Below are 126493 nucleotides of genomic sequence, written 5' to 3' on the forward strand. Positions count from 1 at the left end.
TCAGAAAATCTATGATGAAATGAAAGCTATCTACGGTGACGATTGCCCATCATATGGCACTGTTGCTTTTTGAAGAAAAGTGGGCGTCCATCACTTACGGATGATGCGCCACAGTGAAGAAACTAAAAAGTGGAGGATCTTATCATGAAAAGGTTATGCGCCTACTGCCCATCTAGCGCCACCTGTAAAGAAAGTAAACATACTTATGAGACCATTTTTGGACCATAATGTACATAAGGACCAGTGAATACACTGACAAAATTTCATCGATATAGCTCTTTTCCTTCTTGGTGATGTCAAAAACTTTTGGATACCCCCTCGTATGTATAAATTCAACCATATTGTACTGTACATAGTGCCATCATGTTCACACAAGTTGTGTTTGTAAATGTAATTCCAACTGGAAATCATTTGTTAAAATATCATCAATAAAAGTATAATCAATCTGATAAACATTGTTCTTTTAAAATGTTATTAAATTTGATATCTTCAATTTAATTCATATTTGGCTCTTAATTTTTTTTTGCTTCATCTCTTAATCCTTACAAAGGCGCCATGTCACTGAGGAAAACAGGAAATTGAACTTATTTTGCAGGATTTTCACTAATTGTGCAAAAGAAATTGGTATTTTTAGGTGATTTTGCAAAATTCACTGCAATTTGTCAAAATTTACTGCCATTTACAAAATTCTAATGTGATATTGCAGAATTCAGTGTGATTTGTTGTTATTTAGTACCCATTTTCCCAAATTGCCTGTGATCTCTCAATTTTCCCCCCTAAGTTGGGGGCATTACAGCTCATAATCTGACTATATTCTGGAAGGTAGGTATGCTGCCCATGGGGTGGTCGACGATTAGTGCAGGATGCGTTAGCAAGCTCACAAATAGCAAGAGCGTACACAAAAAGAAGCTTGCATATATAAACACTGACAAGTTGAGCACTCTGTGGATGCTCCACCAGGCCCAAACCCGGGGCCTGACTACCGGCAGCAGCCAAGGCCTGATTTCAAGCATGTTCTGAAGGCTCAGGCATGGGACTTTCATATCTGGAGTTTGTTAATCTAAGGGCCTAACAAACCTATGACTGGAAACGCACAATGTGTAACTCTCCCCATGTGGGTGTCGACTGCAGACAATTTTTTTTATTTAAAAATTTCAGAACTGTAAATTGTCATGACCATATTTGGAATTGGCATGAAAAATGCATTTAAATGAGTACAAACAAGTCTAGTATTGGTTCAGTAGTTTTTTTAGATAAAAAGAACCACTGAATCAATTATGTGTACTCATGCTTGTGTGTACTCATGTTTCAAAAAGCATTTTTCATGTCAATTCCAAATATGGTCATGCAAATTTGTAATTCTGAAATTCTGTCATATTTGCACTTTTTCTCAAACTTACAAAAAATGAGTTAAAAAAATGAGGCAATTATCGTAGCAGGGTGATGATATATTAAATATTCTTGATTATTAATCTGCTAGTGCTAAGATATTCCCTCTGAAAGTTCCCTAGGGGTGACTTCATCTGGGTCCCCATATTGTTAAACAAAAAGTCCCAAGTATTGTGGTTGTTGATTCTTTATGTATGCTATTCTATTAGGCCAAAAAAAAACACATGTTTGTTTCCTGTAGCAGGTCAAAAAGTGCGAAATTCATTGTTTTGTTTTTATTTATTTTTTTATAATCCATGTATTAAAAAAAAAAAAAAAAACCTTTTTTGCTGCAAATTGGAATGGGAATTTACAGTGGGTCTCTCCAACACACACAAAAATCATATTTCTTCATATTCAAGAATATTTATGATCCCCTTTCTACCTGCAGATTAAAAATGTATTTAAAAAAATGTGTGATGTTTTATTTTCTCCAGTAGTTTTTCACTACGCTCGTTTGTTGTACGATGTGTAAATGTTTACTCCAGTAGTGTTTTATATAATTTTTTCCAGTTTTTTTTTTTTTTCTTCTTTGTAAGTGAAAAAAAAATCTTAATGCGCTAAATAAGCCGTCAAAAACATAATGTGCGCGCTACAGGAAACAAACTTGTTTTGTCTGTGAAACATCTAACAGGCATAATTGGTTTCCATGTTCTTATTTCCGCTTAGGTTTAATTTTGCAGTGACTTTTAACACTTTGTAAAGTGATAGACTTTTTATGAAGTTCAATAGCTTAAAAGGGCATTTCGTGATCCACAGCCTCATCCCCCACTTTTCTCAAAAAAAGTTGAGATTTTTATATCACTGGAATACTCTGGCTACATAATGTTTATGTACAAAATATTTCTTGCAGATTAATTCGTTTAGCAAAGATATCGCGAAATTTGAATTTCGTTCTGGTGCACCAGAACGAAATTACAACGTACTGTCTATGGAGCAGTGTAATACACATAATCATGCATAACTCGCAAACGCAAAATCAGAATCAACTGAAATTTTGGGAATATGCTTTTTTCGTGGATATGTACTGAAAAATGTCATAAAAAGAGGATGCTAGGATCACGAAATACTCCTTTAATTTGTAAATAACATTATACAAAAACATGTTTCTTGTGGTCTTTTCTGTTGACATAATGGGAGCAAACCAGTCAGTTTCACTTGATACAAAACCTCTCACACTTCAAATGAGGAAGTAGGCTGCTAATAGTATCATATAGTATCTGGCTACACTCCACTATCACCATTTATAGGATTATGGTTGATGATAGAAGCAAGATGTTTCTATATACATTAACTGTGATCATCATCTTCTGCTACATTGTCATTATTCCAGCACAAACTCATTTGAGCACTCGGACATTTATTGACAATGAATATGGACCAATCATTGATGTAGATTGTGTATGCCCTTCCTTCGGCCATACAATTCACACCGTTGAATGGATACATTCTGGCATAAAATTGACTGACACTGAAGTTAGATATTCAATCAATCTTTATTTAATAACTTCAGCATGGTATAGTGTGCTTCGTATACAAAATGCTATTCTTGAAGATGCTGGTGTGTATCGCTGTGAAATTACATGTGTTGATAGTAATACTGGTAAAGTGGTAAATGAAACGGACGAAATTACAGTGAGGGTAGATTTCTACCTACCACCTGTCATATATCCTGAGTGCACCATTGCTCCATCATTATCTCTTACTGAAGGAAACACAATAACATTCAGATGTATAGCTGGTGAATCATATCCAGAAGTCAGCTTACGGCTATCTCTTGTAAGGGAAGATGGATCATCTGTAGAACTTGGGGACACATCTGCATCCAGACAAATTACTACTGAGGACAATAATGCCATGTTTATTTGTCACATGACAAGTGAGATATTTCCAACTGCTTATCGCAACTGTTCTGTTGGTCCTATCCAAGTTCTGCAAATAACAACAGTAGCTCAAACACCAGCCCCTGGGACAAGACCTGGACATGATTCAACTACTACACTTACTACAAATATGGAGACAAATTCAAAGGTAAAACCCTTTGTGTGGGGTATTGTAGGTGGAACAATAGCAACTTTTGTTACCGCTATCATCATCATCTGTATCCACAGACATTACACAAAAAATACAGATGAGAACATCACTACGCCATCTTCCCATCAGCAAGCAACATCATTGCCTAGCTCCCAATCACCACCATCATCATCGGCTGATCATACCTATATGGCATATAGAAGAGACACTGAACAAGAACCGTATGCTGAACTAAACCAAACCAATATGTCACCATTAACTGATCAGCCACTGTCCGATATTGTCCATACATACATGGTACATCAGCGAGATCCTCATCAAGAATCTAATTTGCGTTTTCCACAAATGAGTGAAACACTGGCAGGTAGTCACCAATCGCAATTATCTGGCCACACCTACATCAACCAAAAACTGCATGAACTTCATCTTGCTAAGAAGTCGGCTAATGCAACGGCCATGTCATCAAGTCCTGAGTACCAAGATATTAAAGACAATGAAGATTCCGAATATGAAGATGTGCATGATTATGTAAATCAATAATATACAAATGCATGTAAATGCATGTAAATACATGTAAATAAGCAAATTACTATTTGTAATATCAACATAATAGCCACATCCGCAGATTTCCTTCATAGGAACTTACACTCATGCCCATGTCAAATCAAAGATATGTTATCCAAAACTCTGGTTCACCCTGGGAGTTTGCTATATTCTGGATAATTGTTCTCCAGTGTGGTGTGGGATTCTTTACAAATACAGGCATAAACCAGTTAGAAGCAATTCAAAATAGGGCAGCCAGATTCGTCAGTGTGACTACGAAAAGAAGAGCAGCATTACAGCAACCAAAAGCAAGAAGATTAGTAAATATTGCGCTGTGTACAATGTGTCCACTCCAGAAAGGTAGTTCTCGGGCTGTAGTGGTTCTTTAAAAAATATAAACAATAAAAAAATTAACATAATACCTGCCACAACAAAATGAGTATAAAGTCCCAAGTTGGTAGTTTCGAGATATCCAGGCTGACCGAGTTGATGGGTTTGTTTGCTGCGCACCTGTTCAAGGCAGAAATATACAGGTCTGTATCTCCTTTGTGAATGGGGGCACAATGGGCCATCAAGGAAACAGACCAAAACTACCAACTTGCGACTTTATTCTCATTGCGACTTTATTCACATATTTGCAAAAAGACATCTGTTGATTGTGTCTAGCCCTACCACAGGGCCTTATGCTATAATACCCTGAGAACTGCTAAAAACCCAGTGACTGCTCCCCCCCCATGTCTCAGAGTATAGTGTGTAAAAAGGCCCCATGGCAGTGTCTTAGCTAGCCACCTGGCTGTCTGTCATTTTAGACAGGGAGTTTGTCCTGAGACGAGCAAAATTAAAGCATTTGACAGATGCTACATTATAAATGTAGGTGTTGAGAAAGCCTATGGACCTTTCTAGTAGACCAGATTTGCAAAACAAGGCCATATTATCAACACATACAAGTATTTGAACTCTTTGAACCCATAGTGGGCTGTAGAAGTCTGGTAAATGTTTTAAAGGTCAAATTGGGATTAACATTTTTATTCAATAACAGGCAAACTTCAATTTCTAGCTAAGACCATGCCCTGTGGTATCCATCAAAGCATGTGAGAGATATCAACAAAACATTTGGCTAAACATTTTGGTACACAGTGTCATTGGCGCTAATATTATAGTTCCTTTCCAAACTGCATTTGGCATGCAATTTATGTAAATGGCATAGTAACTGGCAATTTTGTAAAACTTTTCATACGCCTAGTTCGTAAGAGTATAAAGTGATGATTTTGTGAGAGAATGATAGATATCATTTATTAGTTGTTGTATATTACCTGTACTGACTTACAAAATCATGTGATTTTTGTTTCAAGTTTGATATCTATGTCAAGAAGAACAATCAAGAAAGATAATCAGTGAGCAGACAAGGAAACCTTAGTAAAATCATGTGATTTTGTTTCACTTTTGTTTCATTTTTCATTTTACCCATATGTAACCAAAGTTGGGATTTAACACAAATTTCCTTATTATACAGGAAGCTTGCTGTTATGACAATAATGAGAAATGTTATTCTTTCGAATTATTTGAAAGATTACTTTTCAAGTATTTAAAGATTTTGTTTTTAACTGTGACGACAGATGTTTTGTAGATAAACAGTGTGTATTGATTCAATGTTAATTCAAAAGTTTATTTTAGCAAGTAATCAATGAAGAGGAAACACATGGTTAACCACCCAAACGTGGGCAAAGTTGTCCCTATTTGGACACCAGGGTCTTAGCTAGCCACCCGTCTGGCCGTCATTTCAGACGGGGAGTTTGCTCCTGGGACGGGCAAAATTAATGCCTTTGACAGGTGTTATATTATAAATTGTATATTTTGAGAAGCTAATTGACCTTTTTAGTAGACCCAATTTGTAGAACAAGGCCATACCAGCACATATTTGAACTCTTTGAACCCCCAATGGGCTATAGATGTCTGGTAAATGTTTTTAAAGGTCAAATTAGGACAGGCAATTTTATTCAAATGACAGGCAACCCTCAATTTCTAGCTAAGACCCTGTTGGACACCCATATATTTTTTTATCAAATGTATGTGCACTAAATGGCTTCAATTGGGCCTTCTTCATCCTAACTTTCCAGCTTCTCAGTGGGCACATCCCCCTCCCTGAGGCAACTCTGCGTATGGATACAATAAATAGTTTTGGTCATGCAATCTCAGAATCTTAATCATTTTGTTTAAAGCAAAATGGGTTAAAAATGGTGACCCAATTGGTTTTAAATGGGCCAGCATTTTCTTTAATTGTCCAACTTATCAGGGGAGCACCCCCTCCCACCAACCCCTGTGTTTGGATTTTTTAAAAATAGTGGCCGTCTTGGCTTGTTTTGGACATGCTACCGTCAACCTTTCGTTTAAAGCTAAATACCGTATTTCGTCGAATAAACGCCCCCGGGGGCGTTACATTTTCCCAAGGGGGGGCGTTTATTAGAGGTCATTTTTAGCACGAAAATTCCCGTTAAAATCATTAGGTAAGCTTAAAAGTCACGCTAAAATGACGAACTATGACCTTTTGACACTGACTTTTGGTTCACTTCCGGGTTCGGATGCAGATTTTCGCCATTTATTGCTGCTACTCGCGACCATGTGAGCAACTTGTGAGCAGCTTACTACACAAGACAGCATGGAAATATCGGAATTTTTGAAACATCTTGGTTGAAAAAAGTGGTGGGGGCGTTTATTTGAGGGGGGGGCGACTATTTGACGAAATACGGTAGTGTAAAAATGGTGCATGCAATGGCTTCAATTGGGCCTATATCTTCCTAACTGAGGGGGGCACATCCCCATTACGACACCTGCATCGAGCAAGCGCAATATGATGATCACTCCGCAGCCATATATTTGCACATTTCATGGCCCTTTCTTGGCTCACCAAGAAAATATGAACCCCACAGTTGCTGGAGTTCTGTATACGCACCTGCAAACCTACTGGAGTGGATGCACTATGTCATGCGCAGAGCCCGATGTACAAATGGCCATATTCACCTGTTGCATGGTTCCGCCGAGGAGAGCCTCGATCTGGCAGCATGCATGAATGGGAATTGAACCTGTCATATAACATTGCGTAAAGTTATGTAATTCTTCCTATCATGTCATGCCAGTTTGAAACTCTCCTTGCATCATGATGGAACCGTGCAATAGGCGAATGGGGATGATTTTCAGCATTTTAGTATACCAATGGCCCCTTTTCTAGGTCAATTTTGGTTTACGGATGGGTCTTTTTTTAAAATTTTCAAAAAAATTTGTTCCGAAAAAGAGCCCATGTTTGCCTCCCTCTAGCCAACATTTTTGAAATTTCCCCAAAATTTGGTGGAAAATTAAGACAATTTGTGTTAAATTTGGCCGAAAATTTTGGTATAGTGATGGGACCAAATTTCTTTATTGATGGGTCCCCTTTCAAATTCTCACTGGCACACCCCTACCCAAGCCAAACTTGAGTACCCCCCCCCCTCCGGGTGCAGAGAGCAGTTGTCATGCAGCCCAATTATGTGACAACTGCTCTATGCGCATATGTCCAGCAAGGTCCTATGTTAGGCATGTTCACAAAATTTTCAAGTAGGATATTTCACATTGAAATTATTTTGTTTAAAAAGGTGATTATTTAACTTAAAAAATGAGGGGTCAACCATGTCTGTAGGTCAAAAATTAGCGAAGTTATGGGCAAATGTCTGTTTTTAAAAAACTGCGCTTTTCTGCGCCCATCATTAACAATGCCTTACACTGACTTACTGTACAAAAAAGCATGTAATGCATCATTTTTTACCACGATGATCCATTTTACACAAAGGCGATTTTATTTTATGAAATCTAACTTTCACTGCATGCTGACTGCTGTACCAAGGATAAAGTACCAGCACTTTTTAGACTACGTCGTCAAGTTTCTGGTGTCCAAATTTCAAATTTTTGTATTTCCCTATGGAGATTACACAGTTAAGCCATTGACTGTGAGCTACTGTGGACACAACTTTTTGGATTGAATGTCGCCCTCTATAATAAGCAATGTGGACATGTCTACCTATGTACACGCTTGATGTCGGGTGTGTATACACGATGGTTAACACATAAAAGGAACCTTGCAACATATAATAGTGCATGCACTCTGCATCAACTGAAACTACAATCCAAGAAAAAAATGTTGGCATACTTGACAGTCCTTTGGTACATCTCCCCCAGCGTTGAAATAGGGCGGTCAGCCGCCATTTGCCTGTAACTTTTGGCTTGGCGGTAACTTTTCTGACTAGCAGTGTAGTTGCAGCTTTTTGAGGCATATTTCTAACACTGCCCCCCCCCAACTCAAATTCAATATTGGACAAAGCCATGCTGTCAACAGGTTCATGAGACCTTCCAACATTGAGTAGGGAAGGGTGCTTCACATAATATGTGACCATCCACCACAAAGTGGTAGTAAAGTCGGCTCTAGACCATTTTCTGTTTATTGCAGATTTTTTAACAATGTACTTTCAGCTTTAGAATGACACCTCAACCAGCTTCATCTGACATCTGGAAGTGAAGTTATGGTTCATCAAAGGTAAAATTTCTTATATATTTTACATAGAAATCCATATATTGTTTTTGATTGTATCTCAAAATGGTAAATGCCGACTTTACGACCAGTTTGTGGTGGATGGGCACATATTGTATGCATGTTTCACTCGCCTTTCCAATTTTGATTGGGCACTCATTTATATTGTTCAGTTCATGAGAGAAGTTGAGGGCTCTTCCGTCTGGAACTAGGAGTCTACCTACCAAGTAACCAAGTAAAGGTCCATTCATACTACCACCTCATTTGCAATGCGTTGCTTTGCGATGCGGTGCGGGACTGCAAACTACTGCATTGCGATATCGCAATAAAGTTAAATACATTTTAACTTGGAAATGCGATGAGTTGCGGTAAAAAGTAATCGATATATCGGCATCGCAAAGCAACGCATTGCAAAGCAACGCATCGCAAATGCGGTGGTAGTATGAACGGACCTTAGGTAACCAAGTGCAAGTGTGCCAACTATAATTGTACAAGGATTGTAGTTGCATTGTTCACATTGCTGAATATGGCTGGGTTGTGCACCCATTTTTCACAATAATACCTTCACACCATCAAATAGACAAAATACAACCTGCAGTACCACTTGCATACAAACTTTTATTTTTCACTTGAGCAAAATTATTGTGGAAATAGAAATACTGATGGATCAAAATATGACATTTTGTTCCTTTTAGCCTTTTTTTCTTTTTACCTATTTGTCCGGATGCAATTGTTGCGAGCGATATAAACCTTTCCACCAGTCATAGCTAAAAATATTTTAATTCAACAAAAATCCTATGTAAGAAGAGGATAAGTTTGGTCCTATTCAGGCAGAGAGTGATTTGCACACCTGTACTGACTGACTACCGCCTGTCTGATCTGGTAATTTTGTTGCCCTTAACAAATGCATCTTTTTGCTATGTCTGTATAACCATCTTATAAAATAGGGTCCACAACTGTAAAAAGAAAGTTTCTTTTTACAGTCTATGCTTCCCCTAAAATAAGTCAAAAAATATCTTACGAAATGTAAAAATGTAAAAGATATATATTGCCCTATTTGTTTTACCCCTGTGGACCAATTTATAGCATCACACATCATTGCATTCACTCACCATGGTTAATTGTGTAAGAAAGGAGACCGTTTTACCTTAATCCATAGTAGTCAGGGTTTCTTTAACAAACGCATGAATAGGCCTGCCCTACTGTATTGTTTGAAAGTTGACTCCTATGGACTCAGATGCAACTTTTAACACTGTTTAAAATGGTCTCTTTTTTACATAATAAACCATTGCGACTGAACGCAATGAAGTGTAACGCTATAATTTGGTCCATATGTGTGAAACACATAAGGCTACACAAATATTTGTACACGTTTGCATTTCGTCAAATATTTTTGGATTTATTTTTAAAAGTATTTACGGGGGAACATGGTCAGCATGGTCATACTGACAAACACTGTTGTTATGAGCCTGCCGTATCCCAACAATTAAATAATGGTTACTACAATCATATCAATTGCAGTTTTAGTATGTGTCATGTTGCTGAAAAAGATGTTTTCAGTGTGTGACAGTTTCAGTCATCATTCTTGGCAAGGTCCTTTTGTAGTGACAATGACTGGCCGACACACTCATCCTGATTATCGCGTAAAAAGTATTAATTCCCGCCTTGGTCACACGTTGCTACTTAGCTTGTTCAGCAAATGAGGTGTAGATAATTCCTGACGCGATTGAATTAGCCAATCAAACCCCCACTTCTGTGTTTATGCAGGCTGTTCACACAGTTCTAAAATCAGCAACAAGTGCTAAGGAAAACTGGTAAACAGTACAGTAATGCAAACAATTAAATGCGATCTTCTCTACCAAATATCATGAACAGGTATGTCTATACTCGTATCACATGTATGTTGATATAGCATCAACAGGGTGTTCAGGGGTAAATCTTGATTCAAGAAATGGAGTCTTATTTTAGGAATTATTTGACAATAATAGTATTTCCTGAAACTTTATCGTTTTCAAGATTTCAGATAGCTAGCTTCCCACTGTGGCACTTGCATCTCTGTTACAAGTAGAGATTTGTCCTATTATTTTTTTTCCCAACTAAACATGATTTTGCCAAGAGAATTCTACTTTGGAATGTTAGACAATTATAAATCATATAATAAAAGTATTGGTATATATTAAATCAATATACAACTATAATGTGATATGATCAAGCAAACTGAGTCATTTGTAGTACAAAATTAATTAAAATTTTTTCATAAATGTTGAAAATAAACTTCTCAGGATAAGAATGTTTTTGTTGGCAAACTGACTCATTTTGCTTGAATATATCACATACCATATTTACTCTATTAAACAACCGGGGCCTTTCCAATTTGAAAAGGGCGTGTTTATTAGAAGTGAATTTTCTAGGAAAAAACTCGCAAACCACAACTTTCGGAATTCACAAAATACTATTTCCAGGTTGAAATTCAACATGGCGGCGACCATACAGGAACTGCAAATTATTGGAAAATATTACCATATTAGATCTGTAAGTGCATTTTTATGCAAGAATGTGATTTATTTAGTTACATATATGAACATTCTACTATAATGTGGTGATGGAAGTAGATGGAAATTTAAGTTAGAATATGATTTCCATCATGACATGCCAGTTTTAAGCTTATGATGCTTACATGCTATGACATGGAAATGTTTTGCATTTAGGTCATTTTTCTTTGAAAAAAGATGGGGGAGGGCGTTTAATAGAAGGGGAGAGTTTTAAAAGAGTAAATACGGTATTCTGAATATATAACATATAAACTAATAAACTTTCTATTCAGCAGCTGAGCAATGAGAGCCTGATTTGTGACCAATCCATTTCCAAAGCAGCAAAAGGTGTTTCACCTTGTTGATCAAAGATCAATAAATCATCGCTCGATAACCGAATGTAAATTTAACTAATTGACAAAATTGTAGAATCAGTCTTGTCAGAGCCATCCATCAAGGCAGGGGGTATGTATGCGAGGGAGGAGTGTATGTGTGTGAGTGGGGGAGGGGAGTTACAACTTACAGTGACTTATAGCTTAATAATATAAAAATTCATTAACTACTTGGTTACAAGAAATAATAACAATACATAACATCATTGGAAGCTCTGGATGATTCCGTAACTTAACATAATCTAAAATCTTAGGCTCAAACTCATGATTTAAAAGGAGTACAATATTGTTTTATAATGAAGGTTAAATGCAAGGATGGAATGATAGGTTACTATGCACTTATGACCCTTGCATTCAACCAACATACAGAAATATATAGTATTATATAATATAAAGCTTTTAACTATACCACAAATTTTAATACTGCACAGTAATACTGTGAAAAATATTCTGATACTGAGCTCACATTTTGCATTGGCCCGCACAACTCATAGTGCGCTACGGGGAGAGACCAAAGCATGCAAAATTGATTGAGTTATGCACTTTGGTGTTATGTACCACCGGCCAAAATGATGCAAATAACAATACTAAACGACTGGTTTCAAATGGCACCAATATGTTTATTTTGGTACTTTGGCATCTCAAAATTATCGAAAAAGCTTCATATTAAATAATAATAATAATATTGGATGGCTTGGTCGGTATATTAATGACTCATGTGGTAATTGCCATATCACACTTAAAGCCATCCAATATTATATAAATGTTCCCACAAAACACAGAAAAAAAAACCCAAATATTTATATCGTCATGATCTTAAAGGGCATTTCGTGATCCACAGCCTCATCCCCCCACTTTTCCCAAAAGTTGAGATTTTTACACCACTGGATACCTCTGGATACATAATGTTTATGTACCAAATATTTCTTGCAGATTAATTCGTTTAGCAAAAATATCGCCAAATTTGAATTTCGTTCTGGTGCACCAGAACGAAATTACAACACATTGTCTATGGAGCAGTGAATACACATAATCATGCATAACTCGCAAACGCAAAATCAGAATCCACTGAAATTTTGGGAATAAGCTTTTTTCGTGGATATCTACCGAAAAATGTCATAAAAAGAGGATACTAGGATCACGAAATACTCCTTTAAAAGAGCAAATAATTCAGGAATGCATTTTTGTAATAAAAAAAAGCTAAGGTTCCCTTGAAGTTTTGTATTTTAAAATTCTGCCAAGGATAAATTATAACACATTCTTTATACACTATTCTCAATCACAGACATTAAAGACAAATGAACCAAAAAATAACAAGCTTAATTCATTATTGTTCATAATAATATGATAAAATTATATATAAAAACAAAGAAATAAGACTTCTCTAACAGATAAACTTTATGTCATGTACATGTACAAAGAATATAGCTCAATGTAGATGTATGCAAACAATAGGCAATTCCAGTTGAATTCCATACACCCCCTATGGAAGACATGACCTTAATCTTCCACACAGGGAGTGTGAATTTCAAAAGGAGTTACCTGAATGGGTGCCTCCATTTGAAATTCACACCCCCTGTGTTTGAGATTAAGGCCATGTCTTCCACAGGGGGTATGTGAATGTCAACTGAAATAGCCCAGTACATTAGTAATAGAATCTATACAAAGTCAGTAAGGTGACCAGATCATCAGTTTTGTCAAGGTTTACTATTCTCTTAAATAAGTTTACTTCACATCTGTACTCCCTAAATAGAGTTGTAGCACAATTTCTAGGCTTCAAATAATTACTGTACAGTTCTTTTGGTTCTAGAGAAAACAATGATACTCTTCAAAGTTACTATCAACAAATCGCCACCCCTCTCCACCAATTCAATGTTGATGAAAGCCCTTTTACAATTGGGTTCTCCAGTCTCCCCAACATTGATTGAGGTGGAATGGGGGAAGGAAGGGGAAAGGGGAAGGTTTGTACTTCATCAAACTGAGTTATACTAATATCACTGATCTAGCAGAGAGTGGAAATGAAGAGTTCCAACATGTTGTCAAAGTGTGCCTACTATTTTTCTCCTTGATTGAAGCATGTTCTTCTCATTACATCGTACACAGTTATACTAATTTCACTGAACTAGCCGAGTGGCAATGAAGAGTTCCAACAAGTGTGCCAACTATTTTTCTCCATGATTGTAACTTTCTTTTTGTTTTTAATAAACAATTCTCAAAATACAGATCTAGAATGCACCCATTATTGATAGACGTTTTACTTTACATTTTTGGTAATTTCCTTCGAACAATCTACATTTTTGTTGTTGTTGAAATCTTAATTATAGACAATAGCACACTTTTCAAATCTGATTCACTGGTCTATTAATATTCCTATCAAATACAGAAAAAAAAAATTCTCCAAATAAAATATTTCTATATTTTACTAATACTATATAAGTGTTTTTGTTTTATATAATCTGTAGACAATTTATCCAATTCTCATTTTGATTGCACTCTTTATATAACACGGAGTTGAATTATATTACAAAAATAATTTTTAGCAAAAAAATACCAAAAAGTTCATCACATTTGATAAAGAACAGCTTGCGTAACAACAAGTCATATCATAACATTTTTAGCACTGTTTGAAAAAATAAACACAGCTTTGAAATGACACATTCACATGAAACTTGAAGTTAGCTGATATATATCCGGACATCGTAACTTCAGCTTTGCCAGCTTGCAGTACTTTTTGATACGGTACATCACATAACAAGCATATATACTTGAACAATTATTATGCTTATTGACCATATGCATGGATCTGCCATTTTGATATTAAAACAAGATTCTTCATGCAAATACATACACAAGAGTGCATTCTTGTTTTAATTTTTTTTTTTTTTTGCAAATTGTCCATCGGACTGTTTTCAAATTAATTTACATGGTGGGCTAATTGGGCTTATCCATTTAAAATCCACACTTCCCATGTGAAAGTCTTCCACAGAGGGAGCATGAGTTTCGAATAGAATAGACAAATGGGTAACTTCCATTTGAAATACTCACTGCTGCTGTGGAAGATATAGGTAAAACCATAATACAGGGAGAGTAGTGGTTTTGAAATTATTAACCCTGACCAATTACATTTGAAAAACATACTCCCCCTGTGGAAGATATTTCCATAATCTTCCACAGGGGTAGCGGATTTCAACTGGAATAGCCCATTAAGTCTATTACAAGTCCCTTTGTTCACAACTACCTACAACTTTCCCTCCCACTGAAATTATATTTCAGCTGTTTAGTGATGACAACATGATATCTGGTCATTATAATCCAACCAATGAGCTGTCTCATTACTTATCATTTGGGAAAGAATAGTACACCTCACCTCATTGGCTAAAATTAATTGCTCCTAACAAGGGAATGGAGTATAATTTCAGCTTTACAGTGACAGATACAATGCAGCAAGCAAGCTAAGCCTGGAAAAAATTAGTATTTCCTGGGAAGTAAACACAATTTCCCACTATTTCTTATGTATTTCTTTTTTTGGAGAAGTAGGATATTTCCTATCAAATAAAATTTTTCCTGGGAATGAAGTTTCCTGAATTCCCTATTTTTTCCAGACATGTTACTTCAAAATCCAAGTTCCAATAGTTGACCAATATATATATTTGTAATAATTTGCTAGAGACCTTATGAACGATGGAGCAATTTACACATTAGGCACAACATCTCTACAAATATTAAGCACAGCATCTCCACAAATATAAACGGAATGACTTTGATCAATATTCAAACAGTAGACTCATGGCTTCTGATGCTTTGATCCGTACTTCCGGCGATGGGTCCTTCAGCAACATTGTGATAGCTGAAATATGAAATCAAACAAAAAATATCGATTAATAATACACCCTTTATGGACATGGTCTTAATCTCCTACACCGGGGTCCGGGGGTGTAAATTTCAAATGGAGTCACCCATTCAAATAACCCCATTTGTAATTCACACACCCTATGTGGGAGATTAAGGTCATGTCTTATATGGATTTCAACTGGAATAGCACAATTAATTTATTTGGACACTCCAGAAAGGTCTCTCAAATCCTTTATTTGGTCTACAATTTATATAAAATTTTAACATGCGAGGGCAGGACAATGTTACACACCGGTGAAAACAAGCTGTATCAAAATGATTGGTACCCATCAGTTTGATGGTCATTGAAAAGCATGCTTCTTCCAAATACAATATTTGATCCTCTTGAAATGACCATCATTTATTGTTATATGACTGTTTATAACATTAATCAACAAATTATTTGGATCCTATGTTGCATTTTGATGATGCAGTCATGTCCATGATCACTGGAAACTGATGGGTACCAATCTTTTTGATACAGCCTGTATTCTATAATCTAACAGAAGTACACTCACCTCCACAGACATGTTCCTTTGTAATTAAGCCATGTTTATCTTTGGGAAGGTTGCCTAGCAAGAATCCTGTAAACATAGCGGCGTTACCACGGATATCAGGCCAAGCACTACGGTAGAATGACACATTGCCCATCACATAGAAATTCACCTTCTGTAAGAAGTCGGCAATCTGTTGGAGTAAATAACAAAATAAGATATGAATTTGGAAAGAAATCCCATGAAAATGAGACACAAGAAAGCCAAGTTATACATTTATCATACCACTAAGGGAAACATCAAAGAACACAGCTGACCTGATATATTTCCGTATCTAGTCAGTGAGTGCATATTTACGCTTTATATCTTGTCAATGAGGCGTATAGCGTGAACACAAATGTAAAGGAGATTCACATATACCGGGCGCATAAAATACGCATATATATCGTCAGCCTGCTACGCTAATTGCCTAAGTCATTTTTACATGTTTCTCATTTGCAATTTTGATTTTCTGAGTAATAAACCAAATAATCAAAAGAGATGTATTCCACAAGTTAATGAAAAATGCGGCTGGAAATTTGATTAATTATGGGTTTATTACTCAGAAAATCAAAATTGCAAATGAGAAACATGTAAAAATGACTTAGGCAATTAGCGTAGCAGGCTGACGATATGTTATACATACAAGGAACAGTCATCAAATTTTTTAATATTTTTCTTTTTTTGCAACAATTAAAAGCTCAACAGAGGCGGGGCGGGATCTTCCGAGAATTTACGACTGTCTTCTAGAAACACCAAAATCATCCAAGTGTGAAGAAGACAGTCAGCCAGTCATTACTGCCTGAGGATGGTAACAGTTAGTTACCGAAAATATTAGCTGGTAAATATTTATTTATTTGCCTTCAGTTTCCGTTGAAAGTAATAATTTTACTTCATCTGTATAATTAGTTAACTTACAATAACTTTGGAGAGGTCAAACATGAACTCCCCATAGCTGAGATGACCATCTTCTATCAAGTGTTTCTGGAACATTTCATTCAGACTGGTAGACCCTAGCAGTGGGCCAAACTGACATAATGCAGACTTGCAGGACTATAAAGGATACAATGTAAACACAGGCCTATCAGTGTGAATCTTTTGAGATACCTCCACATACACACAAAAAAACAAATGAACTGAACTGAACTGAACTAAACTAAAACATGCCATACCACAACAATAAGCACACTCATGCACATTCTCTTTCACATACCCATCCACCCCACACCCCTACACTTAAGCACTACTGAACGAAAACATGAAATTTAAACCTGAAGTGAATTTAATTGTGGACACACACACATGAAATCGTAGGAGCAACATTTAGTCACGGTGCAGAGCATATGCACTATTTGTATGATATACCCAGAGAACAGTTGTCATGCTCCTCACATGACATACGCATGGTAGTACATCCACTCCACAGTTCCTATACCCCAAAATGAAGTTGGCTCAAAATATCATTTTTAGGATACTTGTTACCTACCAGGAAACGGTGGACATCCTAGGTTTGGTGTTATGGTTGTGAATGGAATATCATATAAATGTCATTTTGAGAGGGGGCACTAATATGCACATACAAATTATCTCTCCCTCTCTTTTCTCATACACTCACATACCAATAAGCCGTTTTGAAATATGGCGGGCACAAAAGGAGAGGGAGTACATTGAAGATACTGAACATAAGTAACAGACATATCCATGACCTCTACTTAGAAACCCCTCCTTATTTACCTTCTTGACATCTTCATCTTCATCATTGAGATGGAGCAGGAAGCTGACAAGGTTGGTATGAATCTGTTCTAGGAATGGTGCTTTGGATGGACCATCACTGAAACGACTTAATGTACCAAATAGGCCAAATGATGCTGCTCTTACTGTGGCTCTGTCCTGCAAGAGTAAATATTGTAAATAACTTGAGAATAGCAGATACAAAATTGATATACAGGAGTAGGGTCATTATATTTTAGGTGAGGACTAAATCTCCAATAGTTCTCTCATTTTGAGTAACATTATTATTAGAAAGATAACACTTGTGTTTTTATGGTTAGAGACCACCAGGAGATACAGTTTGTGGTATGTCCAATAGCATACCGTATTTAGTCAAATAGTCGCCCCCCCTCAAATAAACGCCCCCACCACTTTTTTTCAACCAAGATGTTTCAAAAATGCTGATATTTCCATGCTATCTTGTGTAGTAAGATATACATGTATAGCTAACCAAGTTGCACACATGGTCGATAATAGCGTCACTTTTTTTTTTTTTTTTGGATTGGAAACCCGGAAGTGAACCAGAAGTCGGTGTTTCTAGTTCAGAGTTCGTCATTTTAGCGTGAGTTTTAAGTTTACCTAATGATTTTAACGGGAATTATCGTTCTAAAATTGACCTTGAATAAACGCCCCCCGTTTGGAAAATGTAACGCCCCCAGGGGCCTTTATTTGACGAAATACGGTATTTCTACTACCGTATTTGTTCTTTTAACCGCCCCACCTCCTTAAAGCGCCCAAACAGTGACTTTACAATAAGCAAGTTTATTAACTGCCCATGCAAATCTGAGTCATGGTCTGAAGCATATGACACACGGATGATGATAGATGAATATTTTGGGCCTTTTTTACATCTTGTTGGCCTAAACAATGTAAAAAGTAAGTACCAACCCAAAATGATTTTGTTAAGTGCCTTGGGCGGTTAATGGAATGAATATGGTAGGTGCTTTCTGGAAAACATGGACCTCAACGTTGCTGGCGTGTCCCACATTAATAGTTTACTGGCTAAAAGTATATCTGCACAACAATAATGAATGCCATGATTTATTGGCCATTTTAAAGAAAAATCAGCACATTCCAATAATTATTAGGGACCGCACATGATTTTTTAGACTTTATTTAAATTGCCTGGGACACAAATAAATTGAATCAGCAGAAGATTCTGATTCCAGCAGTTTTTGAATGGGGTCCATAGGTGGTCCGGTTCTCGAGTTACGACATTTCAAAGATTTGTAAAAAGTGGTAATTTTGGACTTATTTGTCAATGCAATTAGCAGTTTTCTGATGACCCAATTTCCATTGTTTATGACCTAGATTTGTTGTAAACAAAGTAGTAAACAAATTAAAATTGCTATAAATCATTAAGTTCAAGTTCAAAACCACCAAAGATTTGCATACATGATGCCAAGGGACTGTACTTCCCATTGACCAGTATTGTTTACTTGGCCGAAATTATGGTTGCCGTGTATGACGATAAATATGTTGTTTATTTACATTGTAATTCCATGTATATCCAAGTAAACAAGTGGGATCTTTAACATTGGGATTGTTTCTACACATACTTATTACCTCATCACAAAAAGAAAAACCATGACACATGTTTCTGTTTTCCGTATATAATTACTTTTATTTGTTTACCTGTTGTTTATCCAATATTTGCAGTCTAAGATGTTGTAAACAAAGTAGTAAACAAATTAAAATTGCTATAAATCATTAAGTACAAGTTCAAAACCACTCAGGATTTGCATACATGATGTCAAGGGATTGTACTTTCCATTTATAATTTCTATTGTACTTCAGCTGGTATGGCTGTTGCCATGGCCACGATGAGAGACATGTTGTTTATTTGTGTTTCTCTATAACAGAATTACATGTATTTCCGAATTTTTAAGGGGGAGTTTGAATATTATGAGTGTTTCTATGAATAGTTTTCCATTCATCATCAAAGATAAACATCAGTATATGCTTTTCATATCTGTATATAGCCACTTTTATTTGTTTACATATTGTTTACACTATAATTTACAGTCTAAAGTGTTGTAAACAAAGTAGTAAACAAATGAAAATGACTGTAAATCATTAAGTTCAAGTTCAAAACCACTCAGAATTTGAGTACATGATACCAAGGGATTGTATTTCTCATTTATACTTTCTATTTTACTTCAGCTGATATGGGGGTTGCCATGGAAACATTGATAAACAGGTTGTTTATCTATAACAGAATTACACATATTTCCGAATATCAATGCGGAAGTTTTAATATTTTGAGTGTTTCTATGAATAGTTTTCCATTGATCATCAAAGATAAACATCAATATATATACTTTTCATATCTGTATAGCCACTTTTATTTGTTTACATGTTGTTTACACTATATACACTATAATTTATAGTCTAGAGTGTTGTAAACAAAGTAGTAAACAAACGATAATGGCTGTAAAACAGTAAGTACAGGTTCCAAACCACTCAGGACTTGCATAAATGGTACCATTAACCAAGGGATTGTACTTCCCATTTATACTTTTTAAGTGTACATGTAACTATTGTAACTTATATAAATGTATGAAATGAATAAAATTGTAAACAAAATAAGTGAAATATTTCACCCAGTGCTCACTAGTATTCTTATTGTCTTCAATATTAAGCAAGTGCTTCCATTTGCATCATGAGTAACTTTTTGGCCACAACAAATAATGTATACACTTTACACTAAAATGTACAAGGACTTGTCTTTGTAGTCATCTACCAAGCGCAGAGAGTGTACTTTTGGATCATCATCATATTTAATGTTAAACCATGATGGAAAACCAGGCACCTGGCTTATAACTGTGCCTGTAAACCATTCTTGCCCATTTTCCGTATTCCACATATGACTCACTCTTTTACCAACTAAAAGGGGAATGGTCAAAAATTCGTTGTCCGGTGTTTTCTGCACAGACACAGATTCAGGTACACTTTTAGCAGCATTTATAAGTTTGGAGAGATGGGATTTCAACTCCTCAGAAGATTTGTTTGTTCTATTTTTTGAACCTGGAACAGCATCAGTAAAGGTAAACTTTTTATCACGTTCCATGTACTGTTGAAGTACTTCTCGGCGGAATCTTATTTGCTTCTTAAGTGTATCAATTTTTTTATTTTCACTAGCTTCTGAACTTATGTACTCTTCAACCTGCTCATCTGATTGGAACAGCCCAGTATCCATGATTTCATTGGTTAAATTTTCCTTTTTTGTTGAGAGCGCGTTGCCTTTTTTTCTGCCATTGCTTTAGCAGAAGCATCTTGTTTATTTTTCCAATATTCCTGAATCTTCTTTTGTCTTTCACTAGCTAGTAATTTGGATTTACTCCTTTGAGATGTAACAACTTTAACTAGTTCTGCCAATTCTTCCTCTGACTTGCTATTCACAAAGACACTTGTTTTATTAAAAGTATATAAAACCTGGGCCTCATTATAGCAGCGCTAGAATTGGGCGTTTTTTACAAGGAAATCAAAATACCCAAATACACGTTCTGGTAATTTGTTGCTTAAAGGTGCAGATAGAGTAGCCTCTCTTAAATCTTCATTATCTTTGAGTTCGTAAAATTTACCACCTGGTAAATAATCAGAATTGACTCGCTTGAATAATTGGAGTAAGGTGAGCAAGGTGTGTTTAACATTGACAAGCGATCACATCAATTTCATTAGGACCAGGGAAAAGATGACTTCGTAGCGTCATCTCTCTCAATGTACTGCTCTTCAAAGAAACTATCCCTACCATAAGCAAAGTCTGCTAGTCGATCTTCATCTTGGGTCACCTTCTCCAAAAATTCTACTAGTCCAGTATAGGTTTTACATAGATCTAAAATATGTCCAGGTGTTTCAATTACGCGCCACAAGGGAGCACTTATACCTTTGTTAACAATTCCTAACACTTTACAACCTGCAACAAACAGATTTTCTTTTACATCAGCAAGTAAGGCTCTCAGTAAACCATTTCCAGTTCCATGGACATTACTCAGAAATTCTCTTATGTGGTTCATTACATAATAAACTCGCCCCCCAAACATGAAAACGACATTAAATCTGTTGCCCCGAAAGGGAAGAAAATATGTTTTTGTAATATTCTTTCCTGTTTTATACACTTTCCAGGCTCGGTAGCAACCACTTTTTTCGTCCCCTCCCCTTGACAATGCTTTACAAGCGCTTTGTACAAGTCTTATTGACCCACTTGAAGTATTAAAACTGTTAACCCAGGCTCTGCACATGCACCAACTTTCTCCTTGTAAATAGTCATTTTCAAATAATTTGAATGAGGCAGCGACTGCGTCAGCCATGGACGTTAAAAGATGTAAACCGCAAAAAAAGTTATACATTTCGGCAAGTTTTCCTTGCGCTTCTTCACTGAAACTTAGCCAGTTTTCATGGTATAGTGGAAGACATTCTTCACGGTAAGTTTGAAGCATCTTGTTAAATAAAGTTTCAGTTGCCGCTCTGTCGCTCATAGTGTTTCTGATTTGGCAAAGCAGCTTATGACCGATATCATTTCCTGCATTCGCTTTCTCACAAATGTCAGTTATATCGGCAAGGGTTTCTTTGAGTGTATCTAAAGTGTCTTGGGCTGACTTGGAAGCCATCTGCCGCAAACCAAGTAAATATGACTCACCATCTTGATCGGTTAAGGCGTAAGTCATATATTTATCCCCTTGGTGTGGCGTTTCATCAGACTGAACAGTTGTGTTCTTTTTATCTGCAATTGAGGCAAGTTGTATTTGCGATACCAATGTGCGATCTTTGTTCATGTTTCTAACAGTTGACTAACTTGGAAGGCGGTCATAGTTTATGTTGCATGTGTTTAGCACAATCGCTATCACATCGCTGGCGTTGGAAAAAAAGCGTGTTTTGACAATAAATTCCAGACACACTTGTGTAAAAGTGGCACAAAACAGTGCTTTTCTGGATCGTAAAAATTTATGGTTTTGTCTTCTGCTTCATGCAGTTTTCCTGTTAATTCATCTACTTCTTCCATTAATATATCCATCTTTTCATTCAAATTAATGACTTTATCACGCAACTCTGTGTTTTCACTTTTAAGTCGGACGTGTATTCTTTGTACCATGCAATATCACTTTCATGATCTTGTTTAACTTTCTTTGTTTCTGATTCAAACTCAAGCGTTAAGTCCCGCTTACCAGTTTTAGCAGTGTCTAATTGCTTAACTAACCGATTGTTTTCTTTCGTTAAAGTGGTTGCCCGCTCTCGTGCATTATATATTTTGAACCAGTGATCCTTTTCTCTACGTGCCGCAGTTTGTTGACTGTGTGGAGATGGGCGCATTTTCAAATCTTCTACCTGCTTGATAAGGTTGCCGTTTTCTTCCTTCAGATTCTGGTTGGCTTTAGTGAGTTTGTCAATCTCTGCTTTTGCAGCATTGATTTCAAACAAAGTTGGGGGGCTAACTGGTGGGACAGGCTTCTCTTTAGGTGGTCGCGGCTCTGGAAAATTGTAATTTGTCTCTTTCCAGCTATTCATGTCCTCTTCAAAACCTTTGTGCCCAGTATTTTTGTTCTTGTTGGTATATGTTGTCTTAAGTTTGTTCCAACTGTCACGCAGCAGTCTTTGCCATTTCTTTGCATCATCAAAGTCTCTGGATGGATACAGGATTTTATGTATCCAATTACTTCTGCCCAGGTTGATTTCAAATGAAGAAGCTGCATTATATGTTTATGTTTCAATTCATGTCCAAGATCAGCAACTGAGGTTGTACAGGTTCCATTTTTGAGGGATGCAAGGAGGCTTTCAGGCAGATCAGGAGTTACAGGTCCCGAGTTCTTTTCAACATCGCCGTACACAGTGATATCTTCAAAGTGCATCATCAAAGCAGCACCAGCACATACGGAAATCAGTATGAAAAAGAAAGTGCCACTGCCAATTCCAAACAGTGGAGGAGATGGTGAAAAATTCACTTCTGTTGTGGTCTTGCATGAGGAAGGTGGTCGCTGTCGGAAACACCCAATGCGCATCGCCAAATGTCTAAAGACACTCCCATAATGATCTGAAAAACAAGCAAACAAACAAAATGATAAGTTAAAGGCGGTTAAAATTGAAAAATATTGTTGACAAACTAGACACAATTTAATGCATGGCAATAGATTTGTTATCACAATGTACAATACCAACCCAAAAAGAAACAAATAAAAAAACCAAATTTTGCAATTTAGATGCACCGCCATGATCAATGAAGTAAATAAAAAATTGGGCATAGGTTCCCGCTCGGCGCTGGCCAGCAAGCGTGTAATGCATGGAATGTCCATCTCATAAGAACGAAGAACGAAAATTATTTCAAAATGAAAAAATTGGGCATAGGTTCCCGCTCGGCGCTGGCCAGCAAGCGGCTAATGCATGGAATATCCATCTCATGAGAGCAAAGGCTTCATAAAGATGCACTGCCATGATTAACAAAAACATAAAAATAACAAAAAAATAATAAACAATGTTCAAAATTAAAATTAAATGGGGTTTACAATAATAAAATAATTTCCACAAGGCGTAAGTGTATTTGATGGAATCAGCCAAACCGAAGTAAACAAGCGGAATCACTACACTGCTTAATCGCCAGCATAGCTACACTAGCTCTTCCCATACACAGTTTTCCCTCCCCAGGTAGCAAAAAAATCAAAGCGACTTGTAAACTTTTCAAACTTCAACTTTAATTTTATTTCATTAAGTTTTATACGTAAATACATCTAAATTTACCAAAACTATCAAATATCTATGAATATTTTACATGAATAATCCACTATTTGAATCATATCTGGCGTCTCATTTCAGAACCACTTCGTTGAAAACATCATCTTTGAACGATCGGCGCATTTTACTTAAGCTTACACTACATAGCACGTATCGTTTTAACCTATTTGAATTCGATCTTTCCATTTCTGCCATCGTCTCGACACCTCCACCCTCCCATATACCTAAAAAATAAATTTTAAAGTACTTACCACTTCAGATCGTTATAAATCGGCGAAATCTCGGCCAATTTTAATGGTTGTTTTTTTCGATGACAGCTACAATATTTGTCTAAAAATGGCCGCTCGTATCGAGGTGAAGCTATCCCATCATGCCCCACACAATACATAAAGCGATCCAGTCTGCCACAGCGGTGCTTCCTGTGTGCACACGACTGGGGAAATCAACAGTCTAGCGCATGCGCGGTGTGTGCTAATTGCGATCCCTATAATTATTTTCCAAGATTTAATTTCAAATGCTATTGCATCAAATTGAAAGTTTAATTTTGTCAGCATTTCCAGAACATTCACCGTTTTGAGCCCCATGTCTCGAAAAGCTGACTATGTCACTGGCGCATTACCTTTTCAAAGCAAGGTCTTATCCTCAGAGCAATATTGACTAAGATTGGTCTGATGTTAGCTTCATCGATCTTGACCAAGACCCTACTAAGTCCAGACATTGCTTCCAGTGTGATGTCATCTTCTGGGTCGTCCTTGTCATCCATACCAGCCATCATAGCCGATAGCACTGTTGTACAGTACTTCTGCACCTGTAGAGGGATTACAAAGAGGGCAAAATTTGAAGAAAAATTTGATTTTCCTCTCAATTATTTCCATTTGCTTTAACCATGTGACACATGAGTATTGATACAATTTAGTAAGATCCATATTAGCTGATTGAACATACCGTAGAATTCCGTCTAGAAGCATATATGCCTCTAAACGAGGGTTTTTTTTAACGAAAGATATGAAAGGCCAATACCCTTCTCAAAAACATTGCAATAGATTGGTCTTACAAATATACATGTTTGTACAGCCGCCTTTATCAGTAATATAGTTGTTCAAACTCCAAATAACGTTTTTGTTGAGAGTGTCTGCCTCTTGTCTCTTGTGTCAAAAAAACCTCGTTTAGAGGCATATATATGCTTGTAGACAGAATTTTACGGTATTGCTTTTGATTTAGCTTGCAAATGAAAAATTCAAGAAATTATGGCAAAATCTAAAAAAAAAGAAGAAGAAATTTACATTACATTTTGACATAATTGAATGAATTTTTACCATTTTGTGTATCAATTCTTGCAAATTAATACAACCTATGAGTTTGATTTTTTTCATATAAAGAATTGAATATTTGTGCATGTACTGAGCATGTTCTTTTAGTGATTGCACAATAGAAAATGTGACACTTTAAATTAAGAAATTGATTGAGGTATTTGTATAATGATGCCACGTAAGACATAGTTCACAGTGGACAATGGTAAAAGTGCATACTTTATTCAACTTCTAACAGGCAGAAATTATTAATTTGATGTGTGCATCAACAAAAGCATGTACCAGGCACATTCAGACCAAAAGTCTACAATTTTGAGAATAGAGCTTTCTATACTACTAGCTTAGTGATTATACTTAAGTTGAAATCCCCACACTTGGTTGCAAAGTTATGAAATTTATATAAACTGAGCTCAAAAAGAAACTTATAATTTTTTACAACTTGTGAATCACAAGGTCATATCTTAAAATACTGTCAATCAAAATGAACCAAAATTACACACAGGATTATCTTAATACTCTACTCAAAACCCATGTCAGTAACCAAGCAGTTGTCCAACTGACACAACAGCAAAATGCACTGTCATGGGACAGCTTCCTGGACTTCCTTCACTTTCACAGCCCAACATTTGGCACCCAGGACAAAAAATCTGTGAGAATGCACACAAGATCCTTGCACAGATGATAAAACAGTGCTGCTTTTTGCTTTTCATACACTTTTTTCATGAAACAGGGCTGGGCTGTGAACGTTGTCCAGGAAGCTGTCCCATGTCAGTGCATTTGGCTGTTGTGTCAGTTGGATAACTGCTTGGTTACTGACATGTTAAGAATAGAGTATTGAAGTAAATCTGTGTGTAATTTTGGTTCTATTTGATGGACATGATTTCAAGATATGACCTTTTGAAAAATTATAAGTTTCTTTTTGAGCTCAGTTTACACTGTGTAATGTTCATTTTCTTATCTTTTAATAGTTTTTTTGCCTACAACTCAATTTTGTTATCATAGATTTGGTCCGATTGAATTAGATCATGTCACATATGCAAAGTGCACTTTGTGTAGGTGCTGCACCCAACAGTGTTTACATCATTCTACATTAATCCACCATGTTATGAGTCTTGCTTATTACAAACTACATAAAGTTAAGCAGCATGTATGTAGCGTGTCATAGGCTTAACTTACCTGGTCATGTCCCAGACTGGCTATGTTTCCTAGCCCTCTAATACACAGCATGCGTACTGTATGACAGCTGTCCACCAGACGCCCCAAGAGGTTATTGACGATGCCTTCAACACTGTCTCATCACCAACACACTGCTGGTTTACAAGCTACATGATAGGAAAAGAATTGCATCAACTATAAACAGTGGTGGTACCACAGGGGTGGGGGATGCCAGTCAATCGCAGTCAGAACTCCAATTTCCAGTTCCCCCAGTAAACCCAAAATTACGAAAATGTCCACTTTTGCTGCAATTTTGCACAAAAACTTTACCCTGCCCAGTAACACCCTTTTCCCAGGTTGAACAAAAAATTACCTCTGGTAAGTAAAAAAATAAGATATCTTACACTTCCCATAATGCATTTCTCCCATTTAAATTTTCTATACTGATTTGCTCTAGTGCAACATGGGTCGATAGTGAAAAAAAGTTCCTCAATGAACAGAGCACATCAAATTCATGCAAAAGATGTATATTTCTTGACTATAATTACCCAGTCTATTCTCATAATGAATACAAACTGAACCTGTACAAATTAATGGGAGTGTCATTTGATGAAATGAGGTGATGTATTATGTTGCAAAGGATTCTGGGAAGGCTCAGATATCTTCTCTGAGTAAAATCAATCACAAATTGTCAGTACATGTTTTTGTTTAGGAACTTTACACATTTTGTATTTTTATGAAAATAAGTAGATAGGCTTTTTCGACCGGAATTGTTCATAGGTTATAGCATTTCTATGAGAATTCCGTCGGTTATCACCGTACCGGTGCAGCCAGTTCCAATGTGAATGGTTGAGCTTCCGTCAGATGCCTCTCTGACTTCATCAGGATGATAACATCTTATGTATACACCATTACTTACTTCTGAAAAGAAAGCCACCACTACAATCCTCTGAGGGTCATGTAAATTGGACAATGTTGGTGACAGACAGTTAACGATACTGGGTATGTAGCCTGGTAGAGTCTGACATATTTCTCTGCAGAGTAATAGATAAAGATATACACAAATGATTATTATGACAGCAAGACAGTTGATCCATTGTTAATCAAGCGTGTAGCAGGGGCAGAGACTTCACCTCATGTACTCCTAACTCTGGAGAATCGGGAAATTTACTTTAGCAAGTCACCTGTGCACCTCTTTGCTCTTGCGATGAATGAAATCAACGCCTTTGCTTATATGCAAAAAGTGGACTTTGTACTCCCTAAAAATGGACTTGTCAGGCTATTATATATAACATGAAAAAGTGACCCCTTTGTTAACTTTGCTTTCTAATTTGGACCTTCTTGGGTACATTTTAACATTACCTGAAAACTTGACTTTTTGTTTGTTGATATGCAACCTCCCCAGGCCTGCATGGTTCACTAATATAAAAGTTCATAAAATCATGTTTATAAAATAGACATATATTATTGTTTACCTTCTGATACAAATGATGACTTCATGAAACTTGTCTTCATCTTTCTTCAGTTCCAACACTCTCCACTCTCTAAGGACCTCAATAGTTCTACCTACCCTACCTTATGCCCCCAGCATACTTTCCTGCCGCTTGCCGCTGCGGCAAGCGGCAGGGCGTTTTAACCAATGACAAGCCTTAATTGCGTCCACTTGTCTGCAATGCGCGTGCGCCACGCCGCTCAGCGGCAGGGTAGTATGAAACCAGCTTTACACCTACCCCACCCATGATACCTCCCTATTTATTTGATATACAGATGACACCTTTGTGAAACTTGTCCTCATCTTCCATCAGTTCCCACACACCATCATTTTCAAATGAAGTCAAAAGCTTTACCCTTTCCTTTCGCCTAACCTCTCCCTATTTCTTACTTCGATATACAGATGACACCTTCATGAAACTTGTCTTCATCTTGCATCAGCTCCCACACACCGTCATTCTCTAGAGAAGTCAACATTTCTCCTCCCTGGCCACGCGCTAACAAAGCTTTAAGGGCTTCCATTGCAATGCTACAGACACATAAAATAACTTGGTGTAAGTGAAAATGTTGAAGACTTTTTTGAAATATACAAAATAAAATAAGATGTTCTGACATATATATAAAAGGCAAATAGATTTAGACTCAGGTAAAGACTTAATTGAGTGATTATACGGAATAAAACTTATAATCCCTCAATTTAGTTTTGGCGAATTCTTAAATGAATATGTCACCAAGTCTTCATTGTTAGTTTTAAATACAACAAACATATTCATTGCAAGTACTCTAATGTTCACAGGAATGTTTTTCAGTCTAGAATGCTTAATAGCTGGTCAGAATGAGAATCTGGTTGATTTCATCCAATAGCACTGGTTGGTTGGTTGACTAATTACTGCAAGATTGAACTTGCTTTGTATCCTTCATTCTTGTTCATTAATTGCTTAAAAGTGTATCACTATTTTGCAAAGAAACTGCATTTTTAAGTTCCTTGAATGGAAATGAAATATTGACAAGAATGAATATTTTGCAAATCTTTGCCCGTCATGAAATTTGTGAAATTTTCATGAGCCCAAACACTTGTGTATTCATCCTTTACAACGATCATTTATTGATGATTTAGTACATGACTGAATTGTTTCTTCAGATACCTGGTTTGTGTGACTGACAAATTTGATTAAATGACTGATCGAAGCGATTGACCAATTGATCGAAACTTGATTGATCGATTGATTATACCTGCAAGGTTTAACCTGATGGATGGCTTTGGCTGCTGCTTTCTTCTCTTTACTACTCATCCCATCCTGTTTCTCCAGAGACTGTTGTTCCTTAGGCGGCTTAGTTCCTACACTTGATCCCGCATACACAATGAGGGCAGCAAACAAGCGTGCAAAATGATCCTGTAGGTGACCTTGACATCCTCCACTTTGAGTATTTCTGTTAAAGGCGCATACAATCTGCAAGAACGAATGAAAACAAAATAAGCAAAACTTGAAAAAATTATGTATGGTTATCTTTTAAATGAAACTTATGTCCCTCTCTAACTCACCTCACAATGAACTTTGACAATCTCAGACAGTATTATCACCCTACTATGATAATTGCCTAAAGTCATTTTTTGTAATTTTGAAAACAAATTACAAAATGGTTCAAGCATGCATCAGTTACATAATCACCCTAATTATTTTGATTATTCCTTCCTTTCATTTGTCTTATTCATTTGTTCTTATGCAAAGATTGGTAAATAATATGTTTAAGTGCATGCTTGAACCATATTTTGTACTTTGTCCTCAAAATTACAAAAACTGACTTTGGCAATTATCGTAGTAGGGTGAGGATATACTTTATATCAATCAGGGTTGCTATTTTTTTTAAATTAAAAAACATAAACAAAAAAGATGTGTGTTTTTTTATTTAAATCAGATTTTTTTTCTTCCCAACCACATAACATCCTCTAAAATCAAACAAAGTGGGTCAACACAATGCCTAAGAGTTGGCAAATCCAATTATAAAATACAAATCAAACAAATTGCCATTCAAATGCAAAGGCAATCAAGCAAATCAAGGCGATTTCCACTGAAAAATCTGAACTGGTATAGACAAAGAGCTCTGAAGTCATTTAAAATAATAAAGAACATCCAAAACAGGCTAATGTAGGTTATTATTTAATCAAAACAACATTGAATTGTTCATAATTAATTAAATTAATAAAAAAAAAAAAAAAGATTTAAGATGGGTTGTCAGCGAAAGTGAGACAGTATGGAAAAGTGGGAAGATGGGGGTAAGCAAATTTAAGTCATATTTTGGTTATTGCACATGTTTGGGCAAGTATTCATGAAAATCACAAAAGAAAATTTCTGACAGGCCCCTAGTCCCCTACCTGTTTATTTGATGACCCCCTGAAATGCTCCTCTGTAACCAGTGGTGCAGCGAGCGTGGGTCATCACATTGGGGGAGGGGCACCAACCATGATTGGGGGCATCAGGTCTGATGGGGGGGCACAAACCGCTTTTTGGCACTTTTCCTATTTTCCTATGGGATTTTTAAGAATTTCAGATCGATGGGGGGGGGGGGGACATGCCTTATTATGTCTTATTTTTCATTTGTTTGTTTATTTGTCTATTCATCATATTGGGCCATAGGCCTAGTTTATGGCCTAGTAATAATGCTATATATGATTTCATCAAGTTGAGTCCAGTCATTTTAAGTGGCATGGATGAGAACTTTTTACTCTTCAAGAACTTGGGTTATTTAAAAATAATAGCATTTCATTCCTATCTAATATATTAGCCTAGGCAGACATTAGAAAACTGAGTAATAATTGTTTATTTATTATCATCATCATTGTTATTATTATTAGTAGTAGTATTAGTGTTATTATTATTGTATATAATTAAAATTGTTATTACTATTGTTATTATTACTATTATTACTATTGTTATTATTACTATTGTTATTGGTGGTGGTGGTGGTAGTAGTATCGTTATTATTATATTATAATTATTATATCATTATTATTATAATGATTAAATACTAAAATTATTACTGTTATTATTATTAGTGTGCCTGGTACATCTTTGCAGCCATCGTGTGGCGCTGACCATGGCCAGGGACCACATGAGCATCGTCTGCAGTGGTCGGGCGGGGGTTTGATGTGAGCGCTGTTTCAGCCCCTCCCCTTCCCCCATACATAAATTAAAATCAGTATAAGTCACATTTCAACTGAATTGTAGGTTTACTACTTATTTCTCATTTATAGTAGCCTACACCTAGGGTCTATACCAAAGATCCACAAAAAAATTTGAAATGAAGGAAAATATATGGATTTTTTACACTTCCTTTTCAAAAAACCAATAATTATATTGCGCTTGATAGTTAAAGGGGCATTTCGTGATCCACAGCCTCATCCCCCCACTTTTCCCAAAAAAAGTTGAGATTTTTACACCACTGGATACCTCTGGCTACCTAATGTTTATGTACCAAATATTTCTTGCAGATTAATTCGTTTAGCAAAAATATCGCCAAATTGAATTTCGTTCTGGTGCACCAGAACGAAATTACAACACATTGTCTATGGAGCAGTGTAATACACATAATCATGCATAACTCGCAAACGCAAAATCGGAATCAACTGAAATTTTGGAAATAAGCTTTTTTCGTGGATATCTACTGAAAAATGTCATAAAAGGAGGATGCTAGGATCACGAAATCCTCCTTTAAATGGATTTAGTAAAAACAATGAATATTTTTGGAATAAACATAACCTACATGCATTGGTTGAGTTCCACCTCAGAGAATTTCTTTTTTTGATTTCAAATTGCGCTGCAAAATACAGCTGAATCATGTGTGCGAGAAACTAAGTTTCTCACGGAAGAACAGCCATGACAAATAGATGGCGTCATAGTGTTTCTATTCCCCAGGCAAACAAGTACCAAGACAACCGACTTTGCTTGGCGTCGTGAAGTCAACACTGCATAGCAACAATTTTGACAAGGACGCAACCCGGACGCAACCCGGACGCAACAAGCAGACATGTTCATGTTTACGGAACATGTTGCATTTGATGTGCGCGATAACGGTGCAGCAATCACGCAAACGATCACATCTTGAATGCTTATTTCTCCGCGTCAGACCACCCGAACAAAATCACCTTGGATTTGTGGCTTCACCTACTGCCATGGTTAGGGATGGCACTCATAGGTCTAGGTGGTACATGTATGTCTATGTTCCATTCTATAATGGTCCTGAGTGACTTGACCTGATTTATGTGGTTATTATTTTGTGATGCTGTTGTGATATAAAAGTAGCAGGAGTAAAAATAATAATATGCAAATAAATTTGGATATAGGTTTCATAATTTTACAAAAAATTGTAAAATTAAATAGGAATCAACAACATACCAGGACACATAGTTAATGATTTGGTTATAAAACATGAATAATGAATTACTGTTGAAATTAATATCTACCTTTGTTGCAGAATGATCTTCAAGTACCTTAACAAACAAATTATATTACCCCTTAAATAATGGAATGGTCCATGAAAAACTGCATGTTTGATTTATTTCTGGTTTCAAAATACTTGAATTGTTTATTTAATAACTCTTTTAATTTTGTTTCGCATAATATTCAAAACTGACTCAAAAATTTATTAAATGTATTCTCGAAATGACAAGCGACATTTTTTAAATAATTTTCTGAAATATGCCATAAAATATGATGCTGTTACTTCGAAATTTAACAGGTCTCCATCATTTTCCTCAGGAAAAGAGGAGTGGCACCAATGGCCTGGAAGTTTTGTACTCAGTTTACTAAGTTGACTCTGTTTTGTAACTTACAGCAGTTTTGCTCAATGTCAGAAAGAGCTACTGCACCCCTCCCTGAAAATGGAACAATCATAACCATTTGAAATATATTTTCACAAGTTTCATAAAGACAAAAGCATTGCTAATCATATTTGATACATAAACAATGACCATCTGTCGTTCTATTATGTGGTTTATATCTGAAGGTAAATTTTAAATGTTAACTGTTGAAAGACGGCTATAATGGGGTCATTTTGAGGGGGTCCTGTATTTTCTCTGTGGGGGGTCCTCAGAATTTTTTATCATTTCCCATCAACAAGTTCAAGGACATGTATGAGATTCGCAAAATATGAACAAATTTCACTGACCCCCATCTTCCTACCTCTGTTCGAATTTCTCTGACAACCCGTCTTAAATCAGTGATTTTGTTGAAAAAAATCATGTGATTTAAATTGCGATTTTAATCAAGCAACCCTGCTTAATATCTTGAAGTAGTTGTTCTTCCACACATTTGTCACCTCTACCTTCTCACTCGGAGCTAACAACAAACTATAAGAAATCTTTATTCGCAGCAAGTGGCAGTCATTCAGTAATTTTGGAGATTATTTCATTTGTATCTAAGCCAATGTTTGCTTTATTTCCTTTCCTTCTTTGCTCCTTCCTGTTTCTCAATCTCTCTCTTTTCTACTTCCCCCAGTCTTACCATCAGATTATTATTATCATAATCAGTAGATTATAGTCCCCATTGTTTTTTTAGTTGGACAAAATCTTAAACAGGTAGTGGTAGTGAGGAGTGGATCGGATGTCATCCAAATCATCAAAGTGGATAAGCAGAATCACATCCATAAATACACATAAGTACACATTTTTTAAGCTCATGACTTTTTTTGAGTTGGTTTGTATGACCCTCCACCTACCTATGTAAACATAAGTATACTTGTAGTTTGTGTACAAATAATATGTTAAAACAACTACCTGATTTTCTGGCATTACATTCCACAAAATCCAACATTTCATAACCAATCGAAAATGGCAAGTTGAAGCAGTGAAGTTTACAAACCTTATGGGATTTATAATCAGATATTTCTGAATTTCTGACTCTTTTCCCTCTTTAGCCCAAGAAGTGGGATTATTATCGGCCAAGGGACTATATTCTAAACTTACGGCAAGTGGCATCAGTGTAGCATTCTTGGAGAGCACTTTCTTTGATTTATGGTCAATCTTCTCATCGTAGTGGACATTACGTATTAATGTTTCCAGGAAGTTGTTGAAGATATGGACAACGATGGTGGGATCAGTGGCTAGAGACTTCCAACACTCTACAATATTGCTGTAATTCAATTTAAAACAAACAAGAAATAAATACGCTTTTATATAAAGCAAAGCAAAAAATTAAAACGGTCTATGAAATTTGGTAGCAATGTTATATGAGATGCCACCCAATCAATCCTAATCATAATGCTAATGCTGATCTAAACATCAAAATCTCTTTATTCTAATTCTTCTGATAATACTAACCCTAATTCTAACCCTAATCTTAACCCTAATCCTAGCCCTACCACCAAACCTGAATCCTAGACTCTTGGGTCCACATGCACAAAAGAGTTAGACCGGGTCTAAAGTTAGACCTGGTCTAACTGGAATTTAGTCTCAGGAGAAAGGAAATTTTCCTTTACATTTGCTTAAGTTATTTGGAATTATATTTGAACTTTGCATTAAAATCTTTAGAATTTGCTAGCCACTATTGGAAGGAAATAATAGTAAAGGACCATTCCTGATGGAACTAAATTCACTTAGACCAGGTCTAACTTTAGACCCGGTCTAACTCTTGTGTGCATACGGACCTTGGAGTAGCACCCCTGATCATTAATTACACTAGCTTCCAGATAAGTATGGCAATCGTTTGCTCCAATTGATGCGAGTGCCCTGTTAATGAGTAACATAATGCAGAGCTTTGTGTTCCCTTCAAGAGTGCCACTCTGCGCCGACCAACGCTTTGACGTGTAATCGGCCAATCAGATTATCTTTTTATTGATATGATTGTCAGACGATTGAATCAGCCAATCAGAACCCCACTTCCATGTTTATGCTATGCACACTCTCAAAATGTAAACAAGTACCTCTGCTAGAGACTGTAAGTTTTGCTCAATTTTCATCTAGGCCTACAAGTATTATTTGTTTGCTGTATCACACTAAAAAGTAGAGTCCACCTTTTTTATGAAAATAATAAATAGTGACATTCTAAATCATAAAAAAATATATACAAAAATACCTAAACTTGAATATTTGAGAACTAAATTTTCAAATATTAAAAAAAAAGAAAAAATCCAGCCGCTTATTACAAACAAGCTTAACACATAAACAAAGAAGCATACAAATAGCCTGTGTATGTCTTACCTATCATATGGAAGCGGGTATTTGAGTAGTGTGCTTACAACAGCTTCCAGATGGTTTGTTGCAAAGGTCCTCACAGCTCTCAATGTACCTGTCTTGGTTTGGGGATTCTCTATGCTATTCATCTTGAAATGCAAAGCTGCTATCATATCCTCCACCTGCATGGGAATATAGAATTCTTATTGCATCACACATGATAGACAGTGACCAGATTCCTTCAACACTTGATGGATCTTTATTTACTGCTAGAATCAATACGAGCTGAGAAGTAGTCTAAAGCCTCCAGCATACTTTCCTGCCGCTTGCCGCTGCGGCAAGCGGCAGGGCGTTCAACCAATGACAAGCCTTTATTGTGTCCGATTGTCTGCAATGCGCGTGCGCCACGCCGCTCAGCGGCAAGCGGCAGGGTAGTATGAAACCAGCATAATACTGGTTTTATACTTTGCTGCCCCTTGCCAATGAGCAGCATGACGCTTCATCATGCCACTTGTATTTTTCTGCAAGCGGCAATCACCAAGGGGTGGCATATTGCTGAACGGCAGCGGCATGACTCTGAAAGCCAATGTTGCCACTGTGCTCAAAGACCAGAAATCGTATCCAGTTCTCATACGTCAGAGGGGCACCAATCCCAAGTTTCAAGTCATAGCAATTTGCCGCTTTGGGCAATGCGGTGGAGTGATCAATATATAGGCTTGCTGGTCACCGCTAGCGTTCTGCCGCTTCATTACTCGGTATGCGTGTCCTGCATCAACTATACCATTTTCCTCCTCTATGGTGCTCATGAAGCGGACCTGAAATGGCTACATCTCCAAAATAAGGCAGCCAGAGTGGTCTTTGTACTCTTCCAACCTAACAAACTCTCTACAATGGCTTCTGAATGTCATACTTACATCCGTGAGTAATTCTGATCCTCTAGTCTTCAATAAACTATTGAGTACCACACATGCACCACTAGAACAATGCGATTGAATATCAAGGAGGCCCTCTATCAGCAGAAAGATGAAAGGTTTCAGTTGGTCTGCTGGTATCTTCTTACTTAATGCCTGAAATGAATGATAGATGTTTCAAAAACAAAAATGATTATCAGTCAACCAGAAACATTTCAATAATTATTAACCAGTTCAAAGAAAAATGGATCTCTCTCTAAATATGCTGAATTTCTTTTTCCCAGGTACTTGTCTTGTCTTTTGGTTATTGGAATTTATTTTTGGTATCTTCGTATCGTTATTAGGAAATGCTACTTTCTTGCCTTTTTTGGTCTTCTAAATGTTACACTAGTGAATTTATATGGTCAAAAAACCATAGAACCACTTTCATAAGATTAAGTGATTGCTTAAGGCCAGAGTAATGGAAGACACATTGGTCCACGACCGAATTTGAGATTTTTTGATATTTATCAACACTAAGATGTATTCTTTCACTTGAAACTGATAAAATACAACTTGCTAATATTTATTCAGTATTTTTGCTTGATTTATTTCACTCTTTTCAACTCTAAAAAGTCACATGGCTCAAGACAGCTTAGTAAATTGGCGGAAATAATGAGTCAGAAATGCGCTGAATGCGAAATATTGTGATTATGGCCACATGTTCGCGTCGTGACGGGACTTAACTCATGCGCGTATGTCCAACGCAGTCAAGGCGATTCGGTATGTTGTTAACGCCAGCAAATGTGGTGTAAACAAAACAAAAATTTGCAATCAAAATGCCACTTAGATTTTTTATAATTATTTTGAATTTTGGCGCACTGAAAGCAGAGATTATAGATTCATTGGTGCAAAAAGATGCATATTTAGACCATGCACCAGATACAGCTTTTACAAGTGTGAAAGTCTTACCGTTTTAAAATTTAAGGACGTTTTGTGCATAATTTTGAAATTTTTTTACTAAAACGTCGATTTCTCAGAGTTCACTTTTGACAATATTTGCGATTTTTGTGACAAGATAACTCAAAAATATGCAAGCAAAGGGTAAACTTTTTTGCACTATCCTTTAGAGTACATCAAAGTCTAGGGAAGGTTTTTTCATTTTTTAAAAATATTTGTTTTAAACAAAAATATACACCATTATGTGCAATTTTTAGCTTAATAGAGTGACAAAATGGCTTTTTTCACATGTTTTTTTTAATATTTTGAAAAAAGAGACAAATTTAAAAAATAAAAAACCTTCCCTAAGTTCATGTCTCTTCTTCATGAAAAGTTAACTGATTTTTTTTTTTTTCCGAACGGATTTTTTTCTAAGTTGTCACACAAAAAATTGGGGTAAAAAAGTGAATTTTTTGTGATTTTTTCAAAAACTTGAGATTTTTGAACAAATCTGACGTCACCATGGGATTCCTTGACTCATTTCCTTTCCAAAATGTATAGTTTTATATACTTTGGACATACAATTCAGAAATAATGAAGCTCGAAAAGGTCCATGTTCTCTCCCATTACTCTGCCCTTAACACTTATATTTTAGGTTCAAATTTCAACCTGCCTAATCATAAAGCTCCTGTGGCCGAGTGGTTAAGGTACAGGTCTCCTTGTACCAGGGTTCCCGCACCTTGAAGCCTTTTAAAATTCAAGGACTTTGAAGGTCCAAAAGCATGATTTTCAAGGACTTACCACAATTTAACACAAAAATCATGATGTGGCTCTCCATACAGCACATATTAACCCTAACCCGCCTGTATACTACAAAATACTACTTGATATATGCGCTGTTCGTGCGTGCATCTCACGTGGTGTGATGACGCAATCGCCCTAAGTGATATATAGGCACGGTTTCGCTGGCCAGAGAAGCCCAAGACCCGTGGCAAAGTGTCGCCCACCGAGCGCTTGGCATGCGAGGGGTCTCGGGTTCAAATCCCACCCAGAGCAAACAACTTCTTTCTTTCTTTTCTCTCTTTATTCTGTCCTTCTTTCCCTAAAAAAAAAAAAAAAGCCCTGAGGGGGTTAGGGTTAGGTTACCACTATCGAAACTCAGTATAGGCTTCCTTAACCCTAACCCGCCTGTATACTACAAAATACTACTTGATATATATGCTGTTCGTATGCGTGCATCCCACGTGGTGTGATGACTAATCGCCCTAAGTGATATATAGGCATGGTTTCGCTTTGAAGCCCAAGACCCGTGGCAAAAGTGTCGCCGACCGAGTGCTTGGCATGCGAGGGGTCTCGGGTTTGAATCCCACCCAGAGCAAACAACTTCTTCCTTTCTTTTCTCTCTTTATTCTTTCCTTCTTTCCCTTTCCGTCGCCAAAAAGCCCTTAGGGGGTTAGGGTTAATGAAAGTGACAGCTCCTCTCCACTCCCCAAATTTTGTCAAAATTATACTTTAGGTAAAATTCCAATTTTCAAGGACTTTCAAGGACCATCGTACACCTGAGGTGGGATAACTTTTTCTACTTGCCTCCTTTATTATTTGCACCAGCATTTACTGATTGCCGTTATCATTGGATGGAGCTGGTAGGCAATATAAACTGCTCAAATAAAGAAAGTCCGCAGTCATACAACCCGTCCTACACCAAAACCTGATCTTGTTATGACAATTTGATTGATACGGTCGTGTGCAGAATCTTGTTAGCTCCAATTTGATACCCAGTTTGCTACCAAACACTCAAAAGTGACGAAGGTTGATACCAGTTTATGGCATTTGGTGCATTTTGAAAGTTGCAAATCAAAAGCGAAGCAGCGGTCGAAATGGCTTAAGCGTGGCAATTATGGTCAAGCTTGCTTGCCCATGATGGGCCTCTGTCGACTATCCCAAGTGCGCGCTTTATTCAATTGTCAATTTAAAACGCATGGATTGCTACAGTGCTTTACTGATGAATACCAGGGCACGATGCGATCGATATGACCTAGCGGTTGTTTCGGGCTATGTCATTGGTCGTGCTGCCATTCACCTCTACAGGTCCGCGTGGTCCGTTTTTAATTTGCAACTTTTGAAAATGCACCAAATTTCATATACTGGTATCAATCTCTGTGCATTTAGAGTTTTCGGTAGCAAATTTGGTATCAAATTGCAGCTAACAAGATTCTGCACTCGACCTTATCAATCAAATTGTCATAACAAGATTAGGTTTTGGTGTAGGACGGGTTACATGACTGCGGACTTTCTTTATTTGAGGTGTTTATATTGTACACACAATCTCCTGATTTAAGACACTTTTTGAAAGCTTGCAGGCCACAGTGTGAAACTACATACCTTGCTAAGATCATTGATGAGACTAAACAATATCTGTGGGTCTCCTTTTGTGGCTCTCTCTATCAAGATATCAAAGGCAGATACGATCTTGTCCACATGATCAGATGGTTTGCCTGTCAGAGGTTAAAGGTCATAAGGTTAACTTTCAAATATATGACAAGGTTAAAAGGTTTACTTTTCAAGTGAATGGTAAGATTTATATTTATTATTCCAGTTATTACCTAGCACCATATCACTACAAGTGTTTGCAGTCAAGTTAGTTCAATTGGTAAGGCGTTACACTCCAGAGCACTGATGTGTATACAATTTCTCACCCTGATGTGGCAGTGACATCAATGTGCATTTCATTAGGCGCAGTTTCAAGTAGCTAGCGGACACTCAAAGCGCTGGTGTATGCACGCACTTACTTAAAGACACCGCATACATGTGTGCACGAAACAGCTGCCTCTACGCGTTGACGTCACTGCCACATTCGGGTGAATATAGCTATAGCTGTGTGAATTTGAGCCCCAATGCAGTCGCTGTTTATTCTCCTGGAATAACTGAGCTAAATTGAAATTTCTTTGGGCTTGAAGAACTAAATGCTTAATTGCTTAACCGAAACTCTTTACACCAGGCTCATAGCACCCAAAAATAATCCTTAGGGACTTGGTAAAATGAGCAGCTGTGAAGTAAGTAGTCAATTCACACTTACCCTCGTATCTCAGTTGTATCTTGAGCACAAGTTGAACACTTTGAAGAGCGTCTATTCTCACTGTAATGTCTGGATCGGAGCATCGCGGGACTAGTCTTCCAAGCAATGTCCCCATGATTCCAAATGCATTAAGACCCTGTTATGACAATTATGATGATTAGTTTATAACACTGACTACTCAAAAAACAAATTAATACATGAAAATAAAACTAAATAAAAACAAGCAAATGAACGTCAAAACACAAAACAAGTGAATGTATTGCAATTGGACTATATATAAGAATGAAAGGACCACAAAAAAGAAAAACAGGGTATAAGTTTATCTAAACATTGCAGGGTGTCTTTTCTCTTCTTAAGAATTCTGGTAAAAACAACAAATGCGATGAAGAGATCTATCGTGAGTGATGTCATGCTGTGACACCGAAAAGTGCGGACTCTCCTTCCTTGTCAAATCCCTGTATAAAAACCTATTGGGCTATTCCAGCTGAAATCCATACATGTACACCCCCTATGGAAGCCATGACCATAATTTCCCACACAATGAGTGAAGATTTCATATGGAATCACCATTCAGGTAACTCCATTTGCAATTCACACTCCCTGTGTGGGAGATTACAGTCATGCATTCTATAGGGGGTATATCGGTTTGAACTGGAATAACCTATTTACAGTTGATAGAATGCTGCACTTACCCCAGACACATCTATAAGATTCTGAAGATAGAATTCTAGTAGCACCTTCAAAGCAGTCACTGATCTCTGTCTCTCTGAGTCACTCATAGACACCAGGTATGGCTCAATATGCTATAATAAATGAAAATAAAATGATGGTATAAATACTATTCTAATTGTTCTTTAAATAATCTCCTGTAACTTGTTTATTTTTTATCTGCATTCATCAAGCAGTGTGGTTGAGCCTGGCTATATTCTCCCTTGATATTTCTTGCCAAGTGTTGGTCGGGGATCAATCTATCCATTTCCTAAAAACTCAAATCTGAAAAGACAGGTCAATATACTACACTTATTTTGGTGCACTGTTTACAGGTGGTATTGTTTCAAACAAGAGAAAATTAAAAGTAGAAAAAAATGCAATGATGGAAGTTTTCAATAAAATGGCAAAATAATGCATTATTTCTGCAAAATTGCTTTCTAACGTGGCATTAAAAGTTAATGCGCGCAGGCGACAAGACACTTAAAAACAACTTTCACTACTCTAATTATTGGAATTGATTGAAGAGGTTTATCAGGTATGTAAATTAATCAGCTAATTTAGAATTCATTTGTCAAGACTAAATGAAAAACTTAGGTTTTCATGCTGAGAGTTTCGCCTGAAACCTTTTTGCCTTATCGAAGCATTGATGATGTTATCGATCCAGTACAGAGACGAGCGGACAAAGTGTGTTGACATCGGATAAGTCACATCTTTGATCCCCTACTCAAGACCAACGTTGGATGCAGGAGTAACAATTCCAGAAAACCGAAACATCAGTCAAGGTTCCTGCTTGTAGCAGATGGATCAATAACATCATCAATGCTTTGAGAATGCCACAAGATTTTTAGCAATACTGTCAGCAGAAAAATGTAAGTTTTCCATTTGGTGTTGACAAATTAACTCATATTAGAATTATGGAATTCACATAAACACATACTTTAAACACGGTTTGTAGATTGTCAGAAGACACATCCCTTCTCAATATTTCCTGCAGTAGCTCATGATGACTGGTATATGTAGTACTGATGATAGCATCAATCTCCTGCATTCTAGCAGCCGTAGCATCCTCTTTACCTTTACCAGGATACAGACATTCTGGCAATTTAAAGATGCAATCAGTACTGGTCTTAATCAGATCAAATGTGTCTGCTTCTGTGAGGGGTGGCTCTAGTTTACTGATCAAGGTTAACAGTCAAGGAAAGCTTGTAACAAAAAGGAGGTTTTGAACCACAAGTCTTGCCTGCTTTTGTGCTTACTTTGGATAACAGAAGTAAAACTAGTGCGTTCTTGAACCACAAAGCAAATTTAGTAGACATGTTCTCTGTCTTAAATTTAATCAGTAAGAGAAGACGTACACTCCTTTCTCATACCAGGTTTCGTCAACATATACATCTTACAGATATCATGTCCACAAATTACATATCGTCAGCCTGCTATGCTAATTGCCTATGTCATTTTTTGTAAATTTGAGAACAAAGAACAAAATGTGGTTCCAGCATGCATCAGTTGCATAATCGCCCTAATTATTTCAGATTATTCCCTTTCATTTGTATCATTATCATTTGTTCTTATGCAAATATTGTTGAATAAATATGTTTAAATGCATACTTGAACCATATTTTGTACTTTGTTTTCAAAATTACAAAAAATGACTCAGGCAATTAGGCAAACATATAAAAAATGTCTGTGATTTTTAGCGCACACTTACCGAATGGTTAGTCTCAATACAATTTTCACATGAATTTGTTGCAGCCTCTCTAAGCTTATTTAGAACACTAAATTTAAAATAGCTATCCATCACACACCACAGATTTTAGCCATATAACCTCCAGCACGTGTCCACATGTATATCATTTCATATAGCCCATCTTACACCTTTAATCTTTTGCATAAGTCTACTTTACTTCAGCCCATTTGCAAACACCTTTCGCAGTGTCCGATTTGGCGCAGTTTATGGCGGAAATATGAAGTCAGGTTCTGAATGGCTAATTGAATCACATCAGCACCTCATTCGCCAATCAATCTTTGTAGCGAGCGTGATCTAGTTCTTTTTACGCGACCGACCGGCAGCAATTGCAAAACATCTTTACAAAAGCATGTACATAATAAAGGATACACAAGTGTAGCGCACGCCTGCATCGCCAGTGACCTGGTCTCGGTGGATAACTCTCTGATGCTCTCAGCTTTCATGAATAGTAGCAGGTGGTTAATCAAGTCTGTCTTCTTGGCAAATGTGTATGGACGTTTGAGATGGTCAGGATGCATGGATTTGCCGATGAGATCTACAGCCCTGATCAAGTTCTGCTTCACAGCTGGATCCTTGAAAATTGAAAAATAACAACAATTACGTCAATACATGCATTTAATTTAAACTTCATTCATGTTTTGAAGTGTGGACTGTTATAAAAGCTTCAAAATCTTTAAAATTAATTTTTAAAAAAGCTCGTCTGGGATTTCAAAAATTATATTAGGTATTCGATTTTTGTACAGTAAAGATATAAAAAAAAACCTCTGTAGGGAAGACAATCAAACCAATGCCTACCTTGACATTAGCCAGATATGGGCTGATATTTTTCAAGATGTTTGCTTCTAATCTTGACACCACCAAGTCTGCTGGTGCATAGAGAGTCAGATATCCATAACACAGCATCACTGTGCTCTTGATTTTCTCTACATCACCTTCAGTTTTGTCCTGAGAGGAAAAGGGATAAAAATCAATTAGGTGAAGTATGTATGTGTGGGGTGTAGGGTGCCTGGGGTGGTGTGCTCTTGTGTCTGCAATCATGCATGCCTCATGTAGGTGAGTTTGGAATGCTCATTGTGGAGATGTGGAGATATGTTTGTTGTCTTCACAGGCTCCACAGGTAAGAAACAGGGTTACTGTCAGCCCTCTCTACAGTCCAAAAAACGATTTTATGTGTAAGTTATACTATCTGAAAAATTATATTGCTGTCGCTGTATTCCTGTTCATGTTTGCCACTGTTTGTATGTTTGGGGTGGTATTGGTGGGGGGTGTGTGTGGAGGGGCTAATAGCTAATAGACTAAATAGTAACAACATAAAATAAATCACAACATTGCAAGCAATAACACTGCCACTGATTAGGTAAACTTTCAAATAGGGTTAGCTTCTCAAAACTTGGTATGCCATTACACATTATGATCCTGCAAGCAATTTATTCTGCATACAAAAACAAATGCTATTTAATTAAAACTTGTGAAATAAATCCAATTAAAACAATACTTTCAACACTTTGCATGGGAATGGATTTCATATAAGCATGCTTTATTATAATACAACAAAGAGTAATTCTGCATGCAAAATCAAACTTGTTCTTGAACAGCTTCCGCTTATAATATATAAAGTACACACAATCACAAAGTAAACTTAAAACACATGTTAGCTTTTACAAATCTCAGACCCTTTGTGGTAGCTCTGGGTTATGATAACAATGGTGGCACTTTGCAAAAATTACCTGCATTGATCAAAGTTTTGCAAGAATAGCTGCTGTATAAAATATAATGTTACCTAAATAAGATTTTATTTAGCTTGTTTAAATAGGAACAAATTTACCTCAGCAGAGAATGGTTTGGTCATGCATTGCTAGGGTGTTGTTTACAATGCCAATTGGTTTTCCGTTCAACCAATGGCCTTTCTCTGTTTGATTGGGTAATTGTGACGTTTGGTTTGCAGCGTTTAAATCATCACTAATTTGTCTGCAGTTACTCAGAGAGGATCAAGGAAAATTTGTTTTTTGGTGTGTATCATTTCAACAGTTATAAATCAGCAATTCATCAGTTTTATTACAATTTGATAGAATCATTACACAATGAAAAGGGCCAAAAACATATATGTGATGTGATCAAGCAAAATGAGTTGGATGTCGGGAATATTGATACTGAGATATAGCCGATAATAATATTCAACTACCTTTGATATCAAATTTGATGGTTTGAACCTGATGCAAATTTATTGGTTCGCTATGAGTTTTAAAATATTGGACGAGAAATAGTCGAGTCCAATATTTTAAAACTCATAGCGAGACCAATAAATTTTGCATTGGGTGAAATAAACCATCAATTTTATCATTATTATGTTTTTAGAATCTTTATTAAAAAGACAAAAAAATTTCTTTTTTAATTTAATTTAATTTAATTAGAGCAATTTTCAAGCCTAGAATCATGAAATTAAACATCTCTTTCGCGTCCGTAGAAAATCAAATTCTCCCGGTTTGACAGCAAAATAAACAAAATCGAGTTCATGAAAGCATAGTCTCATACAGTGCGTTTGTGTTCGCTCTTGATCGCATACAATTGGTCGATTTACAATACGTTAAAATTGGCGACAAAATCGGCGATTTTAAAATCACGGGGGATTGGGTCCCATGTGGCGCTAAAATTGGATGCAAAATGCATCCAATATGCTATTTTTTTGTCGTTTTAAACTGTGTGGAGAGGTATAGGAAGCAAGATTCTGAAAACATAATAATGTATTTTATTGTTCTGAGCAACACTAAATTGACCATATCTCTGGGACCGTAAGTCTAATTATGATGGGGTTGTGGGCAAAATAAAGCTCTGAGAATGGCTCATCTAATGCAATTTCAATCTTGATTTTGATCAACATCGGACTCATTTTGCTTGGTCGCATCACATATGTTTTGGGGTGTTTTTTGTATAATTAAATGATTGATTGATGTAATATAAACCAACACCCATCCCATCCCGCCCTCCAACACACAAGCAAACAATCAATTCAAGACTACATTGCAACTTCTGCAAAACAGATGCACAAATGTACAAACAATCTGATGCAAACGGGATGCTTTAAACAAACTTACATTAGGTGAAGACAGGTTCTGATAAGCCAGGAGAAAAGGAGATAAGATGAATGCATGGAATCACATCATATCACATATGGGAGAAAAGCGACAAAATCATGTAAGGGATGGCTTCATTACCATACCACCTGTCGACCACCGGCACCATCTGGCCACGGTTGTTTGATGTGATCATTTATTAGTTTTTCAAACAAAACATCATGTACAACCAAATTTTAGGCTTAAACAGCTATGTGATATCATGTTATTATGTATACAGATGCTTTTGAGTCATTCTCAACTAACAGTTCCCCTCTTTTACAAAATTATTCACTTTTATAGCTTTTTCGGATATAAAATGTATCTATTAATGACAAAATTGGTGGCGCTATTTAGTTACTGGAAATTACTCTTTCAAGCTTTAATTCCTTTTATTGTTTGATAAAATATGTATGTAAAATTTCCTTGTTGCTTGTTTCAATTATTTCAGCTGTTTTAATGGCAGTATTAATCACCTATCCCTTGCAAATAGAGAAATTTGATTTAGGATAAATAGTGCCATCTATAGTTTGCATTTAGTTAATAATGAAGCAAATTCTATATATATCAAACAACCGTGTGGCAGAAATGGCGGTTGGGCCTAATTTCTATTGTTTGGAATAATAGAATATGATTAAACTACCAATTCTGTCAGGGTGTCGGTGGTTGACCGGCCGTTAGTTTTGAAGACATCCTGAAATATTTTCCTATAGCTAGACAGACTTTTCTATTGATGGTGACTACGAGGAAGGCGAGACTTAAGCATGAGTTTTTTTACTTTGATTTGACCATGAGGATTCTATACCTATAACATTACAGACTTAGGGATTCAATCATGTACACAGTAGTGTAGATATGAACAACGATGCACCTACGCATCCGCACATTTTTATATTGTAAGGGTAGCTTTAGCTGCCCAAGTGGTATAAAAATAAGTGCAAGTGTCAAGTGCAGTATTATGAACCACTGTGTAGCATGAATGAATTCCTGTTAACAACAAAACAAGCTAAAGATCTCTAATTCACATGATTATTTCATGAGGAATGTCAGTTAGTCATTGCCACTAAACATTATAAGAAGATCAATCAGGTTAACTTGATTTCTCTATTGATATCAGCAATAAAACTACAGAATAAAACAGTAATGTTTAGCTGCCTCCTTAAAAATAATAAATTCAACATGTAAGCCAGTATATGCACACATGTTCCAGGAATGACAAATTTTTGCATGCTCACGCTTATGTGAGATTCTGTTAGTTTTGCGTTCTTGTATACACTATTGTAAAAGTGTTGACTCAACGTTGTTTAACAATGGCTGGCTTCTCTCCAAAGGTAGAGTTGTTGAATGGACAATGCAGACAGATGAGTCACATGTAATACTTATATCAGTCCCATACACTTCTGGGAAGCACTTGTTTTCAAATGTATGATCTGTCCAAGATTTATTTATAGAAATGATATACTGTTGAACTTGTCAATAAACCATTTGGATCATTGAAATCTTCATGGATTATTAGCCTACCGGTAGTACCTACCTTGACAAGACCAAACAAGCCACTGGACTTCCTGGCCATGTCTACTTTAGCCACTTTCTCTAGTTTGCTTACTGCCGCATCTAAATGAGATGCAGCACAGAATCCAAGGCCTATGGCACAACCCTGTAATAGAATAGAATATAACAGGTGTTTACACAAAGTCTCTCTGTTAAGGTTAGCAACTATTTTAAACTGTTGCGATTTGGTAGTTCACAGCATCTTGCAAATGGTAGTGAGCTTTGGCAAAAATTGCATTGATCATTTCAAAGCGAGTGTGTAGAAGAATTCAAATATCTCAGATATATTTTTGTATATATGCATGCCCCACAAATGCATGCCCCACATGTATGCATTGAAGTAGTTTTAAGCTAATTAAACACAACTATATAAGAAGCCCAATTACCTCTCTTTCCACTTGGCTACTATGCTTGATACTTGAAAACATCACATCCAGTTGTTTCAAGTTATAAACTGCTTGTTGCCAACTTTCTTCATTACAACTCCACAGCATTTGGATAAGAAATTCTGAAAGAAACCAAACCGACAATTAATGGTGAGTGAGAAATTGGGCTATGCCATTTGAAATCCATACACCCCTATGGCAGACATGGCCATAATCTCCTACACAGGGGGTGTGGATTTCAAATAAAGTGACATTCACACTCCCTGTGTGGGAGATTAAAGTCGCATCTTCCATAAGGGGTGTATGGATTTCAAATGGAATAGCCTATTAAAAGTGATGTGGACAATGTGTAGTATAAGCAGGCCTCACGATACTCTGTACAAAATGCCTACACCATCTTGAAGTACATCCAGTCACAAAATGGCTGCTCGTGACACCAGTCGGGTCTACATATGGGATGGCACAATGAGAAGAGACCATGGAGCCCTAATTACAGCTATTCAAAATTCAAAATGGTGAGTATTTTTTTACCGAGTTACATTTTTTTCACATCGTTGTGCATAATCCAATGCCCTGCACCTGTCAATTTAGCAGCAGTGCTGAATCCGAGTTTACTGATTGGCACGTCATAGAATAATCCCAGAGGGAGACTGTCGCAGGCTGATGCAAGGCTATACAAAATGAACATTTTCCAATTGAAACGCTTTCTTCTGCTGTAATTTATAACCTGGTTATCCAAACTGACCTGAGGGAAGCAGCACCACACCTGTCAACAGACACTTCAGCCTGAATGGGCTATTCCAGTTGAAGTCCATACACCCCTACGGAAGACATGACCTTAATTTTCCACACAGCAGATGAAGGTAAACCCATTTGAAATCTACACCCCCTGTGTGGGAGATTAAGGCCATGCCTTCCATAAGGGGGTGTGGAATTCAACTGGAATGTCTTGAATATTTAGTTAATTTGTGACAAGATCTTGTCCATAGGGTCCAAAGGCGGCAAATTTGAAATTGAAATACAGGCAAAAATATGGAGTAGAAAACAATAAAATACATAAGAAAATAGACAACACAAAACATCATAACTTTAGAACCAAAATACTAGACCTTTGGTGTTTTTAGTTTATGATAGCCTGATGTTTGTGTAAGGTAATAAAATAGTAACTCATTTTTCAAAAATGCCTCCTTTGGCCCCCATGGAGCAGATTGTGTCACATTTTCAAATTGTGAACTTTGAAAAGTTCAAACAAACTTTCCAGGGCACCCTATTCATCTCTATTACCCACCTTTCTTCAGGCATATCTGGATACAACGTCAGTTGTTGCCCCATAGCTGTACCTAATGCACACAGCCAATCCTCATCATCTACCTCATCCAAGGTCTTGGAAAGCAACTATAATAAACAAATAAAAAGATGGAAATATATTCAGTTAGCTTTTGTGAACCAAACCAATACTAAGAACAGGTATCCGTTTGTTTGACGTTATGCTTCGACACAGGAAATCCTAACGGTAAAAAAAGTAAGAACGCCGACATTACAGTCTAATTGTGGTTGATGGTCAAATATAGAGTTAGGAATATGATTAGGCTTTAGGATTTGAGTTAGTTGAAGTGTTAGTGTCAGAGGATTCTGGAGTTATCCTATAGTTGTATACCTTGATATATTTTTGCTATCCCCAATAACTATTGTGTTAAGGGGGTACTACACCCCTGGCCAATTTTGTGCCTATTTTTGCATTTTTCTCAAAAATTACAGCACATTGGTGACAAGTAAGATATGTATATTATAGGGGCAAGGACTCTACAACTACAACTACTGCCCTGAAAATTCAGCAACTCAAGGCAAGTAGTTATTGATCTATTGATCAAATATTGGTTTTCCTCATTTTTGACTGTAATTTTGAGAAAAATGTAAAAATAGGCACAAAATTGGGCAGGGTGTAGTACCCCTTAATTTTTTTAATTTGTCAAAAAATGCAATGCTTCTGCTAATATTTTCTAGTCAGAAATCAGTATTTCTATTTTATAGCACTGGGGCCCTAGCACTGATGAAGGCCTCAGCATCGCTGGATTATGATATTTTTGCTAACTTGGGACCTTTGTCATGTTCAAGGGTTTATGTCCGACATAGTGTTAGGACCTGTATTTTATAGGCCTGTTGGTCTTTCCGGTACATATCATACACTTTACTTGGAACTCTGCTGCAACATTTTGTGGGTCTGGCCGTATTGAAATATATAACACAGTCACAGTTTTACATGTCTGCCCCAGTGCAAGCAAATTCCTATGAAGGATTTTGAACATACACTTGTGTACACACCTTGAGAAGGAGATCCTCCCATGCCTTCACTGACCATTTCTCTTCATCATCTAAGTTATCTGAAATAATAAAAACAACAATAAAATAAATAATGATACTTCAAATTGACAGCAAAGATATACATGAAAAAGGCTTGCCAACAAATATCAGCCCAAATCATGGGTCAAATAATTGAAAAGTGTCAACATGGACCTACCAAAAGTCACTGGAGCCAATATTGAAAAGTTGCCTAATTTCATTCTTAGCCATTGGATTCTATGGGACAAGAAATTGTAAAAGGGGAAAATCTTTAAAAGTTACCCAATTGGGCTACCAAATTGAGGGTTTGGCAACTCTGCATGAAAACCACATCAAAGAGAATGCAAGAACTGTTGCAAGTCATAATGAAATACACAGGTACCATATTCCACCCAATTAGAGCCCCTCTCCTAATTAGTGCACCTGATGGACTTTTTGAAGTGACAACTGTTTAGGTGTCATCTTTCAATGCACCTGTACAGCTAAGTTCTTGTCAAATGTATAAATGTGGGGGGCGGGGTCGATCAAATATAATTCTTAGTCAGTGGCTGTGGCTTAGCTTGTTAGCGCTGAATTTCATTGGTTACTGCATGCCATCTATAACACGGTAGATCGGCAGCAGCGCGCCAACACTCAACACGGTAGCAGATGTCATCACGGAAGACGCTTCTCGAGGTATGCAGTATGTAACATGCTCTAAAACATGATATGCAAATGAGATTGCAGTACACGCAATTAAAATGGTAAACAAGTTTCTTTCATTTTGGAAAAAGGGGAGTTTTCATGACAGTAACTATAAAACAGTCTTTAGTTATTAAAATAATGTTGAACGGACTAAGAATGAGAATAAACAATATGAATTTTGTTTTACTGTCTCTCTACAGTGTGACAGACAACAGACAGGTCCAATATTCTATCGTAGTGGATAGTGGATACCGGCTGCCCCAGCATCCTCTACTCAAAATATTGGACCTGCCTGTAGTCTATCACATAGTAAATTCCTATCGTTTAGCCTCTAAGAATCCTACCTGTGCTCTTTAATCAACCCTCACAACAGTACATTTAGTACCCTAACTATGTAAACCTAAATGGCAAAGCTTCAGCTTAGGTGCATAGATATAGTGTCGATATAGCCAAAAAATGGACCCCTACCTGTCAAAAACGTCTATGCCACTATATGCTCAAAATCCCATCCTTATATGCTGTTTTTATTAACTAGTATTCGTAGCATTTTTATATTTGAGTGACCCATAGTGCAATTTTAGTTGCATGCATATTGCTCATACCAACCTTCTAAGTACTGTATCAGTTTAGGAATGACTGTGTCCCACATGCCGACTATGTTGTCATGAAGATTGGGTGATATAGCTTGCATCAGCTTCAATACATGTATGCCTCTCTTGCGACCACCATTGGGTCTACCTGCCATGACCTGTGTAGCACAGAAATTATATTATTTACAGACTTTCCAATATACCAATGGTTTATCTTTCAACTATTTCCAATATACCATCAACATATATAGTGATTTTGATGAAAATTTTTTGATGAAAACTAAATTAATATGATACATGTGTAAATATACCAATACAACAGATTGGACTTACAATAACACTTCAACTGTTTGTATATGCTTGGATCTATAATTTATTTGCTCAAATTCCATAATGGCACCTGGATTAATTTAGCTTTCATCAGAAGCACTCTATATGCTTATAGACGAGGTTTTACGGTATATGACATGAGAATTTGAGATATAGGCAAAGCTATGGAGCAAAAACAAGAAAAGAAGAAAAAAAGATAAACCATTTAGCAACAATCATGGGACTTCCAGCTAAGCAGCGCACACCCTATTCATACCACAATGAACCGTTGCAGCCAGGATCAGCTCCCCAACTTCTCATATGGGTAACAAAGACAATTAAGCAGTTAGTTCCTTGCCACAGGGAATTTCAGTTTGGCTGAATTATTCCCATGAGACTGCTTAGCCAGGGCTTGAACTTGCATTGCCACACATCAATGCACTGGAGTCTAACACCTTACCGAACGAGCTAACTTGATTGGATAATAGACCATTCCTATAATTAGCACTTTCCTGCCATTAATGGGGTGAACATCGATCACATCAAAATCACATGCTATAAAACAACGATAGCAAGGTCAAAAAGTGTAGCATAAGATTATGAAATAACTGTTTTAATATATAATTGAAGACCGAAGTAAAAAGACTAGTTTGTGTCTGACGTCAGGGTAAAAACGCAGCATGATTGGTTGCTGACCTGCGCAGTACGGCATTTTTGGTCCGGTTGACAGGACGTCATATGCAAAATAGTCTTTTTAATTCTGTCTTCAATTATAGTGTTTTCTGCCTCTTCTACACAGATTAAACTTTCACACAGTCAAATTTACTTACCATAAGTCTAGCAATGATAGCATCTGGTTTTGGAATGTTGACATTGGCTTCAAAGTCTATGATAAAGTCCTGTGCTTCTTCCTGTCTCTTCTTACCAGCTAGATGAGCTAGACCGCTACACAGTATACCCACTGCATCTGTGTATGGTTCTTGCGCTATGTATTCCAGTAACAATGGCCATAAAACCTACAAAGAATAGGTAATTATTTTCAACTGATGAAGATTTTCAAAATAGGAAAGAAAATAGGTATGGACCCTGCAGCTATACTAATGGCGCACAAAAATGAGTGGTCTCAGCTGTTGATCCTAGTAGAATCATTGTCAAATTCAATGTTTTTCAAAATGGAAATGAATAAACTTCTGGTACTTCTGAAAAATCAAGATGATTAAACTTCTGGTACTAAGTCGCCAACATTTTGATAGCTCATATTGATCAAAATTGTTGCCAACCAGACAAAGTGTTTTTGAAATACTGAAAGCAATGTTACCTCTCTCTTGCAAGAGGGCATTTGATGGATTACAGGCCTGTACCTTGGGTAAAAAAAACCAATTTCACCAAAATCTAAAGGGGTAAAGTGGGAGGGGGCAAGGCTGTCTGTCAAATGGGTCGCACACCTGTAAGATACAGTCTCCAAGGGACATGTGCCACATGCGGTACAGAGGACTGGCCCATAGCTTCCCTGTGGCTATGCAAGTGGCTTAGAGGGACCACAATTTGGCTTTATACTTACCGATTCCATATTTTCTATTGTGGTTGCGATAAGATTGAGTACATTTCCACACATTGATCTCAGTGCTGCATTGCTCACCCATTCTGGATCTGGATTCCTCTTGACCTGTAAAATGAATTGACAGCATGTGTTTTGATTAGAGAACAGAACAAAAAGAGTAATGGACTATTTCAGTTAGAATCCATACACCATCTATGGAATACATGACCTTAAAGGGGCATTTCGTGATCCACAGCCTCATCCCCACACTTTTCCCAAAAAAGTTGAGATTTTTACACCACTGGATACCTCTGGCTACATAATGTTTATGTACCAACTATCTCTTGCAGATTAATTCGTTTAGCAACAATATCGCCAACTTTGAATATCGTTCGGGTGCACCAGAACGAACATACAACACATTGTCTATGGTGCAGTGTAATACACATAATCATGCATAACTCGCAAACGCAAAATCGGAATCAACTGAAATTTTGGAAATAAGCTTTTTTGTGGATATCTACTGAAAATGTCATAAAAAGAGGATGCTAGGATCACGAAATCCTCCTTTAATCTCAAATTGGGTTACCTAAATTGAAATCTACACCCCGTGTGGGAGATTAAGGTAATGTCTTCCATAAGGGGTGCATGGATTTCAAATGGAATAGCCCAGCAAACAACCTTGAAATAACTCCTACATTACTCTCAAATAACTCTCAAATGACTCTCAAATAACTCCCAAATAACTCACCTACACATATTGCTTGACAACAAATTCTATCATGAGGTGTCCCCCTTCCTCACTGAAGTAGTCATGATGAGCCATGGCAATTACAACATAGGCCTGGGCAGTCACCTAAAATAACTCTCAAATAACTCCCAAATGACCTGCAAATGACTCACCTGCAAATCTACCTAAGATAGTGCACATTGCTTGATAACAAATTCTATCATGAGAAGTCCCACTATCACTGAGATAGTCATGATGAGCCATATCAATTACAACCTAGGCCTGGTTGGTCACCTCAAATAACTCCCAAATGACTCTCAATAACTTGCCTGTAAATCTACAGATGATAGTGCACATTGCTTAACAAATTCCATCATTAGGTGTACCCCTTCTTCACTGAGGTAGTCATGATGAGCCATACATTGTAGTAATTACAACCTAGACTTGAGCAGTCATCTCAAATAACTCCCAAATGACTCTCAAATAACTCACCTGTAACTCTACAGATGATAGTGCACATTGCTTGACAACAAATTCTATCATGAGATGTCCCCCTTCCTCACCGAGGTAGTCATGATGAGCCATAGCAATAACAACCTCTCATGCAAACACTTTCTTCACCTGAGGAGGAGAAAAAATTGTAATTATAAAAGAACATAGGTACAGGGTTTCTCAATTATAATGGCTGGCGGGCCACAGAGAGTTAACTCATTTCAAAGATCTGGTGTTTGAAGGTCAAATCCACCTTGTTTTGCTATGTTTGCTATGACAAAGCGATTGCTGAGAGTAGGTTTTTTAGTTCATGAAGATCAAAATAAGTATTGATATTCAAAAATGTATTTTGAGTAAGTAAAAGTAATTATGAGAAAAATTTTCCAACTTTGCACCAACCTTACACCCTGAATTTGACAAAAACAGCGTGCTGAAAAACTGTTGATTTTGATTTCGGCTCTAAAAGGCCCTTAAATTGATTATTCCTCTCATTCCAGGGGTTTTCCCAAGTGATTTTCAACCAGAAAGCCAATAAAGACCCATGATTTTATTAGTTTGCAGCTGTGACAGACCTCCCTTATATCCATACGATGTTAGGTCAAAGAGTCCCACCATTTCCAGTTCCGCGGGGAGCATACCCACCAGAATTTGACATTCCTCTGGGGTTTACTTTAATAGCGATATAGCGTCAATCCATTTTTACACCATCTGCTCTGTAAATATTGGATTGCTTTCAAATAAAACACTATTATTGATATCATTGTACTCCTTACCTTATTATTTGGATCCCCTAAGACATTTTTCAGGCCAGACAGGATAAGTCCTTTCTTATTCTCCAAGGCGAGCCCTGTAAACAGGATAAGAAATCCAAGAAAGAGAATAGTATGAAACTCCTCAGCTACCCTACTCATGTTTGGCTTGGGTAGTTATGTGCCTCTAGAATCTCAGAAGTGGACCCATATTTATACCAATTTCCAAGAAAAATTAACCTATTTTTATACCTACATTTAAGGTAGATTTTTGGCAAAATCTGGCAAGATTTTTGGCAAAATCTGGCAAAATTTTTGGCAAAATCTGGCAAAATTTTTACAAACAATGTGATTTTTAATTTTTTAAAGAAAATTTGGACTCCATTTAGGTGAAAATGTGGTACATTTTGGACAAATTTTATACCAAACTTGGCTGAAATCTGAGTCTCTGTTATACCCGGAAAATATATGTACCACCAATGCTACTTACCTGCAGAATTAATGAGTTGCTTAAATATAGCCAGAGTTCCAATACGTGTCTTCTCATTGTTATTGTTCAGTTTGTCTAGCAAGAAGGCTATCACTCGGTCAGAAAATGACTTGTTGAGGGCGCCAAAACATCGCAGCAACTCATTATGATTCTTGACTGTCATTGGGTTGTTGTAATCAACTGGAATGCATGCCTATGGGAATTCAATAATAAACATAATCATCAAATCCAATAGAAACAAAAAATGTCAAGCAAACACACACTCACTCCTACCATCCTGCACTGGAAATTGTGGATCTTGTGTATTGTTATCAAAGAATGTTTCAAACGATGAGGACAATTTAATTCAAATGATGTTTAATCTACATATCGAGGACCAAAAATGGCAGGTTTTGTGTGTATAGCTGTGTATGGTACATAGTAAACTGCAGTCAATGTTTTTAACAATGCACCGCAGCACAATAGCAGACATATCTATAAAATACATTTTAAAACTACATCCTACTGCAGACTACTGCAAACTGAAGATGATTGAAATTACTGAATGCAGCGGTAAAACAGTGTGCCCTATGGTTAATTTTGCATCTTCAAACATACAAAAACCATCTCATAAGTTAGGTCTTAGTAATTGGAAACCTTCTTTCCTTCAGTCATCATGTCAACTAAGCCTAGAAAAGTTGCTTTTTGCATTGTAAAAGTAGCATAAGTTTTGCCATTTTCTGCAATTCCTTTTCTCCGATGAAGGCACCGAAAGAATCATTCTTCCTTTTATGCACTACTAATCAATCACAGGCTGTAGAGAGTGAACTAGTCTTTTTAGTTCAGTCTCCAATTATAAATTCCTGCTATAAAGAACACAAGTGCACATCCCAAGTACATACCAACACATATACAAGTTAACAGGGAGATTAAATGAACAAAAATACCTAATGACAGAAAGACAGACAGACACCAAGACAGATAAAGCACCTACCTGTTGGTGTAGCATGTTTAAGACGAGATCTAGCTGTGGTTCCAAGATTGTGCTCTCTTCAGATACTGTAGCTTCTAGTATCATGCATAGGCCCTGTACAATTACATTTAAAAATATATATTTTGAACAAGGAATAATGAAAAATAAATTTTAACAAGGAATAATCAACTATCACAGTATGTGAAGCGTAAGCTATGTAAAGAATTTTACTTTTTATTTTGAGGTTAAATTATAAAGTTGGTCCAAATTTACAAAGCATGTGATTTTGAAATTGGCTGCGCTTTTGTGCTCTGAATCGCTTTCACCCATGTCTTTGCAACTCTACCACAAGGTTTTAATTTGTGTCAATTTTCCTTAGCTCTTACATAATCCTTTTTTTAACAAAAGTGTGTAATATTGCCATCATGTACATTGCTTGATCCTCTGTGTTTTTCCTCTCATACCCAGGAAGGGTTGATTAAATTTTGATGAAATTTAGAGTGTATTTTGTGTACCTCACCTGTGTGATGTAATAGGCATCAGCATGCTTTTTATAGAGTGACAGAATCCCTGGAATCAGCTTTGGTAACAATTCTTCCAACTTGTCCCGGCTCAAGATATGAGCCATATGTCCCAGTGCCTCCACTACAATAAGTCGAAGCTGTACAAAAGAAATTAACATGCAAAATTTCATTATACTGGTCAAATAACATGATTGACTAGTATGTGCCTAAATGGTCTCAGTCCTAGTGGCAGAGTTCAAAAACCTATTCAATAACAATGGCACACACCTGAAAATGTGGATACTGATATTTTTGTACTTTAACTACACAGCAAATCTCCACTAGTAATGGACCTGAAAAAAGGCCATTACATACTGGCCCAGTGCTTTATATACTGGTCCAGTGCTGGACCTCATTTGTAAAGCAGTCAAGTTAGCTCAATCGATAAAGTATTCAACTATGGTGCGAGAGGTTGCGGGTTCAAACCCTGGTAGAGGTTAGTATGCTCTCGTGTAAAATTGAGTTAAGCTTGAAATTCCCCTGCACAAGGAACTTACTGCTAATTGTCTTGTTGTAACCCGTACGATACTCAGAGCAGGGGTCGCGCTAAGTTGCGTTCTTGCGCGCCACGCGCATATTTTTAAGTTTGGAGCATATATTCATTTTGCATATCAGTTCAGGGTTTTCATGCGCGCGCAGAAAAATGAAAACATGTGAAAGAAAAATAAAAGCTTCGATCTCCAATATTTACTGTCCGTCCAGAAATTATGTAACATAAAATGCAATGTAACATAAATGTTGAATTGAAGTCGCCAGTAGCATTGTAACATAATTTAAAAATAGAAATAAAATACACACCACCGCATAATTACACAGATTGCGATATTGTCTAGAATCACTGCTGATGAATTATTGCAGTACTGAATGATGACACACGTACGTGAGTTGGTAATTTCTAATTCTAGGGATCGGAAAGAAAGGCTTTGTGGGTGGTGTGTAGAGATATGCCAGCAGTGAAATACGACACAATGATCGGCCGTAGAAGAAAAAAATGACAAAAATTTGCCCTTTAATTATGTTTTATAGTCATAATACTCCAGTAATCCAATAAATATCATAATATTTGGCCTAAACTTGAACTCATTTGCAATGAAATGTCATTTTTTATTGAGTAAAGCATTGCTTCCATGTGGTGCCAATGGTGTTGAATTCTGCACTTTGCCGAAGTTGAACTGCATTTTGTGGAATTCGGCGAACTTTTATGGCATAAAGCAACACTTTTATAGTAAGTAAACTGCTCGGGAACTTTCTTAAAAAGCGAGATAGTTGGTTACAGGCGAGAATCGTGCCGTGAAAAGCGAGATCACGTTTTTTGCTGGGCTAAACAACTATTATACCAATGGTACCGGTAACACATCATTATAGCCAAAATCACAAAATCTGATACTGATACATATAAAAATGGTACATTCAATACTTAACAGATTAGAGAACCCCTCATTTTAGGATTTGAGCGCATATTTTTAACACTTTCAGGGGGTTCAGGGGTTCTGAGAACCCCTGGTTTTAAAACCTAGTGCTACCCCTGACTCAGAGAGCTGATCCTGGCTGCGAAGGTCGACTGTGGAATGTTTAGGGTGTGCGCTTCTTAGCTGCAAGTCCTTGTGTTGTTGTTTAATGGTTTGTGGAATGATATGGGGCCGTAGCACACTATAAATCACTGCATTTTTTTTTTAAACATGAAGAAACATAACATGTTGGAGAGAATGTAGTTCCACACTGGCAGACCTCTGCATGACCCTTTAACCCTGTGGGCACTACCGGCAGAATTAACAGCCTCTAAGAACTTGGTTGATTGGTTGCAGAGAGAAGCATATCATATATTCAGCCAATCAGTGATATGGTAAGAATTGGCTAGCAGGGCTGAAGGGGATAAAGCTTAAACATGCTACCAGATTTCAAGGCTCTATTTTGATTGGTTACTTATATGATTATATCATGTAATTAACCAATCAGAGGTACTGTAAGAAAGGTAGCAGTGAAATCCACATACCTTGGCCTCCTTTGACTGTAGCCATACATTGAATAGAATATCAAATGCAGAGTAGATCTGATTGGAAAATGCTTCCTTGGTGACCGTTGGGTCTGGTGCATTCTCAAGATTTGCCAGATAGTCTAGGATGCTCTCACTAAATTTTGCTAAGGCTGTAAAGAGAAAAAAAATATCTGAATAAGCTGATTTGATGTAAATCTTACATTAAGCCAAGAATACTATTTCTTCAGAGAAACAACAATTTTTAAGAGTTATGCTGGTTTCATACTGTCATGCCATTTGCTGCTGAGTGGCAAGCATTTAGAGAATAACGATAGGAATTTTTATTTTGCCTATCCTCTATCGTGTGATGAGCGACAGGCAGGTCCAATATTTTGAGTAGTGGATGCGCGCAGCGGGTATCCACTACGATAAAAATATTGACCTGCCTGTCGCCTCATCATAGGTAGAGGATAGGCAAAATAAAAATTCCTATCGCTTATTCTCATTCTTAGTCAGTTAAATATTATTTTAATAACTGTAAACAAATTTTTTAAAGCAAAATCTAAGTTACCGTCATGAAAACTCCCTCATTATAAAATGAACTAAACTTGTTTACAACTTCACGTATTCTGTTGCGCGACTGCTAGCGGTCGCGTATTCCGCACTAGTCGACGCGTACAGCGGGATACATACGCGCACCTCTACAAGCGTGTAAGGCATTATCAAGACGCATGATGACGTGGGGTCGTCTACGGGCTGATAAACGGCACCCGAAATCTTGCGATTGTCCAATCAAAAATGTGTCTACGAACTAGACCACTCCCACTGACTAAGAATGGCTGATACATCATGCCGTTTGCTGCAAGGGCAAGTGGAATGAAAGTCTAACAGCATTATTAAAAAATAAAGGAAACTAAATACTGAAAAGAAATTTTAGGTTAGGCCCCCCAAAAAATTGTTTGATTGGCGTAACATGAAACAAAAATTAGGATAGGTCGGTCAATTAAAAACAAAATTTTACACACATTTTAAGCTGAATATCACGAATTTTTTCTTCTTTTTAAAATTTTAATCTTTTTAAATTTTTTTATCCATTTTTGCAAAAAATAAGAAAAAAGTCTAGGGTCGGGCCTATTTTTAGGGTCGGTCGGGTTACTACAATCAAACAATTTTTTTAAGGCCGTATGTATAAAACTGTATGTAACACTCATGAATATGACAGATCATATCAAACAAATGCTTATGTCAGCATCAGCAGAACAAGCATCTCCTTTTCTATGATTAGGAACAAAGGTCAATTGCTCAAAACAAGTGATGTCAGTCGATACATTAGCTACCGGTAAATCTTTTGACATAGGGGCAGCTAGCACCATCTGCTATTTTAACCATACCATAATCAGGCATGAGAGTGATCATCCATGAAAAAACCTGGAAAGTTTGAAAAAGCCTGAAAAAGCATCTGAAATGAGGCCAAAAAGGCCAAAAACGGGCTGAAATTAAAAGAAAGTGCTGAAATTTGGACCACAAAAAAGCAGGAAATCCTGCAAAAGCAGGAAAATAATGCATAATAATGTTTAGTTGTACATAATGTTACCTTGAGCTTCATTATAGTTTTGTGATTGATTACTTTTATGATTATATTTGTAGCTTACCTGATGAGAAGACCCATTTCATGTTGTCATGTTTAGCCATCCCAAGCATTGGTAACATTGTGCCAAGAGTTGCAGTCAAGAAGGGAACAAAACCAAACACTGCAAAACAATACAAATTAAATTAATAACATATAACAGTTTTTATAAAGAGCAATTTGTATAATGTTCATAGTATATTGTTAGTCTCCTCTGCAGCCAGTTTAGTTTAACTCTCTCCACACAAAACAGTCTGCCAATGACATTGCAACATATAACGCCGTTTCTGACTGGCTAAGAGGGCGACTATATAAAGTCTATAGAAGCAATACCAGAAATTGAGGGATCCGGGAATTTGAGTCAAGGTTAACTCATGGCCGTGCTGAATAATCAGCTGTGCGAGCAGCATCGAAAACACACCGGTATAGCGTTTAGCGTTGTTGTACAGCACAACAATTTTCACAATGTGAATATTTTTACCATGCACAAGGTATTTATGAGAAACTGGTTCTGGGCAAATTTGGATGATACATGTATGTAGCCATGAAGTTATAAAAGGTAAGCTTATGTCCGTTAAAATTGTTCAAGCATCCGATTTAATTAACCAATTGAAATCCTTGTTTGAAGTTGTGCTGGATGACGTCATTGGAAAAATGTTAGTCAATCAAAAAGAACTTGTTCGTTATCATTGGCAGGCTGTTTGTGTGGAGGGAGCGGACCCAAACTAGCTACTGTGAAGACTAAGTATATAGTTTGATGTTTTGTGGGCATTTTGCCACTGGCACAAGTAAAATGCATACATATGTATGTACAATGTACAGGCCTGTACAATGGCCTATTCCATTTATAATCCACACTACCCCTGTGGAAGATTCTGTAACAATTTTCCACAGGGGGAGTATGAATTCCAAATGGAAATAGCACATTAACCAATTAACTATTTGAAACTCGCTCTCCTTCTACGGAAAATTCAGGTTGAATCTTTATCCAAGGGTGTATAAAATTCAAATGGAGATGCCTAGTGTTCATTCCATTTGAAATTCATACTCCCCATGTGCAAGATATTTTTAAAATCTTCAACAGGGGTAGTGTGGATTTCAAATGGAATAGTGCAAATAATCCAGAATAAAGAATGTACATGTAGGATGCATTCATGCATTGAACCAGAGATCCTTTAATAATAGAGATAGGACACTCTCTACAAACTGCCTATACCATGCTATACAGCAGTTGAAGACAGGCAATTCGCAAGCATCGTCGCCGGCCAAGTCTTACTACGATCGTGTAATGAGAAGATACCATAGAGTCCTACATAGAGGTCTGGGGAAGAGACGGTCCGAATTGACCTAGTGACCTATAATTTATCCGAGAATCACATTTTTAGAGTATAAGTCCGCCCACTGCTGTCAATCATTCTAATGAACAAATAAGCAAGCTCTGGCAATGATGTAATCCTAATTATAAATGAGAAAATCACATTGTACATGTACTGTCTGCTGTACTTCATGTCTTCCAACAAGTGCCGGAGTGTCGCGGCCCTGATTGAACTCACATTGGTCGAAAAATGCAAACAAGAGGTTGCCGGACTAATACTAGTGAACTTTTAGACATAATACACACATACCATTAGCTGTAGACAGATTGGCCAATGTCTGCACCACAAAGAAATGTGGCAAAGAACCAGGCTGGAATTTCTTCAGTAGTTCCTCCATGACTTCATTGCAGAATTTTCCTCCTAAGGACACCAACAGACCACTCGCTGCTGTCTGCCACTCGGGCTCCACATCCTAGAAATGCAATCATCATTCCGAGTGAAATTAAAAGTACCATGTGAACGAATGTGTGTAATTTCACATTTGAATGGTTATTTCATTGATTAATAAGTCATCACTCCCTATGACTGACTTTTAAAGCCATAATGTACCATTTAAAAAAAATAAGTTTGGTTGATTCTTTTTACAAATCTGATTTTTTGGCATATTTGTAATGTTTACACATGTATTTGCCAAGATAGTGAGTTTTATTTCATCATACCTCATTAGTTTGGCATAAAATGACTAAAAAAATTAAGGCTTTTAACCAAGCAACAGAGCAGCTAATTAGTGCGACATCCACTTGTTCTCAACCAAAATGATGCTTTGTCTAAGTTTTAGAACTTTTATTTTCTTTAAAATGGGACCACAGAGGAGTAAGATAAGACAGAGCGCGTACCACCAGTCAAAGTCTCCGCCTCATCCGATAATGAGGGCCGATTGTTCCATGAAATGCGACAGGCGAGACTGCTAGGCAATTACCGCGTATTTTCACGGTCTATCGCGTAATCGCGAAAGCACGCAGCGCTCTATCGCGTCTATCGCGAAGGCACGCTGCGCTGGCGGGATTGTTAGACACAGCACGAGCGAACAATCGGCCCTCATGAATATGCGAGAACTGGTAGCATACAATACACGGGGACTTTGACTGGTGGTACGCGGACTACGCGCTCTGTCTTATCTTACTCCTCTGTGAATGGGACATTCCAAATATTGTTCTTTTTTTGTGCTCTTTGCTGTGTTGTAGCTCTACATTTACTGCTCTCCATCTTGAGTCTTATACAGGGTTGAGATCCAGGGCATGGTGCATTGGGATTTGATATCATACCTTAGACCCAGTGAGTTCATCTGACCCTAGTTTAATGAGATCCAGGGTATGGTACATTGGGATTTGATATCATACCTTAGACCCAGTGAGTTCATCTGACCCTAGTTTAATGAGATCCAGGGTATGGTGCATTGGGATTTGATATCATACCTTAGACCCAATGAGTTCATCTGACCCTAGTTTAATGAGATCCAGGGTATGGTGCATTGGGATTTGATATCATACCTTAGACCCAATGAGTTCATCTGACCCTAGTTTAATGAGATCCAGGGTATGATACATTGGGATTTGATATCATACCTTAGACCCAGTGAGTTCATCTGACCCTAGTTTAATGAGATCCAGGGCATGGTGCATTGGGATTTGATATCATACCTTAGACCCAATGAGTTCATCTGACCCTAGTTTAATGAGATCCAGGGTATGGTACATTGGGATTTGATATCATACCTTAGACCCAGTGAGTTCATCTGACCCTAGTTTAATGAGATCCAGGGCATGGTGCATTGGGATTTGATATCATACCTTAGACCCAGTGAGTTCATCTGACCCTAGTTTAATGAGATCCAGGGTATGGTGCATTGGGATTTGATATCATACCTTAGACCCAGTGAGTTCATCTGACCCTAGTTTAATGAGATCCATGGCATGGTGCATTGGGATTTGATATCATACCTTAGACCCAGTGAGTTCATCTGACCCTAGTTTAATGAGATCCAGGGTATGGTACATTGGGATTTGATATCATACCTTAGACCCAATGAGTTCATCTGACCCTAGTTTAATGAGATCCAGGGCATGGTGCATTGGGATTTGATATCATACCTTAGACCCAATGAGTTCATCTGACCCTAGTTTAATGAGATCCAGGGTATGGTGCATTGGGATTTGATATCATACCTTAGACCCAGTGAGTTCATCTGACCCTAGTTTAATGAGATCCAGGGTATGGTGCATTGGGATTTGATATCATACCTTAGACCCAGTGAGTTCATCTGACCCTAGTTTAATGAGATCCAGGGCATGGTGCATTGGGATTTGATATCATACCTTAGACCCAATGAGTTCATCTGACCCTAGTTTAATGAGATCCAGGGTATGGTACATTGGGATTTGATATCATACCTTAGACCCAGTGAGTTCATCTGACCCTAGTTTAATGAGATCCAGGGCATGGTGCATTGGGATTTGATATCATACCTGAGACCCAATGAGTTCATCTGACCCTAGTTTAATGAGATCCATGGCATGGTGCATTGGGATTTGATATCATACCTTAGACCCAGTGAGTTCATCTGACCCTAGTTTAATGAGATCCAGGGCATGGTGCATTGGGATTTGATATCATACCTTAGACCCAGTGAGTTCATCTGACCCTAGTTTAATGAGATCCAGGGCAGGGTGCATTGGGATTTGATATCATACCTTAGACCCAGTGAGTTCATCTGACCCTAGTTTAATGAGATCCATGGCATGGTGCATTGGGATTTGATATCATACCTTAGACCCAGTGAGTTCATCTGACCCTAGTTTAATGAGATCCAGGGTATGGTGCATTGGGATTTGATATCATACCTTAGACCCAGTGAGTTCATCTGACCCTAGTTTAATGAGATCCAGGGTATGGTGCATTGGGATTTGATATCATACCTTAGACCCAGTGAGTTCATCTGACCCTAGTTTAATGAGATCCAGGGTATGGTGCATTGGGATTTGATATCATACCTTAGACCCAGTGAGTTCATCTGACCCTAGTTTAATGAGATCCAGGGTATGGTGCATTGGGATTTGATATCATACCTTAGACCCAGTGAGTTCATCTGACCCTAGTTTAATGAGATCCACGGCATGGTGCATTGGGATTTGATATCATATCTTAGACCCAGTGAGTTCATCTGACCCTAGTTTAATGAGATCCAGGGCATGGTGCATTGGGATTTGATATCATACCTTAGACCCAGTGAGTTCATCTGACCCTAGTTTAATGAGATCCAGGGCACGGTACATTGGGATTTGATGTCATACCTTAGACCCAGTGAGTTCATCTGACCCTAGTTTAATGAGATCCAGGGTATGGTGCATTTGGGATTTGATATCATACCTTAGACCCAGTGAGTTCATCTGACCCTAGTTTAATGAGATCCAGGGCATGGTGCATTGGGATTTGATATCATACCTTAGACCCAGTGAGTTCATCTGACCCTAGTTTAATGAGATCCACAGCATGGTACATTGGGATTTGATATCATACCTTAGACCCAGTGAGTTCATCTGACCCTAGTTTAATGAGATCCAGGGCATGGTGCATTGGGATTTGATATCATACCTTAGACCCAGTGAGTTCATCTGACCCTAGTTTAATGAGATCCAGGGCATGGTGCATTGGGATTTGATATCATACCTTAGACCCAGTGAGTTCATCTGACCCTAGTTTAATGAGATCCAGGGCATGGTGCATTGGGATTTGATATCATACCTTAGACCCAGTGAGTTCATCTGACCCTAGTTTAATGAGATCCAGGGCATGGTACATTGGGATTTGATATCATACCTTAGACCCAGTGAGTTCATCTGACCCTAGTTTAATGAGATCCAGGGCATGGTACATTGGGATTTGATATCATACCTTAGACCCAGTGAGTTCATCTGATCCTAGTTTAATGAGATCCAGGGCATGGTGCATTGGGATTTGATATCATACCTTAGACCCAGTGAGTTCATCTGACCCTAGTTTAATGAGATCCAGGGCATGGTGCATTGGGATTTGATATCATACCTTAGACCCAGTGAGTTCATCTGACCCTAGTTTAATGAGATCCAGGGCATGGTGCATTGGGATTTGATATCATACCTTAGACCCAGTGAGTTCATCTGACCCTAGTTTAATGAGATCCATGGCATGGTGCATTGGGATTTGATATCATACCTTAGACCCAGTGAGTTCATCTGACCCTAGTTTAATGAGATCCAGGGCATGGTGCATTTGGGATTTGATATCATACCTTAGACCCAGTGAGTTCATCTGACCCTAGTTTAATGAGATCCAGGGCATGGTGCATTGGGATTTGATATCATACCTTAGACCCAGTGAGTTCATCTGACCCTAGTTTAATGAGATCCAGGGCATGGTGCATTGGGATTTGATATCATACCTTAGACCCAGTGAGTTCATCTGACCCTAGTTTAATGAGATCCAGGGCATGGTGCATTGGGATTTGATATCATACCTTAGACCCAGTGAGTTCATCTGACCCTAGTTTAATGAGATCCAGGGCATGGTGCATTGGGATTTGATATCATACCTTAGACCCAGTGAGTTCATCTGACCCTAGTTTAATGAGATCCAGGGCATGGTGCATTTGGGATTTGATATCATACCTTAGACCCAGTGAGTTCATCTGACCCTAGTTTAATGAGATCCAGGGCATGGTGCATTGGGATTTCATCCAGACTCTCCTTGGCTACACTCTCCATAGTCTGTAAGATCACAACACGATGATCTTTCTGAAGCTGCAGGAAAGAAAATCAATGGAATAGGGTAACTTGGGCAGGCAAAATTCTGAAGAACCCCCACACATATATGGCACTTGCACAAGTGGTCATTAGGATATCAAACTGCTTCCAGAACAGTACACAGAACAATACATCACAGATAGGAATTCCGTAGCTAGCCAGAGTGTAGCAGGTGAATGGTATTAATACTTCAGCGTTCTGAAGAATCCAGTCTAGCCTCCAGTTGAGTGGAGGAGTGTAATGATAAATGATAAATCTCATAATGCCATCTTTAGCCTTTTGTTTACTAAAAAAAGACGCGTTTTGTAAAGATAGATTAGCCGTTTTATGCATAAAGAGCACCTAACGTTTGGGAAATGTTTCAAACAAATAATAAAGACACTGATGTGATGATGAAATTGCGTAAGTCGGAAAATATCTGCGTCGCAATGTTTTGTTTTGGTTTTAGGAATGTGACCTTAAAATTTATGACTTCATGACATTATCATTCGAAATCAACAAAAGATATTTAAACAGTATATGGCCTCATTCTTTCTGTAGAATGTTTTGTGCATGTATGTGAAATAGCTTCAACAATGGTTTGCTGCATAATGGTAAAAACAGCCTTGACCTAAAAAAGGCGCGAGGTACCATATTTACCGATTCAGGCTAAATTTAAAATTGATATAAAACGTTTGTTTTTTGATCGATTGCAAAAATTAATTTTTGTCATATAAAGAAATTGTGTCTGGCGTGAATTACGCTACGGTTTTTTATTCTTAGGGCTCTTTAACTTCTTCAAATAATTTTTTAAATGATAGAGTGAATCCCCTGGCCCTCTATAATTACACACAAAAGATCGAGTCCCCTTAATACTCCAGCGTTCTGGAGAATCCAGTCTAGCCTCCAGTCTAGCCTCCAGTTGGTGAGCTGATGAGGGCAGTGTAAATACCCCCTATATACATGTATATCAGTACGAGTAATTTAAACGTTGGGGCATTTGGTCTGGTAATGTTTTTAGTTCAGGCTGATTTAAACTTCTAAGTAACATTTTTCTTAAAGGGTAAAACCAAAAACTCGATAACTAGCACATGTGCTTACTATCGAGCACTTTTAAAAACATGAAATTGTACCAAAGTCCGGCGCTTTACCAACAGAGCTAATGGGGTTAAGACACAAATTTGCAGGTTTACTTGTTCGTATATAACTATGTGTATCGATGAATTGCTCAATACCCTTTACAATTTTGTGGATGGGGCTCTTCATGTTTGCATGTTTTAAAAGCGCTCGATAGTAAGCACATATGCTAACTATCAAGTTTTTACGTTAGGTTAGTACCTCAGCATTGATCACTTTAAATTGAAACCAAGTGGGTCATATAAACTGAAAGGCACTTAGCACAACTTTTATGTCTTACCTTTGCGTGTGTGCGAAGATAAGAATTACACGAGCTCAAAACCAATGTTGGCTTCTTTTTGCCTATGTCTATCAGAGACCTGCTCATAATCTTGCGCACATTGACCTTCTTGTCGTAGGCTGCATCAATCATTGCCATCACAATGGCTACAAAAAAGAACGTAGATAAAACAATTTAATAGCAATGTTACATGTAGTTAGAAAAACATTGTGTACAGTATAATAATTATAATAATAATATACAAGGCATGTCCAAGGGCAGCATTATTTAGCAATGTTTGCACTCAAATATTGAGACAAATAAAGCCGAAACACAAGAGGAATGGTATATAAAGGAGATCCCAAGGCATGATATAAGGGGTTTCAATTCTGGCCAGTGTGCATTATTTTTCTCTGGGAGGTGGAAATACCCCTAACTAGTATTTTAAATATTACCAGGTATTAGCAGGGACTGCATTTTTGAGGATAGTGAGAACAATCGCTCTCTACTGCTCTTCTTAAATCTGATATAGGAGAGTGATTTTAGCTCTCCTTAGTTGACAATTCTCGCCTTACATTCTTTTGTAATTGCTCTAAACATGTCTCATTGAAGTCTCCAGAAGAGCTATTTAATGCTCTCCTGTAAATTTCAAAAGAAAGTCCCTGTTATTAGGCTTATTTTTAGTTAAAACTCAAGATCGGCAAGATCTATGGAAATACGAATATGATTATTGGCTTGCTTGTCTCATTTGACCTACATGTATCAGATGACAGATCAAATTAAATATAAGAAACTTACACTGCAGTGTTTTTAGTTCAAGCCATATTGTTACATTTCCATAAAAATAGATTAGTATTTATTTTTAAAAAAAAGGTTAGCTTTTACTGCCAGATATGTCCCCTTTTAATTTTGAGCTGAACAACTGAGGTCAAGCAAAGAAAACTCGAATTTACTACCAGCGCCAATGCGTGTTACTCCATCGGTCTTTGTATGGTACAATCCTTCGATGTGTGTGCATTACCGTCCCGCACGCCATGTACATGTATGTACTGGGGTACGTACTGTGTTATGAACATCTCATACATATTCGACTAACATACAATCTCGGATTTTGATAAAACCTACAGCAGCTAAAGTCTTGATTTTTGCAGGGTATCTTAGTTTACTGAAGTGCATTACAATCATGTAAAAAACAGAATTTCAAAAAATATTGAGGGCATCCTCCATTAGCAAATGTTACAATATGGCTTTAAATGGCCAAAATCTGGACAAATATATACATGTAAGCCTCCTCCAGTCCAACTCACCTTAAGGGATCTGGAATGAGCGTTTTAAAGCGTTTCGACAGTATTTTTGTGGGACATGAGAGCACATCAGACATATCAATTGTATTCTGAATACGAAGAATGTCTTTCTGATATCAAATAATTTTCATTTTTTGAAATTCACAATATAATACAAATTTTATGACAAATTATTAAAATTTGATATTTTTCACATTTTTGATCTATAACATTCCTCGAAGTAAATCTTATAAATCTAATGATATATTCTTAAAGTGTATGTAGCTGGGAGGAAAAGCCGACGATCAATTGAAAATTTTGACCTTTCATGTTGAAGATATGAATTTGTTCCCAAAAAGACCTTTTTTTTTTTTTGGTGTTTTTTAAAAAAAATCCATATTTTCAATACAAAAGGTCAAAATTTTTAATTTATCTTCTCCTTTTCATCCCACCTACATATACTTTAAGTATAAATCATCAGATTTATAAAGTTTACTTCGAGTACTGTTAAATATCAAAAATATCAATTTTTAATCATTTGCCATAAAATGTGTATTACATTGTAATTTCAAAAATCAAAATTATTTGATATCAGAAGGACATTCTTCAGTATTCAGAATGCAATTCGATATGTCTGATGTGCTCTAATGTCCCAGAATAAATACTGTCCAAACGTTCATACCCCATCCCTTAAGGTTGATAAAAATAACTTTCATCTAAATTTCAAAATTAACAGAATAAATACTGTCATCCGTTGCAAAAAATGTCAACACTGTCCAACTGAAAATCGCAACATACTCTAGGATCGCATGTGTAACTATTGTGTGCAAATTCAAAGCTAGAGTTCTCGAGTAACCAGGGCCGGACTTGCAATTTCTTGAAAGTTTTTGATTTGCCCAAATTATTTGCGCCCCCTTCCTTTTCGACTTTCTACTTACTCTATCTTCGAATTTGCACACAATAAAATGCATTCGATGCTAGAGGATGTTGCTATGATTTTTTTGTTGAAAGTTGGATGAAAGTTATTTTGATGAATCAACTGTATCTTTTGAGTAAAATTTGCCTATTTTGAACAGTCTAAATTTTTTTTTTAAATTAAGATTGCCTATTTTGACAGTCTAAATTCACCTGTCATGATCGGCTGCATTTACTTCTGAACCTCCATTGCTTTACACAGTGTCATGCTTCAGCGAATCCGGCTCATGGACTAGATTTTGAATGCAACAGTCTCTAGCCTCGAATGTGAAGCTCATCAGTGAGAAAATTTGTGGCAAGACTTCTCGAGCAACTTTCGACATGCTAAAAAATCTTTGGCACCTCCACTTCATGTATGCCAGATTTTGGGGAACCCCAATTGATTTAAAACATGTAATTATTTTTAAACCATGTGATCAGTAAAGTCAGCACAGTAAGCAGAAAATTGTGCATATTTGAACATTTCCCAACAACATGTTTCCAGAAGTTTTTACACCTTTCTTATGCATAATGGTAATAATATCTAGTGATAGCAGTGCATTACAATTACAATTATCATTCAAATTTAAACATCAACAGAATATTTAAGTTTAACATGCGTTGCAATTGCAAAAAATGACAACGCTGCAACATGGTGTTATTGCAAAAGTAAACGGGTGACAAAATCATCAACCTGTCCAGAAGACGGGCAGGAAAATGACTGCTTGACCCAAATAAAATTGTGTTGAAGTGCAATGACTTGTTCAATGAACCCCTGGATTGTAAGAATTGGGGAGATATATAGTCAACAAGGTCAAGGGGTCATTGCAAGGGAATTAGTATTCCAGATCAGCATTTTTACACAATATGTGCTATAGCAGCTTGTTCCTTTTTAAAGCAATAGTGGTGTATAGTTATAAATATGCATCAAATGGAGATAAAAAAATTGGAATTATGCAGACCTGCCCTGCCGAATTCGGTATACTTTGAATCAAATTGCATGCGATTGATCTTGACACAGGATCAATAAAAATTTTGGATGGGTAGTTTCTGAATCCTGGCTAACACCCTGTGCTGCAACGATACCCAACGATAGTTTTGGACTCTAGCATGTCTAGCATTGAATCCCTGCCCCGAATACGTACGGTAGTTCTATCATGTGCAAATTCGAAGCTAAAGTTTTTGTCAGAGAAGAACGGCACTTGTTTACATTTTGAGAGGGTGCGTGTGCAAAGCGTATACACTAAAGTGAGGTTCTGATTGGCTGAACTTGTCGTCTGACAAATATATAGCAATAGATTGATAATCTGATTGGCCGATTGTGTGTCAAATTGTTATCAGCGCAGATCGGCGCTCTTTGGGAAGTGAGCACTAAGCTCCGCGTACGTTGCTCAATAACAGGCCGCTCACATCAATCGGAACAAGGGACTGCCGTTCTTCTCCGAAACCCACATGCCCAGTGTAGTACAGTTCTCAGGTAACACATTGAGTGACGTTCAAATCAATCTGCTCATGAAAATTCGAACATGGTCACTATAGCTAAAATAATAGTTTCTCGATCCTGAGAGTATGTACGTACTGCGTGCACTGCGTAATGTCGCAAGTTTAGTGGAATGACACGATAAATAGCGCGATTGATTTTGCACACACACGAAATGATGCAGCGCTATAAGCGTGTGTGGTGCGCATTGTACGCTTGACGCAATTGTCATTGCGTGCCGATTGAGCTCTCAGGATCTAGAAACTATCATTTTAGCGTTTTGTTTTATAGTATTTTATAGTATTAATTAGTAGTGGTAATTTGACTATTGGGATTGACTTGTTGGTCATGTAACGTTGTCGTTGGTAAGCTTACCATCAATTTGTCCCCCAGTGCTCAGCACCGGTTCTTCTCCCGGTCCTGGCATTATCATGCACTTTATTTACTTCTGTAAATATCAACAGATATTGAGAAAACGATTTTAGAAAAGAAACAGATGTGAAATGGAGTTAGCTCGTCAGGGCGATCTCTAGGTCATGTGACGATGTGTAAGTCGCCATGTGATATGATCCCGTCTTTTACTAGGTGGCACCTGGGTGGGCGTGGCATAGGGCAAACCCGGGGGGCAAACCTGGGTACTGCGGCGAGGGCGCGTTTTTTTAAATAACAGAAAAAAAGCCCCCGGGCGCGGGTCCCCCATTCATGATGCATGCAGGACATTTTAACTTGAGCCACTGATACTGAGCCCCAGGGCAGACCTGGGGGGGGGGGGTCAATACTCATAAAGTTTTGGTGGGTGCCTTTGGCATAAAATGCCGGGGGCTTACTCCCCAGTCCAGGCGGCGCCGGTGACATGATCGAGCCGGCAACTTGTGAAACCGCCCGGCCGGGGGTGTGGCATTTTCCATAATTATAGGGCCTACTCGGTTAGTTTTGTGGGGTTCATTAATATCGAACCCTAACGGTTTTAGCTTGTATTTATATTATTTATTATTTTAGGCCTATTTGTTTGTGATATTTCAAGCGTTTTAAAATTTCAAAATAATCCCAATTCAATTAGGCCTACACGGTTGACGGTGGAAATTTACTGAATTTAGAGAATGCAATGCGTTCACCACCTGCCCCATTAAAATGCTGCACTAATTTTTTGAGATTAAAAATATTATCAAGTTCTGCCAAATGAAACATAGCTCAAAAAAGTTTACTATTTTACTAATTTCTTGAAAAAAAGGGCCAAAAACATGCATTTTCGGCATAGTGTTTTCTGACAATCGAGTATTTTTGATTTTGATTTGATTTGTTCGGGTTTTGACAACCCTGGATAACCCAAGAAAGCCTCTATTGAACCTTATTTCCATTGGGGTCCATTTGAACACCGGGACGGCTTGGGAACAGTCAGGGGTTAACACCCTACTCTTTTCGAAACTGGCTGCGAGATACATGTACAGGTATGACTCTCTGCCACAGAATTAAAACCAACTCTAACTCTCTCTGCACACGGGACCGACGGCTTAACGTCCCCTCCGAAGGACGGAGTACTTTCATGATTCATTTACCCAATTCTAAATGAACCATGGGGAGAGCGGAAGTCTGAATTTAATCAACAGATGTTGCCAATTAATTTCAGACTTTTTTTTTCCAAGTCAACATCCCAGCAAATCGCCACCGCCGGGAATCGAACCCGGGACCTCATGCACTAAAGGCAAGTACTCTATTAATTTATATTAACAAGTCTAAGCATTCAAAATCTTGAGTAGGCCTATACATGTATGCTGAAATTTTGCTCACTCTTTTGTGTTACTTTAATTAAATGGTTGGTTATCATGGTTATAAGAATGAAACATGTTTTTTTTCCAAAAATTATAATGCATAGGCCTAAACTGAATTGAAATTAATCCGTGTAAAATGCTTCGTTATTGACAAAATTGGTCAATAAGCAGTGCCGCCGACAAGGGGGGGGGGGTAACCGGGAGCGTTACCCCAGGGCCCGGGGTCCTAGGGGCCCGTAAAAAGTGAAGAAAAGATACTTTACTATGGGCAGTAAAAGCAAAGAAAACGGACCTCAGGGGCCCGTAAAAGGAAATACCGTAGATACCTTGCAATTAAAGGCGAGTAATGAAAGCATATTTTCTTTGTTTTACTATACGAGCCGACAAAGGCCTCTTTTCATAGCCCTAAGGTATCTCTTCTTTGCTTTTTACGGGCCCTCCGAGGTCTCTTTGTTTCTTTTTTATGGGTCCATTATAATATCTTTTCTTTGCTTATTAAGTTTTTTTATACTCACTAAGGTCTCAATTCTTTCATTTACGGGTCTATGGTATCTTTTCTTTGCTTTTTACGGGCCCAATACGGTCTCTTTTCTTTGTCTTTACGGGTCCATTATAAGGTCTGTTTTCTTTGCTCTCTTACGGCCCATAAAAACCAAACAAAAGTAACGGGCCCGTAAAAAACAAAGAAAAGAGACGTGCATTTTATAAAAAATACAAGATACCGGTAGCCTTTGAAGCACACACTCTAATAAATATTTCACTTGAATTTACTCTTTGCTTTCAGTGCCAAAATGATCATCCTCGATATATTGAAATTTTCGAGAAATCAGGGGAGTGCAGCTTAATCGTGGGAACACAAATTGCAAATTTTCATGCGCTTCGCGCGCATTGTGCCCTTCACTTTATTATTTGATCATTTACCTTAACATTGGCAATTTTTCCGCGCTTCGCACGGAGTTTGTTTCAATACGTCCAATCTGGGAGCAAAAGTTGCTAATTCGAATTACAAATTTTCGCGCGCTTCGCGCGCTTTTGTCCAATTCACCGGTTCATACTTGGATCATTTTAGCTTCAAATTGGCTTTAAATTGGCAATTTTTTTGCACTTTGCGTGGAAGTTGTTCAGAGAAACTTAATCTGGGAGCAAAATGCCGTTCAAATTGCATATTTGATTATTGTCAACTAAACATGCTACTTTCGCTCCGCTGCAACATATACACCTATCCGACTTCGCCATTACTGCGGTGTCCCCGATGTAAAACTGCGGTGTCCCGAGGTCGGGGGTTCCATCCATTATTTATTGTGTGCTATACAGAATTGTACCCGGGAATTGTACACAACAATGATATTCAATACACAATCATGAGTATTGAATTACGAATTAAATCTCCCGCTCTGGTACATCTGTGTTGCCGTCAATAGAGGGCCAAATACAGTAAACGCTTCTCGGATTGGTGTATAGGCCTACATAAAATTATGTTCAAGGATTTTACACCAACCTCCCTCCCCCATGTTACAAAGAAAGTTATGCCACTGCCCCCCTCCCACCACACACACACCCCACCCCCACACACTTATGAAGTCCTGCACCGGATCACTGATCAAAGGGGCCCGTGCGTTCACATTGCCCCCGGGCCCGTAATGGCTCTCGGCGGCATAGGGGAGATCGGGGTAAAGTGGACCACGGGCGAAACGAAACACCCCCATTAACTTCTTATATTATGCTGCCCGATCAATCTCCAAGATCATGTATTTAGAGCACGGCATGGATCCACCGATCCAGCATTGTTTGTGATAGTGAATCAGGTAGGCAACCGTGCGATTTTTACAGAAAATGTTTGTTTTTCATAATTATGTTTAACCCTATTTTCTTAAAGCCTTTTTTAAGAGCGTTTTATTTAAGGTGCCCCATAAATGTTGCCAAAAAACTCTTTCCCCCTGTTGTCCTGCCAAAAACTGCCTGGCCCCGTCTGGATTAGATAATTATTGCATAGTGTGACTAGTTTACCATTTGAAAAGTTGATTGCGTGACTTATAATAGCTGTTGAAAAGTTGCTTGGATTTGCAGTGTCTCAATATTAATATTAATCAGTGTTGTAGTCGAGTCCTCGTCATCCGAGTCCGAGTCCTTGGTGTCCGAGTCCGAGTCCCTGCCAATTTCTGATGCCCGAGTCCGAGTCCCCAATGTTCGAGTCCGAGTCCTTATGTATCAAATTCAAGCCCCGGGGTTTTCACCAATACTTTATCAACGTACCCAGCAAACACAAAAACGTTTTTAAAACGTTTTAAATAAGTTATATTTTGGGTTTTGGTTTAGGTAAAAACGTTTTAATAACATTAAAATGTCGGGTTATATAAAGGTCATGAAATCGTTTTAAAACGTTTTGTGTGAAAACATACAACAATATTTTTAAAATGTTTTCGAAATGTCATTGTACACTATTTTTGCAAACATTTTTGGCCAAATATTTTGTCAACACTTAAATAACATTATGTTAAAATAATTATTTGCACTAGGCAAACACAGAAATGTTCTTAAAATGTTTTTTACAAAACGTTTTAATAACATTTAAATGTCGGGTTATATAAAGGTCATGAAAACATTTTAAAAACGTTATTGTAAATATTTTGGGCAAACATTTTTGCAAAATATTTTTTCAACCCCAAAATAACATTCTGTTTAGAATGATTTGCACCAAGTTTTCAAAAATGTTTTTGGAATGTTATTAAAACGTTTTAATATCATTTATATAACCCGACATTTAAATGTTTTCTGTAAAACATTTGTGTTTGATGTGCAGTAAATTACGATCAAATGTTTTTTAATGTTATAAAAACGTTTTATACCATTAATGTACCCTTTATATAACCCGACATTTAAACGTTTTCTGACAACCTTTTATAACTTTTTGCGAATGATGTCGAAAACGTTTTGTGTTTGCTGGGTAGGCCTATAAGAGCTTAACCAGAATTTTAGTTCTATACCATGTATACGGTATTATTTTCTCAAGTTGTAAATACATAATTTGCTAGTCCCACCTAGCATGCCTAGTATTGTTTTGGGGCTGTGCAATAATTATGCGGAGCCCGGGGAGGGTGAAATTGCAAAAAATGCTTATCCCCTCTCGGCCTGCCAAAAATCGCTTCCCCCCTCCCGGCCTACCAAGAATATTTGCACCCTCTTTGAACATGCCATTTTTGCGGATCCCAATTAACAAACCTTAAATGGTTTAGATATAATATGTTGCGAGTGCAGCGAACAGGGAAATTTGCATGTAAGTGTTTCCATGCTGTTTTTAAGTCATTTTAGAGCGTTTTATTTGAAAGGTGCCCCATATGTGCCAAAATTGCTTGTTCCCCCCGGCTTGCTAAAATTGTTTCCACCCTCCCTTTTGATTGGCCTAAAAATTCTCATACCCCCAATTTTACCTTCCCCCCAATGCTCATAATTTTTGCTCAGCCCCTTAGGTAGCATACCTTGGAAACAGAGTTTAATCACAGACTTACAGTAACTTATTAGGCTTGTGTTTTAAAAATGCAAATGACAATCAAAACATGACGTCACTACCAAACTCTAAGTGCCAAACGAAGGGGTGTTTTTCAGGCTCTCCGGCAGTTCCTAAGTCCCACATTTATATCATGCTCCAGTTCATTGGGCCTAACACTCTGAAAATTGTAGCTCTTAGCTCAAATTTGGAAACATTTTGAATTTGTTTGAAAATGTTGAAATTTCAGTTCATCAAGCCCCTATTTTGCCCCCAAATCAGTTCTTATAGTTCCCAAAGTTCGGCGCAGCACACCCCTTACCAAATTTAACTTGAGTGCCCCAGGGGATTCATGTTCATTCTATAGACCTGCGTCTAACAAAGCAGTCATGTCAAAACAACGAATATCATTAAACTCCGTTTTACCAATTAAAGATATAACTGAAAGCAATCTTGCTTTTTGGTTGTACTTTTATTTACAAACTGAATTTATTTGCATGCAAAATTACTTAAATTAAACACGTGATGTGATCATTGATCAAGCATATAAGTTTACAATGAACGAAAATAAAAGACCTAAAAAGACCCTATTTTGCCGGACTCGAAGCCGAGTCCCCGAGTCCTTGGGGTCCGAGTCCGAGTCCTTACGGTAGCTTTTGAGTCCAAGTTCGAGTCCTTGAAAAAAAGGATTCGAGTCCGGACTCGAGTCTGATTCTCGAGTCCTCCAACACTGATATTAATATAACTAAAACAAGTCTGATTTTGCTCTCTTGTGTGCTGGTGTTCCTCAAGGTACTAAACCATGTCCCATCATTTTCCAGATTGTTATCAAGGTTGCAATTATCACTATTGCATGGAAATATGTTAACGATCTTACGTCACATTCGTTGGGAACCGTGCGTGTAGTAATGAGAACGGCAACCTTCAGTCTGATCTTGATGACTTCCCAAAGGTCTGCATTATAAAGCCTACCTGAAACTGAGTCTGATTCCCGAGTCCTCCAACACTGATATTAATATAACTAAAACAAGTCTGCTTTTGCTCTCTTGTGTGCTGGTGTTCCTCAAGGTACTAAACCATGCATGTCCCATCATTTTCCAGATTGTTATCAAGGCTTAAGGTTGCAATTATCACTACTGCATGGAAATATGTTAACGATCTTACGTCACATTCGTTGGGAACCGTGCGTGTAGTAATGAGAACGGCAACCTTCAGTCTGATCTTGATGACTTCCCAAAGGTCTGCATTATAAAGCCTACCTGAAACTGAGTCTGATTCCCGAGTCCTCCAACACTGATATTAATATAACTAAAACAAGTCTGCTTTTGCTCTCTTGTGTGCTGGTGTTCCTCAAGGTACTAAACCATGCATGTCCCATCATTTTCCAGATTGTTATCAAGGCTTAAGGTTGCAATTATCACTACTGCATGGAAATATGTTAACGATCTTACGTCACATTCGTTGGGAACCGTGCGTGTAGTAATGAGAACGGCAACCTTCAGTCTGATCTTGATGACTTCCCAAAGGTCTGCATTATAAAGCCTACCTGAAACTGAGTCTGATTCCCGAGTCCTCCAACACTGATATTAATATAACTAAAACAAGTCTGCTTTTGCTCTCTTGTGTGCTGGTGTTCCTCAAGGTACTAAACCATGCATGTCCCATCATTTTCCAGATTGTTATCAAGGCTTAAGGTTGCAATTATCACTACTGCATGGAAATATGTTAACGATCTTACGTCACATTCGTTGGGAACCGTGCGTGTAGTAATGAGAACGGCAACCTTCAGTCTGATCTTGATGACTTCCAAAGGTCTGCATTATAAAGCCTACCTGAAACTGAGTCTGATTCCCGAGTCCTCCAACACTGATATTAATATAACTAAAACAAGTCTGCTTTTGCTCTCTTGTGTGCTGGTGTTCCTCAAGGTACTAAACCATGCATGTCCCATCATTTTCCAGATTGTTATCAAGGCTTAAGGTTGCAATTATCACTACTGCATGGAAATATGTTAACGATCTTACGTCACATTCGTTGGGAACCGTGCGTGTAGTAATGAGAACGGCAACCTTCAGTCTGATCTTGATGACTTCCCGAAGGTCTGCATTATAAAGCCTACTTGAAACTTAACTCTGACAAAATACAAATTCATTATTATAAAGCCCTTCAAATTTGTTCATGAAAAACCCAGTTTCTTATCCCGATCTGATGAAGATAGGTCCTTCATTTCTTTTCTTTTGTTTCATATGCCTAAGTCCTGGGCATCTTCATACAGTAAAATCTCACAGTGATGCCCAAGTGGATCACACGTGCAAGAGTGCCAACAAACAGCTCAATGCTACGTTCCTTGAAACGTTTTGGGTTTAATATTACTGAGCTGACCACAATTTAAGTTGGGTATACGTCTCCCTTTTGCATACTCTGATGCCATTTGGCACTCTTTTCTCACAGTTTCTCACTGTCAAGAAATCCAGTATTATTGAACGTGTCCAAAAAGGGCCTCTATGGCCATGTAGAACCATTTTGTGTGCTGAGTTGATTTCTTTATGATGTGGTTAGTGTTTGTAACATAGGCTCTCTTTCTCTCTCTCTGCCAGGAGAGAACAACTTTTTAAGTTTGCTCATTCGTTTACCAAGTCAGAGCGTACCAATTTGTTGCTGCCTCCAAGCAGAAGTAAATTCCATGGAAGACAGAGGAAAATGCAGCCAAGATCTCGTCAAAAGCTCCATGCCCAACTACTATGCCCAACTACTATGACTACGTTAATCTGCTCAATATAATAGTAGTTAGGTGAGTTGGTGGCTGCCCTTTATATCCATTCACATCTCCGTTGCTTTCCATGTCATGTTAACGATTTTCACATTTTTGCCATTGTGTAATATTCCTTTGCTTCTTTTTAATATTTGTTGCGTTTCTTGTAATGCAATTGGGTTAATCAGTATAAAGACACATTATCTAGTTATTGAGGTTTTCATCTTATACATTTTATTAAGACTAGCGGGATACCCGCGCTTCGCGCGGGTCCCCGCTAGATGAGTAAATGGGAGCGTTCACTATAACAGGAAGAATTACTGAACAGGTAGAATCATTGAAAAGGTACATTTTATTTATCTAAATCTGTCTCTTCTTACATTTTCTTTTTTAGTTTCTTCTGCTTAGCTTGTGATTTTCCGTTTCCATATTATTTATTTATTTATTTATTTATTTATTTATTTATTTATTTATTTATTTATTTATTTATTTATTTATTTATTTATTTATTTATTTAATTCTGTTCTCATTATTTTAGCTTCTTTTTTTCTTATATTTCCTGATTAGTTTCTTTCCTTCTTTGTTTCGTTCCCGTTTCATTTAGTTACTTTAACCCGTTGGCCTATTAGGCCTACTCATACCTTTTTTGTCCTCATTTTAATTTTATTTTTCTTTATAGTACCGCTTCATGTTGTTTATACAACACACATCTTTTTCCCGTATTTATTACGTCCTCTCATAGCGTGTCTATGTCTGCGGACGTGTTCACTATGTTTACCCGTTACCATAATCCCGTGACCAGTCCATGCACCTTTTTGTCCTTTATTTTTCCTTCTTCCCGTATTATCATGTCCACTGGTCTCTGGCTCGCAAGTCGCGTGGCTCTGCGCCGTTTACTCGCGCATTGGCGTAATGCGCATTACGCACGCGGCGCCGACGCGCTGCCGGCCAGCTGCAGTGACGCGTAGGCTGGTAACTGATTTTCATAACAAAAACCCCGTTTTTACCCATATTTTCACTGTTTTTGCAGCCAATTCTTGACCGTTTTCAACCAAATAAAGTTTAAACACGTCCCCGTATATTCCTCGATCTCCCGTATGAATTTGGCGACATTTGGATCGAAACTGACGGAGCCTTTATAGCGATACATACATAGATACATAGATACATAGATACATAAAGTTGTGTTTCTTCTTTCATTAAATAGAGTGCTCGATCCTGTGAAGGAGAGCGTGTACATAACATTAAAAGAAACAAATTTACTCCATTTTCACTACGATTCGTTTCGGGCGAAACGAATCGTAGTGAAAATGGAGTAAATTTGTTTCTTTTAATGTTAGATACATAGATACATAGATACAACATTCCCCTATTTATAGTAAGATATATACTGTATAGGTTAACTACTATACACAGCCGTTTTCGCCAAACGTTTGTCAAACAATTTAAGATGACAAACTTACAAATAGCAAGAAAATACTTAATCTGGGACGGCTTTTAACATTAGTGCAGATACATTTTACTGAGACTATAACAGGAACTGTTGACGAAGTAATGCATAATCTCGTCGGGATCGACTTTAACATTAGCCCAGATGAACTTTATTAAGATTCGACCAGTTGACTATCATTACGGTATACCTCGTCTGGATCGACTTTTAACATTGAGACCAACTTTACTAAGACTTTACTATAGCTGACGAAGTAATATAATATTCCGTGGTGTATCATCGTCTGGACCGACTTTATAGCCCAGATGAATTTTGCTATTAAAGATTACAAGAGTTGAAGAAGTAACATTACATCTCGTCTAGATTGGTGAACTTTACTAAGACTTCACTAGTTGACGAAGTAAATATCCCGTAGCGTATCATAGTCTGGACCGACTTTAAAATGATGATGAACTTTACTCAGATTAAGAGTTGAAGAAGTAACATTACACATCGTCTAGATTGCTGAACTTTACTAAGACTTCATGAGTTGACGAAGTAAATATCCCGTAGCGTATCATTGTCTGGAGTGACTTTAACATTAGCCCAGATGAACTTAACTAAGATTACAATTAAGAGTTGAAAAAGTAACATTACATCTCGTCTAGATTGGTGAACATTACTAAGACTTCACTAGTTGACGAAGTAATTATCCGTAGCGTATAATAGTCTGGACCGACTTAAACATTAGCCCGAATGAAAATTGCTAAGAGTTGAAGAAGTAACATTACATCTCGTCTAGATTGGTGAACTTTACTAAAGCAATATACAGACTTTTTATTGTACGTACAATATTGTATGTTAATATGTACGTTATTTAATCTATTGTTATTCTATTTCCAGTAATTTTAAGTTCTAACGAATGTTTGATGACGTAAAATCGATAATATATTTCTGCTAGATATTGTATGTAACATATTATCGATTTTTCGTCATCAAACATTCGTTAGAACTTAAACATTACTGGAAATAGAATGGCAATAGATTAAATAACGTACATATTGTACATACAATATTGTACGTACAATACTCGGAGTCTGTATACGACTTTAGACTTCACTAGTTGACGAAGTAATTATCCCGTAGCGTATCATAGTCTGGACCGACTTAAACATTAGCCCGAATGAAAATTGCTAAGAGTTGAAGAAGTAACATTATACATCTCGTCTAGATTGGTGAACTTTACTAAGACTTCACTAGTTGACGAAGTAAATATCCCGTAGCGTATCATAGTCTGGACCGACTTTAACATTAGCCCGAATGAAAATTGCTAAGAGTTGAAGAAGTAACATTACATCTCGTCTAGATTGGTGAACTTTACTAAGACTTCACTAGTTGACGAAGTAATTATCCCGTAGCGTATCATAGTCTGGACCGACTTAAACATTAGCCCGAATGAAAATTGCTAAGAGTTGAAGAAGTAACATTACATCTCGTCTAGATTGGTGAACTTTACTAAGACTTCACTAGTTGACGAAGTAAATATCCCGTAGCGTATCATAGTCTGGACCGACTTTAAAATGAGCCCAGATAAACTTTACTAAGATTACAAGAGTTGAAGAAGTAACATTACATCTCGTCTAGATTGGTGAACTTTTCTAAGACTTCACTAGTTGACGAAGTAATTATCCCGTAGCGTATCATAGTCTGGACCGACTTAAACATTAGCCCGAATGAAAATTGCTAAGAGTTGAAGAAGTAACATTACATCTCGTCTAGATTGGTGAACTTTACTAAGACTTCACTAGTTGACGAAGTAAATATCCCGTAGCGTATCATAGTCTGGACCGACTTTAAAATGAGCCCAGATAAACTTTACTAAGATTACAAGAGTTGAAGAAGTAACATTACACATCGTCTAGATTGGTGAACTTTACTAAGACTTCATGAGTTGACGAAGTAAATATCCCGTAGCGTATCATAGTCTGGACCGACTTTAAAATGAGCCCAGATAAACTTTACTAAGATTACAAGAGTTGAAGAAGTAACATTACACATCGTCTAGATTGGTGAACGTTACTAAGACTTCATGAGTTGACGAAGTAAATATCCCGTAGCGTATCATAGTCTGGACCGACTTTAACATTAGCCCGAATGAAAATTGCTAAGAGTTGAAGAAGTAACATTACATCTCGTCTAGATTGGTGAACTTTACTAAGACTTCACTAGTTGACGAAGTAATTATCCCGTAGCGTATCATAGTCTGGACCGACTTTAAAATGAGCCCAGATGAGCTTTACCTTACTAGAGTCGATAGAAGTAACATTACACATGCATAGTCTAGATTGGTGAACTTACTAAGACCTCCTTTCATATAATCGTCTGGATCGACTTTTAACATTAGCCCAAATAAACTTTACCATGTTTACTAAGACTACACCAGTTGACGAAGAAAATATCCCGTAGCGTATCATTGCCTGGACCGACGTTAACATTAGCCCAGATGAACTTTACTAAGATTACAAGAGTTCAAGAAGTGGCATTACACCTCGTCTAGATTGGTGAACTTTACTAAGACTTCATTGACGAAGTAAACCCGGGAAAGTACCACACATATCTCTTCTTGATCGACTTTTAAATAATATAAGACTTCACCATGTACCAGTTGACGTGACGAAATGAACATGTCTGCATCGGGTTGTAATATTAATTTAACATTATTTACTTGTGGATTGGGTAACAATTATGTCAGATGAACTTGTCTAAATCGGGCGGAACATTAACAGCTATTAACCCAGAAAAACTTTACTTCTACACACATTTGAAGATTCTTGTTGAAGTTGACGTGATATCGTTGTCTCGTCTGGAAGGGTATTCTTCATCTTGTCTCGTACCTAAAGTTAACACATAACAAGATAAATAAGCGTTAAAAATTGTGGAACTATAAGACAGGAAAATGAAGGGGGAGACATAAGAATCACCCATAAACCTACTATATAAAAATTTAAAGCCACATTTTTACGATTTCTGTCCAATTCTAATTTTGTTGTTCTTTGCAAAAAGTATTGAAAGCAGGAGGGGCCCAAGATGAGACAAATATTCCTAAATGTAATTAACCATGTTAACCCAGTCTGGTCTGAAGGAAATCCCAGAAGGCTGGAGTAAAGGTCTACATTTCATGTACATATCCTTAAAACTTTTGAATCCATGCTTTCTTCAAATATTTTCAGCTTTGGCAGCCAGTTGCCATGGCAATTGCCATGAGCATGAAAGTTAGTCTTAAAAACGCAGTGGCCAATCTGTCATCCTAACCAGCTGGACTTCACTTGGGTCACCATACTATATGCCCTCTGGCAATTCTAGCCCTGAAACTCACTCCCCTGCCCAGCTGACCTCCAGAGCACCTGGAATGTGTTGACATGCAAAAGGTCAAACATCAGCAGGTGTCGAGGTATATAAGATCAAATTATGAAATCCAATATCAGAAAATGAAACCAGTGAAACAAAATTAATTACCCTCGCTTTTCTGTGATCGAGGGTAATTTTGCTAAAGTTCTTTAAGGACCCGTCGACGAAATGAATAGCAATTACCCAACTCCAGAGCTATGCTGTCGCCCTCATGATAGGCACCCCAAAGCAGAAATAACAGCAATGGCAATAGAACACATTGGTAAATTGTCTAATATCATTGTATTTGACATGTTTGTAATGATGAGTACGTGTATTTTATCCTTTATCACAAACCTGTTCTACATCTCTGAAAACCCGCAATAAGTTATCTCCTATAAGCTTCTTGATGTCTGTGTTTCCCCATCCACGATCTATCAGATGCGCTATCAAGTCTGGATATTTAGATACATCTTCTAAGCCTTCTGGAACACTGGAAATAGAGAAAAGTATCAATATGCCATTTAACCCTCTTCACGCGAGTATCGACTGCTGACGACAAGTTTCAATTTATTTATTTTTAATTCAAAAATATCAGAATTGTACATGATGACCATTAAAATGAGTACAAACAAGCCTGGTAGTATTGGCGCAGTAGTAGTAGTAATCTTCAAGGGGAATCGAAACATCCAGGTGGTTGCGGAGCCTACTGTCCATGCAATCAAAATGAAATCAGATCAAAAGGAGGACAGAATATAGTAGAATCGTGATTCCCTAAATGGGACCAAAGTCTGAATAACGTGACTTTGCCCACCCTCAAAACGACAATAAAAGGTTGGTTCTTCTTAAAGGAATATGAAAATCATTTTCACCATCTTTCTTCGGGCTGTCAAAGACTTCTTAATTTCTACCAACAAAAAATGGGGGATCTTGGGGTTATATGATCTTCTTTTGGTTAATAAAGATGATTAAATAAAACAAAACAAAGGACTTATTCATATAATATGCCCAAGAATTTCCACAACAGTGGATCTCAAATCTACTCATGAACAATCTATCAACCTCTATGCAGACACGGTGACAAGAAATGGTGTATCGAAATAACAACATAATCCATGAAAGAATCCATACAAAAGCGAAGTGGAAATGTGGAAATATTATGAAAGGACTCCCACCAAAGAGAAACCTTTTTAATGTATGTACCGCGGCAGGTATTTTGGAGACAATAGAGGAAGAAGATGTCATGAAAAGAGAAACCACATGAAGATGTCATGCACAATGGGCAAGTGGACTACGGGGTAGTCTAGCATGGGATCGTCTTTTAGGTGCTACTCATGAACAATCTATCAACCTCTAAGCAGAACTTTACCCCCTGGACTTTGCTCTCTAAAAACACACTGTCAAGCATACTTGTTTATCAGTCCATTAAACCACAAGTACGCGCTAGATGTTTGATGAGAGATTAACTTTCGCGTCAACACAAAAGCGCCGCAAATACCACAGACAGTTGTTTACGGTGTAGTTAATGGTAATGGCGCGGGCCCAGACGATTTAAACCATAGCGAGGTATGGGCGACCAATCACAAGGCAGATCCATTTAAAGATGCATTACATCATGACCAATTTTAGTTAGGCCAGAAATTGGCCGAACTCTCCATAGAGTCCCGTGTTAAAAAACTTAACCGCAAGGCAATGTCAGTAGTCCACTTGGGAACCTAACAAACAGAGGGAGTAGGGTGACTGATCAGATGTGAAAATCTATCAATTGTGCACACATTAATTAAATCAGAGTTTTAAGCTTAAATACAAAATCCAGAGTATGCACAATGGGCAAGTGGACTACGGGGTAGTCTAGCATGGGATCGTCTTTTAGGTGCTACTCATGAACAATCTATCAACCTCTATGCAGACACTGTGACAAGAAATGGTGTATCGAAATAACAACATAATCCATGAAAGAATCCATACAAAAGCGAAGTCTTATCTGTGGAAATATTATGAAAGGACTCCCACCAAAGAGAAACATTTTTAATGTATGTACCGCGGCAGGTATTTTAGAGACAATAGAGGAAGAAGATGTCATGAAAAGAGAAACCACACCAACGTAAATACTGCAACAAACCTTTCATATTGTCTACTACAAAATCGCTTCGCTAATCAAATGAGAGACGCACATTAAGAAAATCTAATTTTTAAATCTTCATTGAAGCCTTATCGAATGAAGCAATTTGGGTCAATGAGGTAGAATTAACAAACTTAGTATACCGACTCCTCCATGTTTAGGCAAAATCGTACTGCGGAAGGTAGGCCGGGCCGGTCATGCATGGGATTAGATTATGCCATAGTCGAATTTTATTAAAAATATGTTATTATTAGTCATGATGAACCCATTTCGTTGAACTCAAAATTATACTGATGTTTATTAAAATTAAAGTATTCAATAGTAAAATGGTCATAAAGAGTTAAAAATATCAGACGATTAGTGACAATAAAAGTAATTGAATGCAACATTATCTTGCATAATTATAACGGCTCACTTTAATACTGAACAATTCTGATTTTGGAATCTACCAGTTTATTGATAGCGAACCCCGAAATTTCGACTATGAACTTTGAATTGTAAGCAGAACTTTAACCCCTGGACTTTGCTCTCTAAAAACACACTGTCAAGCATACTTGTTTATCAGTCCATTAACCACAAGTACGCGCTAGATGTTTGATGAGAGATTAACTTTCGCGTCAACACAAAAGCGCCGCAAATACCACAGACAGTTGTTTACGGTGTAGTTAATGGTAATGGCGCGGGCCCAGACGATTTAAACTATAGCGAGGTATGGGCGACCAATCACAAGGCAGATCCATTTAAAGATGCATTACATCATGGCCAATTTTAGTTAGGCCAGAAATTGGCCTAACTCTCCATAGAGTCCCGTGTTAAAAAACTTAACCGCAAGGCAATGTCAGTAGTCCACTTGGGAACCTAACAAACAGAGGGAGTAGGGTGACTGATCAGATGTGAAAATCTATCAATTGTGCACACATTAATTAAATCAGAGTTTTAAGCTTAAATACAAAATCCAGAGTATGTACAATGGGCAAGTGGACTACGGGGTAGTCTAGCATGGGATCGTCTTTTAGGTGCTAGAGCGTGTTAGCGAAAAGGAAAGGAAGCTCTTGAGCACTTCGTGTATGCTTATATGTGCGACACAATCGTAGAAATAATTGTTCGAACACTTTTAAGGCCTTATTGGAAATGGTCTCCCCTCTACCCCCGTACAATGTTGGCATACCCAATATGATCATCTTCACCATATCTTCTCCCAACATTGTTTGGTGGGGAAAGGGGAGGGCGAATGCTTAAGATGAACATTGAGACAACACTATTATAATTCTTAGTTTCCAGTGACTCATATAGCGTGCGCACTATACTAAGAATAACATGTGAATTACAGTGGGTGTTCAATCACATATTTCCCGGGATTGTGGTTCGAACACGTAATGTACAGGCATCAGCTGAATTCAATCATGCTCAGAGCGGATACAGGCCTGGGTACAGGCACATGGCATGCAGGGGTGTGAGTGTTCAGCTTCTTAGCTGATTTCAACCATTTTTATTGCCAAAATGTACGCGTTTTCTTTTATTTTCAGCCCAATATTTGGCGTTTTACACTACTTTTACGCAGTTTTTCAGCTATTTTAGAAATTTTCCTCTTTTTTGTCGGAGGGCTCTCACACCCCTGCGATTATATGGTATTAATATATGCGCAAAATAGTGTACCTCCGGATTTATTTAGCTATGCGCTCGGCAAATAGCTTCGAAGTGCCTTAGGAAAAACAGTTCAGCCATATTCCTCTATCTATATAGTATTAATATATATCATAAGGTTCTAAATAGTCTCTGTTTCGTGTTTTAACTGGTAAAATCACTACTGACTGACATACGTATCATGGGATGCTCTATTTCATACTGCATTGACATGTGGTCTCTCCGTTGAGAGGTCAGTGTAAACTTAAGAAATGCCCATATCATTTCGTGTTTCGGAAATCATGACGATATAAAAAAAAAGAGAGTCTTACGTTTCAACGCCGTCGTAATCTCCACCAATCCCAACACAGTCAATTCCACAAATGTCCCTGATATGTTCAATATGATCTACAAGAAAAAGAAAAGAAAAGGTTACCATTTGGCACGCAATCTAGATCTCTTAATAAAACTCTAACTTAATCTCTTCTACCTAAAGTGTAATAAAAAGTGTAATACGCATATTGAAAGGTTGCATATTTCCACGTTTCCATTGTTTTAACGCCATGTTTCTGAGCGTATTGTTAGAAAAGGTGCCGCATATAAACGCGATATATATGAGCTTGAGATCATTTCCTGCCGCCACTGTAGACCAGCAAAATACTAGTTGTAGCTAGCTAAAACTTACTAGTTCTCCCCTTCCCACCCCAACCCACCCCAAAAACCTCCCAAGGCCAGGGCTAACGATTATTGTATTTTCGTATATATGGATAGAAGTTTGCTGTTGTCGAGTTATAAAGTTGTATGCATAGATGTGAGAGTTATACGGCAGCATAACGTGTGTTTGTATGGACAAACGGCTGTAAGGCGTAAGGAACAAATCGCAACATCTCTGATATCTGATTAGAGCAGATCTGATGTATACTCTAGACTTAGTAATCTTATGTACCTGCAACCTGTGTCAAGTTGGCATAGTTGACATCTGCGGTGATGTTCGCCGGCGGGCAGTTGATATATTTCGTGTAGAAATTTACCATTACAACTCCTTTATTTTTCTTCTGTATTTTGAAAAATAAAATAGGTTACAAGCTATTAAAGTATTAAAGGGGCATTTCGTGATCCACAGCCTCATCCCCCCACTTTTCCCAAAAAAAGTTGAGATTTTAACACCACTGGATACCTCTGGCTACATAATGTTTATGTACCAACTATTTCTTGCAGATTAATTCGTTTAGCAAAAATATCGCCAAATTTGAATTTCGTTCTGGTGCACCAGAATGAAATTACAACACATTGTCTATGGAGCAGTGTAATACACATAGGCCTAATCATGCATAACTCGCAAACGCAAAATCGGAATCAGCTGAAATTTTGGAAATAAGCTTTTTTCGTGGATATCTACTGAAAAATGTCATAAAAGAGGATGCTAGGATCACGAAATCCTCCTTTAAGTAGTCTTTTGTTACTACACCGTAAAGTAGACCCACGTTAAGAGTGATATAGTTGACCTGCTTGGTCTGTATTGTGTTAAAAAAGAAGACAAATCATGTTTTAATGTTATTCATTTTCCATATTGAAAACACGCACCATCTGCAAAACATGTCATTTGACCTACCACCTTTAAAAGCACATCATCCTGTACATTTCTGTAGTGATTACACAAAGCAAATGCGGAGGTGTGGCTGAAAATAACCGGTGCCACATTTGGTATTGCCAGCACGTCTTCCATCAAGCCTTTGGAAACATGTGATAAATCAACCAACATTCCCAGTCTGTTCATCTCTTTGATAACTCTCTGAAATTACAAGGAGAAACATTGGTTAGCCCGCTGATAACGGGAACTTGGAGAACACACTTTTCAATTTGGTGAGAACGAGTGTGCATGCATGCATGCATGCGTCGGAATTTTTCAAAAGAAAGATCTATTCTATAGAGGAACCGATTTTGGGACGTAAGATTGAGAGTCTTAAACATTGTTAAAGGCAAGACCGTCGAGGCCTGGGGTAAATAAAACTTACAAGTTTAGATTATGATTATCTACATATCGAAAATAAACGCATGGAAAAAACGTTTACCAAAAAAGTACTCCAAACGGCAAATTGATTAAGCCTTTGTGTGCTCGCGGCCCCATATGGAGTTCGATGGCCGGACTTACTACCATGATTAGGCCTACAACCATAATGGTCCACACAATACTAAACCCTAAGCCTCACTCTAACCTTAACTGGTTTGTGGCCCATAGGCACGAAAACAGATTCCCTTCGGAATCAAACATATCGATCACGAGTCTAATAGTTGGGGTTTAAAGATTACGCCATATGGAGGAGGAGGAGGGGGAGTTTTTAACTGAATGGCAAAATATCGCCATACCACGCCAAAGTCCGTCAGCCCATCAAATTCAGGGGTACCTCCAGGTTCGTCAACATGCCAATTGTCAGCCCTGGAAATAGATCACAGGAAAAAAAGATGAAATATTTTCATGAATCATGGTTAAATTGTATGCAATGGACTGAAGCTTTTATTCATTATTGTGTCCGATTTGAGTGCTGACATATTAGCTCATATTTCAAAATGTTGCCAATCAATAGGCCTATTGATGATGTCTTGCGATCGACACCTATGTACGAATAGGCGACTTTATTATTCGGCGTTTTTATTAAACATTGGGCGTATCGAGCTATATCATCAGCATGTTGTGACTATAGCGTGTTCATTCATTTTATTCAAATTAGCCGCACAAACCATTTTGGGCACCGCCTTGGAATTACTAGAAGGTTTGTGTGCTGGCAACCAAATTTGGTTAACTCAAAAACACCCTTGGAAGTGGCGTCGCGCAAATTTAGCGAAATTTCTACCACAGAAAATTTTCAGGAATATAATGGGAACGGCAAAGAGTAAACTGTTATTCAAAGGACGAAAATTTGACAAATTGGGACGAAAATTTGGCTTTGTCCCTCACATTAAAAGGCTGGCTACGCTGCTGACATTTGGGCTATACAATAACAAAAGTTTCACTTTCACAAGTGATGCGCTTACACATGACTTCGTTGTGATCACTAATCATCACTTATTGATACTGTAACTCGCCTAGTGTGAAGATACCAATTTAATGTTCGAAACAATGGTACCACTTTCCTGAAATCAATTCGGCATCAAAGGAACACAATGCATTACGTAATCAATTGCTTCTCCATGTTTATATAGCATCCTTGGTTGGATGTATAAACATTTTAAACGTGGCAAAATAAAAACTTTGCATATTCAAAGAAGAATATAAACACGTTAATTACTATCAAATCAAATTTGCACCTCATAAATTAATAGAACATACTATACTTCATAAATAAAATAAGACATTTATCAATCACACATCACTCACCACGGCGTATTACAGCTATGGGTCACTGTCATGTATCTGACCCCTAGGTCATAGAGCATGCGTAGTACTCCAAGATGGCTGTCAATGTTGTGCCCTCCTTCTACGCCAATAAGCGAGCCAATCTTACCATTTTGAAAAGCCTCCTCAATACCTAAAATATACACAAACGACGGTTTGTCCATTGAAACTTGATTTGTGTAAATTCTTAATCACTATTAATAAAGCAGGTTTCGGTTTTTGCCGGCAAAATAACAAAAACTTGCAAAAACCTGGTTTAAACCGGCAAAAATTGCAAAAACTCACAGGCCTAAAGTCAGTAAGAAAAACAAGGTAACACAGAAAGTTCATTTATAATCAGTAACATACCCGTAAACATAAGCTAACATACTATTAATTGCGGCAACTTTTAATGCATCATTCAACATATTTTTTGTCTCATCAAGTCCTAAAAATGAAAAAGTTTTGAATTTGATGTGACACATTTCAGTTATGAACTAGTGAGCAATGCAAATGTTATGTTACTTATAATTACAAAATCTGGTCTTGTTCATGTTGTTACACTCAAATTATGTTATTTTCTTTGAGATGAAAAAAAAAACCACCCATTTATCACTTGTTTATTTTTTTGCCATTTTTGCCGGCAAAAATTGGCAAAATGTTTTGCCATGCGTTAAAACGTGGTTAAAACCGTTCCACCTGCAACAAAAAACCTGTAAACCCTGCTGTTAAGGGGCTGTGCAGTAAGTATGAGCCGGGCGGATAAAATTCCCATTATGGCGTGCCAAAAATGCTTGCCTCCCTCTTGGCCTGCCAAAAATCGCTTGCCCCCCTCTCGACACGCCAAAAAATCATTATCCACCTTTTGCACATGCCAAATTTTTGGGATCCCAATTTGCAAACCTATTTTGGTGTAGATATATTTGCATATTTAAGCGTTTCTATTGTTTTCATCAGCCTTTTTAGAGCCAATGGCATGCCAATAATTGATTGCTTAATTAATTGATCAAAATATACATGTAAATAAAAAAAAATCGAGGCACATACCCAGCAAACACAAAACGTTTTTAAAACGTTTTAAACAGGTTATATTTTGGGGTTTTGGTTTTGGTAAAAACATTTTAATAACATGAAATGTCGGGTTATATAAAGGTCATGAAAACGTTTTTCAAATGTTTTAAAAATGTTATTGTAAAATATTTTTGCAAACATTTTTTGCTACACACTTAAATAACATTATGTTAGAATATTTGCAGGAAGTTGTCAAAAAATGTTTTTGAATGTAATGAAAACGTTTTATACCCTTTATATAAACGTTCTGGCAACCTTTTCTAACCTTTGGCGATTGATGTCGAAAACGTTTAATTTGTGTTTGCTGGGTAGCCATGTCTGTGGTCCTACCATTAGTACTTGTGACGATCTCAAATGTCTCTGGATACATTTGGCAAATACGTTTGATGACATCAATCTGATCTAAAACATGACGAAGTGAGTCTTTGTATTGCGTAAAACAATCCGTATAGGCTGCCCAAAACTGAAACAGATAATATACATGTATCATGTGTATAGGCCTAAAGGTGAGCCTTGTTGGTACTAATTAGTGGTGGGGGTAGGCTATATAGTGATAGTGAATCTAGCGCCTTTTGGCGACAGAATAAGTTTGTGGTACAAATGCGGGCGAAATATTTGCTACATAGAAGCTAAAATCTCACTTTTTAAAATCTTTCTAACCATGCAAACCCCCTTTCCGACCAAAATAATTGTACTGGACAAAATACCAAAAAATAATTGGACAAGGTATGTTTGGACAGTAAAATAATTTTCCTGGACAAAGTAACAAGAGGACAAAATGAACTGGACAAAATATCCCTGGACACTAATTTTCATGGAAAAAATAACAACAGGACAAAACAAAAATTGGACAATATATTGTTGGACAAAATATTTTTGGACCAAGTAACACATGGACTAATCAACACTGGACTAATTAATTTTTGGCCAAAATTTATGGGGAGTAGGCCAATACGCTGGCGAAGTTACGTAATTAATCGGATTAACTACCATAGCAATAGGCAAAACAATTTTGAACATATCGCGCTGCACTACAAGCAGGTTGAACTAATCGCCTGTGTGTCTGCAATCATAGATTGAATACAACACAATACTGGTCTTTTCAAATATACTAATCTTACAGGTGCAAGTGATCAGCGTGATATGGTTCAATGCAGAGGTACCGCGTGAACGTATCAGTGCAGCGCGGTATATTCAAAAATTGTTTTGACCTATTGCTATGGTAGTTAATCCGATTATTACGTAACTTCGCCAGCGTATTATTGGCCAAGAGGTAATTGGACCAAAATAGTTTGGACAATATTATATTGGACGATGTGTTGTTTTCCCGTACAAACAAACATCAGTTCCGTAGCCGGTGGGGGAGGGGGGTTCCTGGCTACGTCACTGGTAACATGTTTATATTTACCTGTGCGCCAACTCTTCCTTGTCTCAACCGTGGAATGTCTGTGTGCGTTATTTCCCAACTAGGCCGCTGGTTCAAATCCAAACTTTTTAGTTTATTATCTTCATGTTGTTTTAATCTCCAGGGTAGATCATTATGGCTTGAAAATTAAACAAAGCAAAGTAGAAAGGGCTGAGCAATAATTATGTCTAAGCATGTGGTGGTGTAGTGTTGAAGTCGAGTCCTCCTCATCCGAGTCATTGGTGTCCAAGTCCGAGAGTCCCTGACAAATTTTGATGTCCGAGTCCGAAGCACCCCTGCCCCCTCCCTGGGCAAGGGCGTCAATCCAAAGTTGAACGTGGGGGAGGGGGGCATAATATTTGTGAAATGATGATCCGGAAGCTCCGGAGTGGGTAGGCCCCTACCTCGTCGCGCTTGCGCGACGCAGGTGGTGTCTGAGGGGATGCACCCCCTCTGTCGGTTTACAAAATGAGCCGCCAAATGAAGGCATTTGGTGGACACTTTTCACACTATTGTGTACATTCTAGTTGGAAAAGCTTTGTCGGAGGGGGGGGGGGGAGAAAAAAATGGCCAGGGAGCTTTAATCCGGCCCGATTTTGCTGGGATATATTTTTTGGTGTCTTACCAGTCTAAACGCAGGACAACCGATTGTTATTGTTCTGCAAGGCTCACTCAGTCATTTAATAAGGCAATACAAACGATCGAATTTGGTATTCAAATGAACAAAATTTTGAGTTATACCTTTTCAGTGTAAATATTTTTTTTCTCGGCCAAATGAAAAGCAATAGTTTTCATTTTTTCAGTAAATGTCAGGAAAAACTGTAATGCTTGATACTGTATTTTTTTTTCCAAATCTTAGTGTTAAACTTAGTCGTCAAATTCAGTCATTTAGTGTAAGATTTTCGATTTTGATAGGCTTCAACTCTGCCCGCGAGCCTTTTTTGGATCAACCTTTTAGCTTTTCAAAGTAATATAGTTCGCTAAAGAAGGATTTTTCCCAACTTTCTAACGCACATCACCGTGAGCGATATATCATAGTTTTGTCAGAATTTCCGTTTTGATTCCATAATTTTTGACTACCAGCTGAAAAATTTCAAATCCACGCGTGAAATACTAGCATTGTGGATCGATATCTCTGGGTGCCCGGCCTGGATACAGTTTTGCCAGAACTTCAATATAGCAAAGAAATTACCTAGTGTTTCGGTATAGTGCCTTTTGTTTGTGTTTGTTTGAAATTGCTTAAACCCACCGAAAGTCATAATGAAGCAGCCAAAACAATACAAGGTTAAACACGGAAGTTTATAACAACCTATTATAATGACCTAAAGGAAAAATCATTTATGGTAACAATGAGCCTTGCATTGTAAGTCATGGTTAAAATGTGTTGAGTACCCACCCCACCCCCATAGGCCTACATAATATTACATACCGGTACCTTATAATATTTATATAGCACGGCTATAGCTATACATTTAGAAAGTAGGTCCTATAGCGCTAAATTATGACAAATAGGGCTACACAAACCCGAACGCAAGTCTGAAGGGTGTAATGAAAATGCCAACCCGCGATTGGGGGGGGGTCATTCAAAATTCACCTGGAGATAGGAGGGACAGAAAATTAAAATCCCCTCTAATAACACGCGAATTTTTCTAGGTTTGGACAGTGGATTTTCCCATGGACCTCATCCTAGGTAAATAAATAAACAAACAAACAAACAAACAGACAAAATGGTTTTCATAATCATGGAATCCATAGCCCCTATAAATTGAAATTGCAGGCTATCACGGGAGCAAATTTCCAAAATCCACCTCATTTACCAGAATTGGGGATTTGGGCTACCAAATCGCTGGTCAGGCAATCCTGGTTTTCAATGGAAAAGGGACCTGGGTTGACAACAATTGAAATATCGATTATTTCTGCTGGTTGCTCTCGAGGTAAAGTACTAAGTTTGACATTTTCGGAGCATGAAGGGGAAAAGGGTAAAATAAAAACGGAAATTCTGACAAAACTATAATATATAGACCCACACGATGTGCTTTACAGAGGTGGGAAATATCTTTCTTTAGCAAACTATATTAGTTTGAAACAATAAAAAATGAATTTTGTAAAAAGCTCACGGGCGAACTAAAGGCCTATAAAAATAAAAAATATCACACTAAAAGACACAATTTGATTCTTAATTTTAACACCAGGATTTAAAAAAAATGTTCATCCAAGCACTATGTTTTTATTTGACATTACTGAAGAAAAAAAAAATTTTGCTTTATATTTGACCGAGAAAATAAATTTCATAGCAAAAAGGTGTATCTCGGAATTGTGTTGATCTTAACATGTATCGATCGACTTTTAGCGCGACTAAGCAGAACAAAAGATCGGTTGTCCTGCGTTTAGACTGTTACTATTTGAAGTGAAAGTTGATATATACTGGGTTCTTTTCCCGCGAAGCGCGCAAAATTTTGTAATTTTATTTATACCAAATCAAGGTGTTTACCGAAAGATCCATGGTATATTCCGGGTACATATTCGCGTTGATACGTTAGAAGAACATTGTTTGATTTGCTGGGTAGCTCACGTAGGCCTATAGATAGAGATAGTTAGGGGGCTGTTGGGAGGATAGAATCCCGGGGGGGGGTTCTTCGAAAAAAAAAAATTACGGGGATGTGCCACGCAGACTTTCGGATGCCGACTTTCTCTATACCTACTTTTTGCTGTTTTTGCCACCCATCAGTATACCAATTTTTCACAAAAAACACCCAAAAAGCACCCAAATTTGCCCTAATTGTGCGCTTTTAGGGGCACTTTTTCCCAAATGCGCCCAATTGGGCGCATTGGTCTGCACTGAAAACCCACCCATCGATATACCAAAATTGCTGAAAAGGTACCCCAAAACCGTGGCACATCCCCGTATACCTTCAACCAGGGAGAACCCCCTCCGGGGATAGAATTGGGTAGGGCAAGACCCGGGCAAGAATTTCAGTTCTTGGCTCATTCACGGGCGCCTTTTAAATAAAACGCCGATTTGCAAATTGCGATCCCAAAAATTTGGCATGTGCAAAGGGGCGGGGTTTTGGGCAGGCCGAGAGAGGGGGGGGAACAATTTTTGGCACGCCATTTGGAAATTTTACTCCCGGGCTCGGTGTGGGTTTCATATTGCACAGCCCCGGGGCACAGCCAAGTTACCATAACGTGCATTCGGCAGATACACCCTTGGCCTTACACCCCCACCCCCTCCCAAAAAAACAAACATGTCCGATGCATGTTTGTCTGTGTACAAATTCGAGCCCAAAACGTAAAAATAATGAAAAACTTACCCATCAATGAGCGGAGTTTGTGACATCCATTTTTTGGCCTGTTGTAAGGAAGCTTGGGCACCCTGACCGCGAGTCTTACGAACAACAGGTACCGCAATTGCTATTGCAAGTACTACTATGCACACCACTATAACAATTCCTACCACCAACTTCTTGTCCATGGTTAAAAATAGTTATGTATACTAGTAATCACTGAGCAGTTGGGGGACGGGACGTACCGTATTTACTATAAATACGTTCCACGTTCGTTTGGAGTATCCGAGTATTCTGCCGTTTTATGATAAATTGATAGGATCACTGACTCCAAAGTATGCAGTTTACAAAAGAAAGAGATGCCAAAGATCGTAAAAAAGGCATACTAGAGAATTTTTGTAGCGTACTCGTCTCTAGCTCTCCACTTCAGGCATGCTCTGTGTCAGGATTTATGCTCTCGATGAGGCGTTCACACGGCCGGCCATGACCCGACCCTTAAGCTAGTAGACAGGCCTTAATAGCTACCGTCGTTATAATTTAATTTGTCACAGTTGATCAAGATCACGGTGGTATCAATACTGCAGTGCAAAAAAAAAGTTAAAAAAAAAAAAAGCTCATCTATGATAATATTAATAACAGAACCGATATTTATTTTCATTCATTCACACGACTCTGTCTTTCCCGACAGAAATCTTTCGTCTTGCGTATTTCTCTGTTATTCATTCAATAATATAGTTCTTTCTTTTTGTCGTATAAGAGATAAGGATGCGAGATTCCTTCTGCTGAAGACTAATGCCATTGGCAGTTCGGCAGAGTTTCCTTTTCTGGAAACATTCTATTTTAGGACTGCCCTGGATTTTTTTGTAAGGAAGTGTGTTTAGGGAACAACCCAAAAGTTCGATGAAGTCCTATAAACGAAAGTCCTTTCGTTAGGGAGGGAGGGGGTCAAAAAGTCGGATTACGTTTGTAAAAAAAAGTAGTTAAAACATCCGTCAAAGTTGATCTTTTTACAGGATTTAATATATAATTTAAAAATTTTAGTATTTTCTGTACGATATTGACATTTTACAGTGGTTGCTTGGTCGCATATTTTAATGCAGAAAATCCAGCAAGTCCTAATTTTTTTTTTTTCGTGCCAAAAAAGGTATAAAGAAAAGTATTTTATAATAAAATAAGAATATCTGTGTCTTCCATAAACGTGGTCAATATCCTATTGTCGCACCTCCTCCCCAACCCCATCCACTATAGCGACGGCCCTGTACCCTATGCGGGACCCTATGAATACGGGTTGGAATTTTCGATATTTGGCACTTACGTTAGAGGGGAGGGGGTTAGCCTTCTAACGAAAGGACTTTCGTTTATATGACTTCATAGAACTTTTGGGTTGTTCCCTTAGGTAGATAGCTTTTACTGACAGCAAAGATGGTTTGAAGTAGATAAATTACCATAGATATTAATCGGTGTCTTGTTGATGTATGGTGAGCATGTTAGTCGCTCGGAAGGCGAGACCCCGCGACTAACATGCAAACAAGACACCGATTATCTATGGTAACTGTCTGTTTTGAACCGTTTATCTTACATATACGGCGAGACAAATAAACGAATTTGTTGTAATGGTGTATTCATTTTCCAAAAGACAAAATGGTAAAAAACTGATGTATCATTTTGTAAAAGTTGTGTTTTTTCCCCCAAAACACCAAAACAAAATTAGGTCAAAATCCATATCTTCAATATGAAAGGTCAAAATTTTCAATTGATCGTCGGCTTTTCCTCCCAGCTACATACACTTAGATTTATAAAATTTCGAGGACTGTTATATATCAAAAATGTGAAAAATATCAAATTTTAATAATTTGTCATAAAATTTGTATTAGGCCTATATCGTGAATTTCAAAAAATGAAAATTATTTAATATCAGAAAACATTCTTCGTATTCAGAATGAAATTCGATACATGTCTGATGTGCTCTCATGTCCCACAAAAAATACTGTCGAAACGCTCATTCCAGATCGCTTAACTAGCTATTTCATTGAAATTAAATGGAGCAGAAACATCATATTTGGTGTGCAGAACACATGACAGATGAACATCACTTAGTTCAAAAACATTTATTTATGGGTAAAAATGTCATTTTTTGGTGATTTTTGTGTATTTTGACCAAAGAGTGTATGGGAAATGTTTTGAAAAATGATTTATGCGTCATGCAACTTAGAAATTTACTAAGATGGATGTTTGAATCAAAAAAGTCAATTACAACATTTTTCTCCGACCTTTAGTTTTTGACCTATGACCTCTTGAAATTCTTATGTAGGCATATTGTCCAAAAATGGACCCTTTTCACCATTTTTAGCAATTTCCTGCATTACACTTTGTATTATTGATATACAGGTCTTGAAGCCATTAGGAGAATTCAAAGAAAAGAGTTTCCATACGGCCATTTACACCCATTTTTTGTCAATTTTACAGGGAAATTTGCTTTAAAATAAGCATAAATAGCTGTGCCATGGAAGCTACCTGCAATAGTAGTCCGTTGAGTTAAATGAACTACAAAATGTAGGCCTACCACTAACCCATAGAAACACTTGCTGCAGTATCTCGAATATGAAAGTGACGTACCTGTGCCCACCAGCGTACGAAACGTAACGAAACGATGTTCGTAATGTCAAAAACGGGGTGATATGTGTATTTCACATCATTGACAATAAAAATAGCTTTTACCCAATAGAATAGCTGTTTAATTATTTTAAGTGCTAATTAAATTTAAACTTTAAATCAGCACTTTTAATTAGCACTTTTAAGTGCTAATTAAATTTAAACTTTTAATTAGCACTTTTAAGTGCTAATTAAATTTAAACTTTTAAATTTCTTAACGAAGCGCTCATATGGGCCTGTAATGCGTGACAACCGAGCTCATGCAGCCTCACCTATTTTCAATTTTCTAAGAGAATTTGAAGATAAGGCTCTAAGCAATGTCGCTGAGGCAAATATTAAGTTGTGTTAGGATCTATTTTTTGTGAATGAAGTTTTTGTTGTTGAGTAATGTTATGTAATGGTTTCCTATGAAAGTGAGTGAAAGTTTGTTAAACACACACCTGGATGTGAAAAGTGTGAAAAAATCGGCCAAAACGCTATCATATGAAATGAACAAATGATCAAGTTCAAAATAAACATCTTTATGATGACAAAAAATGCACCATGCAGGAGTTCAGAGTGAGATGATTTCCATGATCTGTCCACTACTCAAGATTGATTTCACCAGTGATTACAAGCTAAGTTTCTGCTTAAATTGCCCCATGTAGTAACCCCGGGTAGTAACAGTATTTTTGCACTGTTGTTCTTAACACTTTTACATACTAATGAACATGTGATTGGCAGTAAGTACTGAAAAAACAAAGTGGATAGCTCTTTCCAATAATTTTTGAGACCATTTTTTACCAGATCAGTCCATTTTCCAAAAATGCTTGTTCAGAGATATTTAACATACAATGGACCAATAGACAAAGCATGTAATTCCCTTTGATTTCTATAGTTAACATGGTTAAAATGTATAGTATTATAGGCCTACATTATATTTCATCAGATTTATTAGGTTAATGTTGTCAGTATGAATTTTTTTAATGACATTTAAGTTTCAATATCAATTCTAGGGTTTCATGTTAGCAAAAACATAGATTTCTTCATATAGATATAGATGGAAAAGCTGAAATTGCAGTGTGCATCTTAGCATGCTTATAGTCAGTGTTGTAGTCGAGTCCTCATCATCCGCGGGTTACGGTTCGCTATCTCTAAGGTTCGCTATCTCTAAGGTTCGCTATCTCTAAGGTTCGTTATCACTAATTACGAAAAAGGTTCGCTATACCTAAGGTTCGATATCACTAATTTTGAAAAAGGTTCGGTATTTCTAAGGTTCGATATCACTAATTTTAAATAAGGTTCGCTATCTCTAATTTTAAATAAGGTCCGCTATCACTAATTTATTGAAGGTTCGCTATCTCTAAGGTTCGCTATCACTAATTTAAAATAAGGTTCGCTATCTCTAATTTTAACAATCCCGGTATCCCTAAGGTTCGCTATCTCTAATTTTAAATAAGGTCCGCTATCTCTAAGGTTCGCTATCTCTAAGGTTCGCTATCTCTAAGGTTCGCTATCACTAATTCAAAATAAGGTTCGCTATCTCTAATTTTAAATAAGGTTCGCTATCTCTAATTTTAAATAAGGTTCGCTATCTCTAATTTCAAATAAGGTTCGCTATAGCGGTCCTTATTTAAAATTAGAGATAGCGGACCTTATTTGAAATTAGAGATAGCGGACCTTATTTAAAATTAGAGATAGTGGACCTTATTTAAGATTAGTGATAACGAACCTTAGGTATAGCGAACCTTAATCGAAATTAGTGATAACGAACCTTAGAGATAGCGAACCTTAATTAATTAGGGATAGCGAACCTGAAACAAAATTAGTGATAGCGAACCTTAGGTATAGCGGACCTTTATTGGAATTAGTGATAACGAACCTTAGAGATAGCGAACCTTCAATAAATTAGTGATAGCGGACCTTATTCAAAATTAGTGATAGCGAACCTTATTTGAAATTAGTGATAGCGAACCTTATTTATAATTAGTGATATCGAACCTTAGAACTAGCGAACCTTATTCTAAATTAGTGATATCGAACCTTAGAAGTAGCGGACCTTTTTTTAGGTATAGCGAACCCTTTTCTCTATTAGAGATAGCGGGATTCTGATCTCCATAGACTTTGCACGTTAGTGATAGCGAACCTTAGAGATAGCGAACCTTAGAGATAGCGGACCTTAGAGATAGCGGGATGTCACGCATCCGCGTCCGAGTCCTTGGTGTCCGAGTCCCTGCCAATTCCTGATGTCCGAGTCCTAAATGTTCAAGTCCGAGTCCTTATGTATCAAATTCAAGCCCCGGGATTTTCACTAATACTTTATCAACTTAGGCCTACTTAACCAGAATTTTAGTTCTATATTATTTTCTTGTAAATACATAAATTTGCTAGTCCAACCTAGCATGCCTACTGTCTGTTCAATTAGCTTAGATTCTTGTATTTTTAAGATATTTGAAAAAATAAAAAAAATTGGTCAAAGTCACCAAAGAAAAGTGTTAGCACAGCCTTAGACCCAATGTGATTTTAACTCTTCAAATCCCAAAGTTCAATTTAAAACCCCATTTCCTTTCAATTTTGCCTCATTTTAGGCAGTTACTTGGGTCCACCAAAAGGGTTCGCGACCTTTTCACCAATCGAGTGGGACGGTCCATTCTCAACTTAGGGCACAGACCCTATCCAATGTAGCAAAACCAATCTGTCCTGCCATTTCAATTGTTATACCGTTCCAGTTATTGGATCGAGTCTATAGGTGATGCCCTCTGGGTGATGCCCGAGGTGATGATGGTCCAGCGGGTTTTGTTGCCCGAAATTATATGCGCGATTACGTTTTATGCATAACATTATGCTGAGCATTTTTTCCCTAAACAATGACATTAGAATTATGGATTTCGTTCTTATTTCGTTCTTTACAATGTAAATTTAGTTTTGTTTAATACCATCATTCCTTTCCCAAGAATATTAGCATTCGCTTGACATTTTCAGATACAGTGACTTTACAAGAATTGTTTTCTGTGACATCATTGATTTTAAAGAATATTGTCTGGTACAAAAGTTCTTTTGTTTCCAAATGTCCTTCGCATAGTTTGTATTCAACAAACAAAATGAAATAACAAATTGAAAATAAAATGTAGTTTTATAATAGGCCTAGGCCTACACCTTCACAGACCCATTCACACAATAAATAAAAAATAAATAAAAAATAACTAACTAACTAACTAACTAACTAACTAACTAACTAACTAACTAACTAACTAACTAACTAACTAACTAACTACTAACTAACTAACTAACTAAATAACTAAATAATTATGCAAGGAATGTATTTATATAAGGTGTGTTTTCTGGAAAACCTTAGTTCATCTTCACATTTTTATAATAACGTAATGTTTTCAACAGTGGGGTTTCAACACAAATTATTTTTATAGGCCTACTGCCCTGGCAAATAATTATAGCTACTTAGCTGGACAATTATACTTCCTGATGCGGATGGTCGAATAAATACTATCTCAGCGCATCTAATTATTATGACCGTTCGTCCCCATTGCACTAAATGGATTGCTTCAAAAAAGTTTATGGTACCCGACGTTCTACGGCTTTTTATAAAAATATCGCGGGAAAAGACCAAAATTGAAAAGAAATGGGGTTTCAAATTGAACTTTGGAATTTGAAAAGTATAAATCACGTTGGGTCTAAGGCTGTGCTCACACTTTTCTTTGATGACTTTGACCACAATGTTTAACTTTTTCAAATATCTTAAAAATGCAAGAATCTAAGCTAATTGAACAGACAGTAGTATTGTTTTGGGGCTGTGCAATAATTATGCGGAGCCCGGGGAGGGGTGAGATTGCAAAAAATGCTTATCCCCTCTCGGCCTGCCAAAAATCGCTTGCCCCCCTTCCCGGCCTGCCAAAAATCTTTGCACCCCCCCCCCTTTGCACATTTTTTTGGATCCCAATCTACAAACTTTAAATGGTTTAGATATAGGCCTATATGTTGCGAGCGCAGTGAGCAGGGAAATTTGCATAATTATTATGATTATGTAAGCGTTCCCGTAATGTTTTCTATAAGCCTTTTAGAACGTTTTATTTGAAAGGTGCCCCATATGTGCCAAAAATTGCTTGTTCCCCCCTCTCGGTTTGCCAAAAATTGCTTCCACCCTCCCTTTCGATCGTCCAAAAAATTCTTACCCCCAATTTTACCTTCCTTCAATGCTCATAATTTTAGATTAAGACCCACATTTGCATCATGCTCCAGTTCATTGAGCCTAACACTCTGAAAAATGTAGCTCTTTAGCTCAAATTTGGAAACATTTTGAATTTGTTAGCTCATCAAGCCCCCTTTTTGCCCCGGCCCCAAATCAGTTCTTTGTTCCCAAAGTTCGGCGCCGCACACCGCTATCAAAATTTAACTTGAGTGCCCCATCGTATTATTATTCATGTAAATTCTAGACTTGCGTCTAATAAAGCAGTCATGTCAAAACAAACGATTATGATTTTCCATTTAACCAATTAAAGATATAACTGAAAGCAATCTTGCTTTTTGGTTGTACTTTTATTTACAAACTGAATTTATTTGCATGCAAAATTACTTAAATTAATTATTAATCACGTGATGTGATCATTGATCAAGCATAAGAGGAAGTTTACAATGAACGAAAATAAAAGACCTAAAAAGACCCTATTTTGCCGGACTCGAGGAGGACTCGGAGCCGAGTCCCCGAGTCCTTGGGGTCCGAGTCCGAGTCCTTAGCTCCCGAGTCCAAGTCCGAGTCCTTGAAAAAAGGACTCGAGTCCGAGTCCCGAGTCCTGCACACAAGGTCATGCTTGCACAATCACAATAGGCATATACAAAAGAATTTGGGCAGTTCTTTTGTGCTTACCTACACACAGCAGTGTGTGCTACTTCTTGTGTAAACCCCCAGCTAGGTAGGCCTACTGTAATGCTATCCGATCTTTCTTTCTGGCAATTTTCTGGAACTTTTTGCTCTAGCCCAGACATGCTTTGGCCGATTTTAACCTAACTTGGTCACAACCACCACTGACCATGATCATACATGTCACATGGCACTTAAGTTGTCAAAGGTCACAGAGGGGTCAAATAGGCCAAAAATGTGATTTCAGCTAAAAATGCTGCTTCTCCTACATAACGTCCTACAATGACACTTGCACATAAGCATCGGCTATATCCAGTGCCCAGATTGTGTAAACAGAATTGAGGTCAAAGGTCATTAAGGGGGTATTTCCGGTATATAGCCAAATAGCTTCAAAATGCTTCTTCTGCCACAAATTACATAGGCCTAGCACAATAACGTCACTTGCACATAGGCATCGGCTACACCCAGTACCTATAACTTGTACACAGAATTGGGGTCAAAGGTCATTAAAGGGGTAACATCTTACAATTGCATTATCTGGATATCTGTAAGGAGTATGGGGATCAAACTCAGTGACAACAAATCTCATGATCAGGGGAACATTTTGCAGGGGTCAGGTCAAAAGTCATGCAGAGGTCAAATTTTAGAAATACATTTTCGGGAGATCTGTAAGGGGTACGGGGCTCAAATTCTGTGACAACAAACTTAATGACCTTGCAGGTGTCAGGTCAAAGGTTATCTGGGGTCAAATCTTAGATTTTAATTTTCTGGACATCTGTAAGAGGTACGGGGCTCAAACTCGGTGACAACAAACCTCGTGACCCAGAAAATATTAAGGTCAAAGGTCAGGTCAAACATCCCAGCTAGGTTTGTGGTCTATGATCACCATTTGCCACTAGTTGTTACTTCTGGTTGTTACACATTTGGTAGGTCTGATCTTGCTTATGACCCAGTACAAAACAGACAAAGCTCATTTATTTTGCTCAAAATGCGAAATTTGAATTTTGAGGACTAATTGTTCAAGAACGGGGGCATTCAGTGTAGGCTATTGAAACAAGAACACCAATGGTGCTGCAGCTCATTTGTTATGGGTTATGGTCAGGAATACCATGCATAGCTATGTATAGCCATGCATAGCTATGTATAGCCATGCATAGTTATGTATAGCCATGCATAGCTATGTATAGCCATGCATATTTATGTATAGCCATGCATTGCTATGTATAGCCATGCATAGCTATGTATAGCCATGCATAGCTATGTATATCCATGGATAGCTATACGCTATGTATAGCCATATGTAACCAAGTCATAGCCATGTATAGCTATCATGTGTATACAGGGCTGCCAACTTTGAAAAACACATTTCAGTATTCTCAAACCTCAAAATCACCATAGTGCTGTGATCAAGCACAAATCAGCATTTTGAAAATATACTTACGGTTCTCAAGATATTTATTCAAGGCATTTATTTATTTTTACCTTTTGCTGTCGAGTATCCTTTGATTTTATTTCGTTTAAGGGCTGGGGTATGAACGTTTGGACAGTATTTATTTTGGGACATTAGAGCACATCAGACATATCGAATTGCATTCTGAATACGAAGAATGTCATTCTGATATCAAATAATTTTGGTTTTTGAAATTCGCAATTTAATACACATTTTATGGCAAATCATTAAAATTGATATTTTTGATATTTAACAGTACTCGAAGTAAACTTTATAAATCTGATGATTTATACTTAACGTGTATGTAGGTGGGATGAAATGCCGACGATCAATTGAAAATTTTGACCTTTCGTATTGAAGATATGGATTTTTCCCCAAAACACCAAAAAAAATTAGGTCTTTTTGGGAAAAAATCTATATCTTCAATATGAAAGGTCAAAATTTTCAATTGACCGTCGGCTTTTCCTCCTGCTACATACACTTTAAGAATATATCATTAGATTTATATAATTTACTTCGAGGACTGTTATATATCAAAATTTGAAAAATATCAAATTTTTATAATTTGTCATAAAATTTGTATTATATTGTGATTTTCAAAAATGAAAATTATTTGATATCAGAAAGACATGCTTCGTATTTAGAATGCAATTCGATAGGTCTGAGGAGCTCTCATGTCCCACAAAAAATACTGTCGAAACGCAATAAACGCTCATTTTAGATCCCTTAAGGTGTCATATGAGGGATTGGCAAAAATATATGAAGGGAATATTACATCAACTTCATATTAAGTCTATACAAGTATAATATAAAGACAAGCATTTTTTTAAATCTCATTTGCGTAATTAATTAGCTAATTTGCATAATTAATTAGCGTTGAAGGTCAAACTTTCAAAAAAATATTGTTCCACAACCGAATGTCCTATGCAGTTGATTGAGGTGTTAAAATTTAGCTCTTGAAAAGATCTAGTCATGGACCTACTTTTGAGTCTTACAGGGGGTAAGGCAAAATTAGACACTTTGATATTTCTTACATAATGATCTCTAGTATTTTGTCTGGGCACCAGGTATGAAATTTGGTAAATCTTAAGCTGTTTGATTGAGGTCCATTGTCTAGATCATAATATAATGCATATTTCTGCCAAATTTGAGGTCAGTAGAGGGTGTAGTTTTGGCTCCACATTTTTTGAAAACGCATTTCCGCTAAAATATGAAATAGGAGAAAATCTACTTTAAAGTTATAACATTGAAATATGAATATTAATTAGCTAATTAGCATAATATTATGATTAGAAATAGTTATTTTTACTGTCATGTCACTTGAATTTTATATGCAGCAATTTGTTCTGTTACATTGATGTATTTTGGCCTGTAATTAACTTCTTTTAGTTGATTACTTAAATAACACTGTTTGAAAACAATAGAATACATAAGAAATATAATGCATGTGTTAATATAGGATAAATGCTCATTATGACAGATTTTCGCGTCATCGGTTGAAAGTTTTTCACAAGTAACTTTTGAACGCGATGTGCGATTTGTATCAAATAAAAAGTCAAAGATATAAGAGAGCTTCCAAAAATGTCTTTTTTAGCACCCAATCCCTCATATGACACCTTAATACAGTTTTGTTTGTATATTTAAAGTCTTGGATGCACCATCGGATAGATGAGTGCCACTGATGTAAAAGCAATTTCCAAATAAAAACTTAAAACTTAAAAACTACAACACTTTCATGGTAAATGAAATGATTTAAAACAATTAAAATAAAATTTTGCACACACATCTAATTTTCCTGACTTCATATTTTGAACGAGTGCTCCCTTCAATCTTCAGAACAGGGAAAGGCCACTAGCCTAGTGTTACCCCCAGCACTTCCCTTCAGACTTTCTGTTTGTCTGTTTTGTAATGTCAGAGAGGGGTTGTCATGGTCCCATATACGGATATACTAGGCACTGAACAAGTGCTAGTCAAAAGGACATTTCACCTCGAGTAAATGTTTACATAACTGATTGGGTTTGGTGACTCTTCAAGATGTGTGATAAGTGTAAATGAGTGAGATGTTTGTTCATAGTCAGGGTTGCCAACCAACAATTTGGTAGCCCAATTAGTTCTGAATATGCACTAATTGGGAGACTTTGAGACACTACTTGCTCATGGCTCGTGCACAGAAGTATAGGGCCTATAGACAGCACGAGCCCAATTGGTGCTTTATCTATTGACTTGCCGAATGTAAGGCAAAGCAACACTGAAAAGCAAACATTGAAGCATTAAAATTCAACATCTCTTTTACAAAATTAAACAGCATCGCCAGATCAAGGAGTTTTTACAGTGTTTGTAATATGATCAGCACCACAAACAGTCTGCAAAGGAGACTATTCTATGAAATTTGGTAAACATTTTCGTAACAAAATGCTCCAAAAATCACACTTTCCGTCCGAATTTTCCTAGCTAAATAAGTAACAATCATGAACGATCATGCAAAGATCGCTCCCTCAAATTACCGGATCCATTGCTCAAACGATGTAGCAAGAGAAAGTAAAAAACGTTCAGAAATCTGGATCATGCCTATAGTTCACTAAAAACGGGGTCATTGGGTGTAGGATTTGCCAAAAATACCAGGGTCTTTTCAGGGGCACATGACATATGTCAATATATAGGAGTGCCCCCGGGCAGTATCTACATCGATACGGGTTTGGGTGAACGCCTTCATATTTATTTGCTACCCATCATTGAGACTCTTGTTGCAATATTCACATGATCAAGCATTTAATTAGTTATTGCTACCTACATTGAGAACCTCTTGTTGCAAAAATGACATTGATATACTTATTTTTATGAAATTGTTGACGATTATTTCTACCATTAGCCTCTAAAACACAAACTACGTCGACTGGGTTTCCAGTTTAATGTGGATTACGTCTGTATTGGGCGATTTCTTTCAATTGCCTACTTTGGTTGTTTTTGTCCCCCTCGGCACTGTCTAGTCTATGTTTTTCCACATCAAGTTGGCATCCCGGGTTGGCATCCGGGGTTGGCATACCTTGCCATTTTTCTTTCCAGTTTGTATATTCAAGGCAGACCTATCCTCTAGTATCAATTATTGATCCTTTGTGTCCTTGTCCGTTGGATTCACCATTACCAACTACAGTATTTCTTTCACGTTTGTTTGTCCTTGCTACCTGCTATTGAGGAGCTCTTGGAATGCATCTTCTTTTCATGGTTATCTTTACGACTAACATATGAGAAACCCTTGCTACAGAATGCGCATTTGTATGGTTTCGTGTGACTCCTTTCGTGTTTGTTCTTGCTACCCATCATTGCGAAACTCTTGTTGCAATATTGACATTGGTAAGGTTTCTCTTTGGTATGAATACGTTCATGCTCAGTCATCTTACTTTGATATAAAAATTTCTTGCCACAATATGTACATAAAAAATGTTTTTCTTCTTCCGTATAAATTCTTTCATGTCTTACCTTGGCACTCTCCCCAGAAGGTTTCTCTTTGTTATGACCCATTTCGTGTCTATTTTTACTAGTACGATGCTTGAAACACTTGCCACAACATTTACATTGAAAAGGTTCCTCTTGAGTATGACCCTTTTCGTGTTTATCTCTACTAGAACGATACTTGAAACACTTGCCACAACATCTACATTTGAAAGGTTCCACCTTCAAGTGCATCATCATTTCATGATTCCTTTTGCTACATCCAGTTGAGAAACTCTTGCCGCAATATTTACATTGGTAAGGTTTCTCTTTGGTATGAATCCTTTCATGTACAGTCTTGTTGCTTGTTGTTGTGAAACTCTTGTCGCAATATTTACATTGGTATGGTTTCTCTTTAGTGTGAACCCTTTCATGACATCTTCTACTCCGATTGTCTCTGAAACACTTGCCACAGTACATGCATTGATAAGGTTTCTCATTGGTGTGAATCCTTTCATGTGACGTCATGGTACTTCCCATTGAGAAGCTCTTGTCGCAATATTTGCACTGATAAGGCCTCTCTTTTGTATGGATTCTTTCATGGACAATCCTCGTAGTTCGACACCTAAATTGCTTGCCACAGTATCCACATTGTTTATCGTAGTGAGATTTTTCATGTGTAACTTTCAGATCCGCTGTTGCATAAATCCTTGGGCAAAATTGGCACGGATAGGTTACAGGTTTTACATTTTGATCGGTGTTACTTTGTCCAGGTTTGATAACAGGCACTACCGCCTCTGTAGAATCACGCAAATTTCTACCTTTTCGATAACTCGTCAATTTTATGACTGCATGTTGGAAGAAGCGAATCTTATACGGATGTACAAGTATCCACTTTTCATGGCGCCTTAAATGAATCAGATAGCGACTAGTGTTATAATAAAATCTTTGTCTGCAATACTTGCATGTATGAAATGGTAGGAGATTGGTGGAACTAGCTGATAGATTCTTCATGATTCTGTAAAAACAATAAATCAATATGAAATTTTTAGTATTGGTTCGGAAGCGTACATAGGCCTCACAAACAAATATGTTATTTTATAATAAATTTTACTTTGCATAAAGCTGAACGCCGCACAGCATCATCATCCCTGTATCTTCGTGTCACAAATTGCTGTGATAGTACGGCGAATCGTTTTTCAACAGCTACGCGTGGCGATTTTGTTCGAGATAGGCCGAGCGACTCAGGCTAAGCATACCATTTACACCATATGCATGACTATCATAATGAGATACCAAAGAGTTTCTATTCTACACATTATTACGATTTGCGCATGCTCTAGTACCCCATATGATGTTGCTATTACAAGAAAATTCGGTTTGTTTTCAGGTAAAACCCAGGTTTTGTTTCCAATACACTAACTTGAAATGTCTTCAGAGTCTATGTTGAAATACAATACCCTAATTAGCGGCCATGACTGTTTGCTGTGGATATACTTTATTGCATAATTTTATCCGTAAAGATTTTGAATCATAAATCAAAATATTGTGATATATTTAATTTTGAGAATTACAATTATATAAAAGCTCTTATAAAGGAACATGTTTAGCCCATTCACTTAAGATCCAGGTGTTTGTATAGAATATTCAATCACAGGTCTATAACACAATGCATATGTAAACTTCATCTATCTGTGTCAATTATAGAATATTGATTTCAATAGAATTGAATACATTTTGAGTTACTGAGCGATCTAGCAATCGATTTCTAGCCAATCTCATAGGATTCCTTTTCTTGCCTTCGGTGAAATACCAATCGCCCGTCGCTCACCAACGGAGTATGGAGCTGTATGGAAAATTTGAACAGAACGTTTTGAATGTGTGCAAAAATCTCTTATTCCCCCCTTTTTGTCTTTCTTAAAATCTCTTGGCCCATCTTTTGCCTTGGCAAAAATTGCTTGCCCCTTTTTTGCCTACAGTCCCTCATTCGTAACGCGAACTGCACAGCGTTTCTCAAGAAAATATGTCATTTTTCATAGTGGCCGTAAAATATTTTTTAATGTTGTTGGCCTACATGCAAGGAAAATTACAAATTTGGCAAAAGTATGCACTTTGGCATATGAAAACCCACATTCCTTTGGAAAAGTATGTAATGTTGCACATGTAAAGTTAGGGACCGTTCACAAACACTCGTTGGGGGCCTGATGCAAAAAAAATGTTTGGACCCCGGGTTTGGACACCCTTTACAGATCTCAAAAATTCCAGGGACCCCTTTTGGACATGAAAATTATGGGTAAACCCCATAGTAAAGCATATAAGCTCAAAAAAAAGTGGTCATTTTTTCAGGCCCCCCCCCTTAGGAGGGTCAAAACTTTTAAGGGCCCCTTTTTACACCATACCCCATAACAATTGTTTAAGAACAGTCCTTTATATTAAAAAAATGTGGTTTTGCATGCAGTATGCTCATCTTAAAGCTATAATAGTCTTCCGGGGTATAGGCTAGTAGTACAAAACACATGGTTGACATTATGATTAGATCACAGTTAGTATTCTCCACATTGGCAAATGGAAAAATATTTCACCTTGTCCATGATTTGAACTCGGACCGATGAGACTTAGGATTGGTTTACATACTTGTTCTACATTTAAATTGGATGGTTTGTCTTGCGTATTGTACTTCATAGAAACTTGCAGTATTTACATTGATAGGGTCTCAATTGTTGTCTCTCCTTTTGCCATCCTGGTTCCTGCTGTGGAGAAACTCTAGTCGCAGTATTAAACATTGATAAGGCTGTTCTTTGGTGTCAATCTTGCTCTACCATTCATGGTTGAGAAACATTTACTGCAGGATATACATCTATAAGGTTTCGTGTGATTGATACACTTATTTGCATGAAATAACACTTATTTCTACCATTGGCCTCTATCTGGGAAACCCGAAGTATAAACATCGACTAGATTTCCAGTTTAATAGCCATACCTTTCTACTTGTTGGGTTCTTTTATGTTTTCCTTTTTCTTATTACCTGCTGTTGAGGAACTCTTGATGTGAATCTTCTTTTCATGGTTATTTCTACCACCAACATATGAGAAACCCTTGCTACAATATCCGCATTTGTATGGTTTTGTGTGATACCTTTCGTGTTTGTTCTTGCTACCCATCGTGTTGAGAAACTCTTGATGCAATATTTACACTGATGTGGTTTCTCTTTTGTATGGATTCGTTCATGCTCAGTCATCTTACTTTCATATAAAAATTTCTTGCCACAATATGTACATAGAAAATGTTTTTCTTCTTCCGTATAAGTTCTTACATGTCTTATCTTGACACTGTCCTCAGAAGGTTTCTCTTTGTTATGACACTTTTCATGTTTATATCTACTAGTACGATACTTGAAACACTTGCCACAACATCTACATCGAAACGGTTCCGCCTTCATGTGCATCATCCTTTCATGATTAATTTTGGCACCTCCAGTTGTGAAACTCTTGCCGCAATATTTACATTGGTAGGGTTTCTCTTTGGTATGAATCCTTTCATGTACAGTCTTGCCGCTTCTTCTTGTGAAACTCCTCTTGCAATATTTACACTGGAATGGTTTCTCTTTAGTGTGAATCCTTTCATGACATCTTCTACTCGCATTCTCTCTGAAACATTTGCCACAGTACATACATTGATAAGGTTTCTCATTCGTGTGAATCCTTTCATGTTTCGTCATGGTAATTTCCATTGAGAAGCTCGTGTCGCAATATTTACACTGATGAGGCCTCTCTTTTGTATGAATTCTTTCATGGATAATCCTGCTACGTCGACACCTAAATCTCTTGCCACAGTATCTACATTGTTTATCGTAGTGAGATTTTTCATGCGTATCTTTCAGATCAGCCGTTACATAAATCCTTGGGCAAAATTGGCACGGATAGTTTACAGGTTTTGCATTTTGATCGGTGTTACTTTGTCCAGGTTTGATAACAGGCACTGCCTCCTCTGTAGAATCACGCACATTCTTGACTTTTTCGTAAGTCATCCATTTTATGACTGCATGTGGGAAGAAGCCATTCTTATATGGATATACATGTATCCACTTTTCATGGCGCCTTAAATGAATCAGATATCGACTAGTATCATAATAAAATCTTTGTCTGCAATACTTGCATGTATGAAATGGTAGAAGATCGGCCGAACAAGCTGATAGATTCTTCATGATTCTGTAAAAAACAACAAATCAATATGAAATTGAATACATGAATACAAAAGCCACCTAAGTCCATACTTTGGCCAAATTGAGTTAAGCATGGGAAATTGTTGCTATACATAGGCCCTGTCATATGCATGAAAGAACAACTCAAATTCATCCTCTGTGTCTATTGGGCATGTGAAAAATAGCATGTATGAAAGAATCACCCAATTCCATGATTTGAGTCTTGTAACACATTGATTGAAATCCAGTATGTATAAAAGTCCACTTGTAACACATTCATTGCTAGAGAATGACTTTTGAACAAAAAATGGGTTTAATAAAGGAAAGTGTGTGGTTTATATTACATGGCAGAATGCTTATCAACATTATACATACCTGTGTGCTTTATTTTGTATTATCTTACTAGTGGTAATCTCATTCTAACATTGTTGTCTTTGTATATGATTCAAAAACCACCTAAGTCCAAAATTTAAAATGAACCCCACGAAGTCCCTGAAATACTAATCGTCATACCTAATACAGGTTAATCCACTCATTTGCACGTAAAACTTACCATATTGACCAGGTAAATCTAACTGAAGGAATTAAAAATGATACACGGGTTTTTCTCTCAAAATAACTTCGCATGGACTTAGGTGGCTTTTGTATTCATGTATTCAATTGGAAATGGAGTAGAAGTATAGGTTCGGAAGCTTACATAGGTCTCCTACTAACAAAATATGTCATTTATCAATAAGTTTTATTATGTTTAGTGTGCCTTAATTGCAATTCTGGGTAAAAACCACATGTGCCTGCTAACGGTCAAATTTTTTTTATTGCATGAGGTGAAAGGGCTTTGGTAGTAGGTTACAAAAAGTCACATCAAAAAATCCTCCGGAGCTTGTTGCCATAGCAACGGCAGTTTTTATGATTTTCGTGATTTTTGCTTATTTTGGGGTGAAAATAAGGGAAAATATGTACTTTTCTGAATTGCTCCTGACTTTAAATTTGAGGTCACATTAATAAAATGTAACCTTACCACCATAAAGTATTGTCTTTGTGCTTTCCCCAGATGAAAAAAATATTTCAATAATATGTCCCCATGTGCAATTTTAGGGCTGGGCAACATTGCCAATTTAGCACTTTTGAAAAAATGCAATTTTTACCCTATCTTTGAAGTCTAAAAACTAATTTTGCTTGAGCACCCAGAATTATTTCCTCTTTGTTGGTACTTGGGCAGACATTGCCCCTTCCAAATTTGGTAAAAAATCTCTGGGGCTATTTGACCTGTAAAGCCAGTGTTGCCAGAAAGTTTGATAATTTTCAAAAAATGCATTTTTCAAAATAATGCATTTTGTACATATTTACTCATGTAACCTTTAATACCACCAACTTAATTGAAATATTTGCACACTTTGCATACATTATTAGACACACACTGCAACGGAAGCAACACTTTGAGGCTGGGTTCAAGTCCTGTCCTGCAAAAACCGGTATTGCCAGAAAATCATATTTTATTAATCCAAATTTCCAATTTGTGCATTTTACAATTATTTATTCAATTAATTTTATAGTATCAATGTTAGTTGAATATAATGTGCATTTAAACATCATCTGATACAATACAGGTTCAGACACATGGGCGAGTTTCTCGACAGGTGGCTTAGTAAGCCTAAGGCTTTGGCGACCTAGAGGATACTAAGCCTACTTTTGACCCACAATAGTAATTTTTACATAGAAAATTTTTTGGAAAATGATATATGCACCTTAAAAAGCTTACTAAGATGGACGTTTGGATAAAAAAAAAGTAAATAACAATATTTTTCTGTGACCTATTTTTACCTATGACCTCTTGGAATTCATAAGTAGGCCTAAAATGCAGGTTTTTAATGATTTTGGTCATTTTGGGCAAAAATTGACCCTTTTTAACCACCATCACAAACAGGTTTTGAAACTTAGGCAATGATGGTATTGCCAGATTATATGACAATTAATTTACCCACAGGCTTACCCGTAATTTTTGAGTTCGTCAAACATGCGTGCATTTGTTTGAAAACGTAGCCATGTAAAATTAATGATACGCACAATAATATAAACTTCAAACTCCCATGGGGGCATCAATATTGACATTTGCATTGTTTGACACCCTTATTGAATTTCTCTCCTAAATTAAGACATCCGTTTTGATACCATCAATTTGACTTCTACTTTTACGTTGATACAGGACCTGTTGAAGATATACTTGTCCAGGGTGGAAAGGTAACATCACATCGAAACAACCGTGCAGATAATATTTACCATGTTTACAATGCAAATAATAATCCAACTGGTGAAGAAGCTAGTGGGTCATGATAGGCTGTTGCAATTAAAACACTTCCTATTTTCCCGATTTCCCCTTGTTTCTAACACAATCCTCAAGATAATTTTCTATAGGCCTATATGCTATCAATTTGGTTAAAAAATGCCATTCCAAAAGTATCATGGTATGATCATTGGGTGGAAGGAGAGCAGTTTCATATCCCTGCCAAGACCCCGGCGCAGATTTGGGGAGGGGCAGTGTGCCCGGCCCCTCATTCCGGCCGCCCCCCCTTCCAAAAAAAAAAAGGAGAGAAGAGAAGAGGAAGGAGAAAAGAGAAGAGAAAAGGAGGAAATGCGATTATTTTAGGCATTGCTTGAAGGCGGGTCCTCGTCCTAAAAGCATGTGAAAATTACTGCGGGCCCGCCAATATGCAGGGCCCGAGTGGGACGGGAGGGCCACTCCATTTCGTACATTTTTCTCTATTTTTTCTCAAATCCCCCCTCTGACTGCCCTGGATCCGCCACTGCCAAGGCCACATCATTTCACATTTCAGGTGGGATAGACCTAAGGGGGGCAGCTATGGCCAGCTATGGCTGCCATTGAGGTGTAGGAATGCATGAAATTGGATTCATCTACAATATAGCCTCGATTCTTTGTTAGCCTTGTGTGCCATGTTTCGCTAAAAATTGTGTAGATGTAGTCTACGAAATCCTGTTGAGTCAGGTTTAAAACTCATCATTCTCATAATAGATTACACAAAATATCTGATATATTTACAGGCTAGATCACACAAATTATGTCTGGAAAATGTACTTAAACCATTGCTATGACGTCTATTCATTACTGAAGATTATTTTCTACGAATGAACACTTGACACGTTTTTATGCAAGAATCCACAGTTTTAGAGCGTATTGTTAGTATAAAGCAATGGTTTAAATCAGCGAATACACTTGAAACTGTTATTCCTTGATACAAGTTCACTCGGCTATGCCTTGTGGATTTGTAATCAAGAATCAGCAGTTTCGTGTATTCTCATTAACAGGATTATCATAAAGCCTAAAATATTGTTTGATTGGCATAACATTTTAAGCTATTAGGAGAATTCAAAGAGATGCCAGTTTACAAGGAAACGGCCCTTTACGCCCATTTTTTTGCTAATTTTACTGGGAAATTAGCTCTATTTCACAGATATTTGCTTAAAAATGAGCATTAATGGTCGTTGCCATGGAAACTGCATACTTGTTGAATGTTGAATTCTCTCAATAGCCTAAAATTAAAGAAGCCCTATTTATCAATAAAGTTAAGTGTAATTTAAAACTTTTGTTATGCAAAAAATTGCTAAAAATGGTAAAAAGGGTCCATTTTTACCTAAAATGAACAATATCATTGAAAACCGGCATTTTAGGCCTACTTATGAATTACAAGAGGTCATAGGTCAAAATCATAGGTCACTTTTTTGATTTAACATCCATCTTAATAAACTGATACACTTTCCAAGATGCATTTGTCATATTTCAAAAAAATGTCCATGTAAAAATTACTATTTTGGGTCAAAACTAGGCTTTAGCCTATAGTATCCTCAAGGTCGCCTAAGCCTAAGGCTTACTAAGCCACCTGTCGAGAAACTTGCCCATGTGTCTGAACATGTTCCAATATCTGTGATCAGATGATGTTTAAATGCACATTATATTCAACTAACATTGATAGTATAAACTTAACCGAATACATAATATTGTAAAATGCACAAATTGGAAATTTGGATTAATGAAGTAAGATTTTCTGGCAATACCGGTTTTTGCAGGACAGGACTTGTCCCCAGCCGCAAAGTGTTGCTTCCGTTGCAGTGTGTGTCTAATCATGTGTGCAAAGTGTGCAAATATTTCAATTAAGTTGGAGGTATTAAAGGTTACATGAGTAAACATGTAGAAAAATGCATTATTTCGAAAAATGCATTTTTTGAAAATTATCAAACTTTCTGGCAACACTGGCTTTACAGGTCAAATAGCCCCAGAGATTTTTTACCAAATTTGAAAGGGGCAATGTCTGCTCAAGTACCATCAAAGAGGAAATAATTCTGGGTGCTCAAGCAAAATTAGTTTTTAGACTTCAAAGATAGGGTAAAAATTGCATTTTTTCAAAAGTGCTTAATTGGCAATATTGCCCAGCCCTAAAATTGCACATGGAGAAATATTATTGAAATATTTTTTGCATCTGGGGAAAGCACAAAGATAATACTTTATGGTGGTAAGGTTGCTTTTTTAATGTGACCTCAAATTTAATGTCAGGAGCAATTCAGAAAAGTACATATTTTCCCTTATTTTCACCCCAAAATAAGCAAAAATCACGAAAATCATAAAAACTGCCGTTGCTATGGCAACAAGCTCCGGAGGAATTTTTGATGTGACTTTTTGTAACCTACTAGCAAAGCCCTTTCACCTCATGCAATAAAATTTTTTGACCGTTAGCAGGCACATGTGGTTTTTACCCAGAATTGCAATTAAGAAACGCCATGCAGTTCGTGTTGGTTTTGTAAGGGCGCAATCCGGCGCATACTACCAAATCACTGAACCCTATTTAATCTGCATTAATCTTTATTATTATCATTTGGACGTTTTAATGCCAAGATTTTATTACTTTTTATCATTGATTTAAATGGGTCTTTGGACTCTTAGAACGATCTAGTGTAGTCGATTTGACTAGAATGTCTAGTAAAATAAGATCTCACTATGATTTTCAGAGTCCAATTTGACCACATTCTATATACGATCTGAGGTAAAATTTGAAAATTGTGAGATTCGATTTCACTAGAAATCTAACCTAGTGAAATCAACTGTGTTATCAAGGTGTTACATAACTGCGTTAACATTTCCTTTGAACATGTTGAAAGGGGAATTTTCATTCCTTTTGCATTTGCATATTTGTGTGGCTCTTGCTATTCTAAGTGACGCACCCTTAGACTTCAAAGGGGGGGGTTAGGAAGTTGGGGGGGGATTTTTTGGCGAAGGCGGCGAAGTTGTTTTTTTTTTCGCCATTGAAGTCTAATGGTGCGTCCCTAAAGGAGCTTTCACTAGAGGAATTGGTTGCTTCTTGAATTAATGAAGGGATAGTATGGCCTATATGTTAAAGTTTCAGAGACAGAGTTCAACATAACACTAAATCCGTCTGTGAAGCAGCTTCTACAATGCTATATTATAGTGCCAGCTTTGCATACAAATTTGTTAAAATCAGAAAATTTATGTTTATTATGTTCATAGAATATGTTATGCAGACTAATTCCCTTCTCATTTAAGGGAAGGGGTATGAACGTTTGGACAGTATTTATTGTGGGACATTAGAGCACATCAGACATATCGAATTGCATTCTGAATACGAAGAATGGCCTTCTGATATCAAATAATTTTGATTTTTTGAAATTCGCAATGGAATACACATTTTATGGCAAATCATTAAAAATTGATATTTTTGATATTTAACAGTACTCGAAGTAAACTTTATAATTCTGATGATTTCTACCTAAAGTGTATGTAGGTGGGATGAAAAGCCGACGATCAATTGAAAATTTTGACCTTTCGTATTGAAGATATGGATTTTTTCCCAAAACACCAAAAAAAATTAGGTCTTTTTGGAAAAAAATTCATATCTTCAATATGAAAGGTCAAAATTTTCAATTGATCGTCGGCTTTTCCTCCCAGCTACATACACTTTAAGAATATATCATTAAATTTATCAAATTTACTTCGAGGACTATTATATCTCCAAAATGTGAAAAATATCAAATTTTACTAATTTGTCATGAAATTTGTATTATATCGTGAATTTCATAAAATGAAAATTATTTGATATCAGAAAGACATTTTTCGTATTCAGAATGCAATTCGATAGGTCTGATGTGCTCTCATGTCCCACAAAAATGCTGTCGAAACGCTCATTCCAGTTCCCTTAAGATGATATAAAATTTCGAATTAAAAACAATATAACTCGACAACTTATGGCCGGAAATGTGATCTCCAGACTGCATGTCAGTCAACGGGAAGTTTTCTGATATGTAATAATATCCTTCGTAATTATAGACAGCTTGACAGCCCATCGAATCGGATTCACGTTGCAACGATAACCGTGTTGTTTCAATTTCTTCTATCTCAAATCTATCAAGAATGGACTTCTTCTGTCAAATTTTTTGGAACCAATTTGCCAATTTAAAAATATAATGCGAGCGTGGCGAGCAGGAAAATGTTTCATATTAGAACAACTCTGTACTATTTCTAGAATTTTTTATTTAAAAAGTATCCCATGAATATGACCCAAAAATCTTCTCGCCCCGTCAAATATTACTTGCCCCCCTTTTGTCTTGTCAAAATTGCTTTCCTCCCGCTTTTTGCTCACCAACTGTGGATGATTATAAGTTGTACTTGCACAGCCCCTTATTCATAACACGAACTGCACAGCGTTTCTCAGCAAATCATATAATATTTAAAAGTGCCCATAACATATGTAAATTGCATATGCAAATTACGTACAGTTTGTCCCAGAAGTTTTGATACCTTTTAAACCGTTGTATCTTTAAAAATAAATGGTATGCAGAAAATTTTAAAACATATTTTGGAAGACACTTGGGCAATTTTTTGGGTACCAATCTTGCTAATATTTGCATGTTTTAATGCGAAGATACGAGCGCATGTTTATCAAAATTGGAAAACCATTCTTTCAACCGGATAAACAAAAACACTTAATTGCTCACAATCCTAGCCAAGTAATTTGGTAAAGCAATTTTCCTCATCTCAAGGATTTAATGTTTTGATTGAGTTGATACACCGACCCCGGGGGGTCACTCCCATTGTGGCCTGTACACCATCCGCGATAATCAACTTTTGAAAAGCACCCTAAACAAGGATTTAACCCTTGGCTAAAACAATACCCTAAACAGGGATTTTATTCCTTGCATCAAATTTCATACCCTAAATTTCATTTCCGCGTATTTAGCAATTGCAATTTTGCTACCCTTTTCCCCAATATTTCATGTTTTTTACACCCTAAACGCGTTACGCGCGTATCGTGCTTACCCACGAAAAACTACCCTTTTTACGCGTTTTCATTATCGCGGATGGTGTACAGGCCACAATGGGAGTGACCCCCCCGGGTACACCGATCATTGAAACTCCCTTTTTCATGCTATGTCCACCAGACTCATCCTGACGCTATATAGGAACCTGGTACGAAACACTAGTTGACATTAATATAAGATAAGATCGCAATTATTATTTTCTCCACATTGGAAAAAGGAACAAAATCAATCTTAACCAGGATTTGAATAAAAACCGACGAGACTAAATTGGTTTTACATAGTTTTTCTACATTTAACTGGATGGTTTGTCTTCCGTATTGTTCTTTTAAAACACTGCGAACATTTTTGCAGTATCTGCATTGATAAGGTCTCTTTTTATTGTTCCATCTTTGTCATCCTGCTACCTGCTGTAGACAAACTCCTGTCGCAATAATTTACATCAATACGGCTGCTCATTGATGTGACTCTCATTCATGCTCATTTCTACCACTCATGTGTGAGAAACCTTAACTGTAGAATTTACATCCACAAAGTGTCAGGGGTTTGATACTTATTTGTATTAAATTGTTCACACTTATTTCTACCGTTGGCCTCTATCTGGGAAACACGCAAACTACATCGACCATCTACATGTATTTGGTGATTTCTTATAAGTTTCCCTTTTCTTGTTACTTGCTGCTGAGGAACTCATGATGTGAATCTTCTTTTCATGGTTATTTCTACCACTAACATATGAGAAACCCTTGCTACAGTATCTACATTTGTATGGTTTCGTGTGACGCCTTTCATGTTCGTTCTTATTCCCATTTGTCGTAAAACTTTTGTTGCAATATTTACAATGGTATGGTTTCTCTTTGGTATGAATACGTTCATGCTCAGTCATCTTACTTTGATGAAAAAATCTCTTGCCGCAGTAAGTACATAAAAAATGTTTTTCATCTTCCGTTTTGACAGTGACACTACTAGCATGCTCGGAAGGTTTCTCTTTGTTATGACTCTTTTCATGTTTCTACTACTTTCATACTTAAAACTCTTGCCACAACATCTACATTGAAAAGGTTCCTCGTTCGTGTGCATCCTTTCATGTTTCGTTTTGCTACCTCCTGTTGTGAAACACTTGCCACAATATTCACATTGGTAAGGTTTCTCTTTGGTATGAATCCTTTCATGTACAGTCTTGCCGCTTCTTCTTGTGAAACTCCTCTTGCAATATTTACACTGGAATGGTTTCTCTTTAGTGTGAATCCTTTCATGACATCTTCTAGTTTGATTGTCTCTGAAACACTTGCCACAGTACATACATTGATAAGGTTTCTCATTGGTGTGAATCCTTTCATGTGCCGTTTTGGAAGTTTCAACTGAGAAGCTCTTGTCGCAATATTTACACTGATAAGGCCTCTCTTTTGTATGGAATCTTTCATGGACAATCCTGGTAGTTCGACACCTTAATCTCTTGCCACAGTATCTACATTGTTTATCGTAGTGAGATTTTTCATGCGCAACTTTCAGATCTGCTGTTACATAAATCCTTGGGCAAAATTGGCACGGATAGTTTACAGGTTTTACATTTTGATCGGTGTTACTTTGTCCAGATTTGATAACAAGCACTGCCTCCTCTGTATAGAATCTCGCAAATTCTTGACTTTTTCGTAAGTCATCCATTTTATGACTGCATGTTGGAAGAAGCCATTCACTTTTCATGGCGCCTTAAATGAATCAGATATCGACTAGTATCATAATAAAATCTTTGTCTGCAATACTTGCATGTATGAAATGGTAGAAGATCGGCCGAACAAGCTGATAGATTCTTCATGATTCTGTAAAAACAACAAATCAATATGAAATTGGAAATGGAGTAGTATTGGTTCGGAAGCTTACATAGGTCTCCTACTAACAAAATATGTCATTTATCAATTAGTTTTATCATGTTTAGTGTGCCTTCAGAAACGCCATGCAGTTCGTGTTGTAAGGGCGCATACTACCAAATCATTGAACCTTATTTAATCTGCATCAATCTTATTATCATTTGGACGTTTTAAATTTAATGCAAAGATTTTATTACTTTTTATCATTGATTTAAATGGGCCTGTGAACGCTTAGAGCGATCTAGTGTACAGCCTGTCTCAAAAAAAAATTGTGCAAGTGAAAAGCGCCCTCTTTGGCAATTAGAAAATACTGTTGTGACATTATGCTTACATCAACGTCATGGGCGCAGTCTTAGCTCTCAAATACCGTTTGTTCTGTTCGATTTGCTTGTTGCAATCTTGAAATATGTTTATTTAACAACAAAAGGGTAAAATCACAATTGTGCCACTTTTACTAGGGAAGAGAGCTGTACATGTAAAATTAATGATATAGCTGATGTTGATGCATCTAATGCACTCTCCTTTCGGGGCTCGTGCATTAGACGCATTATTCGCATCAGCGCGCGTGCATTATTTGTCTTATTTCTCTCCCAACAAGTAATATAAACTTATAAGGTTCGTATGCACAAAAGAGTTAGACCGGGTCTAAAGTTAGACCTGATCTAAGTGGAATTTAGTACCATGAGAAAGGACATTTTCCTTTAAATTTGCTTAAGTTATTTTGTATTCTTTTTGAACGTTGCAATAAAATCTTTAGAATTTGGTAGCTACTCTAGGAAGGAAATAAGAGTAAAGGACCATTCCTGGTGGAACTTAATTCCAGTTAGACCAGGTCTAACTTTAGACACTCTCTAACTCTTTTGTGCATACGGACCTTAGTGTACAATATTTGTTTGTCTTTTAAAATGTCTTGAGTGACTAAGAGAACAGTATTTGCCATGATTGCCGTGCACATGTATTTAATTTTACAGCAGAATGTGAACTATTTATTTATCTTTTCTGTGGAAAAAGAGAATCATTATTCCTGCATCATGATAAAATAGTAAAAACAGTAAAAACAAATTTGTATTGTGTAATTGATGCATTCTTTTGATTTCACGAAGGAACTCTTGATAAACTTGATGCTGGCATACACGCAAAGCTCTCTTCCCTAGTAAAAGTGGCACAATTGTGATTTTATCCTTTCGTCGTTAACTAAGCATATCTCGAGATTAAAACAAGCAAATTGAACAGAACAAAAGGTATTTGAGAGCTTAGACTACACCCTTGACGTTGATGTAAGCAACATGTCACAACGGTATTTTCTAATTGCCAAAGAGGGCGCTTTTCACTTGCACAACTTTTTTTGAGACAGGCTGTAGTCAATTTGACTAGAATGTCAAGAAAAAAAAAGATCTCACCATGATTTTCAGAGTCAAATTTGACCACATTCTATATACGATCTAAGGTCAAATTGGAAAATTGTGTGAGATTCGATTTCACTAGAAATCTAACCTAGTCAAATCAACTTGTGTTAACAAGGTGCTACATAACTGCGTTAACATTTTCCTTTGAACATGTTGAAAGGGGAATTTTTCATACCTTTTGCCATTTGCATATTTGTGTGGCTCTTGCTATTCTAAGGGACGCACCATTAAACTTCAAGGGGGGTTAGGAAGTTGGGGTCGGGGATTTTTTTCCGGCGAAGGCGGCGAAGTTGGGGTTTTTTTTCGCCGCCAAAGGTGACAATTTTTTTTTTCATTCATGCATACAGAGTTAGGTGGGGAAAGTTTCTTTCTTTTTTTTAGTGTTGGTGGGTAAAGGTTTTTTTTGTTCAAGTAGTAGGGGAAGTTTTTTTTTTCCAAAACTTCCTAACCACCCCCTTTGAAGTCTAATGGTGCTTCCCTAAGGGAACTTTCACTAGAGGAATTGTTTGCTTCTTAAATTCATGAAGGGATTGTATGGTCTATATATTTAAAGCCATATTATAACATTTTTTTAAAAATAGATTAGCATTAATTTTCAATAAAATATTAGCATTTACTGTCAGATATGTCCCCTTTTAATTTTGAGCCGAACAAGTGAGGTAAAGCAAAGAAAATCGGAATTTACAACTAGCGCCAATGCATGTCACGCTGGCGGTTGTAATATGATACGACCCTCTGGCGTGTGTGTGTGTGTCCCGCACGTCGTGTACGTAATACTGTGTTGACATCGCATACGCGTTCGACTAATATTTCTATCGTAATAATAAAACGCTGATTCCGGCGGTTTATTCAAAATCTCGGATTTTGACAAAACTACAGCACCTAAAGTCTTGATTTTTGCAGAGAATCTTTGTTTACTAAAGTACATTACAATCGTGTAAAAACCTGAATTAAATTTTTTTTTGAGGGCGTTCTCCTCAGCAAATGTTATAATATGGCTTTAAGTTTCAGAGTTCAACTCATACCACTAAATCCGTCTGTGAAGCAGCATCTACAACGCTTTATTATAGTGCCAGGTTTGCATACAAATTTGTTAAAATTATAAAATGTATGTTTATTATGTTCATAGATATGTTATGCAGACTAATTCCATTCTCATTTAAGATGATATGAAATTTCGAATTAACTCAACTTATGGCCGGAATGTGATCTCCAGACTGCGTGTCAGCCAACCAGAAGTTTTCTGATATGTTATAATATCCTTCGTAATTATAGACAGCATGACAGCCCAACGAATATGATTTACGTGGCAACGACAACCGTGTTGATGTTTCAATTTGCACTATTTGAAAAATAATAACTACAGTACAGAAGAAT

At 37.2% G+C, this 126493-nt stretch overlaps 3 protein-coding genes across 3 annotated transcripts; all 3 read right to left on the bottom strand.

Annotated features, from left to right (window-relative positions):
• Positions 1 to 13712: 13712 nt before the first annotated feature.
• LOC140136304 (maestro heat-like repeat-containing protein family member 1) lies at positions 13713 to 72780 on the bottom strand. The gene is given in 38 exon segments (XM_072158029.1): positions 13713 to 15330; positions 15893 to 16061; positions 16826 to 16960; positions 17642 to 17797; positions 25020 to 25208; positions 26887 to 27005; positions 27008 to 27032; positions 27785 to 27899; positions 28748 to 28885; positions 29590 to 29807; positions 34319 to 34484; positions 35552 to 35706; positions 36439 to 36591; positions 39736 to 39848; positions 40430 to 40565; positions 41122 to 41232; positions 42078 to 42315; positions 43257 to 43459; positions 43683 to 43832; positions 47532 to 47654; positions 47935 to 47991; positions 47994 to 48056; positions 49219 to 49329; positions 50257 to 50315; positions 51565 to 51706; positions 52688 to 52873; positions 53419 to 53523; positions 54620 to 54748; positions 55393 to 55466; positions 55859 to 56051; positions 56832 to 56924; positions 57331 to 57471; positions 59367 to 59518; positions 61001 to 61099; positions 62601 to 62763; positions 66995 to 67126; positions 68526 to 68671; positions 72597 to 72780. Coding segments are annotated over 38 exon segments (4998 nt in total). The 5' UTR covers positions 72655 to 72780; the 3' UTR covers positions 13713 to 15247.
• A 9992-nt stretch (positions 72781 to 82772) lies between these two features.
• LOC140136305 (dipeptidase 1-like) lies at positions 82773 to 98328 on the bottom strand. The gene is made up of 10 exons (XM_072158030.1): positions 97948 to 98328; positions 94640 to 94775; positions 93562 to 93694; positions 92164 to 92314; positions 91155 to 91224; positions 90400 to 90579; positions 89734 to 89842; positions 89120 to 89195; positions 85400 to 85535; positions 82773 to 84549 (listed from the first exon to the last, which is right to left on the bottom strand). The coding sequence occupies exons 1-10, from the start codon at positions 98106 to 98108 to the stop codon at positions 84445 to 84447; spliced, it is 1257 nt and encodes a 418-aa protein (XP_072014131.1). The 5' UTR covers positions 98109 to 98328; the 3' UTR covers positions 82773 to 84444.
• Positions 98329 to 112994: 14666 nt separating this feature from the next.
• LOC140172794 (uncharacterized) lies at positions 112995 to 114507 on the bottom strand. Its single transcript, XM_072195920.1, has one exon. It carries the CDS (start codon positions 114505 to 114507, stop codon positions 113305 to 113307), a length of 1203 nt encoding a protein of 400 aa, XP_072052021.1. The 3' UTR covers positions 112995 to 113304.
• Between the last annotated feature and the right edge of the window lie 11986 nt (positions 114508 to 126493).

Source organism: Amphiura filiformis, chromosome 16, assembly GCF_039555335.1.
Source record: "Amphiura filiformis chromosome 16, Afil_fr2py, whole genome shotgun sequence".
NCBI classification, from domain to species: Eukaryota; Metazoa; Echinodermata; class Ophiuroidea; order Amphilepidida; family Amphiuridae; genus Amphiura; species Amphiura filiformis.

Excerpts from the sequence above, each read along its gene's own strand:
- LOC140136305 (XM_072158030.1), bottom strand. The coding sequence starts at position 98,108 with ATGGACAAGAAGTTGGTGGTAGGAATTGTTATAGTGGTGTGCATAGTA. Across the intron at positions 90,580-91,154 it reads GGCTGACGGACTTTGGCGTG|AGAGTTATCAAAGAGATGAA; the intron begins GTATGGCGATAT and ends TTGTAATTTCAG. Across the intron at positions 89,843-90,399 it reads ATGATGTGCTTTTAAAGGTG|AAGAAAAATAAAGGAGTTGT; the intron begins GTAGGTCAAATG and ends TTCAAAATACAG.
- LOC140172794 (XM_072195920.1), bottom strand. The coding sequence starts at position 114,507 with ATGAAGAATCTATCAGCTTGTTCGGCCGATCTTCTACCATTTCATACA.